Raw genomic sequence first — 144179 nt, 5'->3', positions numbered from 1 at the left:
AGGAGAATGGATGTCAATTTAATGTGACAAAATGTAAGGTTATGCATTTCGGAGTGAAAAGATTAGCAGCAGTATACCACATTGGTGGAACTGTACTCCAAGAGATTGATGAGGCCAGGGACTTGGGAGTGTTGGTGGATAGGGAGATGAAGTTTAGGGGGCACATTGCGAAAGTATCTAAATCAGCTCATCAACTCACTTGGTTGTTGAAAAATACCTTGACGAGCAGAGAAAAACAAGTTATTGTACCTCTGTACCGAGCCCTGATAAGACCTCATCTCGACTACTGTGCCCAGATTTGGTCACCTCGGTTCCTTCTTGATGGGGAGGAGGTTGAGAGGATCCAGAGGCGAGTGACTAAGATGATAGCAGGTCTATGGAATGAACCATATGAGAACAGGTTGAAGATTTGTGAGTTGCAGAAACTAGTTGATAGGCGGAAAAGGGGAGACATGATTGAGACATTCAAATTGCTAAAAGGATTCTATAGGATTAATTCAGATGATATTTTTGAGATCAGGACTGGTGGTGGGAGAACTAGGGGACACCCATGGAAGCTGGGCAAGAGCGTGGTTAGCAGGGGTGTTAGAGCTGGGTTCTTTACTTTTAGAGTGGTAAATGAGTGGAATAAGCTGCCAGAGTCTGTTGTGGGTGCTATGACAGTGAGCGAGTTCAAGGCAAGGTATGATAGATACTGTGAGAATGTTGAACAGCTGCGTGAACATGATGTTTAGGGCCTTCCTCGATGAGTCTAAGGACTCCTGGAGTAGCCCGTGGTAATAATAATAATAATAATAATAATAATATAATACACATATTTATATAATACATGCGATTTAATATGATTACATACAATTTAAAGATAATACTACAATTTTCACTTGTGGTTCAATTCGGATTCCAATTTACTGTTTTGTTACATAATCTGCAGTCTTTGATTACGAGGATTACGTACAGATGAATGAGGCAAGTTAATCCCACCTACTTCGAAGCTTGGGCTAGCTTTTATGAAGACAGTGGGATTAGCCTTCGCTATTTATGTTGTTGTTATTGTTTATGGATGGGATGTAGGCATTGGATGCTGGTGATTTGTGATGTGTATATTAGTGTTAATGGTGTATTAACTTTGTTGGTATATTTTGCAGAGTTCGTGTTTTAATGTTCTGTAGTTATCTACGTGTTTTAAATTTCTTCGTAGGTTGTTGAGTAGCGTGGGTATCTGATGTGATCTCACAAAAGAACAGCATGGGTTGTTGAAGTGTGGGGATGTAGAGGGTTGTTGTAGGTCGTGTTATACGATATGTGTCTCTGTTGTTTCGATAGGTGATGTTGAAGTAATTCCTTTTTAATGTCATGTACTATTTCATGATTTTAATGCTCAGGATTCTGTGTATCGCGATCTGCTGGTCGAATATTGGTTGTTGCGCATAAGGTGTTTTACAGAGCATATCTGGATAATGTTATCAGTATCTTCATTACTGTTATAAACCTTACTGACTGTTTTGTTACAATCACTGTTAACACAATTTTCCTATATAATATTTCTAATTTTCTTAGGTGGCTGTTTGATGTGTTTTCATAGATCTGAGTAGGGATTCGCAGATACCGTGATATTGGAGTTTTTTTATGTTCGATGGAATAATGCCTTTTACTTGGAAGAGTTTCGCTGCGATCATGCGGAGTTTGGTATGTAGGTATTCTATGTTTTGTCCATTTAAGGTGGCAATCTATGTAAAGACCAAGGTATTTTGCATGTGTTACAGGTTTGATTTCAGGATTTTGGCAAGTTTTATGTTGTTAATGCAGCGGTATGTGTGACAGCGTATCGATAGTGGTGCGGGGCGTATGATTCTTGGGTTGTGTATTATCAACATCTGTGTTTTGGTGCCGTTGATTAGAATTGCGTTTTGGTGGAAGTATGTTGTGATTTCGTTTAGGTCTTGTGCTTTGCAGAGAGCTGTGTTCATGTCTGTGTGGATCGCTCGTAGTGAGGTGTCATCTGCGTATTGAAATATTTGACTTCTTATGGCCATGTTATGAACATCGTTAATGTGTATGTTGAATAGAGTGGGTGATAATATAGCGCCTTGGGGGGACACCGTGTTTTATTCGTATACCCCGGCTGTGACGTGTACCTATTTTTGTTACTTGTGTTCTGTTTGAGAGGTAGTTCTTGAACCATGTATGCAGTGTTCCTCTTATACCTATTGAGTATAGTTTGGTGAGTAGTATGTCATGTTCAAGTGTATAAAATACTTTGGTTAAGTCAAGCAGTATAAGGACGGCGTACTTGTTTTTGTCGAGAGCTTTGTTTATTGCGTCGGCGATGTCTTCTAATAATGTGATGGTGCTTTTTGTTTTCTGAAAGCCGCATTGCTTTTGTGAGATGATGTTGTACTTCTGTAGATAGTTCTGTAGTCTGGTGTGTGTTATTTTTCTAGAATTTCTGAAATGACTGGCAGGGTAGTTATTGGTCTGTAGTTCTGAGTATCGTTTCTTTTACCGTGTTTTTATATTGGCGTAATTATTGCAGTTTTTAGTTGTTGTGGAAAAATGCCAGTGTCGAATTATGTTTACGAGTCTCAAAAGTATTGGATTTATTTGTTCAAAGTGTGTTAAAAGGTCTATGAGTGTTATTTCGTCTATTCTGTAGTGGTCTTTGGTTTTAGTTGTAAGAGTGCTTCTTTCAGTTCCTGTTTTGTTACGGGTGGAAAATACATCGTTTGTTGTTGACTTTGTATCGGTAGTTTTTTGTTGATCGTTGGTAGTTTGTCTTTTTTGTGTTGTGTGATATTGTTTGTGAAGGCATGGTTGAATGAGTCTGCTAGTTCCTCTTGGTTTGTGTCCTGACCGAAACGTTTTGTAATAAAATCTTGTGCTGAAGTTTTCTTTTTCGAGTTATTAATTCGTTTAGTGTAGCCCATGTTTGCTTCATGCTGTCGTTGTATTCCATGAATTTTTGGAAGTAATAGCGTCTTTTTGACCTGCGAATTAGTTTATTTCTTGTGTTTTTGTATAAGGTTTGTAAATGTGTGTTACTGGGTGACTTTTTGAGTTTTGTCCATAGATTTTCTTTTGCAGTAATACTATTTAGTATGTCCTCATTTATTCATGGATTGTTGTCTGTTTGTTGCCTCGTTTGTGTAGGCTTTGTTGCTTTTTTGTATATTTCTGTGAACTTTAGTTGAAAATTCTCGTATAATGTTACAAGATCGTTTATTTTAAGTAGGGAATTCCAGTCTGCATTTTTTTTACTTGGTTATCGACAATGCTCTTTAGTATGATCGAGTTTTATCGACTTTTGTGGTGGTGGGAAGAGGGTAGATAACGTAATAAAACGAAGTTGAGACAAAGTAGTGATCGGTAATTTTGACGTTAATTACTGATTGTGTATATGTATGGATGGGAGCTCGTATGTTGATATGAACAATACATGATTGTGTTAGTGAAATGTTGAGTATTTCTTCTCTTGTTGGGGAGTTAATGGTAGGGATTATGTTGTACTGACTTAGTATATCAAGATATGTGTTAGTGGTTGAAGAAGCGTGTTCAAGAGCATTTATGTTAATGTCTCCTATTAGGATGAGCCTGTGTGTTGTACGCGGTTCGATGCCGCTTAGCCATGTTTCTAACTCGTGAAGAAAACTGAGTGGATTATTTTCTAGGGATCTGTATATTATGTTTATTGTGTATTTGTATTTGATATTATGTTTGTGGCTATTTGTGATTTCCAAAATTAGTGTTTCGGCATGTTCGAAACGAGTTTATTTTTCAGTCACATTGTATTTTTCTTTGATAAATGCCACAATGCCACCTCCTCTTTTGTTTGGTCTACAAGAGTTGTAGGTTTGGTAATTACTTATGTTGTATGCGTAAATTTCTGTGTCGTTTATTGCAACTTTAGTCAGTATTAGCTCATCTATGTTTGTCATGGTATAATTGAGCTGTGTTATCAATGTAAGCCAGTGTTTTTTTATACTTCTTATGTTTGTGTGTACGATAGTGAAGTTGGTATTGGTGGAAATGTTGTCTGACCATTTCTTCAAAGAGTCAAAGACTTTGAAGTTTATATTGTCTGACTGGGTATGTTCGCCTATGTTTGAGATCTCCATTATATAGTTTTTAAGTGATTGCTAATCTTATTCTTAAGGATGGGAAGAGTTAGTTTTTATATTGGTAGGCTGTGTAGGTCGGATTCTTTTGCAATTATATAAATTCGAGTGTTTTCATTCTTTCTCATAAATATCTGCAACTCGTATATTAATAATAATAATAAAAAAACTGATAATAATAATAATAATAATAATAAAAAATAATAATAATAATAATAATAATAATAACTTTGATTCGCTTAACAGCCGTACTCTAGATGATTTTTGGTTCCGTAGAATGGTTTAAGTATGTTTTTCTAGAGATGCACCTTGATGGATGAATCTCCACCTTTAACTGTTGCTGAGAGCTGGCTCAAGGCTATCAATGATCCAAATGCACCCGGGAAGTACAGCACCAGCAAACTGCTGCCATCTTGGGGCTCCTAACCGTAACTAGGTAATTCTTTCTTTCAAAGTAAATCAATACATCTTTCTTTCGTACTGTGTCGAAACTCTGTCTTATTCCTTTGTTTGAGTTTTGTTGTCGCATCGATGCCATTCGTCAAAAGACGATTTTAAGCTATTTTGCCTATTCATTTTTTTTTTCCCTGCAGAAACAGTTTGTTTTCAGAGTATGGTCTGCTTCTTCTCTATCACTATTTATAGCTTAGAAAAATGAAGTAACACACTTTTTTATGTAGCTTAATTATCTCATTAATCCATAGTTAAAAAAATAGAGTGAATTTTGTGGCGAAGCCCTTAGCTATTCCAGAAGAAGTTCACACACCGTATGTGTAGGTGGGAAAAGCATACTTTCCTGCATTATAATATGGCTCTTCTGTTAGTAGTCCATCGGCAGAGTTCATTTCGATCACACCAACGACACATACCGGCCACTAAATTAGAAACATTTATGAAAATGTACATGAACGTCTTACGCAGAGTATATGCAAAATAATTGGTCACGTGTGTCACTACGAGTTCTAGGCGACTATTTAAGAATGTTGCTGGTCAGTAATCGTCAATAGTATTGATCACAATTGGGAAAAACAAAGGATCTTTCAGAGGGAGCAGTGGCGCACCCAGAGGGAGAAGGCAAGCGGCCCTGTTTCCCAAAGAAAAAGGAAAAAAACACTAGAAAATTTTTCAAAAAATCTTTTCCTAATTAAAATTCATTTTTTTATTTATGTTGTGTCGTGTCTTCTATTTCTATTCTACTTATGAATTAGTGATCATTGCAGATGATCAGTCATAGGTGGTATGCGATGCGTAGTGTGTATTCTCAAATTGTCTACTCAACTCGCTTCTCCCCAAGATTAAATCCTGGGGGTTTTAATCTTCGGGGTTTAATCAGTGGAAGAATAATCCATATTCCTTGTCTAAGAGGCGCAACTGCCGTCTGTGAGGAACGAGATTGCCGTCGTCTGAGAACGCTTGTACGAACAAACAGAACTTCCTATATGCAGCAGTCGACCGAAGCATTTAATGAAGGCTGTTCCCGACCCATATCTCACCGAACTATGAGCAGGGAATTGAAGAGGACTGATATTGGCAGTCGCATATCTATACGGAAACCAATGATTTCTCAAAAAACTGGAAAGTTCGTCTGCAGAGGTGTCAGGAAAACCGTGACTAGGCATCGAAAGACTGGAAAGACGAGTCACGGCATACATGGCTCTGTACCTACGGTAGGTGGAGAGCTTGACGGGAGCCCTCATGAATCAGTGAACCCAAATTGCTTTGTAAACACAACTCGAGGTTCTGGAGGTGGTGTCATGATGTGGGGTATCTTCTGTTGGTACAGAATGGATCCCGTGATATTGCTGGAAAGTCGGGTGTCCTCTAAGGAATATCTGAACATTGCTGCCTATCAAGTCCATTCCGCAATGTTGACTTTTTATCCAGCAGGTGACAGTTGTTTCTTTGACGACAATGCTACTGTCCATCGTGCAAGAATTGTTCAGTAGTGGTTCAGCGAGCATAACAGCAACTTCCACCATCTTCTCTGGTGGCTTCCCTGAAATACCAACCCGTATCTCAACTCCAATAAAAATGTATGGGACATGTTAGAAAACCAGATCTTCGAGAAAAGTCCTCTTCTGTCAGGACTGTCTGGTGAACGCCTATAGGTTACACCAAGAAGGATTGACATTTGTTTCAGGCGAGACAATATTGTGTATCATCATAATCCAGTTCAGTGATCCACGTATAGTTTACGTGAAATTTAATCACCTTCATATTTCATGTTTCTATTTTAAAGACTTGTAAAAAAATAGTGAAATTAAAAGAGCAAATTATTTACTACTTACCGGCTTATATGCAGCTCCAAAAAATACTCATCCTAATTATTAACGTTATTAATAAATTTTGATGACACTAACATTTTTTTTTTCCCCCAGAACACTATCACATTCTATCAAACCGATCTGCTATTTCGGCAATGTTTGTAATTGTGCATCATACTGTTTTTTTTTTCCAAGTTTTGAATTTCTCCAATATAACTTCCATAATAGTAAAATTAAATTTTTCAATTTTAATTATTTTATTTATCATGAACATCTAGCTTGCTTTTCTAGTTAAAATGACGCAGTCCATAGCAAACTGTACGACGCACAGTGGTCGGTTCAAATGATTCAAACCCCAACCTTTCCGTATTCTTGTTCTTTATTTTAATCGCCAAATAAGAAAGGGAATTAGTGAAGAAATGTTAATGTGTCAGAAGGTAATAATAATTATCCATAGTTGATTAAGGTTACACCTCAGTAAGGGTAAAAAGAGTAAGATTTATTTTTATTTTATTTTGTCCTTGAGAAACGGATTCTTTAAAATGCTTTTAACACTACTCATTAACAACTTTCCACTTTTGTTGCTAATTTCCCTTTTTCTCTTTATTTTTTTATTTTTTTTATATTTATCTTTGTTTCCCGGATGAAATAAACTATTGTACAGGCTACATTCAAAAGATTTTCATTCGTAACTCTTCAAGTGCAAACAAAAAAATGCATTGAGTGGTCCCTTTATTAGAAACACTGTTAGGCAGCATGATAGAACCACATGAGCCTTCAGAACAGCTTCGATATACCAGGATATCGACTCCGAGAGGATCCAGAAATATTCCATAAATATCCCATAAAGGATTTCTGTAGCTCCACCAGAAATTCCTGATACAAACATCTAGTTACGCCATATCCCGATCTTTGGGATATGGCGTAATAGATTGAATTTTTTCCTAATTACTATACACGCAGGAAATAGATACTGTCTCTCGGAGGCTATCTACTAAGTGTTTATAGCCGGTACGGGCCATATGGAATTAGCTGTATGCTTGTGAAGGATTCCATTTAACATATGGATGTTTATAATATTTTTGCCACTAATTGTATGCATATAGCTAATTTCATAGGTATTATTATTATTATTATTATTCCTGATACCTCCAAGGAGTCCGAAGACTCATCGTGGGAGGACATCTACAACTGTCTCTGCACCTAACCTCTACTACGAATCATCTCTATCAACGCCATCTGCCGCCCACCTCCAACACCACCACAACTAGTAATTTTTGTCTGTAAATTGCGTGTGTTCTAAAGGGCCGATTTGTATGTATGCGGGATGAAAAACCCGAGTTTCCGGGAGAAAAAACCCTGCTACCTCCGTATGAGATCGGCTAACTCACCTTATCCTAGGTATGCTAGTTGAACATCTCACTGTAACGAACAGTCGCTGAGCTAGTATTTTATCATTCAAAACTCTTCTAAAGGTTTTCTTTATGATCTGATTAACTGCAAAAAGAATGGTGAGGATGTAGAAAATGACTGCTAGTGGACAATTTTTAAAAATTATTTATATATTTTTCGAAATTACAGAGTGGAGCAGTAGCTTTGCAAGCGATGCGATCTTACAAACTATTATTTTCATTTCTAAACATCATTTCCTGTTTTCACTTCACGTGATTTTTTTTCATATATGATTCAATATTTCTGAAATTGTGATATATACTCCAATCAACTGTTGTCTTATTATTAGGATATTATAATACAGATCGCATTAAAATCTGTAGCGCCCTCTTCTGGCATGATATACATAACTTGTATGTAATGCCACAAGATGGCGCCACATTACAACTATCTAGATCTATCTAGAAATGAATCCTTACAAAAGTTAATTGAATATAAAAAAAAGTATATATAATATATAATATATATCAAAAGCTTCTTTCCTTTGCAAGTAAGAGGACTGTATAAATAGTAGTTAATCCGCCATTTAATGCTTTAAAATGCATTCATGGTGATTTATATATATTATAACAGAATAAGACAACAATAATAATTATGAAGAAGAAATATTTAAACATATAAATAACTACTGAATGAAGTAGGAATTTTGGGGAAAATAAAATTAAAACAAAAGTGACCAAATATTGCAAGTAACTGTCTTGCACAAATAAGAAAACCAGATATACTTCCTGGATAACTAATAAACTCTCAGACTCTGGGTGAAAGAAATGCAAAATATCTAAACTAAACTGCTTCAATATAATAATGATAATTAAATTAAATGATGACGAATTTGGCAAAAGCGCCTTATAAAATAAAGCAAAAACTGAATGGTTAACACGTCAAGCAGAAATAAGTACAGAAGAATATAAAGCAGGACTATAAAACCCTTTACGAAACAGATATAACAGCAAGCTATAAACATATATAAGTTACCATGGAAAACATTGATAGCCATATTACTAAAGACATAAAGTAAATAGAAGATATAAGTTGACTAGGAAACGTTCCAGGAGAGAGAGAGAGAAGGGGGGGGGGGAGGATCGTACATTTGCGATACCCTAAAGATAAAGAAAAAGCAGGAGATATTAGAAATAGAAAGTGAATAAAGCAATTACCCAAACAATGTCTAATAAAATACCAGGAATTAATAATATCTCTTGAGACTTGTTTAAATATGAAGGGTAAAACGTACAAAAAATATTAACACTGTTTTGGTATGATCCAGAATGACTTGATAAATAACTGTTGGAGCTATTAATGATAACCTGTTGCTTGTTGAGAGATTCCACTGACGTTTAAAGCAACAACCATTTTGTAAGCAGACAATATTAAGTCATATAAAAGAATGAACATTCTTTATAAAAGAATGTTCATACTCTAAATTATAATAAACAAACTAAAATAACACAAGCGAAATAAATGAAATATAAATAGTGTAATATTATATCAAAGAAAGAATTTGATTCTCAAAATCGCTAATTCAAACGTTTCGATTATTTTTTTAATAAACGGGAATTTCTATTTTATATGACCGATATACTATGATCCCGCCATCTTCTGGGCTAAATGAAAACTATTTATTTTTAATTATAAGAACGGCCTGCCGTATTTCAGTATACTGCATAACTAGCGTGTTTCGAAGCTGTATATATATTCAATGACAACTGATAATTATTGATAATTAGAATTTGATTATTACTATTGATGATAGAATTTGATTATTACTACTGATGATAGAATCTGAGTTTAGTAAAACCTATTTATTATTCGTTCCATGGAATTATTACAAATACAGAATTTTATTAGAATTTTTATCCAAAAACTAAAAAAAAAAAAAAAAAAAGAAAGAAAGAAAGAAAGAAAGAAAGCTATCACTTCGGTTCTCTCATCATTAAAAACTTCACTTTCCTAGATGTACTTTCTTCCCTAATCCCCTTAGATTTTAGACATTTTTCACGGGATTTTTACATCTCGCGTGGATGGGGGCTTAAAAAACAAACACGGTCGTGTGTGATTTGATCGGTTTCTCATGTTTATGATATTTCTATTTTTTGTTCTTCAAAAGAAAAAAAAAAGGTAATTGACATGGATTCTGTATTTGTACAGGGCTTAGTGTTTTCTTTTTAGCAAGAACGATCTAAATGGGTATGAAATCTATGTGGAGATAAATCCTAAAAAAACTTGCTTTCGATTCAATTGGACATGATCAGTGAAAAGTTCACCAAACATTATCTCATCCTGTCTTTATCAAATCCTTTGTTCTCTGTAATTTGTTTTCAAAAACCATTCATTTTCTTTCAAGGACTATTTCAGCGACAAAAAAAAAAAAAATTAATACACCAATTACTTATATAATGTTCACAATTCCTGGAAACGTATGTGTGTGTGTGTATGTGTCATGAGTGTTGTCAGGTGGAACCAGTTCTAATCATGGTTGTTATCAGATTCGTAGTATCCATTTAGCGTTTCCGGCAAGTGCTCAAGGCCCGTTTCAATGAGAGTTAATGGGCCAGCCCTTAGGCCTTGGGACTCAGTACTGTCCGAATCATTATTTTCAGTAAAATTTAAATGTTTTAATGAGAGGTTAAGTTCTTGACAGGGTCAAGAACTTAACCTCTTTCATCAACTGTTCCAACGACCAAAGTTTTGACTTTGGTCGTTGAGTTAGCCTGTCTCATACGAGAGGGGTTTTTTTTAACCTGGAAATTCAGGTATTTCGTCTCTTTCAGAAAAAAGCAAACCGGCCCCCGAACACACACGGATTTACAGTCATAAAATACATACTTAATCCCTCACTAAGGGGGCTCAACCAGTCCAAAGGGATGGTAGAATGAGGGGGGGGGGGAAACCACACGAATAAATGAATAAATCATTATTTATTTTTATTAATGATTAAAAAATCGCCTTTAAGGTAGTGATCAGTAAATAATCGGGGGGAAAAAAGTATTTGTTTTAAACATCACTTTGAGCAGAACTGTCCGCAGAAAATTTTCCAGGGGGGGGGGCATAGCTTGGAGACAAATAATTACATCAATACATTTTTATTTCATTATTTAATTTTTTTTTCACAAGTAGATTATAGAATACAGTATTCCATCAATACAAAAACGCATACATAATGTATATAAATTTACAATAAAAATACAATATATATATATATATATATTTTTTTTTTTTTTTTTCAAGATGCCATGTAATTTTACATAAACTTGGTTTTTAATCCTATTTCCCATGTGAGCAAACAGACAAGTAAGTCAAGTTTGCGCCTGCACGTAGTGCAAGTCTGAGCCAACTCATGGTAGTGCCACTCTAGGCAACTCGTGGCAAAGGTGGATTAAGCTGTGATCACTTTCCTTAGTATTTTTCCCTTGATGTAAAGCACATCCCCTTACGGAGATGTATGATGCTATGCATTAAAGGCAATGGTCACTACCCATACCGGTTTCGACCTTTATTGAGGTCTCATCAATGGCAGCCAGACCTGACAATAATAAGGTTGAAGTAATACAGAGCTTATGAAATTTACCTAAACAAGGTGCTTTGACCTTATTAAATAAAATCTCAGGATGAGAGACAATTTTCCTCCAAATTAATTAGTTATCTGTCAAGGCTCCAACATTATCAGAGCTAATATTTCTAAGGCACTTTTAAAAGGTCGAACCCGGTGTGGGTAGTAACCATTGCCTTTAATGCATAACATCATACATCTCCGCAAGGGGATGTGCTTTACATTAAGGGAAAAATACTAAGGAAAGTGATCACATCTTAATCCACCTTTGCCACGAATTGCCTAGAGCGGCACTACCATGAGTTGCCTCAAACTTGCACTACGTGCAGGCACAAACTTGACTTACCTGCAATAGATGAAACAAGTGTTCTATGGTTACCCCGTTTCTATGGAAACCATACTTATTTACCAGTATGGTTAGCGATGAGTAGATAGTGTTTCTTCAACATTTACGCCTATCTTATTTATATAGAAAGTATGGAGTTGAATGGAAGAAGCCAACAAGTCCTAAACATCTGACAAAAGTTCGAATTTTAACGACCATAATTTGAAAACGCATGAATAAAAAAGTATGAGAATAATCTATATTTATCAAGAATGCAGCACAAATGCAATGATTAAAAATTGAAAAAAAAAATAATAATAACTACAGGAGATATTTTTGAAAAATGCCTAATGTAAATGACTCGGTTGGCTGGTTCGAACTCCGTGCAATCATGTACGCTTATGCAATCCCTTTATAGTAAAACTAACATTTTCTTGATATAGGATGTCTTAAAAGCACAAGAAACGTATTATTAAATCATATTTTTTCTTCTTCCTCAGTTAATCCTAATAACTGCTGGGGCAGTATGTTAGTTTTGTCTAACCTTTATTATTCCTAGTGATAGCAAATGCTTTTAATCTGTTATGTTTGTAAACGATGTACATTCCTGCTACTTCCAGTTCATCTGAGACTGGTTAGTTCATCCTTCACTGAAAATGCCTCCAGAATTCGATTATTTGAATCCACTATGTCCAAACGAAGTTATATAAGACTGAACACTCCACCCGGAAGATGTTACGTATAAATCCCTTGGAATTGAAACTAAATCATGTGTCTCTCAAGTAGTAGTTCTCGATATGAAACTTTCTCAAAACAAGTTGTCTACACCTTGGTTTGTATAATGTGCTTATCACTCTATCTTTCAGCTCACTTTCCCTTCCCCCAGTTGATTAAATTCCTTCACACAAAGTGATTACTCAGCACAAAATTATGGATTAAACTGGAGATTTCGATGTAAAACAATTATGTTTGTTTTTATTAGTAACCCAAACCCTTATTTCAATTTCCAGGATATATCAACAGAAATCACCGCAGTTTCTGTTGATATATTTTAGAAGTTCTCGCTTAGGTTTTATCAGTAATAAATTGCATCTCTTGTCAAGCTTTCTGGGATTCTTTTCAATACGTTTCTTTGACTTCATTAGGATGGTACGAATGTGTGTAAATCCGTCGAGTTTTTTTATCGGGGTGCTTAAAATTCTTTCTTACTCACTCTCTCTTCATTCCACTTGAGTGAGATCGAGAAACAAATCCATTATCGATAATTCATTCCAGACATCAGGAGGAGAGAGAAGTTCTTACAGCGCTGCTTGTGTCGTAACACAAGAAAATTGATAACTCGTTGCTTTTTCGGTGATAGTAAATACCGTACAATCAAAGCACAACTTAAAAGCTTTTGCCTCGGCTGTCATAAATTTGGAAGGTATTTTAATATATTTTAACATTTAATGATAAGATGAAAAACGAACAAGAATTTTTTCTTGCTCTTTTCAAGCAAAAGTGGCATACTACTCTGTCGCTTCAATACATCTTTTTTTTACCACACCAAGTTTAAAAAAATTAGTGTTCACTCAGTTTAACTTATTTCACAATCTTCGGTCTCTTTAAGCTGCAGTTAATTTGCATTACAGCATCCAGATTCGAGGTCGAATCTGGAAGCTGATTCGAGGTCGAATTAAATAATTTATTTTTTTAATTTTTTTAATTTTTTAAATTTTATTTTAGCTTAATTTGACTTACTTTTAATTTTTAATTTAAATTAATTTAATTTTTAAATAAACTAAATCTATTGAATTAACTAAATGAATAAATAAATAATTTTCTTTTCTATTACTTGTTCTTGGTTTAATTCTTTCATAATATCTTCGTTTCTTTTGTGATCAAATAGGGTATACTTTGCAGTTTTTCTCATAAACTTCATTTCTGCTGTTGTTAATCTTTGTTTGTCTTTTTGTTTTATTGTCCAGATTTCGCTTTCATACATTAAGACCAGTAAGGCTAATGTATTGTATACTTTTAGTCTGGTTTGTTTTTGAACTAGGTTTGGTTTAAATATAGAGTTAATTACACCTGTTATTTTTAAATATTTTGCAATTTTTACGTTTATATCTTTTTCATTTTCATATGTGATCATACATCCTAGGTATGAAAACATGAAAACAGAAAGATTACCAAAACAAGCCTTAAAGTACAAGCCATTAGGAAAAAGAAAACCAGGAGGTCCTCTTAAACGATGACTTCTATGGCCGGAACAGGCCATACTAGGCCTAAATCCTTGATACGCATGATGATGATGATGATGATGAATAAATTAATTAAATTAAAGGATTAGAAAAAGTTCAGTAAACATTTCAAATCCCAACATAAATCCATCCAGCCAGTACTTCCTCTCATGCGTGGTGGTGGTTTCGATTAAAAACAAATCCACAGGAATACTGGATTGCATACGGTATACTACCATATCATAACATCATAAATTGCAATAATTAACAAAAAACTATTAGACATGCTCTGTTAGATACGAAATGTGCCTAACCGCTAAGATTTGTCTTCGTTTTTTAGATAAAAACGAATATAATTAAGGCACTTAAAATTAATGTTATTATTATTAATATTATCATCTGACCTTCATGGAGTCAAAAGACTCATCGCTGGAGATTCCACTGTCTCTCTCTCTCACACACAAAATTCAACATAGCGTGCCTTAAATACTTTCACCATCTCCGCACTCACCACTCTTAGGCAATGCATTCAAATCACCCACCACTCTTCTTGCGAAAAACAAAAAACTTGCTCCTGATTCTCTTACTCACCTTCTTATACTGCTTTCAAGGATGACCTCTTGTTCCCCCCGTGTCATCCCCTATTCTATATAAAACCCATTCCACATTAATCTGGTAATAACTCCTTAACAACTTATATGTCTTGATCATGTCCCCCCCCCTTCTAGAAACCAGCAACCACCTTGTTCAATCCTCTCTGAGTTCTATCCAACCTCTTTTCATCTTTTGCAAACGAGGTGACCAAATCTGTGCAATTATCCATATGCGGCCTGATCAGAGCCTATACAATGGAAGCAGAATCTCCTTACTTTTTACACGTCAGTATCTTTTAATTAATTTTAAATGCACGTTATAATTAATGCATTAAAAACATTATATTTCTATAACTCCACCTCTGGTGGAAGGATTTTGTCGAAATTTGATACTTGAGAGTTTAACAAAACGTAATATTTAAATCTTTATCTTGCTGCTGTTATTATTATCTTTGTTACATCAAATTATTTACAAGAAAAATTGGGATAAAGCATTTTGAAATGGAATAAAATAAAAATTTCATTCTGGATGAAATTTGGTGTCTCCGGGAATTTTTCAAGTGGTCTCATAAGACTAAAATTACTCTTGGTGGTCCATATATAATGAAGATAATCTGGAATTAGCTTTTTACTTTATTCCCCACAATCCCACAGAGATAACCTATATTATGACAGAAAGTTAGAAAATCTATTAAGATACCTTTAAATGTATTTAATATTTAATATTAATATTTAATTTTTTAATATTTAATAATATTTAATTTAATAAATGAAACCCTTAATCCTGATTTAAGATATTTTAATCATTGAAATATTTTAGCAATAAATATTAAAATAATTTTAAACATTTAACTATTTCAGCAGCATCCACATTACTGTATGGAAAGGAAGTGTGGACATTAAAACAATACGATACACAAAGAATACAAACAAGGGAAATTACATTTTTGAGAAGAACAGCGAAGTATGAATTATGTAACCACAAAAGAAATGAGGATACGTTAAAAGAATTAAGAACCAAATCTATAGGAAATAAACGAAATAAAAAGATTTTCTAAATAAATATTAAAACCAAAAGGAAAGAAAAGGCAAGAGGGTCCTGGAAAATCTATCAGAAAACAAAAGAGACCGGAATAGATCTAACGGGCCATACCCAGAAATAGTGTTACGCTATCATAATAACTTGTTTAATTTTTCATACGAAAGTATGCTTTAGAAAAGCAGAGTATACTGTATTCATTCCTTCAAAAAATAAAGAAGTAAATAAATAAATAATAGAGATTTTACGACGTCTACTATTATATACCATTGTGACCCAGATTCGAAGGTGGACAGAAAAAAAGGAAGAAAAAAAATAAGACATTCGGATTCATACAGAATTATTGCTTTAAATAAATTAAGAGAGAGCCCAAAGGGGGGTTGGAGGGGGGGGGGGAATCAGTTATTCCTTTCCTGTCTACATCGATCTTTAGCGTAACTCTACGACGCACCTCACTTCATCGTTGGCTGTCTGGATGTTTTCCGAGACACGCGAAGTACTTCGATGTAACACGTGAAATCCTCGTGATCCCAGCTATTCTCCCGCTTCCATATCTGCAGTCGGAATAACTCGTTACTTATTTAGAATCTCTTGTTTTTTTTTTTTTTTTCCTCGTGTACAGCAGCAGCAGCCTACTGAATCCTTTTTGCCAAGGTCACTCCTCTCGCCACTCAGCGAGATACAACAAGGTCAGCCTTCGCACTTACGTCAAAGAACCCACTCGCTGTCTTTTACGGAAAAGAAAACACGATCTTCTATACGACGCATGAAAGGAATCCGTGGCTAGCAGCACATTGTGCAGCTGTATTTCACGTGTTCGAATCATTTCTTCCGGAACGGACTAATGATTAAAAATATTCACTAACTGTCTAGCTTTCGGAACGTCATATCTCCCCTTTTAACCCTTCCTCGTCCTACAGACTACCTTAAAAATTAGGTCAAGCCGTACCAGACACAAATGTAGCTTCCGTATTGTGTCTACGACCTGTTGTTTCGTAATAAAACACAATGAAACAGGAAACAGAGCTTCACAGATCCGCTTTTGGAAGAGGTTAATGTAAACACAGCAGGAAAAACTCGTGTGAAATGTTTGAAGAGTGGAATCAACTCTAACAGACGTCCAACTTTGATACTGTGTGGCACAAGAGTACAATACAGTGTACTGGCAAACGTTTTCAAATCACTTAGTGTATTGTTTATCACAGGCTTTTATTTTCATTTAGTTTGTAGTAAATGAATTTCATTCATTAGTCAAATTTCATGTCATTTAAACATCTCGAGTGGTGTGCTTCAGTAGCATCAGTGATGTTCATTCTGGTTGATCCATTTATGGAATTCTTGAGTTCTTTTAACTGATAGTTGTTTTATTTTGTTTTTTTTTAAAGCTAAAACCGAGACATCGGCATCTTGAAATAATTGTGACTTATGTTTTGTACGAAAAAAAAAAAAAACCGTATATCAAAAAATGAGCCAATTACTGTGAAGACAGAATTAGCTACAGTTTGGAAGCAGCTACTTGATCGACGTTATTCAGCTGACGAACACTATAAATACCTAGGAATATTAGAAGCCAACGATATTCTCCACTCGAAAGTTAAACAACAGGCAGCATCAGAATACATTAAAAGAGTTAGAAATATTCTGAAAACAAAACGAAATGGATTAAACACAATTAGAGCAATGAATTCTTGGGCTATACCAGTGATCCGATACACAGCTGGCATAATAGATTGGACAAAAGAAAACCTGGACAAACTGGACCGCAAAACTAGAAAACTAATGACTATACATCATACATTGCATCCACGAAGTGATGTTGACCGGTTGTACCTACCGAGGAGGATAGGTGGATAGGGTCTGCTGCAAGTGAGACAGACTTTGGAAGAAGAAGAAATTGGTTTAAGAAATTACATCGACAATAGCTCTGAGACAATGCTTCAAGCAATTACACAAGAGGGCCTTCTTAAAGCAACAGGAAACAAATCCGATTATAAAAAGGAACAACAAAACATCCAATATGTACGCTGGAAAAATAAACCCTTGCATGGCCAATTTCTTAGAGATACTGAGGGAAAAATTGACGTGAACAAGACACGGCAATGGCTTCAACACGGATACATTAAAAAAGAAACAGAAGAATTTATTCTAGCAACATTACAAACAGGCATTACAAACTAATGCAATCAAAGCAAAAATTATGACCATTAATAATAACAGCAAATGCAGATTATGCGATCAGAAAGATGAGACTGTAGAACATCTAATCAGTGCCTGAAGCAAGATAGCTCAAACCTACAATAAATACAGCCATGATCAAGAGGCCAAAATAATTCATTGGCATGTATGTAAAAAAATATGGCTTTCATACATCTGATAACTGGCGGCAGCATAAAATAGAGACTGTATTGGAAAACGAAACAGCAAAAATTCTCTGGGACTTTCGAATACAAACTGATCGGGCGTTTGGAACACAATAGACCTGACATCACAATTATCGAACATCGATAAATTTGGATTATCGATATTGCAGTACCCAGTGATAACAACATTAACAACAAAGAACTGAAAAAATTACTAAATATCGAGATCTGGCAATCGAAGTTGGCCAGCCATGGCTTAAACACACCAAAGTCATCCCAATAGTTATTGGTGCAATTTCAAAGAAGCTGTCCAACTATTTACAGCAATTAAAAATCAGTGAAGTGACCCCATATGACCTACAAAAAACAGCATTACTTGGAACAGTCCATATTTTACGACGCTACCTGACGGACTATTCTTAGATTCTTGGATAGAATCTGAATTGTTCTGAATCACCAGTCAAATTTTTATTTATATGATATCTTGTTTTGACTGTGTATCAATTATTATTATTATTATTATTATTATTATTATTGGTGTTTGTGTTAATACTATTGTTATTTTTTTGAACCAACTTTCTGCTATCGCAAAATTTGGCTCATATTTTTAAGTATGAGATGTGTTTTAAGATATAACACTTGTACTGATTTATTTATTATTATTTAGCTGTTCAAAATTGGTTAATTATTGTGAATTGAGGAAGTATTTCTCATAGAATTTTACTTTCTATCCTTCTTCTCGTACACTACTTTTATTTTAGTCCGACTGTACCGAAATTCTCAAAAGATCTTGAGAAATACTTGCTCAGCACACTGCTCAACCTGTAGAGAAGTCTTCGGAGAATAATAATAATAAAAATGAGAAGAAGTAGACGAGGAAAAAATATATATTAATATATATATAGAATCAGAATCTAGCTATGGTACTTCACTTAAGATTCTTGTTGACACAGAAATCGACCAACATAAGTGATTTCAGATTAAAGCTAATTCGTATGAACGCTGATATAAACAAACACAGATGAGCAAGATATCCTCATGCCTCAGTTATTTCATCGATCATTTCTTTTCGAGTTTTTATCTATCACAAAACAATTCTAAATAATTACTCTTGCAAATTTTATTTTGGTGTAGTAAATGCTTTCATTATTATTGTTGTTGTTGTTAATTATCATTATTATTATTAAGCAATAAATAAAAATGCATTTGTCCTTTCTTTTCCTTATTTGGCATATGTTCGGATTAGTACCTTCATTATATAACAGGGGTGTTCAACCCGTCGATCGCGGAGCGATTTTTGGTCGATCTCTTGTGTATTCCTCCTTACTTACAAATTTAATTAAAACTGAAAACATAATATTTTATTTATCATTATTTTGTATTATTTTTAACTCGCTTTAAGTATATTGCTATTGTTTATTTATTTTTCGTTAAAATTGTCAAAGTAATTTTCTTATAAGTCCGAGTAAATTAATTAATTTGGATCAGTGGAAGTCAAACAGCAAGCCGAGTGAATACGATTATAAGCAAAGTGTAAAAACTCGATTGTAGCTTAAATATTAAATATTCCAAAGCACATTACATCGATTTTTGCTTAGGTTAAGTCCCATGTGAATATTGTAAAAAATAAACTTTGTTTGTCTCGGTATAGTTTGTATTAGATGTTTTTATAAATAACTCTTTTGAAGCTAACTGTATAAACTGCTTTAATAAGAATATGTTAGAGAGTTAAAAACAAAGGCAATGTTTTTTGTCGCCGAAGCTGTACATGGCTGCATTAGAAAGATTGTTATTGAAACTTGCATGTATGAGAAAGGCTTGCAGGCTCTAAGTGTAAACATCTCCGAAGTCAGTCAGAAAGAGTACAAACAACTTTCCGATGGGTGGCAACTTACAAAACTTATCAAAAGAAAGCGGAGGAGAACAAAAGGCGTGCCGAACTTGAAACTTAAGATGAAAGACTCATACCGATTCTTTGGGGGTTGCCAAACTTCGTGCGTGGTCTCAGAGGAGGCCTGATAAAAAGGGACTGAAGCAAGCAGAAGGGGGTCCCGATTCCAGAATTGCTGTCAAAGAGGAGGCCCACCCAGTCCAGAGTCGCCGTCAGAGGGACTGCCTGGTCCAGAGTCGCCGTCAGAGAGAGACTGCCCGGATGCACGTTGCTTGAGAGAGGAGTTTCCCGCTTCCAGAAAGGAGCCTCTCGGTTCGAGACGTCGCTAGAGAGACTACTTCTAGGCTTGCAGACAAGGTTTCAAATTGCCGAAAGGAAGAGTTCCAATTGCCAGAGAAAAGTTTCCAGGCCAGGTTAATGTCAGACATTCACCAGTGTGTTCATTGATTTGCTCAGTTAATGGTATTTATTCGCATGGTATTTCAAGATTATTCAAGTAAAAAAGAACTTTTGAAAATTATACCATTATTGGGAAGGCTTAGGGGAGAAGACATTTTTTCGGCATTTGATGAATTTGTGAAGCAACACAAACTTCCACTTTTTAAACTTGTGTCTATTACTACTAATGGTGCTCCTGCAATGATAGGTAATAAATCAGGCTTCATTTCATTATGTAAAAACGATGACAAATATCCAGATTTTTTAACGTACCACTCTATTATTCACCAAAAAGTGCTGTGTAGTAAATGATTAAACACAAAAGATGTTTTCGATATTACATTTAAAATTGTAATTCTGTTCGAGGAAAAGCCCTGCAACGGCGATTATTTAATTTACAGGCAGATGATGATAGTAGTAGGGGGAGTCACTTCTGACCATATCAAGATAAGATAAGAAATCGTGACGTGATTGGTTGACGTCAATGTGGGCGTGGCTTCATGGGTTTGGAATGTTAGGAATTTCGCTGTGGGCATATGTGTCAATGGCTTCAGTTGTTGTGTTTTGGTTCGCATATGGAATTATGGGTGATGGTAGAGATAAGGATTCGTGTTGTGATTGGTGGTGCACTAGTGACAAGATGAAGATCAAGATAAGATAACCAATCGTGACGTGAATGTTTGTTGTTATGAGATGTAGATAACTGACGTCATTTGTTATTTGTAAATAAATGACGTCATTTGTTATTAGTAAATAAGTGACGTTGTTGTTTTGAATGGAAAAGGGAGATATATTAGAGATAAGGATTTGTGTCGTGATTGGTGGACATTTTAAACCAGATCAAGATCAAGATAAGATAAGGAATTGTGACGTGAATGTTTGTTGTTGTCAGATGAATATCAGTGACGTCATTGTTAGTTGTAAATAAGTGACGTTATTGTTTTGAATGGAAAGGAAGATATATTAGAGATAAGGAATCGTGACGTGAATGTTTGTTGTTATTGATTTTGGAATTTCGCTGGGGCCCTCGTTCGTCTGGGACATCACGTGAATAATTTAATTATATATACCAATGTAACTCAAATACACTTTTTTTTTCTTCTATAAATGATTGTACTAATTTTCCAATACATTTTTGGGGTTTTCTTTAATGTTAAAGGGTGGGAATTCTTAGAGTACGTCGTGATGGCCATTGTGATTAGGTTTTCTGAATAATTAATTATACTTGTGTCCCTTAAACACACACACACACACACACACACACATACACATTAGACATGAAAAGTCGTTAATATATCCATGTTGGTACTTTAATATGTATCCTATGATTATTCTTATGAAAAAAAAAAACTATTCAATATTAGAATTACGCTTACCAAAAAACATACGAACAGTGATTATTGTATTACAATTATCAATTGTTATGTTCAAGTTAAAAAAAAAAACTTACATTTCTTTCCAGAATGGGAACATCTTGGTACTATCTAGGTTTTCTGAATATTCCAAATTGTTGATTAACATATATTCACAGAACACAAACACGTCTGAAAAGACATTTCACTTTTTCATTATAGGTTACTGTGGCTAACATATATTCACACCACAAAACACACAAAACATAGGAGTTGAAAGATATTTCTGTAAATAACCAGAAAAGCTAGTGGACTACTTAATTTACTTTAGTATCCGATTGGTTCTCTGTATTAATTCTTTCCCACTGTTGCCCAAGCTTGTTGGGAAAGTCAATGCACCGTTTTGTTTAGGGTAAGTGTTATTTTCGGTTTCGAATTCCGATTGCTGTTAGAGTATGGAATTCCGACAAGTGAAATTATTATTTTTTTTTTTCAAATTGATTGGTTATTTTCTGTATTTTACTTTTAAAGGTCATATTCTAACAGAATAACTGAGCAAAATTAATAAATATATAAAGTATATGTGAATTTATTTTCCAACACTGAATATTTCTCATTAAGTCTTATCTTAAAGTTGCCCAAGCTTGGTGGGAAAGTCTATGCGCCGTTTTGTTTAGGGTAAGTGTTATTTCCGGTTTCGAATTCCGATTGCTGTTAGAGTATGGAATTCTGACAAGTAAAATTATTATTTTTTTTTTTCAAATTGATTGGTTATTTTCTGTATTTTACTTTTAAAGGTCATATTCTAACAGAATAACTGAGCAAAATTAATTCTGAATATTCTAAATTGTTGATTATTAACATATATTCACAGAACACAAATACAAGTCTGAAAATTGCAGTTCACTTTTTCATTATAGTTACTGTGGCTAACATATATTCACACCACAAAACACACAAAACATAGGAGTTGAAAGATATTTCTGTAAATAACCATAAAAGCTAGTGGACTACTTAATTTACATTACTATCCGATTGGTTCTCTTGTATTAAGTCTTTCCCACTCTTGCCCAAGCTTGGTGGGAAAGTCTATGCGCCGTTTTGTTTAGGGTAAGTGTTATTTCCGGTTTCGAATTCCGATTGCTGTTAGAGTATGGAATTCTGACAAGTGAAATTATTATTATTTTTTTTTTCAAATTGATTGGTTATTTTCTGTATTTTACTTTTAAAGGTCGTATTCTAACAGAATAACTGAGCAAAATTAATATATATATATATAAAGTGTATGTAAATTTATTTTCCATCACTGTATATTTCTCATTAAGTCTTATCTTAAATATATCTCACTTATCCGCTCGCTGTTTGTGTACATAGGTGAGAAATCGTGTGTTTTGGTTCGAACTCTTGGTTTCCATGTTTTCCATTTTTCCGGAAATAACACTTACCCTAAAGAAAACGGCGCACAGACTTTCCCACCAAGGTTGGGCAACAGTGGGAAAGAATTAATACAGAGAACCAATCGGATACTAAAGTAAATTAAGTAGTCCACTAGCTTTTCTGGTTATTTACAGAAATATCTTTCAACTCCTATGTTTTGTGTGTTTTGTGGTGTGAATATATGTTAGCCACAGTAACCTATAATGAAAAAGTGAAATGTCTTTTCAGACGTGTTTGTGTTCTGTGAATATATGTTAATCAACAATTTGGAATATTCAGAAAACCTAGATAGTACCAAGATGTTCCCATTCTGGAAAGAAATGTAAGTTTTTTTTTTTTAACTTGAACATAACAATTGATAATTGTAATACAATAATCACTGTTCGTATGTTTTTTGGTAAGCGTAATTCTAATACTGAATAGTTTTTTTTTCATAAGAATAATCATAGGATACATATTAAAGTACCAACATGGATACATTAATGACTTTTCATGTGTAATGTGTATGTGTGTGTGTGTGTGTGTGTGTGTGTGTGTGTGTGTGTGTTTAAGGGACATAAGTATAATTAATTATTCAGAAAACCTAATCACAATGGCCATCACAACGTACTCTAAGAATTCCCACCCTTTAACATTAAAAAATACCCCAAAAATGTATTGGAAAATTAGTACAATCATTTATAGAAGAAAAAAAAGTATATTTGAGTTACATTAGTATATATAATTAAATTATTCACGTGATGTCCCCGACAAACGAGGGCCCAAAGAAATTCCAAAATAAATAACAACAAACATTCACGTCACGATTCCTTATCTTATCTTGATCTTGATCTGGTCAGTAGAGTCCCACCAATCACGACACGATTCCTTATCTCTAATATATCTTCCTTTCCATTCAAAACAATAACGTCACTTATTTACAACTAACAATGACGTCACTGATATTCATCTGACAACAACAAACATTCACGTCACAATTCCTTATCTTATCTTGATCTTGATCTGGTTTAAAATGTCCACCAATCACGACACAAATCCTTATCTCTAATATATCTCCCTTTTCCATTCAAAACAACAACGTCACTTATTTACTAATAACAAATGACGTCATTTATTTACAAATAACAAATGAGGTCAGTTATCTACATCTCATAACAACAAACATTCACGTCACGATTGGTTATCTTATCTTGATCTTCATCTTGTCACTAGTGCACCACCAATCACAACACGAATCCTTATCTCTACCATCACCCATAATTCCATATGCGAACCAAAACACAACAACTGAAGCCATTGACACATATGCCCACAGCGAAATTCCTAACATTCCAAACCCATGAAGCCACGCCCACATTGACGTCAACCAATCACGTCACGATTCCTTATCTTATCTTGATCTTGATCTGGTCAGAAGTGACCACCCTACTACTGATGATAGGGAACTTCTGTTGTACAATAATGTTTGCTGGCTCAGCAGAAGTCAAATTTTAGAAAGATTTCTTGTATTAATTAACGATATAAAAATTTTTCTTGATGAAAAAGGAGATATTTATCCACAATTGAGTGATTAAAGATGGTTGTTACACTTATCATTTTTAGTAGATTTCTGTACGCAATTAAGCAATTAAATTTAGAGTTACAAGGTAGAGATAAAAATTTAATTGACGTGTTAAGTTCAATAAAAACTTTCCAACAATACTTACTTTTTGAGGAATATGAAGAAACAAAGAATGAGACTCTAGAACAGCTTAAAGAATTTAATGAGAGTCTTAGCAAAGTGATGTGTGGGAATATGACTCGTGTAGATGAATTGGATGGAATGCAACTTGCTATTCAAGCAGCAATCAGTAAAGCATTCAAAACTCCAGAAGTTATTTCCATGTTTGCGAAAAAACAGCCTGGGCAGTTAAGAGAAAGATTAGCTGAGCTACAACTCTTCATAATTTTGTTAATACTTACTTTTATTAAAGAAAAATATAAATGACCGCGAATTTAGACATCTCTCATATTTATTAACATTTTTTGAACAAAAGCAAGAAATGCTTCGCTATGATTTAAAAGAATTTATTCGTGAAATAGAATGAGCTGAGGAGGAAATAAATTCAAGATTTACAGATTTTAATAAAACTGAAACGATTGTATCTTTTATCAATAATCCATTTCAAGAAAACTTGAACATCACAGAAATTTCAAATAAAATTAGTGGGCTGTTTGATATAAACCAAGCTAAAGTAGAACTTGAGATAATAAACTTTCAGAATAGTTTACATTTAAAATCAATAAACAATGAAGTCATTTGGAAGTATGCACATGAAAAGTTCCCAATATTAACTGATATTGCGCGAAAAATTCTGTCGTGTTTCGGATCGACATTCTTGTCAGAATCCGCTTTTTCAAATATGACCGTCATAAAAAATCAATTAAGAAACCAAATTACAAATGATCATTTGGATGATTGTCTGCGATTGGCCCTTCTTCATATCAACTTGACTATGAAAATATTGCGAGGTCCAAACAATGCCAAATTTCACATTAACTTTTTTTTTTTTTAATCAACCAGCATTTCCTGTAACTTGTGAGTTTGTAATCCATCTGTTGTATTTTCTAACTTTGGTTTTCCAAAATAGAGAAATAAATATTTTATTCCAATATTTTTTTTTGTTGTATTAAAATAATTAAATGATAAATAAATTTTTAAATACACAAATAAAGGTTTTAGTTGTGTATTTTTTTTTAGTTGTTTATTTGTGCGTAATCAGATATCAGGTTGGGGGAACGTGATCTATATAAGAGAGTAGATCGCCGAATAACTTTTTACAGAAAAGTAGCTCGCGTAGTAAAAAAAGGTTGAACACAACTGGTATATAATATCATTTTACTAATATATAATTAATAATAAAAAAACGAAAACATATGTAATGCATTTTGATATTGCACAAAGGTTTCAGTTACATTTACCCACAAATGACAAATTCCAATACCAAATTTTAATTGCAGAATTATTTCACTGAAATTTGCAAACCAAATATATTTTTATAATTATTTGTGCTTCTATCCAGAAGAGGAAGATTGACTTTTTCCCACGCCTACAGTTGACTGAGACCATTCATCCCGATTAAAAGTAGAAGTTCGCGAGCCTGCGAAGTATTTAAAGACAAGCAATTATAATGATTACCAAATATGCATTTATTTTTCTTTGCTGTTCCATTTTACTGAATATAGTTTAATAGGTTAAATATTTTAATCACCTTAAATTCCCCCCCCCCCCCCTCTTCCTCCAAAGTAAGCACTGCATCCATTGTATATTTGCACTACCGGAGCTCGGTCAGTAGGATGCTCTTTGGTTGCGCGAATAACGTGGTTTTTTTTTTTTTTTTTTCACCTTCAGGTGAGTTAGCCTGTCTCGTACAGAGGTAGAGGAGAGAAGGTTCATAATACGTTGTCCTAATTGAGCTACTCTGAGCCGCTTTTGGCCGTAATCTCAAACAATTATAGCACATTCGTGTGGGCCATATAACATTTGCTCTTCGGGTTGGAAGGCCTCCGATTCGAATGTCTTCTAAGATGCGATAAATCTTTATAAAGTCTTTTCAACTGAAGGTGAGTTAGTCAATCTCAGATGATGGAAGCGTTTATTCTGCCACAAAACCTACGAACTGGCCTTAGAACACATTCAGTATATAAAAAAACTGTCCTTAGTTTCTTTTTTCAGTAATTTCAATGAAATCAAGCATGAAACGTTATGAATTTAGTTATGAATGAAGCAGGCACGAAATAGAATATTTTGCAACTGATCAAGATGACTTTGCATGTTTCTTACCACTCACAGGTGTTAAAAAGAATTGCCAGAATAAAGAAAGTTTTGTTTCTTATTAAGTGCAAGGTAATGCCCTTTCTCAATGAGGTCTATTATCTTTCTCAATGAGGATTAATATTAATATTAGTACGCTAATATGATAATTAATATTCCAACCATAATATTTTATAGAATGCAAAAAATTATCAACCCTATTACATCATTCTCGCAGCGTTTTCAGTAAACTAAGAAAGAAAGAAAAAAGCAAATATTTAGACTGTTTTTAAATCATCTATCACCTCATTGGGACAGTCCCTATTAATTTACTTGTAATCAAAATAATAGCACATGCTTTTCACGAGATCTCTACATGACTTTCTAGCTGAAATAGTTTATAAACTTGCAAGAAATCTTTTTAAGTGCATTCGTTACACAATTCGAAGTGATAAGAACGCGTGTTATTTTTGGCAACCTGGAATTTATTTGTGTAAACACTTCGCGAAGGTTGTTGTATTCCCCTTTACCTCACAGTTAAACGTACACACGTCAGACACCTACGTGCTAAGAATAGGGGGTAAAAGTGATTTCTGTAATGGCTCTCAAAAACAGACGAGAGATCATGTAGTGGTAAAAGTTACAGTACTGTGAACAAAAGAAGAGAAGAGTGAATGTAATTTTAGCATCTACTCAGCGATAGCATAACTGTAGCTACCATAGTTGATTGCGCGATGGTCACCTTGTTCGCACTTATCTGACGCTGAGGTGAGGTCATGGAAAGTTTCGTGACTAAACGAAATGTTAATCGGATATTTCCATTATTATTTTTGTCTGTTTTAAAACACAATAGGCTTTTACGTTCTCTTTTTTATTAAAAAAAAAAAAAATATATATATATATACACACACACACACACACACACCAGCCAATGTGGATGAAATAGTGACACCAAATTTCACTTCTTATCCATGTTATTCAATGGGTTTTAGAGCTTCGTATCCAGATTTATCAGGACGTCTATAGACGTCCAGTTGAGGGGGAGGGTTCAGTGTAAAAATCATAGCTCCTCTGACAATGACCCACTAATTTATTCACTTAAAAAACAAAAAAATAGGAATAAAATAAAGAAAAAGTACTTTTACATGAGTTAAACACGAATACCTTCCACCAAATAACAGACCCTATCGATTGCGCTGCAGAGACGAGAGATGTCAGTGAACGTTCCTTGTAATGTTAGTGCACGTTCCTGAAGCTGTTCCCAGGAGTTAACTGATCAATACGTAGACTTCTTTAAATAATTAATGAAAAAAAAGGGCTTTTTTCCATTTATTATTATTTTTTATTTCCATCTAATACAATGCAGACTTGAAACTTAGTTAAAAGCAGAAAATTCCAGTTTGTAGAATAATGTTTAAGATCAAATGTATCCGTAGAGCTGTTAGTGGTAATAACAACCCCTTTAGCTAGAACAAAAAAAAATTGTGTCGTAATAAATGTTATTTTTTTAAAATTTTGTTTTTACAGTTTAGTCGTGCTTGAATTTGCGCATGCAGCCATAAATATTAAAAATTTATTTATCGATTGATGTATTTATTTATTTAAGGAATCTAAACCTTAACTAATCGGCTTCCTTGCCGAATTTATCGATTACAAATGACAATTTCCTAACCGTCTTGTGAGGAATTAGACCTCACTGTTCGATTCTTGTGGTGGGATGAAGGTACAAAAAAAAAAAAAAAAAAAAAAAAAAATCAAACGAAGACTTAAAGAAGAGTATGGCGATACTTTTGCCTCAGCGAAATATATGCGAGCGAAAAATGGTTGGTGTAGATATGTCCCTAATCGGATAATCCACTCTACACATTTCATTGCTGCAAATCACTGTTGCCAACTCAATTAGTATCGATGATGCCTTTTTTGGTGGGAAAGACCTGGATCGAATCCCGTGAACGATGGGAACTGAGATTATTATTATTTTTTTTTTAATGTTTCTTCCAGAAACTTCGTTTTTTCGTTCTACAAAACGGGGAAACCAGCCAGAGGAAACATGTACACATAATTAACAAACATAGTACATTGACAACAGTCTTAGCTGCTTCTGCCATAACTGCATACGATCCAACAACAATAATTGAGCAAAACAGCTAATTAGTCAAGGTCAAACACCTCGCTTAAATAACAACACAGTTTGGGTGTTTACAAGTGATTGCGCATTCATCAGAAAATACGCAGCAGTTGTAAACATGTAAACATTCATCAGCAGATTGGACATTCATCTTTCTTATCCCCAATCGGTAAAAAAAAAAAATAATAAATTAAATAAAATAAATTAAAATACTGTGAAAATTATCTTACTTAATTTCTTATATTGATACATGATATAAAAAAGAATAATAATAAAAAAAAAACTAGACCTCTAATATTTTTTTTTTTAAATCTCCAATTCTGTTTCAGTAATTTACCAGTAGATATACTTACATATCATACGTATCTACGGTAAACAAGTCGATGTCCGCTCCAGACTAAACGAAGTTCAAAAAATGTCACTCTGTGTGATAGACTACATCAACAAAGCATGAAAAAAATATGCAATATTCAGTTACTATTAGGATGGCAACCTCTGCATCTTTAAACATATAAACAATTCACAAACACGTCCTAGTACAACCAGAAGAATAACGTGCTCTTTGGTTGGAAGGGCTTCGATCTGAATCCCACCTGGGACGCAAAGAACATAGAGAAAATCCATGTTCTCTGATGTGTCCATAAAATCGGCTGAAAATAGATTACTCTTCCTTCTTTAGCAAAAAAAAAAAAAAAAAAAAAAAAAAAAAAGAAATGAAGAATAATCGCAAAGCTGTTAGAATAGCAGAAAATCGTGTTATTAATCTAGAGATTAAATGGGAATTGAAATATATTTTTCAGATTATAATCTACAAATTATATTTCAATCTCAATCTAACCTTGGTAATAAAACTTGCCTGAGAAGAAATAGGTGATGGGAAAAAAAGTTTACAAAAAATAACAGAATAGAGCCGATTACCGACGAATTTCAAATATAACCCACTAAATGAGGTTTCAAGTTAAGGTACTAAAAAAAAAAAAATTAACTTCACAATATCTTGGAATTTAATGTCACCATTTATCTTTTAAGTGGCATCTTTTGCTTTCATAACACCGCGTAGTCACTGATCAATTTCGCGTAACTTTTGTTCGCCAGTTTCATAAAGTACTTCATAAAAAAGAATAAAAACAAAACTAAATATCAACATCTGTTGACTCAAGCATTTACTGTACCAAGAGAGTCATACAACATTGTAATTTCTTTTCTAGAAATAATGCTGCTCATTAGTGTGTCTAATTAATTTAAAGTGTTGCTTCAGTATAAAGAAAAAAAAAGTTACTATACAAAATATATAAGTAACAAAAACGTATATTTTGAAATTCTACTGACCTAAAGCGTTTTATTTACAAGATGCCTAGAAAAGTGGGACCTGCCGGCTTCACAATTCATTCTACTTACGCTGACTTCTTGACGCAAACTTTTCCCATTGACAGAAGAGAAAATTCAAGGTCACGGTGGCGACCTTCAATCCAACTCTGACAAATGAGTAAAAATATATGGAAGTTACAAAGCAGCTTATATGTCAGAAAATTTGCACTCACAAAAATCATTCAGGCAATAAATCGCATATTGTTACGTAGATACAACATGAAGAAAGAAAAAAAAATGCAAATCATCGTATGACATAACATTATGTGATTGAGGACCGATGACTAATTGCAATTGTACAGGTAGAAAGCGTCGCCATATCAACCGTGAAACACTGAAACACGAAAGATAATCATAGCTCTTTGAGAATAAAATATAAGTCATTCAAAAAAAAAAAGATCTCATTTGTAATTTATCTAAAATCGTGCATTTTGTAAATTCTTTTGGAACATGTATCTCGTTGTCGTGAACTAGGGATGTAACCACTTAGTTTCTCGAAGCTAATATTAACAGTAATACTTTAAAATCTTCGAGTCGAAATCCAAAAGTGCATCTTAGAGAAGTCATACTTAAAAAAAAACAAAAAAAAACAAGAAGACTTCTCGTTCTCAATGTCAAGAAAATTATTTGATTTGTTCTTCTACAAACATTATTCTCAAATTCCTTCAATGGTTTTAGTTGCTCTTTCTACTGACTTGTTCATTTTTTTTTCGTAAGCATTTACATGGAAAATATTTTTTCTTTAATTCAATACAAAAAAAAAAAAAAAAAAAGCCAGTGAATGACTATGTGGGCCGACAAAATATCTAAATATTAGCGAATGATCTCGTGTTGATAAATCGTTAACAGACCTCTTTTTTTTTTTTTTTTTTTTTTTAACAGAACGAAATTTTTCCAAATGTAGAGTGTTTCCCGTTGATTATTTATCTATATTATTTAAATTAGATTATTATATTTTTATTAGAAAAATAACAATGTTGAACTTAAGTATTTTTAATGGGAACTGATGATAAGATGTATTACATGACGCAGTATACTATTATAAAAAAAAACATTCCACTAGACTCAATTACTTCATTTCCACATCTTAGTTATTCGTTTTTTTTTTTTTAATTTTATTAGAAAAATGTGTTTCCAAAGAAGAAAACAAATCATGGGTTATTTATATCTTGCAAGATTTGAAATCTTTCAGGAAGAGCTCTTTCTTGCCAACGCCTTGTGTCACATTAAGTGAAAATTCTTCTAATAAAGACCTAATTTTTGCAAGTCCTCTTTCTTTTATTCAATAAGTTTACTTAGATTCATATCTTAAAAAGGATATCCTGAAAGATTTGAATAACAACCTTGGTTAAATCAATATCTTTTCAAGTGTTCTGTTGTACACTTATAACGTGAAGATTTCCGTGGACTTTAGCAAATAAATATGCACCTGTGGATTTTTTTTGAAATATTTTCTATAAAAGCGTAGCTCACCTGTTTATTATAGTTGTGTTAGCAGACTTACACGTACAACTTCCGTTTTGAATTCCATGAAAGCTATTCAATCACCGTAGTCCTCTACAGTATGTAACCACGTGCGAAGCTAATAACTGCTCTTGGCAGTCAGCACAGGCAGCATTTCTGTTGAATTTAAACGAATTGATGCAGTTTATAGCTTGTCGTTAAAAAAGAATATAACTTTTAAAAAAAGAATGTTTCAAAAATAATGAAACATCATAGCGAGATATTAATGCCAAGTAACATACTGACACATATGGTACAACATATAGACTTGGTCATAATTTTTACTCATTTGTGGTAGTTGGCGTGGAATATTATTATTAGTATTAAAAATCCATGGAGTCAAAAGATTCATCGAGGTTGGTCCCACTGTCACACACACACACACACACACACACACACACACACACACACACACACACACACACACACACACACACACACACACACACACACACACAGTTTATTATACTGTGCCTTAAATATGTTCACTGTCTCCGCACTCATCACACTCTTGGGCAATGCATTGCAATCACTCACCACTCTCCATGCTCACACTTTCCTTATAGAGCTTCCAGGAATGACTTCTTATTCTCTCCCTTAACAACTTTTACGTTTCATATCCCCCTCGTCCTCCTCCTCTTCCTCCTATTCATCAGTTTATACAAATTGCATTTTCTTAATCTGTCTTCATATTCAACATTACACAAACCAGAATTCATCTTAGTCAATCGTCTCTGGACACTTTTCCATACATCTTTTTTTAAAAAGAAGTTACAGAATCTGTGCATAATACTAATCTATATGTGGCCTGATCAAAGTCTTATATAATAGAACCATAATCTTCTACAAGTCAGTAGAGGTACCTCCACATCATTCCCATTATTGGTGTCTGTCTTCCCAATTTTAGCAATATCCCCCAAATTCTAGTTTCTTGTCCACAATCACTCCCAGGTTTCTCATACGCTCTGCCTCATTCTCCAAGATATTTTCACCAATTGCGCACTCTACATTCCATCTTTGCTTCCAAATTTCAAAACATTACACTTCGCAACATTGAACTGAAAACCCCACTAAGGTACCCATTCAGCCAGTGCATTCAAGTCCTCTTACAAAGCCACAGCATCCACTCTACTCCTGATTACCCATATATATGAATATATATATATTCATATATATATATATATATATATATATATATATATATATATATATATATATATATATATAGAAAGTATTTTACCTTGGGTATAATAAATGTTAAAAATACCAAGCAATTTTAAACCTGGTTTTACTCCATTTCACAAGTAGTAGTGCAAGACCAAGGCAACTCGTGGTAAAGGTGGCATAAGCTCTGATCACTAATCTTAATATTTACCCTTAATGCCAAAACACATCTCCAAGAAGGGGATGCATGATGTTTTGTATTAAAGGCAAGGGGCCACTACCCAGACTGGTTTCGATCTTTGGAGGAGATATATCTCCTCCAGAGATTTTTATTTAATAAGGTTAAAACACCTTATGGCAACTTGTTCTGGTAAAATACTTATAAGCTCTGTATTACTAAATCTTAGTATTTCTAGCCTAGCTCCCACTGATGAGACCTCAATAAAGGTCGAAACCGGTCTGGGTAGTGGCCCCTTGCCTTTAATACAAAACATCATGCATCCCCTTCTTGGAGATGTGTTTTGGCATTAAGGGTAAATATTAAGATTAGTGATCAGAGCTTATACCACCTTTACCACGAGTTGCCTTGGTCTTGCACTACCTGTAGGATCAGCTAGACTTGCATCACTTGCAGGCGCAAACTTGACTTGTTTGTCTGTTTGCTTACTTGGGAAATGGAGTAAAACCAGGTTTAAAATTGCTTGGTATTTTTAACATATATATATATATATATATATATATATATATGAAAGGTGGAGAATGCATTCTATGCTTCATTTCAGAGATGTACTATGCATACTTAATCTACGAATAACAAAAGTGAAATCAGATATCTAAAAAGGAAATTCCGGCTGCGGTATAATCTTGAACAGATGATTCAGAACAGTTCATTTTACAGAGATTATATTACACTGTTCAAATACTAGAGCTGAAGGCAATTCTACCCGTTGAAATAAATCAGAAATTACAGTATTCGTATTACTTGTGCCGAAGATATTCATGAACAATTTTGTACTATTGTGCTATTGACATTCATGATCGATCGATTCAGAGGTTTTGTGCTATGTTATCGGGGAGAGAGAGTCTCAGGAATAAAGAAACTACAGAAATCTATTAATAACTTTCGACAAATTAATTAATGTAACCTTTCATTCTGCTGTTCTCCATTATTCCCTCTTTCTCTCTATCATCCAGACGTACATACATACACGCGTGCTAAAATTGGTTTCAGTGTTCTTGTAAAGGTGAAATTCTTTGATGTTTCGGAGTGTCGCAGTGACATACAATCAATAAAGTTCAGTCAACTGTGACGTAAAGTGAATTGCGTGTTTCGGTACTTTCTTATTTCTATATTTAATTACTATTGTCTAGCCTGTTGGGATGGATCTTAACGTTGAAGTTTAAGTCATTTCCTCTGCCTATCTATATTTTGCTTACTTAATAATTGTTTCAATATATCATGGCGTGTTTTATATGGTCAAATTCGTTGTGTTTTAATCAATTTCCAGTTAAATTCATGTCTTTTAGATCTGCATACAATTTTGCAGCTGATTGTACAGGATAAGTAAATCAGCTGCAAAATATACATCATTACACTACTGCGTGGTGTAATCGGCGCCCATCAGTGATACCCATGAGTTACCATGGTGATCCTAGTATAACCAAATGGAACAGTGTACTCAGTAAAAATATGCTTATTTCAGATTCTTCTTAACATAAGCATTTCAGTGACTACTTATTTCATGTTAAAATCCAAATATACAGCATTACAGTCGCTGTAAAAGTAACTGATTATTAATAAAGTATTGTAGGATAAATCCAAATAGCAATATACTATAATTTACTAATTAGAACATTGAAATTCTTGCATGAGCTGATCTAAGGAGTAAAAGTCTCAACAATCGTGGCTTACAATGAAATAAAACTTACTGAAAAATAAACTCTTCATCATGTTTATTACTGAAAAGGAAATTCAGAAAGTATATTTTCTTTTAGAGTATATAAGATCTTTATAACTGTAACAGCTTCTATTCTCTCGGTTGCATTCTTTCGCCGTGCTATTAATTGGGTGAAATTGAGTCACGCATTTCAAAATTAATATAACAAACATGTGTGGTGAAAGGAATTATTTATTCTTCCATTGCAAACACCAGGATTTCGAGTCTCTGTTCTAATCTTTAGGATTTGCTTTTCCTCTCTATTTCCGAAACTTCTAGTTCAGACTGATGGATAACACTTGTTTCATTCCTTTTGCAATTATTTTTTCTCTAAATAATCATAATCAAATTCTTACAGATTTAGTTAATACCAGAGCACAGTGTTTCCTCTCACCGCACCTAGAACAAAAATGAATTAATCTGATGTCTTCTTACATACCCTAACAGAAAAGATACTTTCTGAAAAAACATTATATATATATATATATATATATATATATTATATTATATGTTTCTCTGCTCGAAGGTATGTTCATAAATGTGTTTTGCACCCACGCAACATGTTCCTACTCTGTAATTAATCTATGGCATCGCTAACCATGAAGGGCACGTAAATAAATTGAGTAAAATAAATAACTCCACGAAAACAATTGGAAAAATTCATAAAAAAACATGAAAAATGCATCTACCAGAAAACATAAAAACAACAGATATTCATTACAAAAAAAAATAATAAAATAAAAATAAAAATCAACACCTACTTAACGTACGTGTCGATTTTGCTTTATTTCATTTTTCTTTTCTTTTCTTTTCTTTTTTTTTTTTTATCTAAATCAGACCTGCTATTTCTGACAGAACCACAACTGGAAAGCTTAGCTAATACGGTCCGCTTAAACTGGCCGAATTACACGTGACATAACATGAGTAATATAGGTAGTATTTATGCATTTATCAGATTTCACAACCTCTGCCAGAGAATGCCAAACATAGAATCTGATATCCTTTATATCAATTGAGCAATCTCTTTTCTCATGTATTTCTCAAAGAGTACAATTTGCCATTTGTGGAGGAACTCTTTAATATTAGTTAAGGAGTTCCTTCTTTGCCTCAATATTCATCCACTAAATTAGTGTAGATCGATTGAAAAACCTCTCCTGTTTATAATTATTTACAAAAATATTATTTTTTGTATCTTGAGTAATACAATCTACACTATCTACCAATAATTGTCCGGACCTTTTAGCAATTTACAATTGATACCAGCAGGCGACCTCAAATATTGGATATGTCCACCTTTGGCTTTGATTATCTCCTGCACCCTTTGAGGGAGGCTTTCCACCAACGTGCGGCAGACATCAGGTGAAATTTATCTCCATTCCTCCATAAAAGCAGCACTGAGTTCAGCGGCAGATCGAGGACGTGCTGCTCGGGACCTCAATCTTCCCTCCAATTCGTCCCACAGGTGTTCGATGTGGTTGAGATCAGGACTCTGCGCAGGCTAGGGCAGTCATCTCTTCATACCATTCCCATTCCATAACAGCTGCAGCTTTGTGGAATGGAACATTGTCGTCTTGACTTTAACACAGGTCCGTTCCATAAAAAAAGTCCACAGTGTAGACAGCACCTGATTATCCAGAATATCAAAGTATTGAGTTGCCTTCATGAAACCAAGGACAACGACCAGTGGTCCCACTCCAAACCAGCTGAATGCACTCCACACCATTATTCTTCCACCACCACCAAAGTTTACTGTGGTAACAAGCGTTCAACAGGCTGCCTCTACATCCTGCCATCAGACTGGAAACAGGTGAATCTTGATTCATCGCTTCAGAATACCGTTTTCCACTGGTAAATTGTCAGTTCACACGCTCTTTGCACCAACCAGACAAGCCACCTTGTGCATTGTTATGATGTTCAGCTTGTGTGCCCTGCTCTTCCGTGGAAACCCAGTAAATGGTGTTCTTTTCGTACAGTATTAGTGCTCACTATGGTATTTCTGGCGCCCTGGAACTCATCACGGATAGTCTGTGTCAAAGGATCTACAGGGGTCAAGCCAGACAACAATCAATAGCGCAGAGAGCACGGTGGAGTAGCGAGCATTACGACGTTGCCATAGAGCCTAACCTTGAACGAAGAATCACGAATCACAATAGACGCTCCTCCATCTTCCAATCTGATGCTCGAGCATTATTGTTCTAGATGGTTTACGGAGTTTCTTTTGCTTGAGGGCTTCATCCGAACTGTAGATTTTTGCAGTAGAAGGTGAAGCCATTTCTTTTAATAGTGACATTAACCTTTTGCTGTACTATTTGGAAGCATGAACACTAAAAGATATGCAACTTTTCTGAAGAATGCCATGCTACCTACACTGTAGCAGTTTTGTGGAGGCTAGTGTTTCTTTCGACAAGACAATTTTCCAAGTCATATTGCAATGATACTGAGACACGATTTGAGAAACAATGTGGAAGAACTTCACTGGTCTGCACAGAGTTCCAGTCGCAAGTCAACAGAATACCCTTGAAACGAACTGAATCTTTGAGTGTATGAGTTCAGCACATACACCGTATAACATCACATGAAGTAGTGTTTATGCTGAAGAAAGAGTGGTCCAAAACAACTTAATCATATATATATATATATTCTCTGTTGGCCATTGAGCATATAGACCGAAGAAACATTCTTTGAATGTTTTATATGTATATACAGGAAAACGTCGCTTAACGCGAATTAAATATGAGCGATAATCAGTTAGCGCGATTGAGCGAAATGATACTATGAATATTTCCCGCTTTAAGCGAGTGATTAATCAGGTAACGCGATTTTTTTACGCTACGCGAATTTTTTTGTCGCCAATCTACAGCGAGCGAAAAGCTGGAAGCCATTAAGAGACACGAAAGTAGCGCTAGCAATACAATGATTGTGCGAGACCTGGGATACAACGACTCTACAGTTCGAACTATATTAAATAAGAGCAAAGAATGCAAAAGAACAAGAAAAAGTTGCTACTGCTTCTTTAAGCATGCAGATCACCAGAAATAGGAGCCATTTAATGATCGAGTTGGAATGTCTTCTATCACTCTGGATTGAGGATTATAACCAAAAAAGAATACCTCTTAGTACAGGCAAATATTCATGAAAAAGCTCCTCTCAATATTTTTACTTCATTGAAAGAGACCAAATTTCAAGAGAAATGTGAAAGTTTTACTGCGAGTTTAAGATGGCTTGATAGTTTTAAAAATCGAGCTGGACTGCATAATATACGAGTAAGAATAACGGTGGAATCTGCTAGTGCTAATAAAGATTCTGCAGCCAAGTTTTCGGAATTGCAAAGGATAATTCAGGAGGATGATTATGACGATCGCCAAATATTCAATGTCAACGAAACTGGTATCTTTTGGAAGCGTATGCCAACAAAAACTTTCCTAGCTAAGACTGAAGCATCTCAACCAGGATACAAAGTATCTAAAGATCGTCTTACCCTTTTATTAGGAGGAAATGCAGAATGCGACTATAAACTCAAGCCTATGTTAGTTTATTGTGCGCGAAATCCAAGATCTAACATTATTGAAGAAATCAGCACAATTGGAAAAGAACTTGGATTTAATGAACTGGATAATGAAGATGTGAGAAACTTGCTTGATTCTCATTCAGAACATTTAAGCGAGAATGATGTCCTTCAACTGGAAGAACAGCGTGTGCATATGAAGAAGAAGAAGAAGAAGATAAGGAGTACGAACAAGAAAAGAATGTTACGATTAAGAAGTTAACTGCAAAAGAAAATGAACTAGTTTTCAATCACATTGAGTATGCTAAGGAAATTTTGTGTGATGCTGATCCTGATAAACGAAGCTTCTAAGTCCGCCGAAATATTGATAAAGCTATAAAGAAATGAAAAAGTCGAGCACTGTTCACTCATCTTTACTTAATTTTTTTTTGTAAAAAAGTAGCTCAATCAAATGTTTAGACATTAAATAAAAATTTAAGCAATCGATTTTTATTAATTTGATTATTTTATCCTCTATTATAGCTTATACTGTATTTTTTTCCAAATTTACGCTAACTCATGGATCAATTATAATTATTCCTATTGTTTGTTGCATTCGCTTAACACACGATTTCGCTTAACGCGCATTAATTGATGGATTAATTAATCGTGCTAAGCGAGGTTTATCCTGTATATTGTATTCTCTGTTGACCATTGAGCATTTCAACCGAAGAAGCATTCTTTGAATATTTAAAATGATTTTTAAGTTATTTAAAATACGTTATGATATTATTTGTAAAATCTAAATTAAAATTCACGTTTATTGTATGAAGGTAAACAAATTGCCTTTATTATTATTATTATTATTATTATTATTATTATTATTATTATTATTATTATTATTATTATTATTATTATTATATAATGCTTTTGATACACTTGAACATGATATACTGATGACTAAACTACATTCAGTCGGAATAAGAGGAACACACACACTGCACACTATCAGGAACTATCTGATAGCACACATTGCAGCTGCCTATACAGATAAAACACGCGCTATATTATTACCTACCCTGTTCAACATATACATTAACAACGTTCACAACTTGGCCACACGAAGTAATATATATCAATACGCAGAGACACCGTGCTACTAGCTGTCCACAAAGATATTAACACCGCTCTTTCCAAAGAGCAAGACCTAAATGAAATCACAACATACTTCTACCAAAACTCAATTGTCGTGTGATATTTCTTCTGCGTCATCCTTTTCTTACGAATTTCTTGCTTAATTAGATTACACATCTATTTGACTCCTATCCTATTTATTCTTCGAACACCCGTAACACATTCTGATATCGCATCATTCAAGTGTTGTTTAAATGCTTCCCATCACTCTCGATATTCTTTCCATCCAGCAACCGATCCCATTCCACTGAACTCAGTATACTCCTCAGTTGGTCATAATTTCCTGCTTTGTAGTTCAGCAAGTAACCTTCCTGAATGGAACATTCATAAACTTAGCCACTTCCCAAGTGAGTACCACATTATCACTGCAACCATCCAGAGGAAGAATAGTTATGTCTTTAACTGAATCGCCCTCTGACACTATAATCAAATCTAACACTTTTTGACGCCAAGTTCCTTCTGTCACATGCTGCTTGAAGAAGTTGCTTCCTTTTTTTTTTTTTTTTTTTTTTTTGTAAGGTTGATGCCATTTCACTTCCCATTACTTTTGATAATATCCTGATCTTAAAACATTATCATATTTCTCTTTATGGGATGTACATCTCTTGCTTGTACTTATGTAAACACATTATGAAAGATTCTTGATCTGTAAAAAAGCGTCTCTCCGTAGCGCAATTGAAAAAGTAACAGTACATTGGGCCCTACAATTTGGGAAAAGATTTTGTTTGATTCTTATCATGACAAGAGGAAACCTCATATGGGTTATTTCAATTGAAGGTGAATTAGCTAATTTCATACAGAAGCAGCAGTTTTTTTTTTCTCATGGAAACTACAGGCAAATCAATCCTGGTCCACTCAACTGACAGACAAAAAATACCATTATTGACGATAGATGGCACTGTGTGTAATTGATTGAGTGAGGCGGAGGGTGAAGTGTACTTACCTAGGGATGAGTCTTTGAACTTCTTGGAGGTGCTATATAAGAGTAAGAATAGTAATAAACACACTACCAGTAGGTGTATTTTTCAGATCTTGATAATACCGTCTAACTTGTAAATTGCTAACTGTACAAATCCCAAATCTGCTTATTCATACCGCACACATTAAGAATGCTTGCTGCTACACAAAAAGGAAAACCCGAATAATTGAAAAACAATCTCTCTCTTTCTCTCTCACACACACATCAGTGAACTAAAGTGCCTTAAGCACAGATGTTCTCTTTCTGCTTACGTTGTGTAGGCACTCCTATTGACAATGCTCCTGCCCACTGGACCACCGTATTTATCTATTTATCTGTTCTTTTCCAAGACTAAAAGACCAATACCAGGCTGCTGGTGAATAGCTGCTTTCTCCTCTTTCATTCCATCTCAGTTGTTTGGGAGAGTATTTTGTCTTTCTTGCTGAAAGTTTATGCACAGAAAACTGTCAACAGAATAATAATAATAATAATAATAATAATAATAATAATAATAATAATAATAATAATAATAATAATCTTCACAGGTAGCCAATCAGAGATAGCTGATCCGTAACTATCACTAATTATAAGCCGCCATAATTGAAGAGACTGGCAAACAAGTACTGCTATCTCTTGTACCTAACCCTAATATGATATGTTACTGTCGTGGGTTCTAATGTCGATTTTCTCCTTAGATTTCTCCTTTGACCACATACTGTTCATAACAGAAAATAATCTCTCAACAGGTGCTTTACTTCCTGAAGAAGACAAAGAATAAACTCTACAATATTACAAAAGTCTTGAAAGTCTAGGCGTTTTTCACTCATTTCAAAAAAAATCTGTACTCTTCTATCAGATACAGGAATGTTTTCTTTATTCCATGTATCCATCTGCCTCACAATTATAGATTTTATGAGGGTCCACTGATCCACAAACGATTATAGGTTATGAATAATAATTTATGATTGACCAATATTAAAATATATTTATAGTTTCTATTAAAAACGCGACAAAATTCACATTTTTATTAAAACGACGGGACGGCCGGAAAATATGGAAAAAAAAACTGTACTGTCGAGTTCAAAACGGTTCGTATGGTCAGCCTAATTTAAGAGAAAGTCTTCATTTATTTACAGAAAGAAGACAGTGGGTGAAAGTAGAGAGTATATTCGAGAGTTGATATAAGCATTGAGAGATGGTAGTTTGCTGAAATAGCTTCCCTGGAGGGCTCGAATATGTTCTAAAAGCAGTGTTTTTTTGTGGGGGAGGAGATGTGAAACGATACGGCGTACAAGTATCTTTATATTAACAGTGACATTTTGACATACTGTTGCTAGGTAAGTGTGTAATATTTTTTACATATTTACCTAGTTGATCAAAGAGAGATTACCAGCACCAAATGTCATACATAATAAGCACTACCTAGAACTATCAAGCTTGCTGCCATGTGGTATTCTCCAAGTCTTTTGATGACAGGCGTTCAAAGGAGGATGGTGATGGCCAATAATCAGGTGTGGATGAAAACTGACAAATTTAATATTTCTGATTGGTTACCAAGTGGCTGACAGAGCTCAATGTGGTTATGTTGCAGGGTTGCTTTCGATTATGGCTGAAGCAAATAAGGCTATAAGAGCAGTGTATTATGTGTGTTAATTGCGTGTTTTCTGCTGGCTGATTTGCATGTTTTGCGTGGTGTAAAACTGAATATCTGAGAGGAAAATCCTGCTATTTCTGTATAAGGCTTGCCAACTCACATTCAGTTAATAAAGTCGTTTTAGAGATTCTTAGATTCTTCCTACATCTAGATGGAATTTGAACCCAAGTCTTATCAACCAAAGGGCATCGTCGATAACTGATCTATGGAAGCTCCTAGACGGCGAAGAAATTGCCATTCATGATTTTCTTCAGAGAAGCAATGTCTTTTAAACGGCAAAGTTATTTTGATATTATTCGAAGTTTGGTGTGTGTATGTGTGTGTGTGTGTGTGTGTGTGTGTGTGTGTGGCTGTTCCAAATTAGATCGGCATCGAAATGAAATCCGAGATCACGTGTTGTTTTCACCTGTGTAATGGTTTTGATTTTAACAGAAGCAGTGTATAGTATTATGTTAAGTTTCTATGGGTTGGATCCGGAGTTTTTGAATACCATTAGCTTTGCTTTTTTCAGAGTTTATGTGTATGTCGTTTTCAATTAACCAACTACGACTAGATTAATGTTGTATAGGCTGTTTTTACATTATTATGAATAGACACGATGGCCGTGTCGTTTGTGTATTGGAAGATCTTACTTTTTAAGGGAAGTTGGTTCATGTTGTGTGTGTGTGTGTGTATATATATGTTAAATAGGATCGGTGAAAACACAGCTCCTTGTGGTACTCCAAAGGTTACTGGTAGTTCTATGCATTGCGCTGATCCAATGCAAATGATGTGCTTTCCGTTTTCATGTATGCTTTGAACTACAGGAGTAGTCATCATCCAATTCCGATCTGTGTTAGTTTGTTCAACAAGATTATTATTATTATTATTACTATTATTATTATTATTATTATTATTATTATTATTATTATTATTATTATTAATAAGAGAGGGCGCTGTGTAGGCATACGAACGGTTGCATGGTCGTATCGCTCGTCCCGTTTTTATAATTTTAATGTGGTTCTGATTCCTGTTTTTAATTTAAAAGTGTCATAAAGAAACAAAGAAACTCTACTTGTCACGCTGAAGACAGTGACATATAATTCATCGAAATCGGCCAAGTGGAATCCAAAATCTGAGTGTGCTAAAAAAAATTGAAGGGTACACCGCGGTTGCTAATGAGTACAGAACAAAGGACATCGCCATCTTTGCAGCTGTCCAGAGGAAGAAAGGAGAGTCATGAAGTGCAACAAGTGTCAGAAGGAATTGCCGTCCGACGGATGTTACATAACCTGCAGGAAATGCCATAGGAATCTTCACTTTACATGTTCCGGACTTTCTGAAACAACCTGGCAACGCAAATCCAATGCCAAACGAGAAGAATGGAAGTGCCTAAACTGTAGAGAGAACAAAGAAACGCCACCACCCACGACGCAACTGATTACGCCGGAAGAAGAATCGGACGATGAACTGAACAGACAACAAAACACCGGTGAGTCTTATAATTTGAGTTCCGTTAATTTATTACTAGAAAAAGGTTTAGAAAATATAAAAGCCAGCTTGGTTGATATTGTCCAAGAACTATTTGATAAACAGAATAAAGAAATAACAAAAAAAATAAGCGAATATGAAGAGTTTGTTAAATTTAATAATTCAAAAGTCGAAGAAGTCTTACAAACGGTAAAAGACATTAAAACCAGCATTAACGTATTAACTGAGAGGCAGCACAAATTGATAAAAGACACATCAGAACTCCGTCAAGAATTTAATTCCCTGAAACAACAATACGAAGTTTTAAACCAACAACAACATAAAGAAGACCTTGTCATAAACGGTCTTCCAGAAACCGAATCCACAGAAAATCTCAGAGACGTAGTTCTAAAGTTAGGCCATGCAATTGACATCCTCTTACAGCATAATGATATTCAGACCATAAATCGATTTCCCAGGAAGAACAGAAAACAAGGTTCGCCACGACCGGCACCAGTCATAGTTCGTCTGACAAGCAAGGCTACAAGCGACAATCACATAAAAGCCAGCAGACTGAAAAAACCAGTAGTCAAGGATTTAAATGCATCGCAAGACAATACGCCAATCTTTCTATCTGAGTATTTAACACCTTTCAATCAGAATCTTTTGTACCAAGCAAGAAAGGAAAAAACAGAAAAAAAGTATCAATTTTTATGGATCAAAGACGGCAAAATATTCTTTAGAAAGTCACAGACTTCAAAGTCTATACAAATAAAAAGCTCGGAAGATATAGACAGGTTGCCAAAGTGAAACAAAAGACTCTAATTTAGTTCAATAAGAAGATCTCAACACAACAAAAATGAATGTGAACCATCAGATAGATGTAATTACACCAGAATACATCAGTAATTGTACTTTCGAATCTCTTGATGCATGTAAACAAAACACAGTACAAGCGAGAGGTCTCTCAATCTTGCATATTAACATCAGAAGCATCCGAAAACATTGGTTATTATTACAGGCTTATCTGAGGAATTACACCGATATTATTGATATATTAATTATTACAGAAGTATCCATAACTAATGACGAAGCGACTGCTTTCCAAATTCCAGGCTTCCAACAACATAGATCATGCCGCCAAACAAGAAGAGGGGTGGAATACTAATATTTATGAAACAAAAATTAATAGCAAAAGAAATGGCCTATCAGTTTGAGCATGCTGAAACCCTCTGCCTCGAAATCATTAATACCACGAATACACAGCATCCCATAATACTAAATGCTATTTACAGGCCACCCAACCCAAACATGATAAAATTCTTACACGAACTCAATTGCTGGCTTTCAAGCCAAGAAATATGCTCAACCGAATACCTAGACACACTATCCATGTACAATCTAATACCAACAATAACATCATGTACTAGAGAAGAAATATTCGGAAATATTATCACTGCCTCCTGTCTAGACCATATAAACGTCCGAGCATCACCAAATAGTTACACTGCATCAGTCATAAAGTGCAAAGTAGCAGACCATTACTTCACCGCTCTAAACCTGCACACCAAGACAATACCCATGCAATGTCCCACAGAAGAAAAACGACAGAAAACAATAATAGACGAAGAAATAGTCAACCACGAAATAAGAAAAACAGACTGGGAACACCTGGCATCAGATTCAGCAGATATCTTATACAACAACATTAAACTCACACTGCAGGGAATATATAAGAAAGCTACAAAGAAAGTCCGAATTCGATCAAAAACAACACAAAATCCTTGGATAACATAAAACTTAATCCTAGAAATACACAGAAAGGACGCTTTATGGAAAGAATTAAAGCGATATCCAAATAACACAACTTTAAAAACTGAATATAAGATAACAAGGAATCGCCTTACAACACAAATCAGAAATGCAAAAAGAAGCTACTACAGAGACAAACTAACCTCCGCACAAAACAACATGAAACAAACCTGGCATCTGATTAATGAGATGCTAGATTCTGTTCCCAACACCACTGCCTCCGAGCTTCATGAAAGACGCAAAACCTATCCAACAACTAGCAAATGACTTTAACCAATACTTTGCAGACTCCATCCAAGAACTTCACAGAAATATTCCCCCAATCAAAAAACGAGACCCTCCACTTGGACCGCGATCAAAACAGACATTATGGTTCCCAACCATAAAAGAAGCAGAACTTCTCTCAGCAATACATCAAATCAAACCAAACAAAGGCCCAGGAATAGATGGTATCAGACCTAAAGATATAAACCAACATGCAACTAGTTTAAGTCCAACATGCAACTAGTTTAAATCCTACTAAAACTAATAAATAAAATATTTAAAACAGGACAGATACCAAGTATGCTAAAGACCGCCATAATTACACCCATATACAAACAAGGAAAAAGAAATTTAATCAGCAATTACAGACCCATAGCAACATTACCAATTATCAATCAAATTATGGAGCGGATCATACTGAAGAAACTCACAGCATACACTGAGATCTTTAATATTATCCCCAAAACACAATATGATTTTCAGAAAAATAAGGGAACAACATCTCTCTTGGAAGACTTTACAGACGAAATTAATACCGCCTTAGACAAAAACAAAATAGCCATGGTAGTCTTTATAGATTTAACCAAAGCATTCGATACACTTACACATCAAACCTTGGTAGAAAAGCTGAGGCATGTTGGAATAGACGGGCCTCTTCACAGGTGGTTTACAAACTACCTCCAAAACAGAAAGCATATCACACGTATCGGATCAAACCGAAGCAGAGAGCTACCAGTAACCTGTGGAGTGCCACAGGGAGCTGTACTCTCCCCAACTCTATTCAACATTTACACGCACGATATTAATCAGTTACCACTCAAAGGTAAGATATTCCAGTACGCAGACGATACAGCAATAATATCCATCCATAATAACGCAAGCATAGCCCAAACAAATATGCAACATGATATAAATATGATCATAGACTGGCTCACAAAAAACTCCATACACTTAAACTCAGAAAAGACAAAATTAATGATATTCAGAAATCCACTGACTCGACCAGTTGATAACAAATATATAACCATCCAACATCCACTTTCCAACACAAAAAACACACAGAACAGCAAAACCACTACAATCACTCAGGTTGAAACAATACGATACCTTGGAATTTACCTCGATGCAGATATGAACTGGAATAGCCATATAAAACATCTACACAACAAACTCCGAACAATAAGTGGCAAACTCTACAGATTAAAAGACATAGTTCCCATACTCCTAAAAACACTAATATACAAAGCCCTATGCCAAAATATACTAAGATACGCTATAACAACGTATGCTTTCTGTGCACCCTACAAATTAAATAGATTAATGTCGCTACAGTACAAAATGACAAAACTGATCTTTTGCGAACAAAGAGAAAATCACGACCTTATAAACATTGCAATGGCAGAACACAAAATACTGACAGCAAAACATTTATGTCACTATGCAGCCTTGCTAAAACATTATTTCGATGCCAACTACAGGACAGTTAGAAATACATACCGTATAACAAGACCTCAGACTACTAATTATATCACATATAAATACAATAATCACTACGGAGAGGCCACGCGAAACTTCTACATCCCAGACATGATAAACAAATTACCTTTTGAATACAGAAACCTTACAAACTACAATAGCCTGAAAAGAGCTCTAAGGACATACTACGAACAAGAAACCCGCACCCAAAATACCATACAAACTTAATGAAACACAATATATTCGCTCAGGCTTCCAGTTCAGCGACGCATCAGTACAATTTATTGTGTGTGTGTGTGTGTGTGTGTGTGTGTGTGTGTGTGTGTGTGTGTGTGTGTGTGTGTGTGTGTGTGTGTGTGTGTGTGTGTGTGTGTGTGTGTGTGTGTGTGTGTGTGTGTGTGTGTGTGTGTGTGTGTGTGTGTGTGTGTGTGTGTGTGTGTGTGCGTGCGTGCGCACGCGAATTTCTCAATCATAGATTCCGTAGCATCCTAACACAGCAAAAAAAAAAAAAAAAATACATAATAACTAACTGGTGTCATCCTCAGATAAGCTTACATTTAAGCTTCGAGGATGAAAGGAAAAAAAAATTAGTTCTCATCCAAGATGTATCATATGTAACCAAATGCATGTAATGTACGTATCACAAGAAAACCAATGTATGTATTATATGTAAACCAATGTACGTAATGTAAATATCACATGTAACCAAATGTAAGTAATGTATCATATGTAAACAAATGAATGTAATGTATATAATAATTGTAACAAATGTATGTAATGTATATAATAACTGTAACAAATGTATGCAATGTAAAAAAAAATATATATATTTTAAAAGTAAATCATGAGTTTACACCGTATGTTTGTGAAAATAAGGACACATAATATTCAGATTGCATATGTGTAAATACTGTTGTATAATCACACCTTTTCAAATTGGAAAAAAAAAAAAAAATAGTAAACCACAACATGTAATATTATACAACTTATGTAACTCTGAACAATATAATTGTAAATTATTATTATGATTGTTATATATAAAAAAAACTGTTATCATCATTACTATTTAAATCTCATTATATGTAGCACAAAGTGCTGAACGTTGTAAAATAATATACTGAATAGATGATCATTGTACATATGTAAATATTTGAAAGAACAAAAAAAAAAAAAAAAAAAAAAAGACAGAGAGAGAGACCTCGAGGGAGTCAGGGTCTCATCGAGAGAGACCACGTACTACACCCACCCGCTATTATTCTTATTCTTGAATTCATTCACACTGCTTGCACGCACAACATCCAATGCAATCCATTGGATGTTGTGCGTGTTGTGCATTGGATCACGCACCACCCTATGAGAGAAAAATCTAGCCCTCACTCTGCTTGTCCCTTCCCCACCCTCCATAAATTGAAAATTAGTGCATCAAATGCTTTTATTAGATCAATAAAAACAACTGCTACTATTCAGTTTATCTAACGCAGCATTTAGTAGGTCTGTGAAGTCTTGAATGTTGTTGTTGTTCTTTTAAAAGCCATATTCTGTAGGAGTTTCATACGGAGGTAGGGGATTTTTCCACCCGGAAGCTTGGGTTTTTCGTTCCCGAAGTAAACCGGCCCGTGAACACACGCTTCTACAGACATAGGACACCTCCTGGAATAAGGAGTAACCAACGTATTCCGTAGGATTTCGGTTCCGAATACCTGCGCGGTAAAATGTATAGGAGAGGGTTCCGTGAGCGTAAATTAAGATAGGAGAGGGTTCTGTAGGAGGACAAAGTCTGACTGTCCCTCCTCGTAGTGCCCTCTGAATGATCTAAACAGCAGCATTTTTTTCCCCATCATGGAGACAAATTTCCTACTCCCCATATTCTGTTTTCGGAATGATGTGGGATGGAGAGTTTCTTATATAGAATGTACTCCATAATTTGGTTGATTACCAACCATGTTGCGTTATGGTTAATAAAATCTTTAGCATGTCGGGATCGATAATAAACTTCTAATTATTATTATTTTATTATTATTTATACGGATACTCCATGGAGTCAAAAGATTCAACGTGGGAGACCCACACTATCCATTAACACTAATTACAACTCTGTGTGCAATTTCTTCTTCACTGACCAAAAAAAAAACGAAAACTAAACAAAAACAATTATTCATATAAATCAGGTGGATATTAAATTCAGTATTTTATATATTTTTCCCCCACGATATATATATATATATATAAGCCTTTTCTCGACCGGTTCCCGAGTTAGTCGATCTCTGGCACGGACAAGCTGGTTTTTTCTCCCGGAAACTCGGGTTTTTCGTCCCGTAAACTCAAGAAAATCGACCGTAGAACCCACATTATTTCAGACATTAAATATGCTGTGTTAGGGTTTGGGACCACGAGATGGCGGCACATTTGAGCCGTCTCTTTTCACTGTGTACCGCTTAATTAGTGATAGCCTTGGGCCATCTATCTCTGATTGGTACCAGTGGAGATTGAACTGTCCACTCAGTCTCCAAAAGTTAGATAGGGCTAAATGGCCTCGCCTACTCCCCATATACGGGAATAAAAAAGCGTTAGCTGATTTATATATATATATATAGTAAACATTTATTAATTTTGCAACTAACGAAGTCTGGAAATACAGTATTTCTATTATATTGCAAAATACATTAATCTGAAACGAAATCTGGTGTTATAGTAGGTGGCGCTGCACGTGAAAATACAAATTACCGGTAGAGATGGAGGGTGTTAGTGCGAGAAACAATTTGTCTGTTGGAAGGAGAGAGATGCTTCGAATGGAATATAGTGGCGATGATTATAATTTTATTTCAGTTAATTTAAATAAAAGAAGGCTTTGAGGATTAGCTTTTTTTTTCTGATTAAGATAACCGTTTTTGGTACCTATGGTTTCATATAAAATGTAAACTTAATGAAGCGTATGCCTTCCCCTTTTATTTCATTTGATCGGTATATTATAACTTTGATTTTGAACGTCTTTTAACAGAGCTGGCAGACTATTCAAAATATTTCGAAAGGTGGAATCCATTACATAGGATTTGCCCCAGCATTTTTTCATACTGCAAATATCTTCCCTTTTCCACCTTCTGCTGGAAACAGGAGAACGCAAATATGCCGGGTACTGCAGCTGATGATTTTTATGGTCCCAAGGAAGTCGTGTTGCACAATGGCATTCGAATGCCGATTCTTGGCATTGGTGAGCAATGTTTTAGATGTTATAATTGAGTGAATTCTTCTACTTGAATATTAGATTATACGTTCACTACATTGCTATTTTATATACTTAAGAAAAAAAAGTAATAATGACCTTTAAAGATCATCATTTAATAGACGCGATTGATCACCGTGCCTAGTTTTAAACTGGAGTTATTAAAACTTCCCGTCTTGTATGATGTATTCTGTAAATATTAACTAATAATATTATCATCGCTTTCGATTGCCATCAGAGGTTGAGTTAACAGAATTAGAAAAACTTTATTTTCTGTATTATGTATTTATTTTTAGTATTTCCCCCTCCTGCCATGAGCGCTAGTAGTATTTCTAAATGAAACTGATAATACTTGGAGTTAAGCTTATGAGAATTAGCAAATTGATTGTAGTTTCACTAACTAGTTGTTTTACCATCAGGTACTTCTCATAGTGGTGGATACTCGCATTCAGCTATTGTGTATGCATTGAAACATTGTGGTTACAGACTTATTGATACCGCTAAGCGGTATGGCTGTGAAGAACTATTGCATTTGGCAATTGAGGTGAGTTGAAATTATACGAAGTCTTAGTAACTTTTCTATTGATATTTTAAGCTCGTGAAACAATTTATCATTATATTAAAATATGGAAGAATTGAGGTGTTTAAGATGTTATAACTGAGTGAATTCTTAAACTTGAATATTAGATGATACATCTCACTACATTGCTATTTTATATACTTAAGAGAAAAAGTAATAGTGACCTTTAAAGATCCTTGTCATTTAATAGATGCGATTGATCATTGTGCCTAGTTTTAAACTGTAGCTATATGATAGTATTTAAAAAAAAAAAAAAGTTATGCATATGTAGTTTTAAAACAGTTGATTACAGAACCACTCCACCTAATGTGAAATGTGATTACACCATGTTGAAGATTCAGTTGCTACAAAATAGATGTAAGAACAGTATTCTCAACAAAATTATAAATGCTGAAGACTATTTGTTCAGGTTGTGGAAATCAGTAATGAGTCAATGAAAAGAATCAGGAGTGTTAAACAAAATATATGTTAAGGATATAACTGTCAATATAAGTAAGGAGGTATATGTGTGTGCGTATATATATATATATATATATATATATATATATTATTCAAAAGTTTTAATGACTGATACTGAGAGATAAAGAGATGACATGGTATATTTGAAAAGATACTACTAGTTTCGTTGAATTGATCAACATCTTCAGGTATCACAATCAAAGAAATATATAAAAAATTACAGAGACTTAAAATTGCATTAACAGAAACAAGTACAAAAGACAGTAGCGTGTTTTAGCGTGTAAACAAGCTATCTTTTGTACTTGTTCTGTTAATGCAATTTTAAGTCTGTAATTTTTTATATATTTCTTTGATTGTGATACCTGAAGATGTTGATCAATTCAACAAAACTAATAGTATCTTTTCAAATATACCATGTCATCTCTTTATCTCTCGGTATCAGTCATTAAAACTTTTGAATAATATTTCCCACCGAGTAAGATGAATTATAATAATAATATATATATATATATATATTTTTTTTACTAAAAGTGCCTTTTTAAATCTTAATTCTTAAGTTTAAAGGTGTTTATATTAAGATACTGTTAATAATTTTCTGGTCAGATTGACAAAGTGGATACTTTTTTGGTTTACAATGTTTCGTTGTTGGGAGTCTCATAAAAGTAACTTAAAAAACCATCAGCTATTCATAACCTGTTTTGAATAGCTTTAATTGCTTGGTGATATCAATTAATACATGTGTTCAGTAATACATTCAAGCAGGTATTTTAAAAATATTAATTACAAATATCTATTATATTAATGAGTGTTGCAGGTGAGGTAAAGGTTAGAATAATCCAGAAACCCTCTGTACAGAACAAACATAACTTTTATTTTATTTTATTTTTTTATGATAAACTAACTTTTTCAAGCCACCTGTGCTTTGCAAGGAAAATAGCTTGCCAGCCTGGTTGGCTGAGTGGTTAGCATACCCGCTCTTCAACAGGATGTGGGTTCGAATTCCACCGTGGGCATGGATGTTTGTGATTTGTCTTTAGGTGGGAGAAGAATGTCATCGCCTGGTGTGAGACCATCTCCTCACTTATTGGAGACCTGAAGTGGCTTGAAAAAGTTCCTTGTTTGGTCTGTACAGCAGGGTTTCCAGGCTATGTGAAAAATAAATTAAAAATACAAAAAATATATAAAATTGATAAAAACAGATGAAAAAAATTCACAAAACATCAATGACCACAGTGAGCATTTTTGCATAATGGGATATTGTGGGAAAACAAGTATGTTAACCACTGGCCATCCAAGTTGTTCAACTTAGAGTATATCGAACATTTCAGTTTTGGAATTATGCTCTTTTTTTTTTAACTTTAAATTAAAAATTTCATTTAAGATTTAAATTTTTAAATATTTTAAATATAAATATTTAAATAGTACATTAATTTATTTAATAAATTATTTTGAAGTTAAAATGTAAATTTCATTGCCCAATGTGGCTGGAAAAGTTCCATGTTTAGTCCCCAGAACCAGAGTTTTCAGATCTTCCCGAGTTATCTAATCTTTTCTAATCTTTAGCTGTTCATGGTACTGATCTATAGGTTTACATCCTTTTCTTGAATGGAATTCACATAAACTACCTGGAAAAATCACTACAAACAGAAAAAAATGCATAAGTGGACAAAAAAAAAAAAAGAAACATGAATCACAGTGGAAGTTTTAAAACACCTTTTGCTACAAGTTGCCATCACATGCATTGCTTTAGAGCAGTGTTTCTTAGGAAAACTTGTGGCTAAATCATTCAATACAAAGATTGGCATAATACTGTCTTTCACTCTCCTTTAAGCCAGGGAAAGATTCTGATCTCTAATTAATTATTCTGCTGACTAAAAAAAAGACTTTAGCTTAAGCTAGTTCAACAGAGCATATTTGCATAACGGACTACAGGTATGACTTGTTAATTGATCAACTGTGTGCCATGATTAGATATGTGACTTACGACACAAGTAATACTGCTTTATAAAAAATCTCAAGTTTAACTGCTATCCATCATAACATTTGGAAATAAATCTTGATAGCAAAGTTTAGTAAGTAAGACTTATTTTATGTAGAACTCTGCCAAATTAGGTAACTATATTAAATAAGCTTTGTTTACTAAATTATTTCTTTTAATTATGAGGAGCTACATTTTTATGATACCCACTCCCCAAAAGGTTATAAACCGATAGTAGTACATTAGTAGTGTGTGGACTGAGGATTTTTTCTATTTTTATTAATTATTGTATTTTTTGTGTTTACATAATCTGGAAACCTTGCTCCAGAGACTAAACATGAAATTGTTTTTAAGCCACTTCAGGCTCCAACAAGTGGTGCAGTGGTCTTACATCAGGTAAGTAATGAAATTCATCTCTCACTAAACACAATTATAAACATCATTGCCCACAACAGGATTTGGACTTGCTGCCCATTTAGTTGGAGAGCAGATAAACTAACCACTTGGTCAACCAGGCTATTGAATCTTTGAATCAGAAATCTTATGTTCGTATAGTTCTTTTATAATCTGAAGAAAATTATAATTGAAATTCCTTCTTATAGCTATTATTATGAATGTTTCTCCATGGAGTTTAAGAGTCCAAGGAAGGGACTCCTTTTAGTCACTCGCATTGAAACACTTATATATTTCCTTTATCACATTTACCTTAATAAACTTCTCATGGTAATCCATTCCACACACTTGCCACATAAAGAAACTGGACCTCACATGCTTCCTACCCACATCTTTAGTTAGCTTCCAGGGATAACCCTGGGTTCTATCCCCACTTGCTATAAACTGCAGAATCACTTATATTTATACTGAATGATCCCTTTACTAACTTGTATGCTTCTGTCATGTTTTCCTTCCTCTATCTATTCCTCAACTCTGAAGAACACATTCTCTGTCTTTCCTCATATGTGCAGTTTCATAGGTATCTGATTTTGAATCTTTTTGTCTTCATCTGAGCACTGCAGTCATCTCATGTGATGGCTTAACCGCCTTAGTGATATTGGCCCTAAACTTTTAACTCCATCTACCATCATCCTCCAGGTCTTCTCTAGTTTTTTTGATCACTTATAGCAAATTAAAATTAATAGACTTCATGTGCTCAGTTCAAAATGCATGACCTTGCACTATGCATTATTGAACTGATGTCATTTGCTCACAGAATCAGTTTAAGATTAGCCTGCAAAAATTATTGCCCTTCCTAACTTTGCACCATAAGCAACTAATTGCATTTTACTATTCAAACAAACTCCATATCATTAACATACAAATTAAACAATAGTGGTGGTCCAAGTACAGTGTCCTTTGGTACTCTATTGATCACCCTCTTTCTCTTATTTGGCATTTCCATACATTCTTTCTGATATGTCAGTTGCTCTACTGTCTATGTCGCAGTGTATTTTGCATATCCCCTACCCTTCCTTGAAGTTCATATGACCTTTCATGTGAAATCTTATCATGATGATGATGCAGAAAATTCCAGAAGTGTCATGTATATCCATTTTCTCTTATTGAACTCTGCTGTCATTCATATTATAGAATATGAGCAGATTGCCAAAGCAGGCATATTGTTCTCAATACAGATCCAAGTGCTTTTGTACCACATGGGTGGTCAAGGAGGGAATGTACTGTATCTAGTACTCGCTAAACAGCCTTCTCATTCCATTTGGGTTAATGATCACAGTACTCTTTGTTGGAATATGCGTTATGAAGTTAAATCTTTCAAGTTTTAATTTTTCCAAGAGAAAAGTATGAGGATCTGAGAGAACACTTAAGGAAACTAAGTTGGAGTACGACATTTAGTGGATTAAATGTTAATGATAAATGGGAATTGTTCAGGGAAGCTGCAAACAGCTCTATACCATTTAAAACATATTTCTGGAAACATTCCAAAATGAACTGAATGTTTCTCTAAATGAGGAGGAAGAAAACAGGATAATTATAGACTTCTGACATTGTTAGTTATAATTATAATAAAGTCATTTGTAAAATCCTTAAATGTACAAGACTTGAAAAAGCAGCAGATTATGAAAACGTTGGCTAGGTAGGGCTAAGGAAAGAAATAAGGAATTATGCATCTTTATTATAAAAAGGTAAATTGGATTGATCCTTCAGAGGAGCAGATGGAATATTATTAACAAATCAAAAAAGATGGCAAATGTTTTAAATCATTTTTTTTGCAAATGAATCTACTCTGTATGTAGGTATTAAACTTAAATTTTGGTTAATTGAGAATGAACTTAATGGAGGGAGAAAAAGCAAAAAGCAAGTGTGAAACGTTAAACTCTAGAGGCAGATAGTCTCCCATCATGTTATATCAAGAAAGGTTAAACCGTTAATAATGGGGATTTTGTTACACATGGGGAAGGTTCCAGTGATTTCAAGAAGACCAAATATTACTCCAATCCATAAAGGAAGATCAGAAAGTGATATGGAATCTGTTAACATGCATCCTCAAAGGGTGTACAGAATACCATGATAGTGCTTACATTCTATCTCATCTTCCCCTTGCATGTTAGGCTCAGTTGCCTGTCATGGCCAAGTATCATTGCATTATTCGAAACCTAATTAATGCTCTGATAGGACAGTTAATCCTCTCAGCATAGTGTATTATTGCTATTATTGTGTGTTCTCCTGACTGGTTTGTCTGTTTTGGAGGATGGAAAAAAAAATTCCAGGAGGAAAAACCCTGCCACCAACATATGAGACTGGCTAATTCATCTTCACTTAAAAAATCCTGGTAAAAATTATTCGTATCAGAAATGGGATTTAAACCTAAGTCTTCTAGCTAAAGGACATCATTGAAACTAACTGAGCTACTGAGGCTTAGTACTGTCCAACCACAGATCCGAGACCCTCAGCTGGCAATGTGCCAAGAAGAGTCAATTCATGTTGAAGGGGAGAAAGAAATAAGACGATGTATAAATTTGCTACCAACATGTAAAATCACATGCATAAACGTAAAATTTTCCAACTGTTATACAAGCAAAATAGTTATCACTTTAAAACCTTCAATGTTTATAAAAGAAAAGTTAATTTTCTGACATGTAATAATAAACAATCATCCCACAAGATGGATTGATTACCTTATTATCGGAATGGATTCTCCTTCTGAAATGCGCAGAAGTGTTGAAGGGTCTCGCATCTGTGGGTATACAGTACTTATGCAATTAACTTTACATTATTACTATCAATGATTTTCCTCCAGATTAATATGATTTATCAGGACTACAGTTATTGTCAGATCTTATTTGTCTTTTAATACACTTCTGTTATAAAGAAATAAAAAGAATTCAGGGAAGCTGGGCAGCTTTTGACAAACAAACTGAAAAAGTTCCTGTGTAATAAAGTAAAACATAAAAATAGAGCTAAACTTTCCAACTAGTGTGTCATCCCTGTTATGACATAGGGATATGTCATAACAGGGATATTGACCATATTATGACAGAAACACGGTCAATTACCTAACAAATGCTTGACAAAATGAGGAAAACTGACCATAAAATGTAGAGAGCTAAACATCAGACTAAAAGACAGAGAAGGAAAATATAAGAAAATAAGTGTACTGTTGGACATAGGAGAAGAGATTTTACAATGGAAATAGGCAGGATATATTACATGTATGAAAAATGCTGGACAATCACCCATTGGCATCTATGTAATCGAAGACAAATACCTGAATGATGAGAAAGAGAGAGAGAGAAGATGGAATCTGTTAGATCTTTTGAGGATTCTTGCATCAGGAAGCCTTCAATACAGAAAGATAGACAAATGGTTATAAAAAGGGATTGAAAAAACAATGCACTTCTAAATGTATCAGCTCACCTAGATCTTGCCCTTCTTCGAGGTTTTTTTTTATCCTGGCAACAAACATGTTTTGCTAACCTTTCCTTTTCCATTCTGTTTGTGACCACACCATCTTATATTAGCTTTGCTTATTCTTCATATGATTCTGCCATTGAAATAGTTGTTCACTCCACTAATTTTTTCCAGAAACTTTCATATCTGGTCTCTAGTCTTTGATTTTTAGCATAACTTTCATATTCATAAGTTCAAATTGTTTTGAACTTTCTTGTATATTGCTAGTTTTGTGTTTTGGCCATTTTCTCTCATATTCGATATAAATTTATTCGATTCTCTCCAGCATACTGGCTTTGCTTTTTGCATTGTCTTTAAGTTCCTGATATGTGCCTGCTAGGGATGTACAGGATGCTAAGATAATATTATGTTCTTAAGTTTACATTATTACTAACTTCCTATTAACCATTTTCCTCCAAATTAGTCTTATTTGTCAGGACTAGTATTGTCAAATTTTATATTTTGCTCTTCTAAGGCATTTCTAACTGCATCAAATTCATGAAAATCTTGGTCATCCTGTGAGTCTTTTTCCTGTCATTCTTGCATCAAATACTTGTTTTGCTAATGTTTCTTCATTAAGTGACCATATACCACCCTAGATTAACTCTCTTTACACATTCCTAAATGCTAACAATATCAAGTACCTTCCTGATATCTCTCATTTTTAATGATTCTGCCATTGATGCCATCTGTCACTCTCCCAATTTTTCTCAGAATTCTCATAACTGTGGTTTCCAGTCTTAGATCAAGTGTTTTATTTATAACCCAACTCTCAATATCTAAATTAAAATTGGTCTGAACAGATTGTCGCGTATGAACTATTTTGCTATTTTGATTAATTTCTTTCTTATCCCATATAAATTTAGTTGTCTATCATATTAGCTTTGCTAATTCCATTCTCTTTTTCCCATATTTAATTTGCTGTTTGCTAACAATGTTTTCTATATTCATTTAGTCAAGTTAGTTATTTGGTTTGCACTGTAGTAAAAACAGGTAAATTTACTCTAAGGCCACCAACAATAAATTCATTGGAATAGAATATAAAATGCATTGTAGCATATCATCTATTATAACAAGTTATTCCTTTGGTCTGTTGACTGCTGTCATGTAATGCAAATGGTATTCTGCTAATGAGCTAGCTCATTTGGTGCCATTATTGTAAAATAATCAGTTTACTTTTGATTCAAAATCAGGATGTTTTGTTATGATATGTACAAACAGACTGTTTGATGCTGTGAAAGTATAACATCACTTTTATCTTAATCAACAAACAAACAACAACTAAAATAATTTTAGTTTGTTGATTGCCCGAGTGGTTAGCGTATCTGCTCTCCAGCCAAAAGGCTATGGGTTCGAATCCCACAATAGGCATCGATGTTTGTGCTTGTCTGTGAAAATACTAATGGTGGACAGTAGATGGCATTGGTGTAGTTGCAGTAAGTTGTAGTTGGTGGAGACAGAGTTGTAGAGTGGGTGCCCTCCCTCGATGAGTCTTTGGACTCCCTTGAGGCATCACGTAATAATAATATTTAATTATGTATAAAATACCATCTTCATGTGTATTTTCTGTTAATAATTATTTTTGTTCTCAATTGGATCTTAACTGGTATATATTATTGTGTGAATCAGCATGAGTTCTACAGTCTTTTCTTGAGTTGCAGGACTAAAATCCAAGAAAAAAGCAGATTTTAAGTATTTAGAGAAATTATAGAATAGTTCCATTGCAAATTATCTCAGAAGAATCTAAGATAATTTGTTGATGAAAATATAGTTATTAATAATGAAAAATGATGTTTAATACCAAATGTCTTGAATAATTATCATAACTGTGGTTGCTATCCTTATTATTATCATGTTGAAATAAGCAATTCAAAAGTAGTTAAAATCTATGCACAGTTAATTTTGCAAAATTTTGATTTCTTTCTGTCAAGAGACATGGATTAAGTTAAGTGTTCTCCTTATGGGTGGATTTGAATACTATCAACGATATGAAAACACATCCTAGGACTTTCCAAATGAAGTTTAGCTGAGATGGAAATTAGAGTTTAGTTTTGGTTCAGCAAAACTAAACTGGCCATCTCAAGGAGTCAAAGGGACTCATCAGTAGAGGGCCATTTAGGCACTCATTCTTAAATACATAACATTTCTCCTTGAACACACTTATCAAAGATGCACTCACATCTAAAGGTAGCCCTTTCAACATACTCGCATACACCACAAGAAGAACCTAGACCTCACACACTTTCTAACATTCTCATTCAGCTTCCATGAATGACTGATTTCTATACTGCTCAAAACAGTTAGGAGATATTCTTGTTATTATTCTTGTTAAAATTATTTCACGCTAAAATATATAATTTGTTAAATTTGTAATAAATATCGATTATTTAAACAATATCTCATCAATTACACCCTATCCATAAGTAAGAAATATTTATTCATGTATAAAGTACCCAATAGTTATAATTATTTGCAGAAATTTATAATTATCTGACAGAAACTAAAATATCCCCTAGTTGTTTTGAGCAGTGTACCTCCAATATGAAAGCTGCAAAATCTCACTTGCTGTAAGATCTTCTTACCAACTTGTGTTTATTCATATTACCTCTCCTCTGTCTATTCCTCAAACTTTGAAGAACACATTCATTAAGTCTGTCCTCCTCATAGGAATAATTCTGTCAGCCAGTTATCATGATGGTTACTTGTTGCTGAATCTTTGCAAATATTCCTCAAATGTCAGGTGATCATATATGTGCATAGTAATCCAGGTTGTAGTCTTATCCATGCCTTGTAAAGTGAAAGAATAACTAATTTCCTTACTCCTGTAAGCAGTGTTCTCTTTAACTTGTCTACAGTAACCCTCTAGCCTCTTTCTCAGTCTAGTTTTCTAGTCTCTTTCTCTGCCTCTAGCTTTGACCCAACAAATTCTCATCTATGTAACTGCCTGTAATGTCTACCAAATTTTTGTTTCATTTAATTTCATCATTAAATTCCTGACACATAAATTCTGGGGGAGGGGGATGTACAGGATCTTATGATAATACTACATGAAAAGTCATATCATTACTAACTTCTTATCAACAATCTTCCTCCAGATTAGATTGTTATCTGTCAACATTACAATATTATCAGATCTTATATTTGTCTTTTAAAGTACTTTTTACTGTATTAATCCACCTACATTTTGGTCTTTCTCTGGGCCTCTTTCCTGCCATCCTAGCAAAGAACACTTATTTACTAATCTTTCCTCTCCCATTCTGTTTAAATGGCCATTCCACCTGAGATTAGCTCTACTAACACATTCCTGAATGCTAACAATGTCAAGTTCTTTCCTAATATTCTCGCTTTTAATATGATACTGGCATTGGTGCCATCTGTTCAGTCTCTTAATCTTTCTTAGGACTCTCTCATATCTGTGGTCTCCAGTCTTTGATCAAGAGTTTTGTTTCTAACCTACCCATCAGATCCATAAGTTAAAATTATTTTGAACACTGTCTTCTATATAGCTAGTTTAGTGTTTTAACTAATCTCTTTTATTCCATATAAATTAATTCAGTTGACTTCCTACCATACCACCTTGCTAATTCTACTATCTATTTCAGAATTTAATTTGCCATCTTCACTAAAAGTTGCCCCTAAATAGCTGAAATGTTTTACTTGTTCTATAGGTTCCCCCATTCAGGATGCAGTTGATTTTTTTAATATTTCTGCCTGTTTTCTTTGTCTTTTAAATGCTGATTTTCATACCAAATTTATTATAGCAGTTATTCAATTTGGTCATGGAATCCTGCAGACTTATCCTGGATTTATTTTGGTATATAACATATCTGCATAAAGTAGAGAGTTGAGATTAACATCTCCAATTTAGATGATGAATAACAGTAGAGATGATGAACACTCTTGTCACACACTTGACTTAACATCAGACCATCTTCCTATATCCCCTTCAACTCTAACTGCTGATTTAAAACTCAAATAGAGATCATATATTACTTGATATAATGCCCCATTTACACCATATAACTGGAGTGTTTTGAACAGCATTCCTCTTGGCAACTTGTCATGTGCCTTTTTCCAGATCTATGAAACTTAAATACAGATCCTTGTTATATTCTCATGATTTCTCAACTATCAGGTCATCTCAAAAGTAATGTCATTTTTTATACTGTAGTTGTTCAGACATGTCTCAGCTTATCTAAATGTGAATTTTTAAAGCTTCATAAGTACCGCTAAACTGAGGTGGCCTCATTCTAAGGAATTCCACCTTTCAAGAAGAACATCATAAGTTATTGTTTAAATAACCCTTTATTACTATGAAGATCACTGAAGAGCACATCATGCTTTATGAGTTTAAAGCAGGCAATAGTGCTGCTAACACTGTAAAAAATGTGCAAGAAGTATATTGCTATAATGTTTTGAATGTGCAAAAGTGCCAGCGATGGTTCCAAAAATTTCGAAAAGGGGGACTTTAGCTCGAAAGACTCCCCTGTCTCTCTTTCAATAGTGATAAGCTAGAAGCTGCTATTGTAAGAAATGCCAATGCAACTGTTGGAGATTTAGCAAAAGATCTTAATTAATCGTTATTGACCATCCATCACCATTTGCAAGAACGTGGAATAGTGTCTAAGCTCAGCAAGTGGGTTCCTCATGAACTGACAAACAGCAATCAAAGAGAGCACATCAACATCTGCACTGCTCTTCATTCTTAGTCTCCATTTTTGAGTCGTGTAGTCACTGGTGATGAAAAGTGGATACTTTACAAGAATATTAAGTGCCGAAGGCAGTGGGTTCATTCAGGAGAATAGGTTAAACCTCAGCCAAAACAAGAAATTCACCCTGAAATTCATCGATCACATGAAAAACTGAAAGAAAACAGTTGTTTTCTGATCAATCAAAAGGGTGTTGTTTTTCACCATGATAACGCACATCCTCATAGTGTGAATCACCTGTACCAAGATTGAGAAATTTGGCTGAGAAAAGCTTCCACATTCTTCATATTCTCCTGATCTTTCGCCTTCCAATTACCACTTATTTTGAAGTTTGCAACATTTCATTAATGATGAACAATGCGATACATTAGAGGCATTGAAATTGCCCGTGTGTGACTTCTTTGCCTCCAGACCCGAATTCTATAGAAATGGTTATAAAACTTTCACAACATTGCAAGAGCGTTATTGATTCAAATGGAGAATATATACTTGATTAAATTAGCAAGTGATTTATCTTTTATATCCTTTCAAAACTTAATGCTAAAAACATTACTTTTAGGATGACCCGATATTTGTCTTAAAGTGAAAATCTGATCTTGACAACATCTGTTTGGCCTGAACCCAGCTTGTTCTTCTCTAAGCCTCTCCTTCACAAATTTTCTTAGCTGTTTCTCAAGAATACTGCATAAATCTTACGAGGAACACTCAGTAGAGAAATTCCTCTAATTCTCACATTCAGCTTTATTCTTTTTTACCCATATATATATATATATATATAGAAAGAGAGAGAGAGAGAGAGATGGGTACTATGAATGCTCTACTCCAGTCATCTGGAATTCGACCCTCTGACCAGGTCTTCTGAATTATGCAGTGTAGCACTGTAAACCCTGTAGACTTCCATATTTTAGCATTTTTGGTTGAATATCATATATTCCATTCGCCTTTCCACATTTCAGGTTTGTGATGGCTTTTTCTACTTCAAGTGTACAGATATATATTCCAGATGGCATTCCTGTTGAGTGTTTTCTACCACCATGCTGTCACTGCTTGTTTCATTTAGCAATCTTTTCAAAGTAATTACTCCATACATCAAGATTATCTTTATCTTCAGTTTTCACATCCCCTTTATCATCTCTGATTCCTTTTACAGTAATCTTTCCTCCAATTCTGAGCTTTTTTCAATAGTTCTATGTTCTTACTAAAGTCTTCCCATGACTTTTGTTTAGCTAATTTTACAAGTGTTTTGCTTTCTTATATTTTTCTCTGTATTCCCTAAGAGCACAAGCTGACTTACTTGCCAGGAACTTTCTTTCAATATGCTTTCTTCTTTTCCTTGACTGCCTCTTTAATGTCATGAGTCCACCACAGAGTTGCAGTTTTTCTGTCCTTGCAGATTACCTCACCACATGCCTCTCTGGCTGACTCAGTTCAAGTTTTGTGGTTTTCCACTGAATCTCTGAGGTTTGGTCTTGTTTTCAAACTCTCAGTTTTTCTTGAATAATGTTTGTGTATTTGAGTCTACAGTTCACATCTGAGAGCTGTTCAAAATTTTCTTACATGCCCTTCTTTTCAATATGAAGTTCAATTTTTATTCTGCTTAACATTAAATGGTGATCACTTCCTATTTCAAATCCTCTTTATACTCTTGTGTCCTGAACTAGTGGGAAAACATCACTGTTAACAATATAAATAGTCGATCAGACTTCTTATTTCTTGCATCTTCTCTCCATATGAATTTGTGCAACTTTTTATGTTGGAACATGGTGTTAGGTGTTACTAATAACTAGTCCATGTCCTGAGCAGAAATCTAGCAGGTACTTACCATTATTATCATCTTTGATCTTTTCTCCAAATTTTCCCAAAACATTCTTACATGTCTGGTAATTATTTCCTACTCTGCTGTTTAGATCTCCAAGGACCAACTTTTCCTTTTTTGTTGTCAGCTGCCTTCTCTAATGCTTCAAAACATTCCTCCACTTTTTCCTTAGTAGAACCTTCTGTTGGACCATAAGCACAAATGTCTCATTGTCTAGTTCCCCATTTTGATATAAGCCCACATCACACTATTTGATATTGCCTACCATTTAAGATTATCTTCATATTTAGTGTTTAATATTATAGCTATTCCTTCTTTCCCCTGATTGTTATTGTCTGAATATAGCATCTTGTATTTGTTGCTTACAAAGATATCACCTGTTTTTGTTTTCTTTGTTTTGGTAACACCTATTATGTTACTCTGGTACTTATCCAATTCTGCTGGTTCCATTTTTTTTTTTTCCATTGATGCTTCATATGTTAATGATGCTAATCTTGATGGCCTTGTGGTGGCCTTGTTTAACAGGGCGATACTCTAGCTGGCATGAAATTCCATCATGTTGTATCATCATTCTGATTTATGGTTTAAGCCAATAAGAATGCAGTTTGGCTGGGTAAATCCCAAATTGCCAGTCTTTCTGCATTTGTTCAGTATCCAAGTAGATACTCAACAGGGTGCACCACAAGAAGGTGAGGATTGCACATCAGGTCAGAAGCCCTGTTTGGTTCTCCCCATTCCCCAAAAGGCCACGTGGAGCAGAGCTCTCCTCCTATTTATCCATCCTTGATCCTTAAGCACCCCTTAATTTTATTTACACTATTAATAATGAAATAGTTCCATGTTTGCCAAGTATTAATTTTATTTACAATTGGCAAAGACAGAAATAATATTCATTATCATTCATCCATATAATCTGTTCAAATCTTCCTTCAGTAAATTCTGTAATAGCTATATTCCTTACCACTCTCCCTAATTTAAGCAACAGCAATTAACTGAATATCACACTCAAGATTCTTCCCACCTCATTATCATTAATAATGATAATGAGGTGGGAAGAATGTGGGCTGGAAAGTTCTGATAAACACCTAGAACAAAAATAATATTAAAGCAACTGATATAACCACAAGAAAGAACATACGAGGATATAAGAATGTAAGAACATAAGTGACCTTCATAACTGTGCTACTAGTATGTTCTTTGTTGTGGTTATATCAGTTGCTTTAATATCATTTTTGTTTTACTTACTATTATAATAATGGAATTGACTCACGTAAAATATTCTTTATTCGTAGAATTTTCGCCTGAGTATCACAGGCATCATCAGTACAGGTACAAAGGCTAATTAAACAATAACTGTTATATTCACAAAGAGCCACCTAAGTAGCTTAGGCTAAATTTCCTTAATTTATTTTAAAAAAAAAATTTTTTTTAATACACACATACACACACACGTGTGTGTGTACGCGCGTGTGTACAATTACAAGTTAGGAAAGATTTGCTGATTTATAGAGTACTATCTCCCACAAGGGGGAAAGACGTAGAAAATTGTATCTGTTTAGGTTTGAGGAGTGAAGTAATGTTTCACATGTTTCTTTGTAAAGCCATTCCATTAGGAACCGACTGACAAACAGGAAGATCTGCTCTGATCCGGTTAGAAGAACACAAGTCATATATCCAGTACCTTGAACCTGAACTAGAGTTCAGTGGAACAAAACAAAAGTAATTCACAAAAGTCAGTTTGTAATGGAATGGTTTTACAAAGAAGCATATGAAACATTACTTCACTCCCCTAACTTAAACAGATCCGATGGTCTACGTCTTTCCCTCCCTTGTGGGAGATAGTACTCTATAAATCAGCAAATCTTTCCTAACTTGTAATTGTATACACACACACACACACACACACACACAACACGTGTGTGTGTGTGTGTATTAAAGATACCAAGTAATTTTATATAAACTTGATTTTAATCCTATTTCCTAAGTAAGCAAACAGACAAGTAAGTCAAGTTTGTGCCTGTACGTAGTGCCAGTCTGAGGCAACTCGTGTAAAGGTGGCATAAGCTCCGATCACTTTCCTTAGAATTTTCCCCTAATGCAAAGCACATTCCCTTGCGGAGAGTATACCCAAGTTAAAAACTTTCTACATATATATATATATTAAAAAAAACATATTATATAAATATATATTACATAATATTTATATAAATATATATTAAAAAAACATATATATATATTAAAAAAACATATATATATATTAACTAAGGTTATTTTTAAAAAAATAACCTTAGCTACTTAGGTGGTGCTTTGTGATTATAACAGTTATTGTTTAATTAGCTTTTGCTCTGTACTAATGATGCCTGTGATACTCGGGCGAAAATTCTACGAATGAAGAATATTTTACGTGAGTTAATTCCATTATTATAATAGTAAGTAATATGTCTACTCACAGTATTTCCTTACTGAAACTTATCGTTTTTGTTCTAAGTCTTTATCAGAACTTTCCAGCCTACCCTCATGTGCATGTTATATAACAGTGACCTAAATCCTATAATATACATTGTTGGTCACCCTTTTCTTCCTCAGATACAACACTACAATGCATTACTTTCTGATATGTCAGTCAGTCACTTTCCCCCAGTCCACGTCAAGTCTATTTTGCACACCTCTCTCTCTCTCTCTCCCTCCCAAGTTTGTATAACAACCTTCAATATGGAATACAATCATATATGTAATTGATAGACACATAACGTTCTTGCTTTATGGCCTTCCTATCTTAACATTAATGCTGCACAGCCCATATATGGCAGTGATGTGCTTTGATTTTGCAATATGCATGTAGGATGTGTGTGTGATTAAAAAAAAAAAAAAAAAAAAAACTCTTCTTAATATGGTTTTTAAATTATTCCATTTTATTTGTGTATCATTTTCTTTTATTACTCTAGTTTTTCATTTATTCTTTTCAAATAGAGATAATTAATACTTCTGCCATCCAAGAGTTGTACATTAAAGGATTTCTGGAGTTTATCTTTGCATTGATTTGACTAATTTCAAACTATCTTGGAGATATTCTCAATTTTCCTTGTAATAAATGATGTATTTCTGCACTGAATACCCTGCTATCTAGTATTGTGTTAAGTGTTTTCTTGTTAGCTATTATATAGTCTATTATACTTTTTAGATTTATTTCTCAAACAAATTTATGACAGTCTTTATGCTTGAAAAAAGTATTAGTAATTTTGAAGTCATATGTAGAGAAATTTAGAAAACTGTCTGTGTTATCCATTTATGTGGAAAGAGGGGAGAAATAGTTCCATTACTTGAAGTAAGCTCCAAGACTGAGATAGCAATTTACTGACCAATCAGCATCTCAGGAGTCATGTTCAAGGTATTGGAGAAGTTGGTTAAGAGCAAAATATAGGAATAGGATACTATGAGTGGGGGGGGATAGCAAGTCATGGCTCAGTAACTTACCTTTTATAATACAGTGAAAGCTAATTATAGGCATGGGTTTCTATGGTTCGAAAGATAGATTCTGGTATTGCGACCACGTATTTATTAAGATAAATAAAAATAAACAAACCCGACAAGTTTCGTATATGTTGTTTGACTTACATCTTCAGGGGTTAAAGGTAACTAAAAGTTTAAACACAAGAAATGAGAAATTACTCATAATAGTCCATTCTATGATGTTATGGCCATCTAACTGTTCATTAAATTAAAAAATCTGAATTCGGAATCTGTGCATGTTATGTTTGAACAATGCTTGGATGTTGTCACGTTCTGCTGTTCACGTTCACACAGTCCGAGGTCTGACTTGGGTATATTTTTTATCGATGCTGACCAAACTTGGTGTAGAATTAGGCCCTGGTTTTTGTTGCATTGCATTGGAATTCTAAGCATATTAGCAGCTTCTTTAAATTTCCTTGTGAAACAGTTTTTTGCAATATAAGACATGTTCATTTTATGCCAGAATACATTATGGCCGGTGGAAGTTGTGTGGGATGCTAGGCCCCTTATTTGTGTTCTCTCCTTTGTTGCACGTCTTTTTGGTGCTTGTTCATACAAATTTGCCCTGATCTTCCCGTGTGGCCTACGTAGCAGATGCCACAGGAAAAATGAATTTTATATACACCTGATTTTTTTAAAGGGGGTGATATGGAGGTTTTGGGGGATGTAGAAATCTTGATATTTTATCTAGTGGAAGAAAAGCAACTTGAATGTTATGTTTGTTTAGTGATTTGGCCAATTTGTCTGTAACATTCTTGATGTATGGTAGCATGACTGCATTCTTGAAATTGTGCTTTTGTGAGATGCTTGCAGGAGGTGTATTGAGGATTTTCTTGATTATCTTGGGTTCAAAACCAGTTTTTTTGAGGATCTGTGTTAAATAACGTAATTCTTCATTTCTCTTTTTTTTCTGTGCTGGAAATATTGTAAGCTCTATCCCTCAAGGTTTTTATTAAACTTATTTTTTGCCTTGGGTGGTGGTGTGAGACTGCATTAAGAAATCTTCCTGTGTTTTCTATAAATGGAGAAAGATAATCCCACCACCCCAGGCAAAAAATAAGTTTAATAAAAACCTTGAGGGATAGAGCTTACAATATTTCCAGCACACATTGGAAATATTGTAATGGAAGCCCTAAGCATCATGCCAAGCACTATTCAACATTTAAGCAATATCTCTCATACTTTGCTTTGAACTCATTCACTGCTCTCCAATCAAAAAATCTAGTCCTCATACGCTTGCTAACCACATTCTTTGTCAATTTCCAAGAATAATCCATAGTTCTCCCAAGACTAAACTGTTCTGAAAATTTCCTCTGTATTAATCTTGTAAAAACTCTTCAGTAATTTGTGTCTCAATCATATCACACCTTTTCTGCTCAGCCAATTTCTGTAACCTTCAAATTTTCAACCTATCCTCATAAAGTACATTTCATAGCCCTGCCACTATTACACTTGGTAATAGTGGCAGGGCTATGATATATAGTGGCCCAAGAACAGTCCTGTGGCATGCCACTAGTCGCAGGCCTTCTTCTGGGCTCTACTCCTGAATAAACTGCTGTCTGGTATCTCTCCAACCACCCTCTTATCCATTTCACTAACTTTATATACATCCGAATATACTGCAATTTACTAATTAGAATTCCATATGGTATCCTGTCAAAAGCTTAGTCACTCACCTCTGAATCCTCTCCCTTCTCATCCCCAAGAAACCCAGGTGACCAGATCTGTGTAGAGTAGTCCAGATGGGATGTTACCAAGGCCCTATAGAGGTATAATAACCTGCTCCTCAGATAATTTGATGAGTTGTTTTAGCCACTTTTGCTATCCATTTACACCCCCCAAATCCCTAGCTGCATCAATTTCCTGGAGTACAGTTCCATTAATATGATATACACAGCTTGTAATCTTTTCATCCCAAAATGCAAAACCTCACACTTTGCCACATTAAACTGATATCCATTCTCCTTTGCCCATACTGCCAGTGTATTTAAATCATCCTGCAAAATTTTAACATAATCTTTATTGAATTATCTCTACCCAATTTTGCATCATTGACAAAAAAACAGAATAGTGCATCTCAGATCATTTCCTGTATCATTAATGTATAAATTAAATAGTGGCCCAAGAACAGTCCTGTGGCATGCCACTAGTCGCAGGCCCTCTTCTGGACTCTACTCCTGAATAAATTACTGTCTGGTATCTCTCCATCAACCACCCTCTTATCCATTTCACCAACTTTATATACATCCCAATATACTGCAATTTGCTAATTATTTAATTTAGAATTCCATGTGGTATCCTGTCAAAAGCTTTGCAAAGCATTAATATCACTGTAAACCCATTACCTTTATCCAAATTAGCTTTCACTGTTCAAATGAAAGTGGCATGCCACAGGACTGTTCTTGGGCCACTATATATCATAGCCCTGCCACTATTACCAAGTGTAATAGTGGCAGGGCTATGAAATGTACTTTATGAGGATAGGTTGAAAATTTGAAGGTTACAGAAATTGGCTGACAGGCAGAAAAGGTGCGATATGATTGAGACACAAATTACTGAAGAGTTTTTACAAGATTAATACAGAGGAAATTTTCAGAACAGTTTAGTCTTGGAAGAACTAGGGATCATTCTTGGAAATTGACAAAGAATGTGGTTAGCAAGAGTATGAGGACTAGATTTTTTGATTGGAGAGCAGTGAATGAGTTCAAAGCAAAGTATGAGAGATATTGCTTAAATGTTGAATAGTGCTTGGCATGATGCTTAGGGCTTCCATTGAGTCTATGTACTTCATGAAGTCATCTGTATAATAATATTTGTACCAAGTGTAATGTTCCTTACTCTGGCATTGAAGTCTCACATATTAATAGGTAGTCATTCAAGTTTATTTTATCTTTTTATTATTTGTTGTTTTTACTGTTTCATCTAAACCTTTTTTTTTTTCTTTGTTTCTGTAATTACTGCTAATTTCTTTCTTTCTACTAGTTTAATGTAGATCTTGGTATTTGTGGTGAATATTTTTGACATTAAGTAGCAACGTTCCAGATATTCTTGTTTATTTATTTAGTTTTATTTATTTTTTCCCCTTCCTTGTCCTGCTCATATGTTAACCTATCCAAATCAGTTTTCAGAGTGACAGGTTTGTTTTTTCTATCCTGAGACTGAACTAAGAAAAAAAAATTCAACTGGGTTAGCTACCAGCCATCTGTATTCTGGTTTGGTGGGTAGGGGCTGCCACCTTAGATCATCCAAACTTACCCTAAGTCTCTTCTCTGTCATTTGTACCTGACCAAGTTTTCCACTGGGGTTAATAACCAGTCTTTCACTCGATTGCTCAAGTTCTAGAGTTCACTATGTGAAGGTGTGATTTAGATTGGGGAAGGAAGGCTAGGTTATCCTTCTTGAGAAGATCATATATTATGCATTAATCTCCTTTGAGCCTCTTCAGATCTTTTGGTGTTTTCTGCTTACTTTCTCTGTCTTTGCTATTCTGTTGCCTGATTTATCACCATAAGTCTAATCATAGGATCACTGAGTAGTTAGTTAATCATTCCTCTACCCCCCCCATCCTCTTTCTCACTATTTCATTATTTTTCTTGAGTCTTAATGCTACATATAGGATTTTGTTCAGATATTTAATCAGCCACTGATTTTGATATGATCTTTATTTACTGTTTATATTTGAGGATGGCTTTTACTTCTTTCCACTCAGATGAGTTATTTGTGATACGTTTCTGTTTTATGTGTATATACACTGGTGTCCAAAAGCTAAGCATGACCAGCATTTTTTACTTGTATATGAAAAAATTTTCATGACTACAGCTAAATGTGGATGTAAACTTTTTGCAAGCATATTAATAAATTATATTACACAAAAAATGTGTTATAAATTTCATACAAATTAAATTGCAATGTGTTTTTGGCAAAAGTTACAAATTTCCTAAGGACATAGTTAAAGAATTAATGCACAATGCTTTGTTGCAATACAGAAAAATATGCAGAGAGTTTCAGCATGGAATATATCCACCCTGAACTGTAATGCAGCTCTTGCAATGACACAATATTTAGCATCAAGTGATTCAGTAGTTCTTGAGGGAAACAGGACACACTTCTCCTTCAGAGCATGGTTTGTTTTCTGGAGGAAAATTTCAAGCAGCAATGCATCTCCCTGTTGCATCCCAAACATGTTCTATGGTTGAGATATGGGGAGCATGCTCAATTCAGTTAATATCCTCAGTCTCCAGAAGTATCTCCAATGCTCATGTATAATGTAGTGTGATATTGTCATCCATAAAAATGAATTCTTTGCCTACAGCACCACAGAACAATCTAACACAATGAATCCATTAAGCATAATGCCACCCACACAATGATCATAGCACCACCGTAGCTATCCTTTTCAAGAGCATTCTTGCGATGGTAAGCAGTATCATTTTCATGCCAGATCAAGTGTCATCTAGAATCGGAGGAAAGACTAAAATGACTCATTTCTAAAGAGTACATTAGCTCATTGGTGTCTTGTCCAATTTTTATGGGTACAACACCACTGAAAATGTGCTCTATGATGAGCTGTAGTTAAAGGGTTGCAGACTACAGGCCTTCGGGTATATAGACCTACTTGTTGCAGATGTCTTGCCACAGTTTGTCGAGATATCTGCATACCTATTCTTGAATGGACCTGACTATGAAGCTGACCTGCCATGATGTGTCGATTATGTTTTGCTGTTATAACCAAAAATCTTTCTTCATGCTCCGTGGTAGAGCAAGGGCAACCTCTTAGCAAATGTCTGGAACAAATTCCATTGGTTTGAAACGCTGCCCAGAGCTTGGATAGAATGCTATATTAGATTCCAAACTCTTTGGCAATATCAATAATTTGGCAACCATCTTCAGGCTTTCCGATAATTCTTTCCCCTGTGAAATCATTTAGATGATGTCTTTGAGACATTACAAGACATTCAGATTTGCAACTTTATTCCTTCATGAAAAGAAGATCTTCCTTCAGATACAATTTGCTTAGTGCAACCTTTTATCCTGTTGAGTGCTACCATGTGACACCTTTGCACATAATTTTGAAAATTTGAATATGCACCTGCTTTCTACTCAGAATAATCATTTATAAAAATTTCCACAAGCTGATTCATCGCAATTTGCAGTTGTAATCTTCAGAAATAGTGTTCATCCTTAGTTTTTGGACACAAGTGTATATATAAAACTAACTAGTCAAGCATCTCTTTGCATTCATTACTCCTTGTTCGTATGGACTGTTACATCTCTTTTCGACTGCATTACATTTCATTCATCTATAATTTGGATAGCATAGTCTTTTTCGTTCAGTATAGCTTTTTATACCTGTTTAAGCTTTTCTGTGTGTCTGAGCAAATTGCATCTCCTTTTGCCATCAACAGGCTATGAATTCAAATCTCACTATCATCGATGTTTGTGAATATCTTTATGGTAGGTGACTTTCATTGCTTTAGGTCTCCTATAATCTCTAGAAGACCTGAAATAGCTCTTGAAAAAGACTGAAGAAGATATCATTAGCTCACCTAGTAATAATACCATAGGTTTCCAATGTTTTATGGGTGAGATTATCACAAGAATAAACAAAAATATAAGGTACACATCTCTTCTATATATCTTCTATAGTCTCTCTCTCTGTGTGTGAGTAAGTGAGTGAATTTTCAGGGTGTGCTACGTGTGTGGTGCTTATTCACTGAATAGGAGTATCACCTATATCATATTTTTGCATTTATTCCCATTAAAGACTCCCCTAATTGCTTACAGACTTTGTGTGATTCCTAAAAGTAAACACAATATACTAATGCTTCATGAAGAGGACATTTTTCAACGCGTAAACATTGCATCTCATTCGCATTAATAGCTGGGTTGTGCATTCAAAATACATATACCTTTGAAAAGATGTACAGGTGGCACAGCAGGTCAAATTCTTAGCATTTTAGTAGTTTTAAACCACTCAGAAGTGTGAACTGATGTGGTAGGCAAGTTTTTGTATATAATATAGACAAACTTTTTAGCATATAATTTTCAATAAATTTATGACTTTTTTGCCCATATTTACAATGGGAAACAGTATTGTAGTTGAAGGAGGTAAGCCCTCATCTTCCAAATTTTACACCTTTGATTAATTCAAATATACCAACCAAATATAGCATTCTCCTTCATTATTGTTTTCTAATATACAGTATCTTAAAACAAACACATTGTCCCCCACTCTGTGCAGATTTTTTTACAATTAATTGATAATTTAATCGACAAGTTAATTGATAAGTATTCAGAGTTATCATACAATTAATTGCATTAGATCAATTTAGATGAGCACTGATGTGCTATATTATATACTCTTAAAACTTCCATACATTGATTCAAAAAAAAAAAAAATGCAATCATACCGCCAAAAGGAACGTGCATTTTGTCGCTCTAGTTGCATAAGCCACGACAGCACACACCCAACTGAAATGGGCATGCAATGCCACTGGTGTGTGTGTGTGTTTACACATGCACACACAGTTTGAGCATGTGCTTATTTATTTTGCTGGGTACTTCTAGACAGGTTAATCTTTTTGTGGATTGCTTCAACTTCTCCAGTTCACTTGGAAGTACTTATTGTTGTAATTATCATTACTATATACTAAGGCTTATTATATTTGATGAGAAACTGTGCTTTTCATTATACATTTATATAATGTATACAAAACCAAATTTTAAAATAAATTGACTCAATTTTTGCATACTGAGAATTGCAAAAAAATTTTTGCTGACTTTATTGCAAGTTTCTCCAAGATGTCTATTAAAAATAGAAGGTTATCAGCCAATTGTCTTTTCAACTATGATGAAAATTTGGATGTAGCTTAAAACATTTTTCACCTGTATTATGAATTAAGAGGAGAGAGAGAGGGGAGGGGGTGATCATTGACAGCTGTTCGTAATCTGTAGTTAATATATTAATGATATACCAGCAGCTTTTGTTTGCTACAGGTTAGCATGCATGTATTCAACACAGTATTGTTCTTGTATTTTAGCCATTCAGTGAACAAATGATTGCCTTAAGTATCTGATTTTCTGATGAATTATGTATTGTACCATATGCAAAAGATCATTAAATTTTTATGTACTATAGTGCCACGGTGGCCAAACTGCGGCTCGCGAGCAGCTTGTGGCTCTTCTTAAGTTTTATTGCGGCTCAACTAACAAATAAAAAATATTTATCATTTTTCTTAATTTTCTATTGTTTTTAATTTAATTTTTCAATTAACTACATTGCTGTTCAGCAATATAGTTATATTTATATTACCTTGTCAGAAAATTTAAAAAGATACATTAAAAGATACAAAAGAATCATCTGACATTACAGACCAATCACAATTAGCAATTTTTATTCATTTCGTTCTTGAGGACGGAGTGACATGAGAAGAATTATTAGATTTAATAGCATTAAAATATAGTACTCGTGGCATTGATATTAAGGAAACTTTTGATGTTACTCTTAAAAAGGTTCCAAAAAGTAAATTTGTGGCTCTTAACAATTTCTGGTAGGTAACTATGGCTCTTGCTGCAAAAACTCTGGCCACCCCTGTTATAGTGCATTATTGAGCAGCTTTAGAAATATGAATGCTTTAGTATTCTACACAAAATGCATCTGTGTATAATGCTGAGGTGGTATTTGATTTGACTGATATTATGAAATTATTTCCCAGGCTTCATTAATTTCTGACACTGACTTTCATATCTTCTTTCTCCTTGTCGTTATCAAAGTGATATTTTGAAATATATTAAGAGGTGGAATCCTATTCTGCTGTAGGATTTCTTAATTCTCAGAATTCAGAATATGTTCTGAAGTATGTTCATATAACAACTATTTCAAGGAATGTTAAGGAAATAAATCTTCAAACTGCACAACTGATATAAATTATGAGAAGCCTATCATTTACCATTAATTTTTTTAAATTACTAATAAATAGTTTAATTATTTTAGTGTACTTCATTCTGGTACATATAAATTATAAATAGCTTTCTTTAATTTGAGCACAGTGAAGGGAGGAGCTTTTTTGTCAAATGTAAATGAATAATTTAATTTTATTTTAATTTTATTACTGATATTGTGTATGTCACATATTTTCTGCATATATGTTATTAATTTTAGTGTAATAATGCTTTGCTCCTAAGATAGATTTTAAACACTGCAGGACAGTGAAGTACCCCGTGAAGACCTTTTTATAACTACAAAAGTTTGGCCTTCTGATTATGGATTTTCTTCAACCAAAAAATCATTCTATGGGTCCATGAAGAGACTAGGTGTTGATTATATAGGTATGTGTTTTTGCTATTGTCTATCATTACATAATAATATAATCAATTTCTGTTTTCATGGTTTTCTGTCCAGAATACTGAAATTTTCTATATAGAGGACTGCATAAGTTAAAAGCTTCTTTTGATAGTTCCTGGAAATTTCAGCTTTTTCATCACTGAGATTAGTACTTTTCATTAGGACTAGTAGCATAGAAAGCATCTGAAATGTGCAGAAGTTCATCATCATCAAATTCCTGCCATGTACCCTCAAGGGATGTACAGATGTGTGGAGGTTTAACTATGATAATAGTGATACCAGCAATGCTAGCACTCAAAAATGCTTATTTAAAAATAAATGCCAATAAAGACTTTATCCATCTTTAATGCTCTCTTAATTGGAGATTGCATTATTGCATATTGTTCTGTTTTTCTACCTCACAATTGACAAATTTCATTATACGTGCATCAGTAAGATAGCATGAAAATTCTTAATTTACAATGAGATAAAAGAATAAAATTTCATGCTCTTAAAATTGCAGTACTTGAAAAACACCTTCTGTAGCTTTGTTATAGTGGTTTTACTCATTAGATTTTTTCAGCACTCACTGACCTTTCATTTGCAACAGAGTATGTCATAGCATATAGGAATGGAATTATAAATTAGCCATCATTTTGTTTAGGGGAAATCAACTTATAAGACTTTAATGCTCTTCAGAAAATGTTCAGATAGGGGTCATCTAATCTGAAAAATTCTCTTTACAAGAAAGTGTTTTTCAGGTATACTGAAATACTAGAAAAGCTCACTAAACTGTGTTTAGTGAGCTTCTTTAGTATTTGATTGGCTATAAATTAACACGTTTGCTGCCACGCTACTTGGGCATAGTCTGTTCCCGTACGCCGAGCAATTTCACTTCAAGGTCAGTACGGTAATCTCGTTGCTGGCGGTAAGCGTCACACGAGTATACTCGTAGTTGGCTTGTGCAGAGCATATACTATCTATGAGTATACACAGTTTTGCTGCTAGCTCCACAAGCCAAGCATTTTCACTTCTTCAGGGTCAGTACGGTTAATCTCGTTGCCAGCGGTAAGCGTCATACGAGTATACTTGTAGCTGGCTTGTGTAGCCCAACTATGAGTATACTCGTAGTTGGCAGCGAACATGTTAAGAATTCTTTGATTCATTTGGGGAAATAAAGATGAATTAGAAAAAAATAATTTTCTTTGTTTCATATCAGAGGCTTTCATTAGATATATATAATTAAAATCGGATGAGATTTTTATTTTATCAATGTTGAGAGGTGCTGGTGAATTTTTTTTTTTAAATTTAAATTTTGTACTGTATTTACCTATGCATCCATAATTTGAAAGGTGAATCTTGGGAAAAAAATAAGCCCTGAAAACATTCAAAAAAATTTAATGTGAGTTTAAAGTTTTTTAAGCAATTCCATTTAAGTATTGGCAGTGTTTTGCACATACACCAAAATCAGTTTTATTAATTGTATTTTTTTAGGGAAAATTCAGTAAAATAAAACATTACAAAGTAAATATTTTTAAATGTCAATAAAATTTCAAAACTATATTTAGATATTAAAACATACTAACAAGGAGCATTTATTGCTTTTAAAGTCGTTCAACTGTTATCCATTTCCATAATCTTGTGTTCTTCAAATCCAACTTCATCATCACTGTAAAGTGGCATTTAGTCATAAACTATTATTCCATTCAAGTAATGGTATTTTACAAAGTGCTGTGCTGTCTGGGGATTTCAATGCCAGTTGGACAAGAAGATATAAATATACTAAATAAGTAAACAGGAAGATATAAATAAACATTTGGAAAACAGTCTGCATGTATATGCTAATGATAATGAAGAGAAACTGATAATTTGACTAAGTAAAAATATGAAATTAAATTAAACTTGCCAAGAAATTATATTGCTATATAATATTTCTCATATGTTTTAAGTCTTATTTGTAAATAAAATAGCATCTATTAATTCATTTGACAGCTGAAGGTAAATTAACCAACCTCAGATGGATGTTATAGGATTTCTTTCCCAGAAAGTCAAGTTTTTCATCTTGGAAAACAGCCAAACCAGCCAAAAGAACATGTGTAATGGCAGATATGTAGACTAATTAAATAGGATTACCTACCCTCTTAGAACCTTAATTAGGTTTCAAAGAAGCCAAGTTACTTGGCTGTGGTAAGCCATTCAGCCTAACATGCAATGGAAAATGCATAGTACTTCTTATCTTGATAATTACCTGGAAAGCTTAAGTCACTAGTTATTTTAATGATAATAGATGTACTTAACAGCCACTTTTCAATAATTTTATTTAGCATTAAGTATAATGCTCATATGACTCAAGAAATGACTATTGAATTATGATTTTGGGATGTAAAAATACAAGAACATTATATAAGTTAAGAACATTTATATCAGAAATTCATTGATACAAATTAAAATTAGTGGCAGCACAAGAAACAGGATGGACATGACAGGAACAGAAATCCAAAATTTTTAGAAAATGTCATAATTTTTTTTTCAAGTGGGAAAGAATCGGTGAAACATTAATTGGAGTAGCATTTATAGTAGATAGACATTAAAGAGAATCTTTCATTCACAGGTCTGAAATCTAAAACATTATTTACAATAAGAATCCGAACAATTTTTTTTTTAATTTATGGATTATAAATGCTTATGCACCAATGAAAGAAAAGGAAGATGTGTGTGGGGAGGTGAACAAGATTTCATCCACAAAATGGAGAGGTTATATGATTCAGTGCTGTCTGGGGATTTCAATGCCAGTTGGACAAGAAGATATAAATATACTAAATAAGTAAACAGGAAGATATAAATAAACATTTGGAAAACAGTCTGCATGTATATGCTAATGATAATGAAGAGAAACTGATAATTTGACTAAGTAAAAATATGAAATTAAATTAAACTTGCCAAGAAATTATATTGCTATATAATATTTCTCATGAAGTATCTTAATGACTAGACTTTTTTTTTTATGTGATGCCCACTCACAAAAGATTTAAAGATGATAAGGTTATACATCAGTAGTGTGAGTTGGTTAAGGATTTGTTTCTATTTTTTTATTAATTTTATAATTTTTTTTTTTACATTTTTATTTATTTTTACGTAGTCTAGAAACTCTGCTCTAGAGAACAAACATTGAATTTTTCAATGTTTGTTCTCTTTGTTCTATCTTTGTTCTAGGGGCTACTTGTATAGAAGCTAATGACTTCACATAAATTGCCTTAGTATTGCATAATACAAAGCATATTAAAAAGACAAAGACAATGAAAATAGATAGAATTGTTGAAAATGTCAACTGTGTTGTGAATGAACGGGAACCTGTGGAACAAGTAAAACATTTCAGCTACTTAGGCACGATTTTTACTGAAGATAGTAAATTAAATATGGAAATAGACAACAAAATCAACAAAGCTGGTATGGTAGGCAGTCAATTGAATAAATTCATATGGAATAAGAGAGAAATTAGTCGGAACACTAAATTAGCTGTATACAAGACGGTGTTCAAACCAGTTTCAATCTATGGATTTGAGAGCTGGGTCAGAAGTAAAACACTTGACCAAAGACTAGAGACCACAGATATGAGAGTCCTGAGAAAGATTAGAGGCATGAGCAGATGGCATCAATGGCAATATCATATTAAAAATGAGGATATTAGGAAAGAACTTGACATTATCAGCATCCAGGAAAGTGACCATTCTGTTTAAGTGACCATACCACCTGAGATTAGCTCTGCTAATCTCAGGTGGTATGGTCACTTAAACAGAATGGGCGAGGAAAGATTAGCAAAACAAGTGTTCTCTGCCAGGTTGGCAGGAAAATGACCCAGAGGAAGAGCAAGATATAGGTGGATTGATACGGTACAAAGTGCCTTAGACGATAGAAATATAAGATCTGATAACGTTGGAGTCTTGACAAGTAACAGACTGATTTGGAGGAAAATTGTAGATAGGAAGTTAGTAATGATGTAAATTTGTCATGTAGCACTATCATATCCTGTACACCCCTTGAAGGTACATGTCAGGAATTTGATGATGAGAATTTACATCAAGACCAAATAGGATTAAAGAAGGAAAGTAAAGAACTGAGACAAGAAACAGATAAAACATCCTTAATAGTGGCTGCTGTACATATGCTGCTCATATAAGTTCTTATTGTTAGTAAATATTGGCAATATTGTTAATATAATTGGCATTATTATTTTCTTTATATTTGACTGTTGTTAAGTGTGTTGTTTAGTCATGACTATTATTACATGGTATTATTTCAAAAGCATTCTATGTTATGGTACCGATGCATATGAGAAAAATGGTGACCAGTTGATGTTGAATGATATTTGTGGGATTTTGGGTGATGTGGTGTATGTTTAATTTATTCATTGCCAAGAATAAATGGTTTGTTGTGTTAGAGTAGTAATGGAGAGAATGTTTGGCAGAAATGTTTCATGGAGTGGATGTAAGAAATGAGGCATATCGGGAGTGGAAGAATGAAGTGCATGATATTAAGGATATAAGGTGGGATTGTGAAAGTGTTCTGGAGAATGTGGCGGAAGCAGTGAAAGTGCAAGAAATACAAATGAGTTTGAAAAAAGTGGATGATGAGAAGCCAGTGTGGAAAGAAATCGCATTCTTACACAGACTCCTTCACAGGACAAAATTTGAGTTCAAGTGACTGTAGAAACGATTGCACATGGTACAGCTGGAGGAGAAAGCATAAATTGCAAGAAACTGGGAGGGGAAAAAAAATTATTATATGGAGATTCCGTATTAAGAGATATACTGTTACATCCTGAATGAAGAACTTTTAAAAGGAAACAATTCATTCAGGATTTAACAAGTCAGAAAAACCAGCTAAGAGAAAAAACTTGTACTCGAGCAGAAGAAATAAAGTACTAACTGTAAATAGAAATAGAATTACCTCCTTTTAGTAGAATTGTAATACCATGTAAAGAACTTTGTGTATAAATTAGTATTATATGAATGCATCATGTATATACAATGAATGGGTAAATTAGATGTAAACAATAGTGCAAAGGTCATGGGCAGGCCTGCATTGGCAATTCGTTTCCTGGAAGACGCTGCTAGAGATCTCGCGATGTGCCGAAATCCCTGTGGACGAAGAAAGTAGTGGGCAGGAAAAGATTGCAGAAAGTAAGAGGGCGCTATCACAGCTATTCACAGGGTGCTAAAAAAGGGGGGGGGGAGTGAAGGGAGAATAAAAAGGGTTTGCACCCCTTCCTCAAGGCTTTTTTTTTGCCTATTTTGCTGGATGATGATTCGACTTCTCCCGTGGACCAGAAGTTCCTGATGGTATTTCTTGGCGATAGTACGATATCAGACGGTGCGCCTTTCCCTTCGATGTCTGAATTTCTGCCAGTACTAAAGCGTGAGATGTCGGCATATGCTGTCTTTGCTCCTTCACTGAAAGCTCCGACGGATTAATATCGTGGACGTATCCTGTAGAAACGAGGACGGCCCGAAACAGATTGAGAATAGACTAGGAAAAAAGGCCAGGTGCAGAGCATAGCTTAATCTGATGACCATAGTGACCCACCACGTGGATGCAGGCTTATGGAAGTATCGAGAGGTGATTCAAACAAAGAAGGACAGTTCAGACGGACCTGGAGATCTTGCCCCAAGAAATGGTGAAGTACAGATTTTGTTGTATAATACCTAGTCAGTAAAAGGGAAATATCATTGTAGTGTAATAATCGAGTATGGATATTTAAGAACTTTAAGTGATTATGTAGCAGTGGCTAATGTCCAGAAGACAAATTGTCTGGAATGATTATAGATGATTGTGACTGGTTTAATGTGCAAGACTAACATAGTATGTAGAAAATTGATTAGAAGTATATATTATGTGTGTTTAATCTCTAACTTAAAAGAAGGATTTATTGTTCATGCATTAGAGTATTAATCAGTTTGATACAGTTTGATTTAGCATATCATTGAACTAATTGAAAGTGAGATTGGTCTAAGTGTATATGTCTTTAGATTCCAATAAATGTTTTTTCTTCTATACCTGAGTTTTGCCTGTGATATGAATCAAAACTACCACTCATTAATCGGAAATGTAGCGGGGGGGGGGATTGAAAGAAAGGTATAACATGTTGATATAGAGGTTACGACTGCAAACCAGAATTTACTTAGCCACAGTAAAGCGTTTAATTTATGAGTTTAAGCACTAAATTTATTCACCTATGTGCACCAAAAGTCTGGAAAAGTCTCTCTGAATAAGAGTCCACTCTATTCTAAGATATTGGCTGGCGCACCTTAAAAAATAAATTTGCCAATATCTGAAGAGGAGACAGCCCCAGAAAGAAATTAGAGGATTTGTTTCTTTTAGCAAGGGAAAAGAAAACGCATAAACCTATACATTACATCCTAAGATTAAAATTATTAAATTTAGTGATGATGGTGTATTGAACATAAGAGAGACTGCAGGCTAAACTTACTGTGCACTACTACCTTTAACAGTCAGAGTAAGCACGTGAGTAAAATTAGAAATCGGCTGGAGATATAGAATTTGCTTTCCTTATAGAATGAACACGTAAGAAGTGATACAGATATTAGAGTCAGGGAAATTTTGTAAGTCTTGTAGTTATTGTAGAGAGGTAAATTCATAAAGGAAGTAAATTAATTTAGGAAAAGTAATAACGACATAACAATGGTGCAGACGACAATATTTAACAATACTTAATGAGAAGGTGTTGAGAGCATGTTTCCCAGGTTCGAAGATAAAGGATGTTAATGAAGTTGTACATTTGCAGAAGAAAGAAGTGAACGAGTTAAATATTTTAGCAAAGACAAATGATTTGAAAGTACAGTTTCCCAGGCAGTGGCATAGCTAGGGCTTTTGCTGCCCCTCTCAATACACACCAAAAATACTACAAAAAGTCAAAACAACTTATAGGGAAATAAATTAAAACACCATGCTTATTTTTGAAATAAAACTTTAATTTCAACATTCTAAAATGTTGTTTTTCTTGCTTTTCTTAGCAAAATCGTCGATGACATTGCCGAAGTCTATTTCATAGTAATGTAGGTAATTCTTAATTTTATTTAGAAAAACTCTTCTCACAACTAGCAACACTTACAGCAATTGTAAGGAAAATTCACAGAAGTATTACAATATTTGGAACTGAGTTCTCAAGACTGTATTTTAGAATTAACTGCAAAAGTTCAAAAAGGTTCAAAGTGCCACCCCAGGTGGACCGCACCCCCCCCCCTCCAGCTATGCCACTGTTCCCAGGTTTCAAATCTGAATAAGCAGGTAATGACATTGTGTAAGGGTAACTATGGGCCCAAGGAGATGTTGAAATGCATACATACACAAATATTCAAAGTATCAGAAGTAAAGGAGAGGAGCTTTTGCCATGGTCATCTCGACTTGGCCAAAAATGATTGGCATCAGCAAGATCTGGTTTTCAGAAAATGATGTAGTTACAGGGATAGAATGTAACGGATATTGTATTTTCAGAGAAGATAGGGGAAATAGGGCAGGATGAGGAGGGATATTATTAATGATAGCTGAAGAATATATATTAAGAAGTTAATGGTTCATTAACTTCTGATAGAGGCCAATAGGACAAAATATATTGTTTTGTGTGTTGAGGCTTAAGTGCTGTGAAGAATTCATGTTAGAGGTTTAATGGAATATTAACAGCACTGAGAAAGGATTAAAACTAATTTTAATACTTCCAATATTTCATCTCCGTCATAGAGACATCTTCGGGGATTACAAAAATTTTTTGTAACGACACACACACAAATACAATACAGAGTGAAACTAAAGTCCTATCTAGGTGGTGTGCCCTCTATGAGCATTTGCAGGTGGCCTGGGTTGTAAAGAGGGATCTCTGATGATTAAAGTTTCCCAAATTTTGGCAAGTTTAATGCAACTGTATTTGTTTAAAAATTAGGTTGATTCCTGAGTGCAGATTCAAAGAATAGTCTTTCTTTTTTGAATTTACTATGGTGGAGCATGGTAGTTTTTTTCCAGGAGATCTTGTGGGATGTATCCAAAACATGGTCTGCAAGGCCAGATTGACCGTAATCATGTTTGCAGATATAAGAACTATGTTCTTCTAACCGGATGGATCCTGCCTGTTTGTCCGAAGTAGACAAGTTTACAGGAACAAGGTACTCTATATACACCAGGCACTGAAAGAGGAGGGAGCTAGTCTTTAGTGGAGCGGATAAGGGTAACAAGTTTACAGTGGGGCTTACTTGCTACCCTTATCTGCTCCACTAAAGACCAGCTCCATCCTCTTTCAGTGCCTGGTGTATATAGATTACCTTGTTCTATTACTGTAAACTTGTCTAATTCGGACAAACAGGCAGGTCAGCATCCATCCGGTTAGAAGAACACAGTTCTTACATCTGCAAACACGATTATGGTCAATCTGACCTTGCAGACCATGTTTTGGATACATCCCACAGGATCTGGAAAAAAACTACCATGCTCCACCATGGTAAATTCAAAAAAGAAAGACTATTCTTTGAATCTGCATCTGCATGCAGGAATCGACCTAATTTAAACAAATACGGTTGCATTAAACTTCCCAAAATTTGGGAAACTTTAATTATCAGAGATCCCTCTTTATATCCCAGGCCACCTGCAAATGTCCATAGAAGGTGCACCACCTAGATAGGACTTTAGTTTCACTCTGTATTGTATTTGTATGTGTGTGTTGTTACAAAAAGTTTTTGTAATCCCCGAAGATGTCTCTGTGACGGAGATGAAATATTGGAAGTATTAAAATTAGTTTTAATCCTTTCTCAGTGCTGTTAATATTCCATTAAACCTCTAACATGAATATTGTTTTGCTATAGACCTGGGGGTCCAGAAGATGTGGGTGACATATAAGCAGATTAGTACGTTAAGTACAGGCCAAGCAATTATTATGGGAGACTTCGGCTATGGAGATATAGATTGGAAGGAGGAAAGGGCACATGGAGAAATGGAATTTATACAGTTTCTAAGGGATAATTACCTGAAACGGCACATGATGGAGGAGGACCAGGGGTGTGAAAGTATTGGATCTGATAATAGTATCAGAAAATCTCTAACTACAGTAGCAATACCTTTTTTGATTTGGGAAAGTGACCATGCAGTCCTGTCTTGGAAGGTTGCTTAACATGTAGAATTTTCAGTCAAGAAAGGGTTTATGTGGAACTGCAAAACTAGCAATTATGACAAACTCAGGAGGCAACTTGGAGCACTGCCATGACATAACAAGCTACATTGAATATCATTAGTGTGTGGGAAGTGGTCAGGAATTGTTTGAGTGAAACACTATCAGACTTGCATATTCAGGGTCAGGAGAATAAACTGAGTAGGGATTAAGTAGATAAGTAGCAATATAAAGCAGGAGCTGCAAAAAAAAAGAGAGAAAAGTATTGTGGAAGAAATATAAACAAAAAGATGATCAGCATGCTAATGAGCAATATAAAGCAAGAAAGAAGGGTAACAAGTATGGTAAGGAATGCTAAATCAGATTTTGAGAGAGAGAATGAGCTAAGCAGACCAAAAGCAAATCCAAATAGCTTTTTTACTATGTAACAAGTAAGAGAAATAATTATGGAAAGATTTATTCAGTGCTGATAGTAGGAAAGTGACAGAAGCAGAAGAAATAGTTCAGTTACTAAGTGATCACTTTGCAAGTGTATATCATCCAGGTGCTGGCTTTGCAGTTACTGATGTGACAGAAACTGATATAACAATTGAGGTAGATGAACTGGAGGTACTCAGTATATTGAAAAATATCATTGTGGGCCTGGACAGTATGTCAACAGGCAGCGCCTCTGATGAAGTTGTTTAATCTAAGTCTATAAATAAGGTGACAGCAGAATTAGATAAAAGAAATGGCTCTGCTATGATACTGCTGGATTTTGCAAAGGCATTTGACAGAATACTGCATGGAAATTTTTCATAAGTTGGAGCAAATGGGAATAGATATGAGGTTGGTGGCATGGTTAGAGGCAGCTAATAGGCATCAGAGAGTGGTGTATGGTGGAGTGCCCCAGGGCTGTATACTAGGGCCAATACTCTTTAATTTGTACATTAATGATATAGCAGAAGATTTGGGGGGGTGGTATTCAGTTGTTTTCTAATGATGCAAAGCTGGGGAGGGATAATAACAGGTGGTGACTTTGCAGTTATTGACTTGACGGAGACTGATGTGAAAATTGAGGTAGATGAATTGGGAGTGCTCAGCATATTGAAAAATTACAGCAGTGGGCCTTACTAGGGCCTCTACTCTTTGTCCCTTAGTATACTAGGGCCAATACTCTTTAATTTGTACATTAATGATATAGCAGAAGATTTGGGGGGGCAGTATTCAGTTGTTTTCTAATGATGCAAAACTGGGGAGGGATAATAACAGGTGGTGACTTTGCAGTTATTGACTTGACGGAGACTGATGTGAAAATTGAGGTAGATGAATTGGGAGTGCTCAGCATATTGAAAAATTACAGCAGTGGGCCTTTTAGAAAGATCAAATCATCCTGTAACAGTAGGATGCAAGATGATTTAAATAAATTGGCAGTGTGGGTAGAGGACAATGGTTATCAATTTAATGTTGTAAAATGCACTTTGGGATAAAAAGATTACATATTTCGTGTCATACTGATGGTACTAGATTACAGGAAACTGATGCTTCGGGATCAGGGGATGATGATAGATAGAATTTTGAAATTCAGAGGACATATTGCAAGAGTTGAAAAAATAACTCAGAGGATTACTTGGATGGTGAACACATTGACAAGTAAAGATAGAGAAGTTATATTCCCTTTTTTAAAAATTTTGAGTTGGTTTACAAATTGTTTTACATCGGCAATAGAGCAATATCTTCAGGCTAAGGCTCTCCTATTTTTCAATAATGCATCAGCTCATAGCTTAGACCTTAAATATTCCCCAGGATTCATGAAAGCGAAATTTTTGTCCCCAAAACACCACATCATTAATTCAACCAATTGATCATCATTCTATTGAAAACTTTGTATTTACTGTATCATATGGTTGCATTCAAATAGTTTCATAGCAACTGATGAGAAAGCATGCTGACATTTAAAGGATTCTGATAGTTATAACATCTGAGATGTTATAAATAACATTGTCAAAGCAAGGAAGACTGTGAACCAGAAATCCATTTGAAACTTTTAAACTCTAGCAACAAAAATAAACCAAACAAAATGGCATAGCTTGGAGTAGATCTTGGCCTTCAGGTGACAGGAGCTTATAGAGTCCCATTCAAATGCTCTCTTCAAAGGAGAAATTAAGGCTTGTTTAGGAATCAGTTCTTATATTTAGCCATATGTATTTATCCTGAATGAATTATTAAATTGAAATTTTTAAAAAAAAGTAATTATCTCTTTGAGCAAAACTTGATTCACTCTAGCCCACCTTCAGAAGGATATCCCCCTGATGTCAGGTATTGAAAAAAAAAAATAGTGTATTGCACAGTTAGGAGATCAGGAAAGTTCTGTCATTCTTCATCCAGAAATAAGTGAAATAATCTGGATCCTGCCCCCATGCACCTATGAAAATGACCAAAGAACTTCAATAAAACTGACTTTTCTTTCAATAGCGAATGCTTCTTCTCATGTGCCTCACCAAAAATGTCCATGTTCAAATTAATGAATTGTGATTCCGTAGGTTGAGTTTTGTTTAAGAACAGGTTGCTGAAGAAAACAATTTTGTTTCAATTTTTTATTGTGATTGTTGTTCTGGGCTAAGGGGGGGGGGGACAGTCACAATAAGGGTCGTCTGACAGTTTCTGTTGTTTGTGCAGTAGGTAGCCACATCTTCCCTGGTTAGTTCTGATCATGTTGACAGATGACCAAATCTTCCTAGGAAGAGCAAAACCAGACTGCAGAGCACAGGGATCTTCAACCAGGAAGCCATTTGTTGGAAGATGTTGGACCGGTGTTCTCTCCACATATCAGATGTTGATGGTAAGGAGGCTGAAGAGAAATTCATCCATGGACCGGAAAGGGTTTCTTGATTTTAGCCAAAGAGTAGGTGGATTTTTGAGAGTCTGGTGCAGGGGCAGGAGTGGGTTGCTCGTTACTTTATTAAATTCTTTAATCGAGGCTTGTCTTCTCCGTATATTTGCCGCCAACTTTATGGTAACCTCCAAGACATCCACGAGGTGACTGATGAGGCCCTGGATTGTCTTTCTGGACTAGCCATTAACTTATAGCTGCATTGCATTCTTTTTGCCATAAGAATAAATAAATAAATTGTGATAATTTTTTAATTATAATATACTTGTATATACTTATATTAATATTTTTAGCATGTGTTCAAAAAACATTTTTCATTTATTTTTCAGTTTTTCTTAAAGTAATTTACAGTTCTTGATTTATTATGCATTTAATCTTTAAAAAAAAAAAATTTTCAAGCATCTCATATGTAAAGGGAGCCAAGTACTAAGATGGTATGTCTTGTATATTGCAACTATCCCTCAAGCAAATTGGTTGCTATTTAGGAGCTCCTGGTTGATCAGTTTAAACCTCATCTTCCCTTTTGTATTAGATTTAGTGTTTTTTTAGCCAAGTAACTTGGCTACTTAGAAACCTTTCTATCTGCTATGTCTCTCGGTTGTCTTTTGTCCCGTTTATCTTAGTTGTAGGATGAAAAATCAGTGTTTCCTGGAGGGAAATTTTCCATCGTTGTATGAGACTATCTAACTCTACCTAAACAGGATTCATAACCAGCTCTTTCCAACCAAAGTACATTGGCTTTACTAGTTAAGCATGCTGCAATTATAATTTATCAAATCAAGACGCATGTCAGTTATAATAACAAATTCGTTTTATGTATAGCTATGCCTCATAGACATTTATCTCATAAAGATGTTATTTATTATTGGTGTTTGATTTCCTAATGGTAAGATTTTTTTTCTTAGATTTGTTCATGCTCCACTGGCCACTCTGCCCATCTTCATGTGAAAACAAATTAGAAACTTTGGAAGAATCTTGGAGAGCTTTAGAACAGCTTTATGATGAAGGTAAGCAAAGTTGCATTTTTGTGCTAAGGTATCAATAAACATAAATTGGTGAAAATATCAATTGGTGAAAGAAATAACAATTGTGGCTGGTACGAATGAATTGAAAGGTGATAAATTTTTTATGAGAGAGGACTTGAAAGTATTGTTAAAGGTAGCGAAAGAAAAGAGTGACAGAGTTAGAATGGTGAGTCTGTTACCGCGGTATGACAGAGAGGAGTTTAGAAGGAGGGCCATAATCGCAAATGATATTATGCGCAGGTTATGCGGACGGTGTGGTGTGGAATTTGTGGACGTGTGGAATGAGTTTGATGGGCGAAAGGACTTATACAAGATGGATGGCCTGCATTTGAATGGACTTGGTGTGCGGAGACTGGAAAAAGTGTTGCTGAATGAAGTGAAAATGGATGTGCAGAACCAGGGAAACTAGAACTACCAAGGAGGGGGGGAAGGGGATATCCAGACATCAGTGAGACAGTTGAGTGTAAAAATGTATATAATGTACCTGAGCCATCAAAAAGGACAAAAAATGGGAATGGGATATTTAGAATAACGCATCAAGATAGGGGTGGGACAAAGGGAACACTGCAATTCATGTATACTAATGCCAGGAGTATTAGAAACAAGAAGGAAGAATTTTTGGCCTTGATTGGCTCTTCCTGGCCACAGGTTATTGGCATTAGTGAAACATGGCTGACGGAAGATGATATAGTTAGTGGGATAGAATGTGTAGGTTATAGTATGTTTAGGAGGGACAGAGAGAATAAAATTGGGGGAGGGGTGTTATTGATGATAGCTGATGAACTGCAGCCAAGGAGAATTGAAGTATTGCAGGATAGTGAAAGGAGCTCATTTGAGGCTATTTGGTGTGAGATTGATACTGGCAGAATAAAATATACAGTTGGGTGCTGCTATAGACCAGGTGATGGAATAGATGGTGGAGATGGTATGCATAAACAAATTGATGAAATGAGTGGAAGGAGGGTAATTATTATGGGGGATTTCAACTATGGTAACATTGATTGGAAGAAGGAGAGGACACATGTGAGGAAGGAAATGGATTTTATTCAATTATTAAGGGATAACTATCTGAAACAGCATGTAATTGAAAATACTAGGGGTGTGAGAGTGCTTGACCTGGTAATAGTATCTGAGAATTTGACTGTAATGAATATGACCATGTTGCCACCTATTGGTGAGAGTGATCATAAGGTCTTGACCTGGGAGGTGGCTAAAGGTGTGAAATTTGTGATTAAGACAGGGTATATGTGGAATTACCGTGCTGGCAAGTATGACAAGCTTAGGAGATTGCTTGGATCAGTTCCATGTCATGTACAACTGCAAGGGCTGGACGTCGATGGAGCATGGGACGTGGTCAAGGAGCATTTATAGGAGGTAATGGCTGATTGTATACCTAGGGTCCGAATAGTAAAACAAGTAGGGGTTAAATGGATGAATAACACCATTAAGCTTGAGCTGCAAAAAAAAAAGAAACAACTATGGAGGGAATTTAAAGAAAGGGGTGACCTGCAGGCACACGAACGGTATAAAGTACAGGCCAGAAGGGTAACGAGTGTGGTAAAAACAGCAAAAGCCGATTATGAAAGGAAACTAGCTATGCAAGCAAAAGAGAATCCCAAACAGTTCTTTCAATATGCTGCAAGCAAGAAAAAAACTGTACATGGCAAAATGATTTTAAGGAATGACAATGGTAAAGAGTTCACTGAACCAGTCGATATAGTGGAGTTACTGAGCGCGCACTTTGCAAAAGTATATCATCCAGGTGGTGACGTTGAAAAAATGAAGGAACCATTAGTTTATATGGGAATTGTGATGAATGAAGTGGAGGTGAATAGTCTATTACAGAACCTTAATGTGAATACATCTGTGGGATTGGATGGTATACCGGCACGGGTCTTGCATGAAGCGGCTAATGAATTATCAGTGCCCTTGACCATGTTGTTTAATCTGAGTCTCAGGTCTGGCTTAGTCCCGAAGGCGTGGAAAGAGGGGAAAATAGTTTCACTGCATAAAGGAGGATCCAAGACTATGGTTGCAAATTACCGACCGATCAGCATATCAGGAGTCGTTGTCAAGGTCTTGGAGAAAGTAGTCAAGGGAAAAATACATGAATGGATTGATGAAAATGAGATACTGTACAGAGGACAGCATGGCTTTGTGAAGGGTAGATCATGCCTTAGTAACTTGCTCAAGTTTTATAACAAGGTGACGGCTGAACTGGATAAGGGAAATGGGTTTACAGTGATACTGCTGGACCTGGCAAAGGCGTTTGACAGGATACCACATGGAATTCTAATCCGTAAACTACAACATATGGGAATGGATATAGGGTTGGTGAGATGGATAGGTGGTTGGTTGATGGAGAGATATCAAAGAGTAGTTTATTCAGGAGTAGAGTCCAAAAAACAGCCTGTGACTAGTGGTGTGCCACAGGGTTCTGTTCTTGGACCACTGCTGTTTAATCTGTTCATTAACGATATAGGGAAGGGTCTAAGTGGGACAGTTCATTTGTTCGCTGATGATGCAAAGTTGGGTAGGGCGATAGTGAATGCAGAAGATGTCAAAGTCTTGCAAGATGACTTAGATAGATTGGAGTTCTGGACTAAGGAGAACGGATGTCAATTTAATGTGACAAAATGTAAGGTTATGCATTTCGGAGTGAAAAGATTAGCAGCAGTATACCACATTGGTGGAACTGTACTCCAAGAGATTGATGAGGCCAGGGACTTGGGAGTGTTGGTGGATAGGGAGATGAAGTTTAGGGGGCACATTGCGAAAGTAGCTAAATCAGCTCATCAACTCACTTGGTTGTTGAAAAATACCTTGACGAGCAGAGAAAAACAAGTTATTGTACCTCTGTACCGAGCCCTGATAAGACCTCATCTCGACTACTGTGCCCAGATTTGGTCACCTCGGTTCCTTCTTGATGGGGAGGAGGTTGAGAGGATCCAGAGGCGAGTGACTAAAATGATAGCAGGTCTATGGAATGAACCATATGAGAACAGGTTGAAGATTTGTGGGTTGCAGAAACTAGTTGATAGGCGGAAAAGGGAAGACATGATTGAGACATTCAAATTGCTAAAAGGATTCTATAGGATTAATTCAGATGATATTTTTGAGATCAGGACTGGTGGTGGGAGAACTAGGGGACACCCATGGAAGCTGGGCAAGAGCATGGTTAGCAGGGGTGTTAGAGCTGGGTTCTTTACTTTTAGAGTGGTAAATGAGTGGAATAAGCTGCCAGAGTCTGTTGTGGGTGCTATGACAGTGAGCGAGTTCAAGGCAAGGTATGATAGATACTGTGAGAATGTTGAACAGCTGCGTGAACATGATGTTTAGGGCCTCCCTCGATGAGTCTAAGGACTCCTGGAGTAGCCCGTGGTAATAATAATAAATTCAGTAAAATATGAAGAATTCATTTTGCGACTTAGATTACTCTTTGTTAATCAGGAAGCTGAACTCTGGAGACCATATGTTGTATTTTGCCAAGTCAGTTAAGTATCTGGCTTTTTTTTCCTTTTTTTTTAAATTGTATTTTTTGATTGAAAGCATATGTTAAAGCTTGTTGGGATCATATTTTTACTTGAAGACAAGTAGTTGAGAAATAGTGGGAATATAATAAGGATCGGTATTTAGATTTTTGATCTGGAAAAAAGCGTTTGATAAGGTAACCCAAGAAAATCGGTAATTGCTAGTTGTGTTGTAAGTGGAGCATTATACAGAGCAACATATAACCTATTGTGGGTTGGGTGATTTTTTTTTAGCATTAGAGTAGCTTAATTCGGAATTTTAAAATAAAGAGAAACACACTTGAAACTAATCCATATCCAACTTGAACAAAGATTTGTATCCCAGGATATTTCATATATAACTTTTAATTAACCTTTAACTATTAACTCATTAAGAAATAAGGTCTTTGGACACTTTAATTTACAATAAGAGCTAATTCATTCATTCATTTCATATGGTGATTCAACAGCCATGAGCCCCTTTTACGGGGAGGTACGGCACCACCTCAATCCCCCCCTATTTTTATCTGGGCTCAGGACCGGCATAGCTGACAATTCAGACCTATGGCTGGAGGGATTGTCTTAAGTGTTCCGAACTGTATCCATGTGTGTTCACGAGGCCGGTTTGCCTGCTTGTGGGATGAAAATCCCCAGATAAACTGGGGAAAAACCCTGCTGGCCATGCCAGAGACTGGCTAACTTGGCTATGGCTGATGAAGATCCTTAAGCTCCATACATCGTCGACAGGAATCGAACCTAGAACACTCCTTCCCCAGGCATATGGTTGCAAAGCGCATAGCCACTAGGCTAACCGTGCAGACAACAGCTAATTATATATGTACAACATAAAATCAATATAACTTAACTATGCAAGCAAAAATATTCTTCATAAATACAGGTATACTGTATAAATCACTCTTATTATAGTCTGACCACAGAAGGGAGAGCTGTCATTGGCAGACTGCCAAGAAGAGTCAATTCATGTTGAAGGGGAGAAAGAAATAAGGTGATGAACGAATTGGTCAACAACACACGGAATCACGTGCTTTATAGGTAAAATTTTCCAACTGTTATACAAGCAAAATAGTTAACACTTTAAAAACTACAATGATCATAAAAGAGAAGTTAATTTTCCAACTTGTAATAATAAACAACTCATCCCACAATATGGATTGATTACCCTATTATCGGAATGGATTCTCCTTCTGTTGACATGCACAGAAGTGTCGAAGGGTCTCGTATCTGTGGGCATACTATACTCTACTACCTTCAATTATATAAGATAAGTTATCATCTTTTATGGATAAAACTTCTGGAGTTTTAGTTTTCCTTCTGACAGAACTCTTTCTTTCTTGAATTCATACAGGAGGAAAACTAGCACAAAAACTGCTTTCTGTATAGCAGCAACATAAGTTGAAAATAATTCATATTTTTTACAAATTAGTAAAGTTTTAGATGTGGTGACCTTAGACATTGGCTAAGGAGTTCCTCCTTAGCCAATGAGTACAGTCCTCATTAGATCGAAAAAAAATATTAACATCTCATTCCCACACATTCTCTCAAAAAATGCACAGACACACACAAAAAAAATTAGTATCCCTTATCTGCTTTCCTAAAGACCAGCTAAAATCCTTAGATGTGGCTGATGTCTGCCAAATGCCATACTGCTGCTGTAAGCTGTCTACTTTGGCTAAACAGTCAACATCAGAATATGCACACTGAGTACATTCAGTACTACCTGTAACTACTCAAACTTGTAGATCATGCCTTGGATGCTTGCTACAGAATCCACTGGAAGAAGATCACTTTATTTAATAGAAACAGGTATGAAAGGCAGTTTCTTGAATTTGCCTTAAAAAAATTATCCTGAATAAGTTTGGATCCATAGAACTTCAAGTCTGGGGAAACACTCATTCTCAGACCATCAGTCCAACTGCTAAGGAGCAGAGCGTGATTGCAAATGAGTCAGTAAGTAGATTGTGTATGAGAAATGGTGTGCAGTATATAGATGGGTGGAGTGACTGATGGATTTGTACTTGAAAGGCCAATTGAACCTGAAATGTTTTGGTATTAGACACTTGGAGTAATTGTTATTCAGCAAAAGAGTGAATGTGAATTCTCACAGAAACATAGATGTTTGTCTGGATGCATACATTAAATTAAATGGTAAAAATTTGAATGTAATGGCAGAGTGACAACTTGTTAGGATTGCTGTAAGACTAGTTTCTTTAAGAAAGAAAGAGTTGATTGTTGAAATGAAGAGGGTTGATTTAAGATTCAGATCATCAGCCCCCTTGTAGTTGGTTATGATATGTTATTGTCAAAAGAATCAGGAGTAAAAACAAGGAGTTTTTTGCATTGATAGATGTAGTGAAACCAAAAATTATATCCATTAATGAGACCTGGCTGACAGAAGAGGATATTGTTACAGGAATAGAATGTAATGGTTCAGTTTATTCAGTGAAGGTAGACAAGAAGGATGAGGGAGTGCTGTTAATGATTACTCTTCTTCCTAACATGGATATTAGGCCAGGTGGTTTGTTGCAGTCTCATGCCATCTCTTTCTTGGTCTTCCGATTCTTCTTTTTTCACTTAGTTTATATCTGTATAATATTTTTGGTAGTCTGCTGTTATCCATTTGATTTAAATGTTTTATCCATATCTGGTCTCTACCAAATTAATATTAATGATTTACAAAGCAGTTAAATCCATTTAGAGTAGAAACAACGGTTGTAGTATGAGTAATACAGAAAATGGGTTTGAGATTGTTTAGTGCGAGATAGAGGTTAACAGTACAAAATACACAACTGGGTTCTACTGTAGACCAGTCATCCCAAAAGAACTAAACTTCATAGACAAATCATTTTGGATATAAATCATCAATGTGAAAGAAAATGAATTAATAGAATTACTCGGGGATAACAACCTTAGCAACACACAGTGGAAAGGTGTTGTGGTTCAAGAGCATGTATGTAGTAATGATGTCTTGAGAATCTGTCTATAAATGAGTTAAGCATTATGCCTCCAATTGGTGACAGTGATCATGTAGTATTGATTGGGAGGTGATAGTGTATTAACAGCTATAGCTAAGATTAAACATAGTTCCACATATGTGGGTTATAAGAAACAGAGAATAGCTTGAAGCAGTGCTTTCATATGAAAAATTGCATGGTAGTTTCTTATGTGAAAATCAGCAGTGCATGAGAATTAGTCAAAGGATGCCTGAAAGAAGCTCTGACTGCATCCTGAGAATTAATTGCATGGGAATTAAATGAATGAAGAACAACACTAAGTTAGAGTTGCACAAAAAAGAGGATACTACGTATTTGATATTTTGAGAAATGATAATGACTGAAGTGCTATTAAAAAAAAAATGGCTAGGGAAGTGACAGCCATGGTAAGAAAAGCAAAATCAATTATGAAAAGTTAGCTGTACAGACTAAAGGAAATCCAAAAGGATTTTATTGGTGTGTATGTGTGTGTAGCTAGTAAAAGGAACAATTACCATGGAAGTATAACCTTATTCTCCTGCACAAACTGCATGACACCATAAAGGAGAAGAGATGAGGAATGCTAAGTCATGGTGTTCGCCTGCTTCACGACAATGCTCCAGTCCATACAGCTGTTGTTACGAAGGCTGCAGTGGAGGGCTGTGGCTTCCAGGAGATTGAACACCTGTTCTAGGCCAGGGCTGTTCAACCGGTTGATCGCGGAACGATTTTTGGTCGATCTCTTGTGTATTCCTCCTTACTTACAAATTTAATTAAAACTGAAAACATAATATTTTATTTATCATTATTTTGTATTATTTTTAATTCTTTTTAAGTGTATTACTATTGTTTATTTATTTTTCGTTAAAATTGTCAAATCAGTAATTTTCTTATAGGTCTGGGTAAATGAATTAATTTGGATCAGTGGAAGTCAAACAGCAAGCCGAGTGAATACGATTATAAGCAAAGTGTAAAAACTCGATTGTAGCTTAAATATTAAATATTTCAAAGCACATTACATCGATTTTTTGCTTAGGTTAAGTCCCATGTGAATATTGTAAAAAAATAAACTTTGTTTGTCTCGGTATAGTTTGTATTAGATGTTTTTATAAATAACTCTTTTGAACCTAACTGTATAAACTGCTTTAATAAGAATATGTTAGAGTGTTAAAAACAAAGGCAATGTTTTTGTAGCCGAAGCTGTACATGGCAGCATTAGAAAGATTGTTATTGAAACTTGTATGTATGAGAAAGGCTTGCGGGCTCTAAGTGTAAGCATCTCCTAAGTCAGTCACAAAGAGTTCAAACAATTTTCTCATGGCCGGCAACTTACAATCAAAAGAAAGCGGAGGAGAACAAAAGGTGTGCTGAACTTGAAACTTAAGATGAAAGACTCATACCAATTCTTTGTGGGTTGCCAAACTTCATGCGAGGTCTCAGAGGAGGCCTAATAAAAAGGGACTGAAGCAAGCAGAAGGGAGTCCCAGTTCCAGAATTGCTGTCAAAGAGGAGGCCGCCCGGTCTGGAGTCGTCGTCAGAGAGACTGCCCGGATCCACGTTGCTTGAGAGAGGAGTTTCCCGCTTCCAGAAAGGAGCTTCTCGGTTTGAGACGTCGCTAGAGAGAGACTACTTCTAGGCCGAAGACAAGGTTTCAAATTGCCGAAAGGAAGAGTTCCAATTGCTCTGAGAAAAGTTTCCAGGCCAGGTTAATGTCAGACATTCACCAGTGTGTCGCGTTTTCATTACAATTTGATGAATCAAACGACTTCACTGATATTGCTCAGTTAATGGTATTTATTCGCATGGTATTTCAAGATTATTCATGTAAAGAAGTTTTGAAAATTATACCGTTATTGTGAAGGACTAGGGGAGAAGACATTTTTTCGGCATTTGATGAATTTGTATAACAACACAAACTTCTGCTTTTTAAACTTGTGTCTATTACTACTGATGGTGCTCCTGCAACAATAGGTAATAAATCAGGCTTCATTTCATTATGTAAAAACGATGACAAATATCCAGATTTTTTAACGTACCACTGTATTATTCACCAACAAGTACTGTGTAGTAAAAGATTAAACACAAAAGATGTTTTGGATATTACATTTAAAATTGTAAATTCTGTTCGAGGAAAAGCCCTGCAACTGTGGTTATTTAAATTACAGGCAGATGATGATAGGGAACTTCTGTTGTACAGTAATGTTCGCTGGCTCAGCGGAAGTCGATTTTTAGAAAGATTTCTTGTATTAATTAACAATATAAAAATTTTTATTGATGAAAAAGGAGATATTTATCCACAATTGAGTGATAAAAGATATTTGTTACACTTATCATTTTTAGTAGATTTCTGTACGAAATTAAGCAATTTAAATTTGGAGTTACAAGGTAGAGATAAAAATTTAATTGACATGTTAAGTTCAATAAAAACTTTCCAACAATACTTACTTTTATTAAAGAAAAATATAAATGACTGCGAATCAAGAAATGCTTCGCTATGATTTAAAAGAATTTATTCGTGAAATAGAATTAGTTGAGGAAGAAATAAATTCAAGATTTAAAGATTTTAATAAAACTGAAATGATTGTATCTTTTATCAATAATCCATTTCAAGAAAACGTGAACATCACAGAAATTTCAAATAAAATTAGTGGGCTGTTTGATATAAACCAAGCTGAAGTAGAACTTGAGATAATAAACATTCAGAATAGTTTACATTTAAAATCAATAAATAATGAAGTCATTTGGAAGTATGCACATGAAAAATTTCCAATATTAACTGATATTGTGCGAAAAATTCTGTCCTGTTTCGGATCGACATACTTGTCAGAATCCGCTTTTTCAAATATGACCGTCATAAAAAATCAATTAAGAAACCAAATTACAAATGATCGTTTGGATGATTGTCTGCAATTGGCCACTTCTCATATCGACTTGACTATGAAAATATTGTGAGGATATCCAAACAATGCCAAATTTCACATTAACTTTTTTTTTTTTTAATCAATCAGCATTTCCTGTAACTTGTGAGTTTGTAATCAATCTATTGTTTTTTCTAACTTTGGTTTTCCAAAATAATAACTTTTTATAGAAAAGTAGCTCATGTAGTAAAAAAGGTTGAACACCATTGTTCTAGCTGTAGGGTGGGTTAGCTACTACCTCTTCTCAAAACTGAAGAAAGACTTTCGAGGAAGAAAATTTGCAGATGACAGTGAGGTGCAGTTTTGTGCCATTTTGCAAACAAAAGCACAGATTGTTTTTTCAAGGGCATAGAAATGTTAATTCAAAGATGTGAAAGTGTGTCAAAATAAAGGGAGATTATGTTGAAAAGTGACAATTGTTTTCTTTCTATCGTTGATAGAAAGGAAACAACTGTCAGGCCAGAAACTTATGGAACCACCCTCGTATATGCACATTAAGTGGCATTAATTTATGGAGGTGATAGTAATAAGGTAAGTGACATTAATTTAAGTTTATATAACCTTTAAGAATTTAAAGATGGTGGATTTTTTATAAATTGACACTCTTCTAATTCTCTTATGTCCCCAATGTTGTTTAGCGTTGTATTTTTTTCATGTTGTGTGGTTCCTTTTAATCCCTTGTTCTGTCATTAGTGTACAATTTCCTGCCATTTTCATTGTTTCCTAAGATGGAGTGGGGGTCAGACTTACTTTTTTCCTCCTAAATTCACTATAGCAAGCCTAATCCTTGCACTATAACAAACTATTTTTCTGGTCTCTCAGAGCCCATTATAGCCAATTCGATGAATAATGTGTAGAATTCTTTGATATTTTTTTTTTAATTTTCATTAATTCAAAAAAGCCTCGGACATTTTGCAAATAAAATGTTGTAGGCCAGTATTAGCAATCCTCATTTTGACATTTTTTTTTCTATAGGCTTATGTCGAGCTATAGGAGTTAGCAATTATAACATCCAGCATCTTGAAGAGCTCCTAGATACCTGTTCACTTGTGCCACATGTAAATCAAGTTGAATTCCACCCTTTTCAGAATCCAACAGAGTTGAGACACTTTTGCAAGGAGCACAAAATACAATTTGAGGTAAGTAATTAAGCATAATTTTAGGTGGCATCAAGGTTCTTTGTAAGTTGCACAGCTTGAAAAAAAAAGTGCTGGTACTCTATGTCTTTAGTATCTTTCTTTTAAGCTAATTTGCAGTACTTGACAACAATTATAAAGAAAGGTTATTTTTGCAAGTATAGTGGATTGTGGTTAATTATTTTGGCCACATTGAGAATTGCATAATTTGGTCCAATTAAGCATCTTCCCCAGTTAAATGAAGTTGCATGTCAAGAATTTAAAAAATGTATGTACAAAAACTTATGTACATACATTTTTTAGACAAGCTGTTTGTTTATTGCATAGCAAAATTAGTCACTTATAGATAAACTTAAGCAGTTGGCTTTAATTAAAGTAAAATATTTGTTATAAAAATTGCAGTTATGTAAGTATTAAGCATGCATGCAGTTCTTGTCAATTAATGACATTTTAGGAATCGATCGAGTGCAGCTTGTAATTTTTTATTGACTGTAAGTAAACAAAATCAGCACAGGTATTTATTACCTTCCTGCATAAAATAGTCATAATCCAGTAATAAATTTTCTAGTTCCTGGGTAATCACTCGTTCAAGCTCGGGAGTATATTATTATTATTACATGACAACTCCAAAGAAACCAAAGACTCATCGAGGGAGGGCACCTACTCTGTCTCTACCACTCAATCCACCAACTACACTGAACTGCAACTACAGTCATCTACACCAATGCCATCTACTGCCCACCACCACTAGTGTTTTCTTGGACAATCACAAACATCCATGCCCACAGTGGGATTCAAACCCACAGCCTTTTGGCTGGAAAGTGGATACGCTAACCACTTGACCAATCAGGCCGGCAATTATAAATATTATCTTCATCACTTCCTTTTTCTTCTGATATCATTTGATGTTTTGCTTCAATTTCTTCTTCAAAATCTTCGTTTTCTATATAGTATTGACGATGACCATCAGTGGATGCCAACTCTTCATAGTTTTGATATGGCTCATATTTAATGGGACAATGATAACTGAATAATTGAATGCTTAAGCCATAGTAAACAAAACAGTTTTGAATAGTCTTGTTGCTTATTCTTTGCCAGTTATCACCCATAAAATGTATTGCTTGCAAAAGATAAACTTTTGTGCTGTGACCTCCTTAGCAACTATTAAAAATCTGTAAAATTTTTCTTGATTTCCATTGTAATTCAATATCCCAGCTCATAAGCCAATTCTTAAAAATTCAAATATCATCCATGCAATTTTGTTTGCATGGTACTGAACTAGTAAACTGTCATTCTAATCCCTTTAAAAAGGGCGACACTTGGTCCTTTTTCCAGTTACTAACATCTTTCATTTACTAGTTCTTGACATATTTGAACAGCATAACACTGTTACATGATCTATTGTTTTCATGGATCCAAACAGTATAATTTGTTTATAACACAGGAAACCATCCATACAATAAAATAGCCCTATTTCTAGTATTGCAGGTATTATCAGCACTATATATTTGAATCAAGATTATGTAATTTTTCTAACACTCCATGTGGTAGAGGTTACTGGCTGGCTCAGTTAAATGGTGTTATCCCAAATAAATGAAACAAATTCATGTTATATTCTTATTTTGTTTTTGTTCATTTAGACCTTTCTCGGTAAAATTAACTGGAATCTACTATTACTTAATGCTAAAATGAGCTTTTATAGTTAACTAATGAGACAGTTCTAAAAAGCATCCAGATTTCTACTTGTTTAGTTTCAAAATGATTTTTGAAAATCTGCTTTTAACTAAACAAGAATAATGTTGATGTGCTAATATTCATGTGGTTACTGCCAGAGTTCATATCTTAAGAGAATATATGACCTGCTGTTGGAAGGGGAAAAAAAATTAGTGAATTTCTTAAGCTGTTATAAAGAGGATTTTATATTGATATATATATATATATTTTTTCAGAAATTGCTGAAAGTAAAATTTGTGCTAAGTAACTATGCTTTAAGTTATAGCTTGATCTAAAAATCAAGACGTAAGTGGAAGAATTCATTATAACTAATTAATTAATAACCTGTTCATTTAGTTTTTATTTGTAGAATTTTCTGCAATGTTTCATAGCCATATCAGTTCAATTATAGGAAAACAATCACAAAAAGAGAGATGCCTATGAATAAACAAAAAGAATTCTGCAAATAAAAATTAAATTAACATAAGTGTTTCCATTATTAATTAGTTATAATGAAGTGATGTTTTTTATTTATTTTTTTTTTATGGGTAGCCTTGGTATTGCATGCTTAAGATACATTCTCAAAAGTAAGAATGTATTTTTGTTTATGAATGAATTTATTTTTGTTAGACATATTTGTGTTAACCTTTCTTTATGAGAATTTATTTATTTACTTATTTTGAAAGTTTGTCAAATATATATTTCATGGTGAAATATTCCAATTATCAATTATAATAGCTGTCTTGAAGTATTTTAGAAGCAACACAGCAATACTGTTGCCTTTTATTCATAACTGCAGTTCTTTTCTTCATTGTTATATAATGTTCAGCATGCATTATGGAAAAATTATGGACATTACTGCCATGTTGAAATTATGAACTTTAAAACTGAATTACAGTTTATAACTTTCATTGAGTTCACGTGGAGTATACTATGTGTGTGTGTATACACACACACATATAGTAAAGGGACATACAGGTTTTTAACTAAGCATGGCAACTGCAATATTACTAACTTTGTCACCCATTGACTCATTTGGTATCAAATCAGTAATGTCCCTTTGCTTGTAAACATTTGAATTCAAATCCAGCTTAGGGCACAAAGAATCTTTACACTGGCTCCTATAGAGGTGGTAGGGTTCCCCACGCCCCCTGACAGAAACTGTTTTTACATCCTGCTAAACAGTGAAGCTGGTCAGAAGGACATATACAATTCACAAACAACCCACTGTAACCCACTGGCCTCATAGCCTTAGTTGCTTTGGTTGAGATTCACTTGATTTAATTATCTAGTCCTTTTGTTTTTTAGATGGCTAGAGTAAAGATGATCTTGCACTATTCAATGAAAATCATCCACTATTACCTGAACTTTCACAAACATTCATATGACAGTATGATTCTAACCTGCCTGTTGGTAGCAGAGAGTAAATACTTTCTGCTTAGCCAACCTGACTAGCATGGTTGATGTTTCATGATTTCAGAATTCCTTAGTTTTGATGGCCTATAATCCTATTCTTAATTTGGTATCTGTATCCACCGGGCGGTTTGAAAACGATGCTCTATTAAATGACTAGTCTTGAAGTTGATTACTGATGGCTGAAAAGTTCTTTAATATTATGGTTGGTCACAAATCCATTCTATCATATGGATCAAAAACTCTTGTTTAAGATCTTGAGTGCAGTATCTATATCTTGTTTTTATTAAAATAAATTGCAGTGTTAACATGAATACCTAATTGAGGTTATATTGGTTGAATGTAAATCATCCACGGTTTGTTACATTTACACCATAATATCTATTAAGCATAGAGTGATTAGTCAATCCTTACTGACTCCTTAAATTTACATTGGTGCTGTCTTTTGAGTTCAGTGTAAGGAACTAGTACTTTTCTATGCAGTTCTCTGGAATATTTTAAGTGCATGATTAGAAAGTCCAAATTGTTCATTTATTAAATTTTAGCATTTTTGTTCTTTTCATATAGACATCCCCACAGGCAAGGTGCATTGTGCCATGTAACGAGTCACATGTTTCTAGCCAGTATAAATCGGAGGAATATGATGCTGCCAAGTCAGTACAACTGTGTCTGGGTGAAATGGCTGTGAGAAGGGAACTGACAGAGTTTGAAAGAGGCATTGGGATAGGATGCATGTTGCAGGCCTATCTGTTTGGCAAATTGTTGATAAATTGGGTCAACAATCACTGATACCATACTGAGATGGAAGTGCAGGGAGTCAACTGCAAATGCTACCTGCAGTGGACAACTCACCACTGGTTGCTACAAAGGCTAATATGTAAAAACCGCCATTTGTCTGCTGACATGTTGAATGCAGAGTTCCGTGGATTGACTGGAACACAAATCTGTACAAAAACATTCAGAACTGAGGCTCATAATGGTAGTGCTGCAATATTGCAAACCCCACATTACCCAAACCATCATGCAGCGTTGTTTTCATTGGTGCAAAGAGCATGCACAGTGGGATGCGGAAGCTTGGAAAGTTGTGTTTTGAAGTGGCAAATCACACTACACCCTCTACCAACAGATGGATGGGTGTGTTGGATGCTCAGTAAATGTCTTTTACCAGAGTGCATAACTCCAACTATTAAATTTGGAGGTGGCAGTGTGATGGTATAGTCCTGGTTTGGCCTCAGACCTTTGTGGTACCATGAACATTGAACTCTGAGAAGTATCTGAGCATTCTGGACATTGTAATGATTCCTACTTTGTGGCAGTTCCACAGAACTGACCATTGTCTCTTTCTGCAAGACAATGCACCCTGTCATAAGTCCTCTGCTGTAACTGCATGGTTTTGGACATGAACATCACTACACTTGACTGGCCTCCCCTCAGCCCTGATCTCATCCCTATTGAACATCTGTTGAATGAACTGGAGCATCAGGTGAGGACAATGGACGTCTGCCCCACAACAACAACATATGTGTGATATATTTATATATGATCCATAAAAAAACATATGCAACACTTCGTTAACATCTTTACTCTGAATTATGTTTCACATGCATTGCACATTAACTCTCTTGATCTTGTCACTTCTGCTTCAGCAGCACATTTTTACACATTCATCAATATGTATTTCACATTAATTTCAAGTTTTTTCAGTATAATTTTTCATGTACAACCAATATTTGTGAGCTGCTTTCATGGTATAGAAAATATCTCGGAAGTAATGTGTTGTTTTCTGTGCCAAGTGAAGTGTAGAATACTGTAGAATCTATACAGATGTTCTACAGTATTAGAGCTAGAATTCCTCTCTGAATTATTAGTTATATTTTCTGAAACCCCTTCTATATACTATCTGTTTCTCTGGAACATAATGATTTTATACATACCTGCCTGATAAGAGAACCATGAGAATGAAATATTTTATCACATCCTGCCCCCACGGGAAGTATTGTATAATGCAGTTTGTACAGTGCCTGGTGTGAACGTGTTAATAAAATTAACATTAAACTTGACAGCAAAGATTAGTTAGCTTTGTATAACATCGTTTCTTTTACAAATTTTCTCTCTCCTGACATTACAAGCTTCTATGTCCATGTGCCATGTTTTAATTATTTGATGTGGCAAAGTAGCTTTCACCTTACAAAAGAAAAAGTATGTGCCTATTAACCCACCACTATTCTCCACTTTTGTATAGAAACTTTTGGACAATATGCTACAGAGAAAGAGATTATGTTACTCTGAAACTTAGTTTGACCTGTTGACTATGCATTTGTTATTTGTTCCTGTGGCTGCTGAACCTTGAAATGCCTTCAGCCACCTAAATATTTATATCATTTATCTTTAGAATTAAAAAAAAAGGAGATGCTTCCATTTCTTTATGCACTTGTTACATATGTTCCATTTTAGCTGTGTGTGCTTTGCTGTCTGCCAAAGGACTACACACAGTTCAGTATATACACTTCTTACCTGTACCCATTATAAAAACTAGGTGTCATTAGTTTGTTCAAATGAGCAAGATTTAAAGAATGAAATCTAGATAATCAGTAAAACATTTCATAAACAGTGATATAAAAAAAAATAATAAAGGGGGGGCAACAAAATTCTCGCTTCATTAGGGATATCAGAAAGGTGCTCTACATAACCTTAATGCTAATTCTCCCCCCCCCACACACACAAAATTAAAAGCTTATTTAGCTCATCCAAGGAGCTCCTCTCTGCCTTGACCTACCAAGGGATGTACCACATCCATTGCACCTGTAACTTGTGTTATGTAGATGAAACAGGACATTTCATGCCAGCATTGAAAAGAATGCAAATGACATATTAGATATAATAAATGCAGATTGGACATGAGGTCAAAAGTCCCAGTCAATTCTCATTTCTTAAATGGTCTCCTCCCATTTGTCTTTTATCCTTAATAATAGGACTCCAAGTAATTAATAACAGTGAATGTCAGCCAATTAGCTATATGCTTTTTCTACTAGATCAGGCTAAGATCATCAACAGTAATGTCCTGGTGAGATGTAGTTTCCGTCTGTGTGTGTAAATGATTGTAATTCAGGTGATGACCATAATTTGAGGATCCAAACAGCATGTAATTAATTTGGTTTCATGTTATTATCCTAGAATGGTAATAATAATTTTATCATGATGATTGCATAACCACAGAAGCTAAAGAATCTGAAATTTTGAATATTTACAGGGTTACTGTCCTCTAGGCAAAGGTCAGATATTAAGGGAATCACCAGTTGTGAAAGTTGCTGAACATTGTAATCGCACTCCAGCTCAGGCATTGATCAGATGGTCAATTCAGGTAAGGATAAAAACTTATGTGAAATATTCAAGATAAATGATGTAAAAACCATAATCCATTTTGTCTTGGAGCAAAGAAAAGAGTGGATGTATCCATGGGTATTCTCATAGATTTGATTACTAGCAGTTCTAACATTATGCATTTCACATCAGAAAGCACTGAAAAGCAGAACCTGGCCTTTATTTAGCTTACAAATGCATTTTGGTCACTGAAAAACATAAATAACACACTATATATCACTTGCGAATGTATGAACAAACTAAATAATACACTAGGATATACAAAAGTATACAGTAAAATGAACAAAAGCTTACCTTTACATGTTTTGAGTCATTGTATTCAAGCACTTTTAATTTCCTCTAACACTTATGACAATTGTTATTCTTAACAGTGGTACCAACTGTTCTGCGAGGTATGCCTAGCTTATATCAGTTATGCACGTCTTCCTCACTCAGTTTGATTAGTTCAGCTTTTTTTGCAAATACACTATATATCACTTGCAAATGTATGAAAAAACTAAATAATACACTAGGATATACAAAAGTACAGTAAAATGAACAAAAGTTTACCTTTACATATTTTGAGTCGTTTGATTCGAGCACTTTTAATTTCCTCTAACACTTATAACCTTATAACAATTGTTATTCTTAACAGTTGTACCAACTGTTCTGCGAGGTATGCTTAGCTTATATCAGTTATGCACGTCTTCCTCACTCAGTTTGATTAGTTCAGCTTTTCTTGCAAACTGAGAAGTTTATGGCTTCTTTTAGCTTGATCACTACGTTTAGTTGCCATATAATACAAATATAAGTATGAATGCTGTATTATAAGCACAAATATAAGAAATGCACAGCACACAATTTCTAAGAGATGACTTCTATAACAAACTGAACGCAAGTCAATTGAGAGTAGAAGCACATTGGAAGGTTTGCAAAAGAGCAAACCACGTGGCAAGTATAAGGATCATGGTTATATTTGAAAGGGATGAAAAATGGGAGACTACTGACAATCTTGTTCATCAATCTGGGTAAGATTCATCATATAGAATTATTTACCAATAAAAATTCTTCAGTTATAGTGGAAAAACAAATTATTTTAAGTTTACCAGTAAAAACCTAATTTTTTTAAAATAAATTCAGTTTTTGAATCTAGAGCTTCTTTAAAATATAAATTCTTGCACTGAAGCATACTGATCATCAGTGATCGTTTCAAATTGCTTTAAAAATAAATTATAACAGGAAGGGAATTGATCTTTTATCATACTCTTGAATCTAAGATTAGTTTAACAATGAAAACTACTGTATTGTATTATTTTTATATAAATCCCATTCATGAAAGATTGTATTTTTATTTATTTTATTTTCTACTTTTGCACTGAAATCAGTAATATATGCTATGAGCCCTACATGTAAGACCAGAAGAGGTCTCAACCCCAACAATGTCCTGGGCTATCCAGCCCCAGATGTAGGAAATCAAGATGTCATTCTCTGGTAACTTCATGACACCACCATGCAAAGTATCTTGAAATCAGCCAAGAAAGTAAAGCTTAGTGAAAATAAAGGTCCATATAATTTTGCTAACTTCATACACCTCTAAAGGCTGCAGTTCCATAATCATACTGATATTTACAGTTTGTAAATGTTAATACAATTTGGTATTCTAGAAGTAGACATATCCACCACCTTGGTTATCAGCATCATAGACAGTTTTTGCATGATGGAAGGTAGCAAGTGGTTGCCCAACACCCCGCAACCTGTATGTCGATGATAATTCATCTCTCTTTACTGCAAGGTCTGGCTCTCTCAATCCTATGTTAGTTCAGTAATAGTAATTTACCTATTCAGCAGTAAATTAATAGTTATTTTTAATACATTGCCTAGAGGCAGCAAGACATAATTCTGACATAGAGAGAGAGAATAATCTAGACAGACATAATCTTAGTGCCTCAGATTATGTAACCCGAGTGTACATCTACATTCTACAGCTGCATCCTTGGGATAGTACTGAGACTGATAAGCAGAAAAAAGTGATTAAGAATGGATGGCTGCTGTTGAAGTTTAAGTGGAGCTTCATGAAAAGAGAAAAGATCCTAGAGTAGATGGGAAAGAAGAACACTCTCTCTCAGAGAAAAGAGAACACCAAGGTATCTCTAGTCCTCCAAAATAAAGATAGAATAAAATGAATCATTTCTCAACCTTCAGTTTTTTGTCTCTCTGCCTCATTCATATTTAGGCCTTGAACTTGAAAGAAGTCAACTGCTTGATTGAAGAGGTCCTGCAAGTCTCTAGTAGGCTCTGAGTATAAGAGGCAAATGTCTATACCATTAATAGTGGTTGAGTAGCCATTATGGCCTAGAAGAGAGCAAAGAAACTCGTTGGTTATCCAATGAATTTCAATGAAATAGACAGAGGATTTTTTTTGGAGTATAGGATGATAGTAAGGAAATTTGCATAATAAATTTCCAAACATAATTGAGTAAAGCTTCTGGACCTCCTATAATAGACAGTGCTTGAAGTATAGCTTAAGGGAGACACTGTCAAAGGCCTGGAAGTCCAGGATGTCATAAAGAGAGGCTCCAGTGGGTGTTGGGACTCGGAGGGGAAATAAATATTCTCAGCTCAGCCATCTGCCTAAAATTATGCTGGATGAACTAAAAGGTGTTTAGTTGAGACCTTATGAAAAAAGCTATGGGAGAACAGGAGCAACTATAATGGAATGGTAATATGAAGGTACAGATGCATCTTCCCTCTTTGGAATGAACACTGTTTTTGATGTGTGAAGATACAGTGGTATACATTTTTAGTAAACAGAAAGAAATCTGTTGTACATTAGTACTGGTACCATGGTGGATGGATTATATAATCTTGAAAACTAGCTCAAGAGACCAAGCATGCAACTCTTTCAGTCCACTTCAGGCCTCCAATAAGTGGGATAGTTGTCTTCCACACGATGAAATTTTATCTAAAGACATTCAAAATTTCTGTTTTCCCATGGTGGGATTCACACTTACTGCCTGTTGGTTGAAGAGCACATATGCTATTTGCTCTCCAACCAAGCCAGTGTAGTAAACAATATGACATCAGGATAAGTAGGTTGCTTACATACAGTACAGGTTGAAATTGTTTAGAGTTAAATTTTCAGTTGTTCAATCTCATTCTTTTTATGAGACGCTTCGTGATGCCATGTAAGTTATTCAAAACACACTCAAAGTAATTTTATTTTTGTAAAAAATACTGACAGAAGTTATAATTCATTTTATTAAACTTCAAACAGTTTTGAGCTTATGTACTACAGACATACAGGTAGTCGTCGACTTACGACTGCTACTGCATCTCGCACTGCGTTTCACTATGAACTACTGTAACAGATTTTTGTACTACACTCACACGCCCTATCCGTGTGGTCCCTGTAGCCTCGAAACCTAATGGGAACGGTTGTGCATGTAGTGTCAGCCCACTGCCCAGTAACGTGTGATTCATGCGTCTTGATTTCTGTTTGCATACATATTATGTTCACTATTTTTGGTTCAGTTATAATTTGTGTTACAATTAGCATTTTTTTAAAACCCCTAAACATGTCAACCAAGAAGAAAGTACCTATCAAGAAAGCAAGGCCATTGATTTAGACACAAAATTGAAAGTGATCAAGCGGCATGAAGAAGGAAAGAAGGTGAACGCGATCGCACGTGATTTTAAATTATCTCATTCTACAGTGTTGACGAATTTGAAAGACAAAGAAAGGATTTGTGAAGTTGTTAAAGGTTCGGCACCCATGCAAGCAACAGCGATAACGAAACAATGTACAGGGCCAATCCATGAAATGGAAAAATTATTATTTCTTTGGATGGAAGATCAGATACAGATACAGAAGCAAACACCCTTAAGCCTTCTTACAGTGCAGTGGAAGGCTAGAAGTCTCTTTCAGACGCTGAAGGAATGTGCTGGAAAAGATTATACTCAGACATTTATAGCAAGTACAGGATGGTTCAAAAGATTCAAAAGAAGATTCAACCTTCATAGGGTTTGAGTCACTGGAGAATCAGCAAGTGCAGATGTAGAAGGAGCTCGAGTTTGTTGAAAGTCTGGATGAAATAATTACAGAAGGAGGTTATCAACCAGAGCAGCTTTTCAACATGGATGAGACTGGATTGTTGTAGAAAAGGATGCCAGAACTCACTTACATTCACCAAGAAGCCAAAAGCATGCCTGGTTTTAAAGCACTTAAACATAGGCTGACTTTGATACTTGGTGGGAACGGAACATTGCAGGTTTTAAACTGAAGCCTTTTTTAATTTATCATTCTGAAAATCTCCGTGCGTTCAAGAATGTAAACAAGCACACTCTGCCTATATACTTCCGTTCAAACCGAAAAGCCTGGATGACTCAAACATTGTTTGAAGACTGATTTCTAAATTGTTTTGTAACTCAAGTTCGTGAATATTGCTTCGAGAAAGAAATTCCTTTCAAAATTGTATTAATCTTAGATAATGCACCTGGCCATCCACTTCACCTAGACCACCTCCATCCAGATGTAAAAGTTTTTTATTTGCCGGCAAATACAACTCCACTCATTCAGCCTATGGACCAAGGGGCGATTGCCACATTTAAGGCGCACTATCTTCCAACCACTTTCGCCCAAGCTATAGCTGCAACAGATGCTGACCCAGAATTATCTTTGCGAGAGTTTTGGAAACAGTATGATATTTATAAATGCATCAAAAATATTGCGGCCGCATGGGAGGCTGTGACATAGAAATGCATGAATGGAATCTGGAAAAACTGTGTCCAGCGTTTTGTTAAAGATGAATTTGATAGTGAACATGAACTTTGAATGGTTATGGAAAATATTATAACACTGGCAAATGGACTTTCTTTAGACATTGAAGTGGAAGATGTTGAGGAGCTGCTAGAGCAAGAATCTGGAGAACTTACGAATGAAGAACTTATCACTTTGGAAGAAGAAAGGATGGAAGAACAGAAAAATGAAGATGAGGAAGAACCAGAAAGAATATTCACCACTAGAGGGTTATCTGAAGGTTTTTTTCTACTAAATAAACTTCTTACACATTTTGAGGAAATGGACCCAAACATCGAACGATTTGCAGGGATTGAACGAATGGTACAAGATGATTTTCGGCCATACCGTGAAATTTACAAGCAGAAAAGGAAACAAACAATTCAGACAAAAATCAACATGTCTATGCGAAAAACAACTCCCACTGTGTCAAGTGGCGGCATCGATGACCCGCAGCCAAGCACAAGTGGTCAGTAAAATATTCATCATCATCATCATCAAATTCCTGCTATGTACCCTCAAGGGGTGTACAGGATATGATAGTACTACATGAAAAATTTACATCGTTATTAATTTCCTATTTACAATTTTCCTCTAAATCAGTCTGTTACTTGTCAAGACTCCAACATTATCAGATCTTATATTTCTATCGTCTAAGGCACTTTGTACCGTATCAATCCACCTATATATTGGTCTTCCTCTGGGTCGTTTTGCTGCCAACCTGGCAGAGAACACTTGTTTTGCTAATCTTTCCTCGCCCATTCTGTTTAAGTGACCATACCACCTGAGATTAGTTCTGCTAACGCATTCCTGGATGCTGACAATGTCAAGTTCTTTCCTAATATCCTCGTTTTTAATATGATATTGCCATTGATGCCATCTGCTCATGCCTCTAATCTTTCTCAGGACTCTCATATCTGTGGTCTCTAGTCTTTGGTCAAGTGTTTTACTTCTGACCCAGCTCTCAGATCCATAAGATAAAACTGGTTTGAACACTGTCTTGTATACAGCTAATTTAGTGTTCCGACTAATTTCTCTCTTATTCCATATGAATTTATTCAATTGACTTCCCACCATACCAGCTTTGCTGATTCTGTTGTCTATTTCTATATTTAATTTACCATCTTCGGTAAAAATCGTGCCTAAATAGCTGAAATGTTTTACTTGTTCCACAGCGTCTCCATTCACAACACAGTTGACATTTTCAATGATTCTGCCTATTTTCATTGTCTTTGTCTTTTTATTGCTGACCTTCATACCATATCTATTACAACAGCTATTCAATTTAGTCAGAGAATCTAGCAGACTTGTAGCGGATTTATTTAGAAGTATAACATCATCTGCATAAAGCAAAGAGCTGACATTAACATCTCCAATTTTGATATCATGTTTAATACCACTTTCCTTCATAATGTGATCCATATAGATAATGAATAACAGAGGGGATAATGTACATCCTTGTCTCACACCAGATTTAACATTAAACCATCTTCCTGTACTTCCTTCAATTCTAACTGCTGACTTACAACTCAAATAAAGACTAAGTATTGCTTGATATAATGCCCCATTGACACCATATAACTGCAGCGTATTGAATAGCTTCTCTCTTGGCACCTTGTCATGTGCCTTTTCCAAATCGACAAAACTTAAATACAGATCTTTGTTATATTCCCATGCTTTCTCGACTATTTGTCGTAAAGTGAAGATCTGATCCTGACAGCCTCTATTTGGCCTGAATTCAGCTTGTTCTTCACCAAGCTTTTCTTCCACAATTCTTCTCAACCGTTTCTCAAGTATACTTGCATAGATCTTGCCAGGACAATCAGTAGGGAAATACCTCTGTAATTCTCACATGCAGATTTATTTCCCTTTTTATATATGGGTACTATGAGACCTCTACTCCAATCATCGGGAATTCGTCCCTCTGTCCAGGCCTTCTGAACTATGCAGTGGAGCCACTGTAAGACTCTTATACCACCATACTTCAGCATTTCTGGTCGAATATCATCTACTCCTGCTGCCTTTCCACATTTCAAGCCTTTGATGGCTTTTTCTACTTCATGTATTCCTGACTGCATGTCTGGTCAGTGTTTTTTAGCACTGTGCTGTCATCACTGCTTGTTTCATTTAGAAGTTTTTCAAAGTAATTACTCCATACTTCAAGGATATCTTTTTCTCCCGTTTTCATGTCACCTTTATCATCTCTAACTCCTTTTACAGCACACTTTCCTCCATTCCTAAGCTTCTTCAACAACCTCCAGAATATTTTGCTACCTTCTTGATATTTATTTTCTATATTCTTGCCAAAGTCCTCCCATGACTTTTGTTTAGCTAGTTTTACACAGTGTTTAGAATTCTTGCATTTGTCTCTATATTCTCTAAGAGCACAAGCTGACTTATTTGACAGGAACTTTTGATATGCTTTCTTCTTTTCCTTCACTGCCTCTTTAACTTCCTGTGTCCACCAGGGAGTTCCGATTGTTTTATCCTTACAGACAACCTCACCACATGCCTCTCTGGCAGAATCAATCAATGTTTTCTTCAGAGTTTGCCACTGAATCTCCAAGGTTTGATTCCTGTTCTAAAACTCTTACATTTTTTCTTCAATAATCTTTGTGTATTTTAGTCTACAGTTCACATCTGAGAGCTGCTCAACTTTTATTCGCTTTAAAACTTTCTTACATGTTATTCTTTTCAATATGAAATTCAATTATCTTGCTCAAGACTAGATAGTGATCACTTCCAATTTCAAATCCTCTGTACAATCTGGTGTCCTGCACCAGGGAAAAAACATCACTATCAACAATAACATAGTCAATGTAACTTTTCTTATTCCTAGCCTCTTCTCTCCATGTGAATTTGTGCACATTTTTATGTTGGAACATGGTGTTAGTAATAACCAGTCCATGTGCTGAGCAGAAATCCAACAGATATTTGCCATTATTATTAGCTTTGCTCTTTTCTCCAAAATTTCCCAAAATATTTTTGTATGTCTCATAATCATTTCCTACTCTGCTATTTAGATCCCCAACAAGGACCAACTTTTCATTTTTCATTGTGTCAGTGGCTTTTTCTAAAGCCTCAAAAAATTTCTCCACTTCTACCTTAGTAGAACCTTCTGTGGGACCATAGGCACAAATAAGTCTCATTGTCCAGTTCCCCATTCTCATATTTGCCCACATTACTCTACTTGAGACTGACTGCCATTCAAGAAGATTAGCCTCGTATTTTATTACTATTACTATTATTACGGGCAACTCCAGGGAGTCATTGGACTCATCGAGGGAGGCCCCAAATCATATTCATCACAACTATTTGACATTCATACAGTATCTATCATACCTCGCCTTAAACTCATTCACTGTCACAGCATCCACCACAGACTCGGGGAGCGCATTCCACTCATTCACTACTCTAAAAGTAAAGAACCCAGCTCTAACACCTTTACTAACCACACTTTTGCCCAGTTTCCATGGATGTCCCCTAGTCCTCCCACAACCAGCCCTGTTCTCAAAAATATCTTCTGAATCAATTTTATAGAAACCCTTCAGTAATTTGAATGTCTCAATCATATCTCCCCTCCTCCGCCTATCAACCAATTTTTGCAACCCACAAATCCTCAACCTGTTCTCATACGGTTCATTCCACAGACCTGCTATCATCTTGGTCACCCGCCTCTGGGTCCTCTCCACATCCTCCCCATCAAGAAGAAACCTAGGTGACCAAATCTGAGCACAGTAGTCTAGATGGGGTCTTATCAAGGCTCGATACAGAGGAACAATAACCTGCTTGTCTCTGCTTGTCATCGTATTCTTCAGCAACCAAGTGATTTGATGAGCTGTTTTGGTCACTTTTGCAATGTGTCCCCTAAATTTCAATTCCTTATCTACCAACACTCCTAAATCTCGTGCCTCATCAATTTCCTGGAGCACGGTTCCACCAATGCAGTAAACTGCCGCCAATCTTTTCACCCCAAAATGCATAACCTTACATTTTGCCACATTAAACTGACATCCATTCTCCTTAGCCCAGACCTCCAATCTATCCAAATCATCCTGCAAAATTTTGACGTCATCTGCATTCACTATTGCCCTACCCAACTTCGCATCATCCGCAAACAAATGAACTGTTCCTCTCAGATCATTTCCTATATCATTTATGAACAAATTAAACAGCAGTGGTCCAAGAACAGATCCTTGTGGCACACCACTAGTCACAGGCCGTCTTGTGTACTCTACTCCCGAGTAAACCACTCTCTGATATCTCTCCGTCAACCACCCTCATACCCATCTCACCAACCCTATGTCCATTCCCATATGCTGCAATTTACTGATTAGAATTCCATGTGGAATCCTGTCAAAGGCCTTGGCAAGGTCCAGTAGAATCACCGTAAACCCATTACCCTTATCCAGTTCAGCCGTCACTGTGTTATAATACGTGAGCAAGTTACTGAGGCATGACCTACCCTTCACAAAACCATGCTGTCCCCGATACAGTATCCCATTTTCTTCTATCCAATCTTGTATTTTCCTCTTGACTATTTTCTCTAAGACCTTGAAAATGATTCCTGATATGCTAATCGGTCGGTAATTTACTACAGCAGTCTTGGAACCACCTTTATGCAGTGGAACTATTTTCCTCTCTTTCCACCCGCTCGGGACTAACCCAGACCCGAGACTCAAATTAAACAAAATGGTCAAGGGTACTGACAATTCTTTAGCTGCTTCTCGTACAACACGAGCTGGTATACCATCCACTCCCACAGATGTATTGACATTGAGGTTATGCAATAGACTACTCACCTCCACTTCATTAACCACAATTCCCGTATAATCTACTGGTTTATCCGTTTCTGCAATGTCACCACCTGGATGATATACTTTTGCAAAGTGCTCACTCAGTAACTCAACTATCTCAACTGATTCAGTTACCTCCCTACCATCGGCATTCTTTAAAATCAATCTGCCATGTACATTTTTCCTTTTACTTGCTACATATCTAAAAAATTTTGTGTTGAATACTATGGCTACTCCTTCTTTTCCTTGATTGTCATTGCCTGAATATAACATTTTGTATTTATTGCTCAGAAAGATCTCACCAGTGTTGGTCTTTTTTGTTTCAGTCACCCCGATTATGTCGATCTGGTACTTATCTAATTCCTCAGCTAGCTCCATTTCTTTGCCATTCAGGCTTCTTACGTTGATAGTACCGATCTTTAACTCTGGTGATGGTGAGTTGGGGTTTGTTTTCAGATTTGTTCCAGTAGCTGACTTTTCGCTGTTTGCCCTGGTTCCCTGGCGAAAACAACGGGGGCCTTGTTTAACCGGGCGACGCCCCAGCCGGCATGAAATTTTGTCACGTCGTACCATCATTTTTAATTTTGGTTTAACCAATAAGAATACAATTTGGTCGGCTAAATCCCAAATTGCCAGCCCATCCTCGTTCGTTCAGTATCCAAGTAGATACCCAACAGGGTGCACCACGAAAAGATGAGGATTGGACATTAGGTCAGAAGCCCTGGTCTGTTCTCCGCATTCCTTTAAAGGCTATGTGGAGGTCTCCTCTCAGTTATACAGCTTTGACCCTTAATCACCTCCAGTAAAATATTTCTTATCTATTTTCTACATATGTTTTGTTTAGTTCTTTAAGATAAAATATTTTTTAGGTTTTATACAGTATTTGATATCTTTTTCATAATATTTTTTATTTTTGTAAATAGTAAACCAATTGTGTTGTACACAATGTCTGATTTACTAAACTGGTGCAACTTACGTCCAGATCGCTTTACAACCGGTCGGTCGGAACCTAACATGGTCATAAGTCGACAACTACCTGTAATTTTGTTATTACGAATGGTCTGTTAGAATTAGGAACAACTTACAAATTTTAAGAGATTGTTAAAATTTAAATTTCATTAAATTCCACCCAGTCAGTATTAAAGTAGTAATAACAGTTAAAATCATTTTGCCTATAAAAGTGTGCCAATGGAAATCAAAATTGAACAGCATGTATATCTTGTGTATGTATCCTAAATCCCAAATTTTATGAAATTCCATCTGCTTGGCTACTGCTTGAAGTGGTATTATTGCAGTACATCATTATGATACATTTTGTTCTTTTGTGCCCTTGTAAATGGTCTGATTGTAATAAAAATTAAAATGCCTTAATAAATTTTTATAAGGATTCCCAATTTGAATAAAATCCATCCAGCCCAAGTCCTGGAATAACCTACATTTGGGTGGCAAAACAACTTGTTTGTTATTTGTGAAATGTAACTAAAATATGCTAATATATTGGTATAATATTTGTCACAATTTATATATTTCTTTATTTCTAAGAGAACTTTCTAATTATAAAACTTTCAGAATGGTGTTGTGACCATTCCAAAATCAACAAAGAAAGAGAGAGTCAAAGAGAATTCACAGGTTAGTTTTAAATATTAATTTTTTACTATGTAGTACATACCTGTACAGTTTCTTTGAGCTTGTTTAATTTTGTATGCTACTATCAGATTCTATAAATCTGCTTAAGAACAGGAATGTAAGTCTACATGCATGATGTAATAATGATTATAATTTTTTGCTTGGTAATCAAGGAAATTATAACAGACAAGAAATTATAATATTATTATTAAAATAATAATATTATCAGGGAGTCCAAAGACTCGTCCAGGGAGGGTACCTTCATCATCTACACCAATGCCATCTACCACCGACCACCACTAGTATTTTCACGAACAAACATCCATGCCCATGGTGAGATTCGAACTGGTAGCCTTTTGACTGGAGAATGGATACGCTAACCACTCGGCCAACCAGGCCATATTGTTTTAATCCTGTACCCAAGCATAAGAAAAAGTTTGTCTGTGAAGTATCTTCACAATTAGGCTGCTTGTACATAGAATGCTGACTTCACATCAGTTGCCTTGTATATCGTAATGCAAAGCTCACATTTCTGGGTTCAACCTTTACTGAGGTTTCCTTAGTGGGAGCTAGACCACCCAGAAATGTACAGAGGTTAAATCAATGTGGCAGTCATATTTTCCATGTGTGTGTGTGTGTGCATACATACACGGTAATACCCTGATTAACGCTCAGGATGCATTCCTAGAAGACAAAACGCTAAATGAAACAGTGTTAAATGGGGTCATTTTAAAAAACAGTAAATAGGGATAGGGGAACACATGACCAAGAATAAACAAGTTTTACTTTAATTTTAAGTTATTTTTATATTAACTTGCAAAATATACATAACACACGTACATACGTACACAGAAATACAAAGGTTATTTTTGTGCTGTCAAAAGTTCTGGCTCTTCTGAAATTCTTGATTTTTTAGTGATGAAGTCATCTAGTGTCGTTTATCGTTTTCTTTTTCTCTCATTAAGCAATTGTCGAAGATTGATTATTTTTTAAATCCATTGAAACAACCTCTACTAGCTGAAAAGTTTTCGCTCATATCCTCCTCTCTTTGTTTATGAATATGATTAAAAATACTTCTAGCCTTTCCCATGATTATTGCCTGACTTAATGGCATGTTGCATTTGGTTTCATCATCAATCCAAATGGAAAGGCATTTCCTCTAAAACATTGCTTCTGGATCAGGTTACCTTTGTTGCAGAAGACATGGTTGTGGTTGCAGAACACTTACATTCATCCATGCTTTTTTAAAATCATTTGTATAGTAGAAGTAGATAGACATTTAAAGCGACTCCAATGTCAACTTGACATTCACCTTTTTCGCTTCACCTCCTGCATTTTTATGTTGAGTGAAATGCATTTTCTTATCAATTTTGTTTTATCGTCTTTACACGCACTCATTTTGAATAATTTAAAAAGTGATAGTAATGATTAATTTTTAATGAATAAATAGAATATTTGTTGATTTCCATGATCAAAATATCAATGATTACAGCGCATAAATAATGTTTTACGCATCACTCCAAATCGTGTGATAACTTGGACGCTATTTCACTGCCAACGAACAACTACATGATGAATTGGGAAGACAAATGCACAGGACAAACAGATTTAGGGTTTAGGGGAAATTACAGTGCTACAATGAATCAACTTTCGCTGATTGGTTTAGGTTTGGGAATAATCATATTATATGTGAATCATGGGATATATGATAATTTGAATCAGTGTAAATTTAGTGCTTTTTTAGGGTTCGGAAAAAACCTGCATTTTTATCGAATCAGCATTTCTCGGGTAGCATTAAATGGGGCCTTACTGTGTGTGTGTAGACAAACACACAAGAGTGGTCTGAAAAGTTCTCAGCCTAATAATAAAAAAATGAATTTATAATTTCAAAATTATTTCTATTTTTCAACATAATCTCCCTTAATGCTAATATATTTATTCCAGCGATGCTCCAGCGCCATTATCCCATCCCTGTAGTGGTTTTCAGTAAGATCTGCAAAATACCCCCCTCTAAGCTGCAATAACCTCTTAATTCGAAGAAAAATGCTGACCAGTAAGGAAGAGTTTTAGTTTTGGGAAGAGATAGAAGTCATAGAGAGCGAAATCTGGGGAATAGGGTGGATGTTCCAAGGTGCATTGTCCTGATGAAAGATATTTTTTTTCCCCCTACAAACCGAGTCTTTTCTTACGAATTTTTTCATCTAGTCTGGTTAAAAGATCGGAATATTATTCCCTGGCTATTGCTTTACCCTTTTCAAGATAATTAATAAACAAAATGCCTTTAGCATCCCAAGACACCGATGCCATGACCTTTCCTGCTGATGGAACCGACTTTGTCTTCTTTGGCGCTGAACAATCGGCTTCTGTCCACTGTTTTGACTGCTGTTTGGATTTTGGTGTGTAATGGTGAATCCAAGTCTCATACATAGTAAAAAATTGATGCACAAAATCAGTTTTATTCTTTTTAAAATGCTCCAAGCACTGTTCAGAGATTTTTATGTGAGTGTGTTTTTGATCTGCTCTGAGCAAACATGGCACCCTTCTTGTGCAAAACGTTTTCATGTACAATTCTTCATGCAAAATATATCCTACATGTTCTTTTGAAATGCCTATAGTCTCAGCAATTTAATGCACCTTGACTCACTGGTCATTCAATATCATATCGTGCTCTTGATCAATGATTTCTGGTGTTACACTTTTTGGACATCCTTCACATGGATCATCTTCAAGGCTGGTAACAGTGCGTTTAAACTCAGCAGTCCATTTCTTAATTGTCGAAAATGAAGGAGAAGAGTGCCCATATACTTTTATAAACTTCGAATTTCTTTTGCCATTAAACCTTCTTTTACAAAGAATTTTATAACTGCACGATACTCAATTTTATCCATTTCAAGGGATACAGACAACACTTTTGCTTCAGACAGCTGTATAAAACAAAGTACTTAATAGAATGAGACTTGCAATTTCAAATGGATGCTTATAAGAGATGTACTGACTTAGAAAAAAAAAACTTGTCAATAGTGTCTCCATCTATTGCCGAGGCCAAGACCTTTCCAGACCCCTCATATATAATTATATATGACTTCCACATTGATTTAACCTTGTAAAATTATAAACTTGTAAATTAATTTAGTATTTACAAGGTATAACAATTAAATGACTGAAATGCAAATTTAAAAACTCTTTGTTTACCTTTCTTGTAGATAGGCTTATACGTTGATAACACATCACTATTAAATTATCTCAGGAAATTACAAATGAGTCCTCATTTGCTCTTTGTAGTGCCTGCGTGCACGTGTCATAGTTTTATGTTCCCGTGAAGATGGTGATGTGACATTGCTGAAATATAGGAAATATTTATTAAAGTTTCTTTTAATTAATATTCCAGTCTACGTTATAATTTCCTAAAATAATTTAATAATTAATAGTTATTTGTTTACCTGTATAGTTTTAGGTAGATGAATTTCGTCACCTATTGTGAGACAACCACTCTTCTTTACTGAAGAGGCTTGAAAAAGTTATGTTTGGTCTTTAGATCTGAATTTCCAGACTAGTAAAAAAAAAATAATCAGAAATATATATAAAATTCTTAAAAAAAATTAGAAAAAAAAAGTCCTTAGCCCACTCACAGTACAAATGTACTATAGGTTTATGGAAAACCTTTCATGGATAGGAGCTACATACAAAAGAAAAATGTCTACTATCACCTTTGAAGTAATTGTCTTGCGTAACAGTACAATTAGACGATGCCACTGTTCAGAACATTCAATTAACTCATCTTCTTGAATGCTTTTTTTTTTTCGCTGCCGCCATGTGACATTGGATGCCAGAAATATCAGAAAATCAGACATCCTTCAGTTTAGGTAATAGCCAGAAATTACAAGAGACACTGTCTGAATACATAGGTTGGTCTAAATTTTTTGTAGTCAGAAATGGACAGACAACTGTTGCATCATGTGCATGGGCATTGTCATGATACATGATGAAATTCTTTGGATAAATTTCTTTTAAAATTGTTTTAACATTGGAATACCATGAATAGGCATACTACTAATACAAGACAGAAAACTCCTATGAAAAAACTTGATGTTTAATTGTTAAAAATTTCACATATCTCAGTACAGCAATTAAACAATTAACAGAATATTCTGAAATGGGGCACCATAATAGCTACAGTAAGGTAAAACAGTCAACATACCTTAAAGACAAGTATAAATATACATATGAATTATTAGTGTTTGGCCAAGGTTTAACTCTTATGAACAGCTTCACATAACCATGACTTCTATCCAACTTCACTCAACATTTGCAAAACTATCATTCTAGAAAGCACTTCTAAATGGGTGTTGGTTCACTCTTTGTTTTTCTGTAATGAATTCAAACTAAACTATGTCCTTGTGATTAAAAAAAACATGCATTGTTTTGAACCAATCATGACATTCATTCTTTTTTTTGGTCTTGATGATATTTTCCATTGCATGCTTTGCATTTTGTATCAGGGTCATATTGAAAGTACCAGTTGTGCTGTTTTGATAGTAATAACTATCAAAAACAGCCAGTTGTGAAGAAAGATCAGAACAAACATCAAGCCACTGCTTTTGATCTTCACTGTCAATATTTGCAAAATCAATTTTGCAGAAATTTTTCTCAATTCCAAAATCTTACTTGCTGTCTTCTGTCTAAATTTAATTCTTCTGCCATTAACTGTGCACTTAATCATCTGTTGAACCAACATAATTGTTGCATTCTTTCCACAAGTTGAGTTTGTGGTTACCCAGTTCTTTCATCACTCACCTCCTCCTGTCCCTCTTTAAGCTTTTTATGTTATTCTAATACAAGACTTTTCATGGCATCATCACCATAGACCACTCTTAACATATTGAATTTCACTATTGCTTTTAACTTTGCACAAAACTTGATGTTAATGTACTCGTCTAAATTCCTTTCACTCATTTTTCTACCAAAAGCACCAAATGCATGTGAAAACTTTACTACAGCTCGTCGACTACTCATTGATTTTGATATAACTCAAGGCATAGGCATGTCCAAAAGTGCAGTTGCATGGTTCTGCCTGACTTGCCATACATACAATAGTAAAAGACCATTTTAGGAATTTGTCACACCTTGTAGATCTGCCATATGATTTATGGTATTAAGACTGTATGCAAAATATAGATTACTTTTTTTATTTATTTTTAATACGTCCTAATTTTTTTAAGATAGCTGATTTTCTGCCAGCTTTGCTTTGTTTGCTTGAATTTGTCATTGATTATTTCACTTTGCAGGTATTTAACTTCAGAATTCTTGAAGAAGATATGAATTTGTTAAACAGATTGCATGATGGAAGAAGGTTTGTTGATATGGGGAGCATCCAAGAAAAGATTGATAGTCGGCTACCTGATGGATACAAATTAACATTGGCGGCTATAGAAAACAAGCTGAGTTATAGAAACCATAGTTAGGCTGTTATTTATATCATATAGTTCCTTGTAACGGAATGGTGTCGGCTAATGTCTTGTTTATTTTATATAACTTATTAAGTGTGCATAATGACTGTTTCTATGAAACAGTAAATATTTAGAGCTACTTGAGTAGCATCGCCGTCTATATTAGGAAATGTTATTTTGTAGTAACCATGTATCTTTCATCTGTTTTCATTTTATGATTTTTATTTTTATTTGTTCTTTTATGTTGATTTAAACAACTACTGGATTTTATAGTAATGAGGAGAAAATGCCAAATTTTATATCAATCCAGATCACTTACTTTTATTAAATTGGTACTTTTGAAACTTCTGATAATTAAAGCAATCATAAGTATTGAATAAATTGTGATACCTTATAACTAATGTGTATATTTAATTTTCAGATACTTACCTTCCCATCTTTTAATTTCACTTTTGAAACCCCTTTTAATCCCTTAGAGGGACAAATCATTTTTTTATTCATAAGAAAGTGTATAAGTGTCCTCTTATATATACAATAAAGTAAAAAATCAAAAAACAGTTATAAATAATATAATTTTCTTCGCTTAAATATGAACTACATTTTACTGTAAGTAGTACTTCGGCTTTTGCTGTGTAGTTTATTTTTAACATAGTCAGATTTGGGGAACTCAGTCAGACATCAAAGGTTCAAAATATGACGACTCAGATTACTCTTTTATAATCTTAAACAAATTCCATGTTTGTTAATTGTTTGTTAAAATATCCCTTAAAAGGATTTAAGGTTACATAATTTAAATCCTAACCAGTTACAGAACTTTCAACTTAGCTAAAAAGGATAAATATCTCTTAAAAATTATATAAAAAAGCTTTCAGAGAAAAATTTTAATTAAAATTAAGGCAATGAAATAATCCAGCTACTTTATCAGAACTTGGCTCACTTGTATGTGAGATGTTTTTTTTTTTTAAATGAGATTTGGCAAGTGGGTAAAGCATTCAACAAATAACTGGCCAAATTCTGGTGAATCACAGTATCACTTGTAACATTTTACTTTCTTCTCCCTCCCTTCCTCTTTCTCTTCTTTCATTTTGGTTCCATTGTGATATCCTTTGAGAACTCTCAAAGGATATCAAGCAATATATTAGGATGTCACTTGAAAGATGTGACCTGTGCAGGTGTCTACAAAAGCAACTCCCACTGCCTGCTGTTTTAGTCCAGTTGGATTGAGATTCTCTGGGAACCCTAATTGAATAAACATCTGTATCAGATTTCATCAAAAATGATTGAACTGTGCAAACAGTAGATGTCTGTAGAAAAAGCAATTTCCTTTCTCCTCCCCTCCCCCCACACACCCCATTCATTTTTACTCCAGCTATATAGAATTTTTCAGACTAAGCATCATAGGAAAAAAACATATTCTGAATTAGTTGAACTGCCTTATCTTCAATCTTGTCTTCATTTTTCTGTGTACTCGATTTCTCAAGTGACCTTATGCAACATAAGCAACTAAATTCCAAATTTGAATGAAATTTGAGGGCTGTTGAATGCCTTCCTTGAATAGTATCAACCTTTTTATTTAACAATACTGGAATACAGTAGGTCATTTTTTGTGATTATGATTGATTCATTCCTCTATTGAAAATAAGAAGCAGTGATTTCAATTTCCATTTAATAATGAACTTGTATGCTACATAACTTGTGCCAAGAGAAGCTGAAGGTATTTTATTTATTTCTAACTTAAAGCAGTTTGAAACAGCTGACATCAGCAAAAGACCTAAATGTAGTAATAAAAGGTGAAAAAATGGTATTGTACACTTTTAAATAGAAATCTGAAAAGTGTTTAAAGCTTGTAAATAGTGCAAAATTCAAAAGCAATGATGGTACAAGCTTTCTAATAATGCCAAACTATTAGATAATTACCTGAATGTAAAAAATTGTCTTCAAATGTATAAAAAAAGATTGGATTAAAATATTTGTAAAATACACATTTCATAACTTTGGGAAAATTACTTCATAATGCAGTTCATTGGCTGCAACCCCCCCCCCCCCAAAAAAAAAAGATACTTCACCTGGTATACTGGTACTTAAACAGCTATTTAAATTTCTCTTTTTCCCCCTGATTCAGTAGTGATATCTAGCAAGTGTTTGATTGTCATGTTCATAAGAATGAAAGAGATGATCCTTTTCTGTTTTTATGATGATTTATATTTCTTCTGAAAATTTTGACCTCAGTCTTCTAGCTAATATACTTAACTGTGCAGAGTATAGAATTCCTTTCCATTGAAAGGCCAGAGATAATTTAGATTACTCTGTTGCTTTAACATTTGAAGGACTAAATTAGTAACCGATAATTGTCTTATTAGAATTTAGTTATTCATTCTTCATAGAAATAGGTATAAAAGTTTTGCAGCATGCTTGACAAATGTCTTACTAAATATTTTTCATCTTTCTCCTCCTTTCCTTTGAGGATTGAATGTCTAAAACTTCTTTCAGAGAAAGAAGTCAACAATGTTTCCTCTTTGCTTGTGAATGACCAAGATTTAAGCTACTGTACATGATATATCTAGCTAATATCCTCCAGCTTATAAAAATCATTTTAAAAAATTTTTTTGAACATCAATAAAATATCTGTACCTAAGTATTTGTATTCCAGTAGGCCAAAGTATAAATTGCTACCTTGCTGGTTATTTTTAGCCTATCTGGAATCATTTCTTTTCCTATCAATCCTGCAATAGGTATTATATTCTATGGAAGATATGTGGATATGTAATTTCACTGTAGATTATAAACAAAATAATTCTGTTAATTTTTTTTTTTTAACAATTTAACTCACTAAATTAAACCATGCTTACATCATCCTTTAATCCCCAGTCTTCAGTAATTAAGTCTCCTTACCAAACTGTTTCCTTTATCTTGCTGTTAGTGACATCTTACTTATGTCCTTGAATGCACTTGTTAATCTTTTCTCTAATCTAATTTCTCATTTCATTCCATTCCATGAAGTTATCTGCATATCTCTGCTCACGTCTAACTTTTTCATGTAAATTTTCACCCACTGGTGTTCATTTTATATTATTTCTGACTTTATTCATGCCTTTTTTTCTTTTACATACTACTTCATTCTTTTCACTTAATTCTCTTTATGCCTATGTGACTTGATCTTTTGTCATTTACTGGCCACGCAGTCTCACTTTTCCTCCTAGAAACATGGTTTTTTCCCTCAAAACAGGCAAACTGCTCAGAAGAGCGATTTATTCATAATGCATTGGCTGCTGCAGTATTACTCACTTCAACCATAATCCCAAATAACAACATTCACACCTCTTTCATTTACTCTTCTTCCACCATCTTTGAAATAAATCCCTTATTGTATATACTTGTGTAACACCTCATAAAGGTTATAAAAGCTGTTTCCAAGCACAGAATAAGATGGTTTATGAATACAGTAATCATATCACACTATCCTTTTAAAGAAGGCCATCTTAATTTTAATTTAGAAGCTAAATCATCCCCACCTTAAAGTGATAAGGAAGGGGAGTTTTTTTAATGCAATGCTTTTTTTAACAAACAATTGCTTAATCCAGAAAATTTTTGTAATTGTTAACATCAAGCAATTTTTGTGTTTTGTGACAGTCACAAATGTTTGTTTGCAAAATAAAATTAAATTAATATTAAAATTGCTTTCTTTGAGGTATTTTTAAGGCTTATCAGAAGAAAATAAGTAAATCTTTTAAATTATTTGATTATTGAGATATTATTAATACTTTTTTTCAAAAAGTACTAAATGAAATTGTATATTTGTTAAAAATATCTAAATTTACATTTTCTTAATAAAAGCTTGCCAGTTGTGGGTTTAGTTTTGGAAAATGTTCTTTTTATGTTCATCTCAATTCAAAATTTTGCTTCATTGGAAAGTTCTAGGACCATGGGCAGTTCTAATTTTTGTTTTTCTCATAATGCTTAATCTTTTTAATTTTTATTTAAAGATATATAAACCCATGCTTAGATGTTATTATAAAAATATGTTAAGAGTAGAGTTTGGATATGTTCTTTTTGTCATACTGTATGTGAATGCTGCAATTAACATACTGTTTGTTACTCACGCTTGTCATTTCATAGTAACAGTTAGGATATATCCATATTTTTGCCAAAATACAGGCTGTTGAAAAGCATGAGATGCTGATTCCAAATTACCACTAAATAGTAACTGTTTGCCCAGTTGTAAAAGGAAAAAAACAAAGTTGTGTTTAAATAAGATAGCAAATACTGCCTGTACAGTAACTTATTTATTCGATTTAATTTTTAAAAAAACTTCATTCTTATTTAGTTTCTTTGAGAAGGATAAAAAATTGCTTATTGTCATGATGGAAAATATTTTGCAGACTAGAAATGCAAACTTTTTTTTTATATAGAGTTGGGGCATTTAAGACACACTTAGAACCTTAATTATTGTAATACTGGTATAATTTAGATCTGAAAAGATGGATATATATGAAGATAATTCGGTCCACTTCATTATAAGAATTCAAACTTAATCTTATCTATCTTTTAGGCAGTAAATCAGAAAAATGGATGTACTATACTATATATTTGGAGTGAGTTATGGTATTCATCATTCATTGTAACTTTTAAGGCATATTTTTTTTTTATTATTATACAGTTTTATAACATTATTGCCAAATAGTGTTACAAAGTTTTGATAAACTTTTTGATAAATTAAATAATTTAAATCATTAAATTATTTAATTGCATTTATTGGGGATAATGTACATACTTGCTAAATTTTTGTTCACTTATAAAATGCTCTAACTTTGTACAGATAAATTAATCAGATCAGATATATCCTTTAAGGATATTATGTTTAAAAATAATTTACTTGCATTATTCTAGTTTTGTAAGAAATTGAAGTTTTTAATGTTCTATTCAAATTGTCTCTCATATTTGTATTGTAATTTAATAACCATGCCTACCACAAATTTTGTAGTCACAGTATAATGTTATGTGGTCTGAAGAATTATTACCTGCAAATAAGAATTGGCTTAAAACACTGCAGGCAATAAATATAGTAAGTATTTATTTTTGTAGGATTATTGTAGAGCTGTTATATATATTATATGTAATAAGTGCTGATTCTTATAATGTAGTTTATTGTATGTGTAGCAATAATTTCATCTAATGCAAGTAAAAGTTGCTGTTATCAAGAAATATTTATAATTTTATCATCCAAAAAAAAAAAAAAAGTAAATGATATTCATTGTTGTTAGAAAAGTAGAACCTGTTATTTTCGGCAGGAAAAGTTGTTTCCTAACTGTAGCTCAATTATCACACATAGTAACTATTAGAGTGTGGATCAGTCTACATTGGTATTAAGTGTGCCACAACAGCTTGATTTATACCTGTGCCACACAGGTTCACCTGCCACAGCACTACCCAAGTGCCTGTCATTAGTAATAAGGTCATATTTATTAACACAGGCAACTTACACATTCTATAGCACATCTAAGTGAGCACCAAGTTTAATTTTTCAGAAAGAACAAAGAAAACTGAATATTTTAGTGAAGATCTTGGTGTGTAATATTTGCACTGTAACTGCACTAAACTTAAATGTATTTACCTTTATTCGTGTTTTCTGACAGATTGTTACATTGCCAATCATTTGAGTCTTCTGATAAATGTCACAAATGCTAGTCTTATTCTGTCATTTATACAGCGGTGTTTAGATATTAACATACTATTAAGAGGGTGCTAGTACATGATAGATATGGATATGCATGGGGATCAGCAACTTACTCCTAGCCAATAGTAACAGTTAATATAAAGATACTGTTTCACACCTGTGAAAGTAAAAAGAAGCAAAATGCTAGTTAGAAATTAGTGTGAAGATAAATGCAGTAATAACAGAACCTCCATTGTGAACTTAAAATTTGATGTATTTTGTGAACTGCACAAAACATGATTTGTTCCTTGAACTGACAAATTTGTGCATTGTTTGTATAGTAAAATAATAGTGTAGGCAATTTGTTGTCTGTTTAAAGGTATAATGGTTTAAGTGACGAGTCATAAAATTAGTTATTGTAAAGTAAGATTATAATTCTAATATGGAAGTCAGCAGAGTTAAAATATGTATGTATATATGTATAGTTATGCTACAGTGATTTGAAAATTCATTTTTTCAGAAAAAAGACAAAGTAAATAATTAGAATTGCTGGAAGATTAGCCAATTAGAGAAATCCAAATATTTTATTACAATTTCTTTTGCCTTTTATAACCATAGTTCTGTAATAACCCTATTTTTTTAATAGATTATGTGGATTAATTCATTTATAGATTAACATGAAAACATGCCTTGCTTTTCATTGCATTTCTTGCTTAGTTATTTTTCTGCTAATTCTAGAATTGTGATTTAACTATGAAAATGATGTTATATGCTAAGGGAAAGTCTACTGCCAAAGAATTTCAGAAAGTATTGGTCTTCAATATTTTGCCTATTGAAGAACATTTTTAAGATTTAACGGTTTTTTGTAACACGTTGGTAGTGTTTAAATTAAGATATCCAAGAGAATAATGTGATGAACTGAACTTGAATTCGATCTGATTTATAGTCGACTCTAAATTACATGCCATGTCAGCTATTTCTACATAATATATTAGAATATTTGATATATACTTTATGTGAGAGGATACAAATGCTGTTGATAATCATCAGCAGTATTTAGTTAGTATCTATATGATGATATATCAGCTGCTCCTGGTATATAGCAGGCATTTAGCAGTTGCTGATAGTCATCAAATTTTGATACTATCTTGAAGCAGTGATTAATAGATTTTTAACTGTTTAATAAAACTCCTTAAAGACATATTTGCTTTTAACAATAAGAACTGGACCATACACATTTTAATGGCATTTTATTACACGTTCATTAGATAGTGTACTTGTTATTTATTGGAATATGCATTGTGATGTGAAGGTTGCACATCAGGTTTAAAATAGCATGGATATAGCAATATATTAAAAAAAAAAAAAACCTCTTCTCTTCCCTTGTATGCAGTTGTTTTGTTTTATTCAGAAAAGTTACAAACAAAGGAAGAGAAAGTATTTGACAATATAGCCATTTGTCAGTGCTGCTAATAATAAGAGTGGTAGACTAAACACTCCAGCTTCTTTTTTTTTAATTTATTACATAGATGTACAGTGGAATCTTAACTGTAATAAATTATCAGTTCTTGTTCAAGTTTCGTATAGAAAAGGTTCCCAAAATTTAAAAATAGTATGTAATTTTTAGGCATTTCCATAGGATACACAAGTCATGGAGTCCTGAAAGTTTGCACTAATTGCATACCCTATTAGCCCTTAGTTGTCAATCCAGATGAAGTGATTATAATTTGAAGAGATGCTTCTATGAGATAGTTGGGAGAAAAATGTCCTTTGGCCAGAAAAATCTGAGTTCAAATCCCATTTAGGATGCATGGAACATTTTCTAGACCTTTTAAAATGAATTAACTGGAAGATGTAAGAGTGAAAGATGTAGATTCTCTAGATAATTCAATTTTATTTTTCTCTTGCAAAACACACTGCAGATAAACACACACATAGTTGACAAAAATATATCACATTATCTGAATTACCTCATCATTAATTCTAAACAACCCAAGTGTTTTAAAGGTCTCTGCTGCCCTTACAGTTTGATTGTAAAAATGAAGATCAATATTCAAACTGGAACAGTAAGCTATGTTACGTAGTTACTCCAGCATGAAATAATGGCGGTTGGTCTGTGGTGGAAATAGTGTGTGTAGCAATGTTACTTTTCTTTTTAATATGCATCACACTCACAACATGTACCATGGTTGGGCCAAGCAGTAGATAATTTGGTAACCCTGGTATGTACCAAGAGTGAAACTTTTTCCATGGTACTCATTAAGCATGCTCTTAATACCAGGTGCCAAAAGTCATCTACCACCTAAAGACTTTCATAAAAACATCTATGCCAGAGCGAGATTTGAACCCATAGTTTTGTTGGCACTGTCTACTGGTTAGTGGAAGACAAATTTTGATTAATATTGGTGTTTCTTTATTAATATTCAACCTTGCCTCCCATTTTATTTAACTAAAAAAAAAAAAAGAAGCATTTGTTTTGCTATTTTGGGTGAGAGGTTCTGTGTGAATCTTCTGGATTACTCTTTTTATTTGATGGCAATTATTTTTTGTGAAAGTTTTCTAATTGAACCATTGCTGAAATGTTTTTTGAGCATATACAATGGCTTATAGTTAGAATTTTTAAGATACCTTGCTTTTGTCAGTTAAAGTTGTAAGTTCTTGTAGATCTAACCAAAGACCAGATCACAAGAATAAGCCTGTAAACTCTTTATCATCTGTGTTTCTATAGTGAATCAGCTGAGGCCTCAGGACTTTGATGGACCAGAGCAAAAAAAATTTCATTTTGTGGATAATTTTTGCTATTACATAAATACATTTGATATTTTTTTATATTACATAAATGTATTGTGCATGCCTTGGCAGTAAAAAAATCTTAATATTTCATGTTGGTTTTCAAATTTTGGACTGTTCTCCATAACCAACTTTGATGCTTTGTAATAGCCTCAGTCAAGTCACCCTTTACATTGCCTTTTATCTATCTAAAAAGGATGTAATTGTCTTTATGGGTAGGATAAGTAAAGTTTGGGCTAATCTCTAATGCCATGTTGTCATGTATCTTTCCATCCTTATGTAGAATTAATTATGCTGAAGAGGACTTAAAACCTTGCTGTAAGTTAAAATTTATTTTTGGTTTTGTATTAATTATATATTTTTAAATCTATGCTGTTTTAAATCTGAATCATGGAATGTGCATGTGCTGAACAACAGCTGGAGATTAATTTGTTTGTTTTATTTTTATAGGATGAATAAAGATGTGTTCGCTCATATTTCATAGATATTTTTTCAATTATTGAAGCAAAATGTTTCCTGCTTTTTGGTATTCCCTAATATACCATTGTATTAGTGTGTTATCATCTTTTGTCATGTATTTATGTGCATTTATTTGGTTGTGGAACGAACTTGTACAGCAGATTTGCTTTAGTGCAACATTTCACAGTTGCAGTCCAATGAATTCTGGTAGTCTGTCAAAATGTTTCTTTTAAATTGATTTCATAAGTATGGATATAAACCAGACATATATGGGTTTAGAAAGACTTCAGTCTATTTTGGAAAAGTAACTGTTAAAATGAATTACAAAATGATAATAGATAACCATTTATTGAATATTTTTAATGTAATGTGATGTCAAAAACTGGAAGTCCCATTATATAATCCCCCACACACCCCACCCCACTGAAAAAATGTAGGTGGTGATCAAACTAAAGTTCAGTTTTGGACATTTATAATAATTTTTTTTATCACTTTTATACTTTTACTAAACAAAAAGTAAATGAAATTTATCTTTCAAATAATCCTAATTCGGGGATGCTTGGGTACAATGATTTTTAACTTGGGCTTTTTATATTAATAATAAAACAAGATTTTATTTATTTTTATTTATTCTTAAAGTATGATTTAATTACAAAATCTTTACTATCAAATATAGCTTCATGAAATGTTTTAGTATTAATCCCCCTTCCTCCCTCCAAAAATTAAGTATAATTGCAAATAACTTTAATTGGGATAATACATTATTCATACAGAAAGTTGTTTAATAATAATTGATTGGTAATCAAGAAATGTTTCCAATTTATCCAGATCTGTAACATATACTTATTTTTGTAGCAAGCAAGCAAAACTGCTGCACATTGTGGCAAATGTATCTATTATCTAAATGTTTGGGGAAAGTTTGTGTACCCTATATGGAAAAAAGAAAATTTTGTTTTATTTATATTTCTATGTTAATGGTTATGAATAGGGATTATGATCTTTAGAAATGTTTTTGAGAAAAAGTTTAAATAAAGTGCTTGAGTTCTGTGAGTTTGCCATGTTTCGTCTAAATTTTATGACTATTTTATTTATTCTTTTAAAAAAATCAGATTGGATCACGTAAGGGTTGACACTAGATAAATGGGAGGAGACCTGCACGTTTGTAGCTTTTAAGGAATCTAGAAAATTGACGAGAACCGGTCTAGTTTTCAGTCACCTTGTGCACCTGTTGATATGTATGAATGAGGATGCACTGGGAATTTGGAACTTTGATGACCAAATTGTGTTCTCTATGACAAGATGATGGTACAACATAAGTGTTATTCCATCTTCATTGTTAATCACTTATACAAACAAGACTACAGTTTTCAGCAGGAAAGCAGTGCATTATAATATATAGTCAGCTAATGGAACATACATTCTCAACAAAAGGTTGTATTTTTGTACAAAAATACAACCTCAAAGCCACCTTTAAACCTCCTGCAAAATTAAAAAGCTTACTCAACTCAACTTCCTCCGCTGGTCCACCCTGGAGTATACCGTATTTATTGCACCTGTAATATACCCATTTATAGGAGAAACAGGACGCACAATTCCTATCAGACAAAAAAAGAACATAAACAACACATTAAATATAATAACTATGGTGAAGCTGGCCTTTCTGATCATGCCCTGAACACCTTACATAGAATTGACTGGAAAAGCACCAGTTGTTTACATCACACCGAAAGATGGTATGAACGCAAATTTAAGGAAACTTGTGAGATTATTATCAGCCATCCCAATCTGAACAATAAAGCTGGTCTAAAAATCGCTAGCATATGGAAGGCACATATTCGACCCACAGAACCTTCCTCTCTAAGAGTTAACTATAAACAGGACTAGATAATCCAGGATCCTAAATCAAAAATAACATTTGTAATGCTAAAAATAGGACATCATCGTTACTGAAAGAAAACTATAAGAAAGAATGTTTGCTCATGTTATCTTAAATAGAATTTAGCTTGATGTAGTTTCTAAATAATTAATTAATTAGGTTTTTTTTTTCACTGGAGGTCATGCCAGTAGAATAACTGGTGATCAAATCATTGTTTCTTTAGCTTACTGTGTGTAATGTAACTCAGCTTGTCCTGTATATTTGTATATGCTCCAGATGATGATCTTAATATGAAGATCGAAACGTCAAGAAATTAAGAATTATTTATAACATGGTTGTAGAGTCCATAATTTCTAAAATGAATGATTAAACATTGATCATCGAAATGATGATTAAAGGATTTACCTAGATCAGGAAAAGGAAAGAGTACTTGTAATATTCAGTGGCCATTATGAAGTTTAATGGAATGGATACTGCATACAAGAACAATAAAATGCAAGTTTATTGGATCCTGTATTTGGATCCATCTGTCATATCAGAGATATAATCTCAAAATTTTAAAAGTACACACAAAAAATCAAAGCAATAAATTGAAAAAATAAATAAATAGAATAAAAGTCTATACCTGTATGAGAAGTTCCCTTTCTGGGCTGTTGGGATGGAGTCCTAAGAATTTGTTTTCCAATTTTTGGGTAGTTTAATACAACCATATTTATTAAGATTAGGCAGGTTTACTAAATCTGATTCTAAGAACAGTTTCTGAAATGTATGTTTGTTGCAGTGAAGTATATTAGTTTTTTCCCCATTTGATTCTTTGCAAGGTATCCAAAGCATAGTCAGCTAAAATGGATTGACCTTGCAAAGAATCAAATGGGAAAAAACTAATGTACTTCACTGCAACAAATATACATTTCAAAGACTGTTCTTTGACCAGTCTTTGTTCTAAGAAAAACACAGGAAATACATCCTGTGTTTTTCTTAGATATCTAGTTGGCAGATCTACCAGTTTGACCATATTTTATTGCTCCTCTGTGCTATATTCATTCCATTAAATCTAATGAGTTTAAATCAGCACATAAGTCTAAATACTAAACTTGTAATCAATAATAGAGAGGAATCCGCTGAGTAATTAGAGGATGGCTGATATTAAAAATTTTGTTTGTTGGAAGCTCAAAGAGCAGAGTACGAAATTAATTGTATACATACAGAAATGTCCTGGGGAAATTTGGAGATAAACAGAGGGCTAATAATAATGGTGAGTACCTGCATATCTATCTATTAAGTACATGGACTACTGTTGGCTATTAACATGTTCGGGTAAAAAGAAGTTTCATGTAATGATATAACAAACTTTAGTGACTTATTTTTTCTTTTAAGGTTACACGGTGATCAGCACTCATATTTGTAAATTTAGGGACACAAAAACACACGTTGAACAGATTATTTTATTAATTACTAATAAAATAAAACTTGACGTTTCAACCCCTGTATCGAGGTCATCATCAGAAGAATACAAGTGTATATGGAACCAAGCTACATGCTCGTGCCCTGTATACCGGTAAACTAAATCTACGTAGTTAATCCTTTTCCCTAGCCTGACCTCTAGTGATAAATAAAATAAAATAAATAAATACAACTACAATAAACTGCTAAATTCCTCATGTATTAATATTCTTCTGGATAGTTCTGATTGTTATAATGATTTCTTTCAGTTGCTGTTGAATGTTACAAACACTTCACCAGGTTGTCTTCTTGTAGTGGAATTTTTCTATGGCTAGTTTAGGTTGTTATACAGGTTGTTATAGATGGGTCCTCCACATTCTTGAAATGGTTAGGCCATCATTTTTGTTGAGATTTGGGTTGTGTTTGAGCATTTCACATGACTCTTTAAATTTTGTCTCAAACCAGGTTTTAGTGTGGTGTAGGGACTTGGTATTTTTCCAATCAATTCTGTGGTATGTTTGGAGTGCGTGGTCAGAAAGGCCGGTTTTACCAAAATGGAGGTATTTAATGTGTCATTTGTGTTCATCTTGTCTGATTGGGATAGTTTGCCCTGTTTCCCCTATGTATGGTATGTGCATGTGCATTGTATTTTGTATACCCCTGGGTGGGCTAGGTGTGGAAGAGGATCTTTAGAAGAACTGAGTAGGTGTCTTAACTTATTTGGGGGTTTAAAGGTGGTTTTAATGTTGTATTTGTGAAGTGTTCTGTCTATTTTTTAGAAATGCCTCTAACATAAGGAATGGCAATAGCATTCTTGAAATCTTTTTTGTTCTTACTGGTATCTTTATAGAGAATAGTTTTTTTACTGTATCCATTTTTGATAAATGTTTGGTTGATGATCTTGTATTCCTGGTTTAGAGCCTGTTCATTAGAACAAATAGGGCTCTGTGTTTAAGGGTGCTTATGACACCTAGTTTTTGTGTTGAGTGGTGGTAAGAATTTTTGTGTGTGTGTAGGTTTGCAGTAAACTGAGAACGAGAGAGAGCCAGAGAGAAGATGTGTGACAAGTGTGTCTAGCACTTGAAAGAAATCATATTATAACAATCAGAACTATCCAGAAGAATATTAATACATGAGGACTTTAGCAGTTTATTGTAGTTGTATTTATTTTATTTTATTTTTTATTTTTATTTTATTTTTTTTATCACTAGAGGTCAGGCTAGGGAAAAGGATTAACTAACTACGTAGATTTAGTCTACCGGTATACAGGACATGAGCATGTAACTTGGTTCCGTATACACTTGTATTCTTCCGATGATGACCTCGATACAGGGGTCAAAACGTCAAGTTTTATTTTATTAGTAATTAATAAAATAATCTGCTCAACATGTGTGTTTTTGTGTCCCTAAATTTACAAATTTTAGTGACTTAGTCAAAAATCAAAAAAAGAATGTTGATTCAGCAGGGGCAGCTTGTCTTAAAGTTGCACGGATAGAAAAAATCAGAACTTCAGAGCACAGAGATAGGCTAGGAAAAGGAAAAAAATCAAGTTTTACAAGTTGGCCATCATTTGGCCTTAGAGGAAAATGTTAGGAAAGTCATGAATGTATATAAACATAAATTAATAATTCATGTTGGAAGTTTTTCAATTTGGTTATACTATAAATTAAATTAAAGATGCGAAGAAATTATATTCTTGGTTTAATCCTTTATCCAAGTGTAATCCAGGGGACGGTTAAATTGTATATATATATATATATATATATAGAGAGAGAGAGACAGTTGTGGGTGTCCTCCCATGATGAGTCTTCGGACTCCTTGGAGGTGTCACGAATAATAATATATATAAGCTAATGACTTCACATCACTTGCCTTAGTATCCCATAATGCAAGCACACTTCCTTTTACACATGTATATATTGCTATGCATTATGGGCAGGGTCGCTTGAATTGAAGTAATGCAGAAGTCATATGCATGTATAATACATAGCATTATACATGTCTGTAAGGAGTAAGGATATGTGCTTTGCATTATGGGATACTAAAGCAAGTGATGTGAAGCCATTAGTTTCTATATATGAGTTGCCCAATCTTGATATTACTTCAGGTGCAAACTTTGTTTGCTTACACTTGGATAAAGGATTAAACAAAGAATATAATTTCTTGGCATCTTTAATTTATAATTCATGATTCTTACAGCCAATTAAGGCCTGTGATCTATCATGAGTGGCTTTCATAACCATTTTTGGAATATGATTGTCTTGTATGAAAATACACTGCTTGGATAGAAAGCAAATGACATCCCCATTAGCAAGGTGCATTGTGCCAAGTAAAGAGTCATGTATTTGTAGTCAGTATAAATTGGAGAACATGCTTCGAAGTCAATGCAACTGTATCTGAGTGAAATTGCAAGAAGGGAACTGATGGAGTTTGATAGAGGCATGTGATGATGCCATGTTGCAGGCCTATCTGTTCAGCAAATTGTTTACAAATTGGGCCATTCTGCATCAACAATCAGTGATGCCATACTAAGATGGAAGTGCAGCAAGTGCTACCTGCAGTGGATGACCCATGACACACTGAATGTGACCATAAGGTGCTATTAAAGATATTATTATCTCGGGCAACTCCAAAGAGTCGACAGATTTATCGAGGGAGGCCCTAACATCATGTCAAGAGCAACTATTCGACATTCACACAGTATCTATCATACCTTGCCTTGAATTCATTCACAGTCATAGCACCCAAAACAGACTCTGGCAACTTATTCCACTCATTCACCACTCTCCAAGTAAAAAAACCTAGTTCTAACACTCTTGCCCAGCTTCCATGTATGGCCCCTAGTCCTCCCACCACCAATCCTATTCTCAAAAATATCTTCTGGATTAATCCTATAGAAACCCTTCAGTAATTTGAATGTCTCAATCATATCACCCCCTTTTCCGCCTATCAACCAATTTTTGTAACCCATAAATTTTCAACCTGTTCTCATAAGGTTCATTCCACAGACCTGCTATCATCTTGGTCACTCGTCTCTGGATCCTCTCCTCCTCCCCATCAAGAAGAAACCCTGGCGCCCATATCTGGGCACAGTAGTCTAGATGGGGTCTTATCAAGGCTCAATATAGAGAAACAATAACTTCTTTGTCTCTGTTTATTAAAGTATTTTTCAGCAACCAAGTGATTTGATGAGCTGTTTTGGCCACTTTTGCAATGTGCCCTCTAAACTTCAACTCCCTATCCACCAACCACTCCCAAATCCCTGGCATCATCAATCTCCTGGAGTGTGGTTCTACTAATGTGATATACTGCTGCTAATCTTTTCACTCCAAAATGCATACCCTTACACTTTGCCACATTAAATTGACATCTATTTTCCCTAGTCCAGTCCTCCAAACTATCCAAATCATCCTGCAAAATTTTGACATCCTGTGCACTCATAATTGTTCTACCCAGCTTTGCATCATCAGCAAACAAGTGAACACTTCCTCTCAGATCCTTTCCTATATCGTTAATGAACAAATTGAAAAGTAGTGGTCCAAGAACAGAACCCTGCGGCACACCACTAGTCACAAGCCGTCTTTTGGACTCCACTCCTGAATAAACCATTCTCTGGTATCTCTCCATCAACCACCCTCCTATCCATCTCACCAACCCTATATCCATCCCCATCTGCTCCAGTTTACTGATTAGAGTAACATGTGGTATCCTGTCAAAGGCCTTGGCAAGGTCCTGTAGAATCACTGTAAACCCATTACCCTTATCCAGTTCAGCCGTCACTGTGTTATAAAACGTGAGCAAGTTACTGAGGCATGATCTACCCTTCACAAAACCATGTCCCCCATACAGTATCCCATTTTCATCTATCCCGTCTTGTATTCTTCTCTTGACTAATTTCTCCAAGACCTTGACAATGATGCCTGATATGCTAATCGGTCGGTAATTTGCAACAGCAGTCTTGGAACCACCTTTATGCAGTGGAACTATTTTCCCCTCTTTCCACCCCCTCAGGACTAACCCAGACCAGAGGCTCAAACAAAATAGTTAAGGGTACAGACAATTCTTTAGCCGCTTCACGTACGACACCAATCCCACAGATGTATTGACATTGAGGTTTTGCAATAGACTACTCACCTCCACTTCATTCACCACAATTCCCGTATAATCTATTGGTTCATTCATTTCTGCAATGCCACCACCTGGAAGATATATTCTTGCAAAATGCTCACTCAGTAATTCAGCTATATCAGCTGAGTTGGTTACCTCCCTACCATCGGTATTCTTTAAAATCATTCTACCATATACATTTTTTCTTTTACTTGCAACCTATCGAAAAATCTGTTTAGGATTCTCCTTAGCCTGCATGGCAAATGTTCTTTCATAATCCTTTTTTTGCTTTTCTTACCACACTCGTTACCCTTCTGGCCTGCACTTTATACCATTCGTGTACCTGCAGGTCACCTTTCTCCTTAAATTCCCTCCATAGTTGTTTATTTTTTTGCAGCTCAAGCTTAATGGTGTTATTCATCCATTTGACCCCTACTTGATTTATTATTCGGACTCTAGGTATACAGTCAGCCATTGCTTCATGCAAACACTTCTTTACCGCCTCCCATGCACTATCAATTTCTAGCCCTTGCAGTTGTACATGCCATGGCACTGAACCAATCAATCTCCTAAGCTTGTCATACCAGCCCGATAATTCCACATGTACCCCTTCTTAATTGTAAAATCTACACCTTTAGCCACCTCCCAAGTCAAGACCCTATGATCACTCTCACCAATTGGTGGCAACGTGGTCATATTCGTTACAGTCAAATTTTCAGATGCAATTGCCAGGTCAAGCACTCTGATCCCTAGTATTTTCCATTACATGCTGTCGCAGATAGTTATCCCTTAATAACTGCATAAAATCCAATTCCTTCCTCCCATGTGTCCTCTCCTCCTTCTAATCAATGTTACCATAGTTGAAATCTCCCATAATAATTACCCTCCTTCCACTCATTTCTTCTATTTGCTTATACTATCTATTCCATCACCTGGTCTATAGCAGCACCCCAACTGTATATTTAGTTCTGCTAATTTCAATCTCACACCAAATAGCCTCAAATATGCTCTTTTCTCTATCCTGCTGTTCCACTTCTATTCTTCTTGGCTGTAGATATGTAGGAAGTTTATTTTGCACTTGGTTAGACTATAATAAATTTAGTTTAATCCTTTATCCGAGTGTGATTTTTTGCACCTGAAAATAACTTCAGGACTGAGGCAAGGTGGTACAACACACTGGCAACTTGTAGCAAAGGTAGACCAAGCTCATCACTCCTTGTCTCAGTTTCTCCCACAATGCAAAGCACATCTCCTTGCGGATGCATGGATAATGCTATGCATTAAGGGAAGGGCCACTACCCAGACCGGTTTTGACATTTTTTGAGGTCTCGTCAGTGGGAGGCAGACCCAGAAACGGTGATACTAAGGCAGAAGCAATGGAGAGGTCATATTTACCTATACGAGTTGCGAACAGGTGTACCACCTTATTATTAAATTACTCTGGATTTAGAGAAAGATGTTGGAAGTTTATTTTGCACTTGGTGTTAGACTATAATAAATTTAGTTTAATCCTTTATCCAAGTGTAAGCAAACAAGGTTTGCACCTGAAAATATCTTCAGGACTGAAGTGAGGTGGTACAACACGCTCGCACTAGCAACTCGTAGCAAAGGTGGATCAAGCTCTCATCACTCCTTGTCTCAGTATCTCCCACAATGCAAAGCACATCTCCTAGCAGACATGTATAATGCTATGCATTAAGGGAAGGACAATTGGATAAAGGATTAAACTAAATTTATTATAGTCTAACCAAGTGCAAAATAAACTTCCAACATCTTTCTCTAAATCCAGAGTAATTTAATAATAAGGTGGTACACCTGTTCGCAACTCGTATAAGTAAATATGACCTCTCTATTGCTTCTGCCTTAGTATCACCACTTCTGGGTCTGCCTCCCACTGACGAGACCTCAATAAAGGTCAAAACCGGTCTGGGTAGTGGCCCTTGTGGGAGATACTGAGATAAGGAGTGATGAGAGCTTGGTTCACCTTTGCTACGAGTTGAAAGTGTGTTGTACTACCTTGCCTCAGTCTTGAAGATATTTTCAGGTGCAAACCTTGTTTGCTTGGATAAAGGATTAAAATAAATTTATTATAATGAAATATATGTAAAAGCCACCATTCGTCTGCCGACATGTTGAATGTAGAGTTTGGGAAATTGACAGGAACACAAATCTGTACAAAAAGATTCAGAACCAAGGCTCGCAACATCCACTTCCATGGTAGAACTGCAATATTCAAGCTCCACATTACCTGAATAAACATGCAGCATTGTCTTCAGTGGTGCAAGGAGTGCACATAATGGAACATGATAGCTTGGTTGGAAAGCTCTATTAATGAGCAATGAATCATGCTACACCCTCTACCCAGCAGGTGGATATGCATGTGGTTGATGCCTGGTGACTGTTTCTTCCCAGAGGGCATAAATCACACTGATATTCAGAGGTAGTGGTATGGTACTGTTTTTTCTTGTTTTGTCTCAGACTTCTGCCACAAATATTGAACTCTGGTGAGGTATTTGAACATTCTGAACAATGCAACTGGAACGCCACAAACTAGGAATTTCTACGGAACTGACCATTCTTTTTCATCAAGGCAGTGTACTATATATATAAGGCTGCTGTTGTAACTGCATGGTTTGTGGACATGAACGTCAATCTACTTGACTGACCTCCACAGGGTCCTGATCTCAACCATATTGGACATCTGGGGGGGGGATGAACTGGAATGTCGAGGGAGATCAAGAAATGTCCATCCCATAACAGTCCAGGACCTCAGATGCCTATATATGAAAAAATAGTACAAAATTCACATCGATTGCTATCGTATGCTTGTGGATTAGTATGACCTGTAGGATTACAACAAAAGGAGGTCCTACATCTTATTAAGTTGAGCACTATGGCTGTTTGTTCCTTACACTGTTGTGTGCATTGACTTCTTTCCAAGCAGTGTATATCTAATCTACAGTATTTTAATGTGATACATCATTTTATTACTTGTGACTAATGCGTTAATTCAACCTTGGTATCCCTTTTTGGTCTGACTGTTGCTGATGACGAGGCCTCAATAAAAGTTGAAACTGGTGTGTGTGTGTGTGTGTGTGTGTGTGTGTGTGTGTGTGTGTGTGTGGTGAACCTCCCATAGTGCATAGTATTATTCACATCCTACTTCCTTTTGGATGGAATAATGGAATACTAAAGTAATTCATCTGAAGTTAACTTCTGCATGCTAGTAGCCTAATTTTGAGGATACAAAATTTTTTTAAAAATAAAATAAAAAATTGCAACCAAGTGAAAAATCTTTATACAGTAGAAATATTTTTATTACATGACACCTCCATACTCGTGACGTATCCAGGAGAAAACAATAATGCGAGCTCATTTGTTTATAAAAGAGAAGAAAGCTACCTGAAATTTGGAAAAGCAGCTGGAAAGATGATATATTCAACCAAAAATGCTCAAAAATATTGAGTATTAAATTTCACAATGGCTACACTGCATAATATAGATCAAATTCCTGAAGATTACAGCTCTTGTTGCTATCTGTAAAAATAGAAATCAAATAATGTTGGAATAACAGGGATTTCTCTATGGTTTCTTCTAGCTAATGTTTATGCAAGCAAATCTGAGAAGCCAGGATAAATGGAAGAGAAAGAACAACTGGGTCGGGCCAAGTAAGGATTGTCAAGACCAGTGGCAGCCGGCGAAAATTTCAAGTTGGGGTGCTGCATATACAAAATTATTCATTTTTTCTTAATCAGTAACCAGTTTATTAATAAATAAATTTACATATTAAAAAATTGTTTTTTTAAAAATATTTCATCCTGACCATGAACACACACCAATAATAAAAGTTTCGTATCTCACAGAAATAACGCGCGCAAGCATACAATTTATCTGTAGCGACACTGCTCCAGAGCAGTGTCGGATTCACTTATGTTCAGTGACAAGTGCAAACGACTATCGGCGAGTCCAGCTGCAATTGGCCGAATGTGATAATTCCGACATTGCGTTAGATCGCAGTGCATTTGTTTCGTAATCGAAAGCGTTAATCGAACAATTTCAATTATTAACTGTCCAATCATTGTCTAAACATAAGCTGTAACCATGTATTGTATTTATACAATGTTATAAGCATTGTTATTATTTATAAACACCAAGTTTAATTTTTTTGGGGATGATGCAGTGTCGCAGTGCATATGTACCAGCCCCCATTGGGCAAGAACATATGTTTATGACACAAGCAGGGCCGACCGTAGGAATTTTGTCGCCACATGCATTGCATATTTTCCTGCCCCTTTCCCCCTATTTTGTCGCCCTCATTGTTACTAATATCGACATTCGCGTGTTTTCTCTTGTGCTACATTAGCTGTTTTAGTTTATGCAAATCCCCGCTTGGTTTCTGAATATCGCGTTCTTTTTTCCGATTTTCAAGTTTGGAATATTCTGCGCTTGGTAGTTTTTTTTTTTTTTTTTCTTTTATCAGACATACTGGAATGTTAAAATTCTTTTAAATGCCTAATCCTAATAACTGTATCAAAAAAAGTATTAATAATAATCACTGCGCAACTGTATTTATGCATTTTGATTCTATTTCTTTCATTTGTTTACTCGTAACCAGTTATATCATAATGATCGTTTGGTCTCATTGATTAAATGAGGTTTATCCTCAGGTCAAGGTCAACTCACGGCCAACAATAGAATCGGAAATAAATGCAAGATAGGTAGGTGTTCTGCTATTGTCGTCTGAAATTAACACTGACACTGCGGTATTAAACGCAACATAATAATATATTATTTTAAATTATTATGATTTTTAAAAAAATATACAGTACAATGAAGTTTTATGTAAAAATTTAACTAACGACATCCCGAAGTCTGGTTTCAACAGAGAAGGAATAAATGACTTTTTTATTATTTATTTTTCATGTTCATATAGTTTAGGTAATTTTGCAGCCCAAAAAACTCGCTGCGCTCCTGCAAATGCACGTGGTGCACTGCCGGTAGAGCCGACCCTGCAGATAAGTTTTATGACAAATAGTCAATGAGAAACTATGGTAATACTGTATAATATAACAAGCGGAAAGACATTAGATACTAGAAAACTATTCAAAATGCTACAATTATCTGGTGTGTAAGTGCGACATGTTTCTTTATTTGTATATACACAGTTCAACCAAAATATAACAAACTCATCATGATCGTATCTTGGCTGAACTGTTATGCATGTACTGGAAGAGTGACATACTGTTTTCTAAAGTTGCTGATTAATGTGGACAAACGATGTGATTTGAAAAAAGCAGGACTGCGAAAATACCAGCTGATGTGGGGAAATATCCACGATCTTTCTGGTAGTGTTAGCTGTTCA

At 34.7% G+C, this 144179-nt stretch overlaps 1 protein-coding gene across 1 annotated transcript; it reads left to right on the top strand.

The window, feature by feature from the left end:
- Nucleotides 1–49980: 49980 nt before the first annotated feature.
- LOC150100761 (putative oxidoreductase ZK1290.5) lies at nucleotides 49981–132441 on the top strand. Its single transcript, XM_090402104.1, has 8 exons — nucleotides 49981–50427; nucleotides 50859–50983; nucleotides 75602–75725; nucleotides 88667–88768; nucleotides 99179–99342; nucleotides 105716–105826; nucleotides 116986–117045; nucleotides 122328–132441. Exons 1-8 carry the CDS (start codon nucleotides 50343–50345, stop codon nucleotides 122502–122504), a joined length of 948 nt encoding a protein of 315 aa, XP_090258230.1. The 5' UTR covers nucleotides 49981–50342; the 3' UTR covers nucleotides 122505–132441.
- Nucleotides 132442–144179: the final 11738 nt, after the last annotated feature.

The sequence above is a fragment of the Typopeltis vanoorti genome, chromosome 12 (genome assembly GCF_054136105.1).
Source record: "Typopeltis vanoorti isolate ZY-2024b chromosome 12, IOZ_Tvanoo_1.0, whole genome shotgun sequence".
Lineage (NCBI taxonomy): Eukaryota > Metazoa > Arthropoda > Arachnida > Uropygi > Thelyphonidae > Typopeltis > Typopeltis vanoorti.
Note: the sequence above shows the minus strand (reverse complement) of the source record. Positions and strands in the feature narration are given on the sequence as shown.

Coding starts and splice junctions, on each gene's coding strand:
- LOC150100761 (XM_090402104.1), top strand. CDS start 50,343: ATGCCGGGTACTGCAGCTGATGATTTTTATGGTCCCAAGGAAGTCGTG. Junction 50,428..50,858: donor AATGCCGATTCTTGGCATTG/GTGAGCAATGTT, acceptor TTTTACCATCAG/GTACTTCTCATAGTGGTGGA. Junction 99,343..105,715: donor AGCACAAAATACAATTTGAG/GTAAGTAATTAA, acceptor GAATATTTACAG/GGTTACTGTCCTCTAGGCAA.